Below are 144,179 nucleotides of genomic sequence, written 5' to 3'. Positions count from 1 at the left end.
ATGATGTATATCATCCCGAGAAGCAAGACACAAGCTGATGTGACCAAAGGCAGTTCATTCAAAACTTTTACACCCTCGATGACGATGCCTATGTCAGCCGGTGGTTCGCGATGTTCTTCCCCCTCCTTCCGGATAACATACACCGCCATGGTGTCTGCTCCAGCTCACCCTCACAATCATCTCACTGGTTATCCTAAAGTAGTGTACATAAAAATATATATTGCTATCATAACTACAAAACACAAATTTAAACTTTTTCTGAAAAATAAATCAAAATAGAATCTGTGGACGTTAAACTCACAAGGTACTCCTTGATAAGGTCTTGAGGATTTTCCCCCAGGAAAACGATGAGGGCCTTCAGGACACAGACTCTTTTCATGTGAATGTTTTCAGTCTGTGATAAAGCAATTGCGATTTGCAATTTTTCTCATTTTTAAAAATTTGGAATAATCTGTAATAGAGAATCAGATTTTCCAGAGGATAGCAAAGGGAAAGAAAATATAAAAATGTAAAAAACAAACAAAAAAATATTAATGACTGGCCAAAGCATTTATATCACAGACGTTTATTTTTCAGATATAAACGCTGATGTCTAGAATAAATCAAAATAGAATAAATCACCTTTTGAAGGTAACTGGGTGGTTCAAATGACAACTGTATTGACTGCATTGTTATGCCACTAGGTGGCAACAAATGACTGTAAAAATGTATCTATCACTGAATCATTCTTTCAGAAACAAGTGAAGCCTTTATGAATCCAACTTACAAAATATTCTGTTTCACCTGTCTGGATCTTAGATGTGTATTCAAAACATATTTTACGTTGAATTTCTGGTAACACTTTACAATAAGGTTTAATTGTTAACAGTAGTTAAAGGGATACTTCACCCAAAAATGAAAATTCTATCATTTACTCACCCTCAAGTTGTTCAAAATCTGTATAATTTTCTTTGTTCTGTTGAACACAAAGGAAGATATTTTAAAGAGTGTGTTAAACTGAACAGTTTTGGGACACCACTGACTTCCATAGTAGTTTTTTCCTCCTATGGAAGTGTAGTGTGGGTGCACAGCTCCCTCTATTGGTGAAAATAATCACTACACGATTGCTCCGATAACCAGCAGGCTGCTGTATGCTGGTCGGACTTTTTTGCAATGTATTTGCGGGTTATTTTAGATGATATAAAACGGGGACAGCTCCAGTCGGGGACGGAGCACCAAAAACCGGGACTGTGCCTGGAAAACGGGGACGTCTGGTCATCCTACTGTACAGCCAAAGCGTTTAAGTGGTAGAAAATGGTTTGCTACAGGTCAAGTAATTAATTAGTAGTGAAAATCCTGACATTTTTTCCTGGAATAAACACCTCTAGGTAGGCCAAGAAAGCTAGCGTTAAGCCCAGGGTATTCATTTACAGACTTTAGTCATCATTTTGGGCGAAAGAAAGTCGATTAATAAATAAGAGCTAAAGTTTCAAAGACAAATAAAAGAACAGACAAATATTACTTTAAAAGCAAACTCAATATACTGCCGAAATTCAAATTCGAGCATGTTGTCCCGCTCCCCGAGCACTTCCCGCCCAAAGCATTTCCAATATCTCGTGCGGCATAGACAGAGGAATCTATTTAAAATTATTTTATACACATGCTTCCAAGATCCAAACTGAACACATATCTATAAAACAAACGAGTGTGTTAAATACAACATCTTGTATACATAGAACATATTGAGTGACGCTATATTGCATATAACGTACGTTAAAAAATTTGGTTAATTACGATTTTTTTAGTATTCATGTTCACAAACAACATTAAGTAACTCATAAACAACTAAAACACAAGTCCGAAAGTTGCATTTTCGAGTATATTAATTAAAAAAAAACTTCCAAGCTACCTTCGTCATTCGAGTCCAGAGAGGAAAATAAAATGGCAGTCGTGCAGAAGTTGTAGACAGGCTCGTGCGTCATGACGTCAGAAAAGAAATGTCTGACGCGGAGGTCCTTAAAGGGAAATTATACTTTGGGTGAAAGTGAGACATTTGAGTATCTGTGAATTTCTAGACGTTTAAGTTGAAAGAGTGTACAATTATCACTTACAATTAGGAAAGCAGAAATACGAAGTAAATAGACTCAAATAGTTCTAATAATCCAACTTACACCCATATTCACTTTTTACAGTGCAACCCTTCTGAAAAATGTCGTCATACGATTATCTATTCATCATCTCACTCCTCAGTGTCATTTTGAGGTCCATCTTTGATCCCTTGGTATTTAACCCACAAGATCCACATAACCGTCAGACAGCAGCCACCTATGAATGTTTAATAAAACAAAATAATTTAAACAGAATTCACTAGAAATAAATAATGACAATAAAAATAGTACCGATACAAAAAAGTAAAGAAGACAACACTTCACTTTTATTGTCATCAGCTCATCAATAGCCTTTCCTCAGTTACGGGAAGATCAGAAGCAGGATTAGGATTTGATGGGTACAGTTTTTCCCATTCTGTATTTAAGACAGAGCCAGACTTCAGAGTATTTTGTCCAATCCAAGGTGCCCAAAGATGGAAACTTGGTTTGACAGAAAAAGGACTGAGGTTTCCAACTACAAAAAAACAAAAGTATCAAGTAGCAATAACAACAGTAATGTTCATTTTGCTGCTGGTGAGAACTCAAACTTTTATTGTTAAATTTAAAATATGATGCCATAAGATGAGAAGAAAAGTGAGAGTCATAGCAGCTGTTTCTGGGATATGTTTTCATATTTTTCATCATTACTCCTGGTGTCAAAGTTTAGGCATAAAGTGATCCCAAAGTGCACCCAAAAATGAATTTCTGTCATTAATTACACACCCTCATGTTGTCCTGAAAATAGACTTACTACCTGCAACTACACAAACTTAGTGCCGGTCATGAAACCGGTGACATAATTGATGTAGAAGTGGATGACGATGATGTCAAGGAGGTCAACGGTGAAGCCAGAGAAGTGGTGTGTGGGGACACCTTGAGGAACCGTCAGGCAGCAGCAGTTTCGGCACCAGATGTCCACGCACATGCACTGATAGAACGTGATTATGTTTAGAATCGTGTATCTCAATTCTGAATAAATCATACCCCCAGTTAAACATAAGTTCACAATAAATTAACTGATGGTCATAGTAATAATAAAGATTTTGTGCTGGTAGTATTCCCGCACACTATCAATGCATGCTAGATATAGAATTTTATTATTATAAACAGCGTTTTTTATCGGTGTGGTAATTGTGCAACAATATGTTCAAAACAGCCGTTTTTAGTCATCAAAGAACAGGTCGGAAATATAAAATTAACTCTGTAATTACATGTGCTTCAACCCATGTTGTGTACCTTATTCGATGTCCCTGTGGTTCGTGTTATGTGGGGAAAACATCTCGACAATTGAAACAGAGGATCAGTGAACACACAAGCTCCATTAGGAGGGTCCGTGTACCTTCGGATAATTTGTTTTTTCGTTTTTGTTTTAAAAATGGAAAAAGGAAGAAACCGTTAGTTTACCCGGTCAAGTCTGAATTTCTGCATTTTGAATTTTAGAATATTGGTGATTTGAATGTTGAAAACTTAAAAAAGTTAATATTTGCATTTGTCTACTATTTCACAACCAAAAATACACTGTTTGAAAATACATACGTAAAATTTTTGCCATAACACATTTTCAATTTTAAATGTCCAGGATTCAAGTTTAAAAAAATCTAATTCAAATCCATATAAAATGACACCTAATATTCAATTCTGTTAAATGACAATTATGACATGTCAATAATTCAAATGAACACATTTCAAATTCAGATCGTAGTCATATTTCTAGCTCCATAGCTGAGCTGCTAACATTAACTCACTGTCTAATGTTTGGGAACATTTCAGCGCTTACAGAGTGTCTCTGTGTCTGTCCTATGAAAGAGAGGAGCGAGTTTGTTTTTCTCCCCATTGTAGTTTAATATTTATACAGTCTTATTAGTTTGGTAGGCCTAATAGTTTAGTGTATGTGATACACACAAAGTATGTAGCTATACAACTGTGTATATTTTTTTTTCCTTGAATCTGTATATTGTTATAAGTTCAATGATTGCATTATTTTCTTATGCAGTGTGCAAATTAACAAATGTACATTGATTTAATATGGACAGAAAAAAGGTCCCTCATATCAACAGAGGAGCTGTGAAAGAGCAGATGCGACTCTCCCATTCTTTTCATTTTACCCTGTTTTTACAGGACACTCCCTGTTAAAAGTAAGGGACATTATACGTTGTCATGCTCTCATGGCTGGAGACGAGGACCTCAGTAAATCATCTGAAGCATTTCAGAAACTTTATCAGGCAAAACTGTCAGAGTACATTTCACACTGAGCTCCAAGTACCATCAGTGATTTGAAGCACAATAAATGTCAGGTAATCTACCCCTCACTGAAGACATCTGCAGAACTGGCAACCGTACAGAACTATTCCAGTCTAGCACAAATACGCTGGCTAAAGATCACACGCACCTGGCAGTGTGTGCTTCAAAAGAGCCACCTATTTTCTTAACAGAATCGACATCAAGACTTTTTTCATTTAAACCCTTTTTATTAATATTGTACATTTTAGCCAAATAGCCTGTTGAGTAATGAAATATAAGAGTAATTGCTTTATTTCAACCCTAGCAAAAATTTACATGACAATAATGTTGAGTGCATAACACACACTACTGTTCGTAAGTTTGGGTCTGTAAGATTTTTTTGAAATAATTTATTTGTACTTTCCAAGGGTGCATACATTATTTTGTATTTTTGATCAAATACAAGCAGTAATATTTAAATTATTACAATTTAAAATAACTAATATTACAATTTATAATTGATCACTGTGATCATCATTACTCCAGTCTTCAGTGTCACATGATCCTTCAGAAATCATTCTAATATGATGATTTGATGCTTAAGAAATATTTATGATTATTATCAATGTTGAAAACAGTTGTGCTGCCAGGATTACATATCTTTACTGTCATATTTGATGTGTCCTTGGATTAATATGCGTATAAATTCATTTATTCATTCAATAAAACATAATCTTACTGACCCCAGGCTTTTGACCGGTAATGTGACATGCTACACTGTTGGCCTGATGAACAGCTTCTGTAGTAACTTTAACTTAATGACTTAAATATTAATTTGTACCTCACATTAAGCTATCGAATGGCTTCAGAAGTCTTGGAATATAGTGCACAAAAACTTATGATGCTTTACAATGTTTTTATGCCTTTAGTGGGGCTTAAGAATAACACAGAATAATACGCACAATATCGGACGTCACTGAGAAGCTGCAGCCATGGCAGGGAGGGTTTTTGAAAGACGAATCTCCGAGCGCTGTCCCTGCCTTCCATGTCTTCTTGTACAAAAAACAACATTGCTTGCTGTGGTTGCGGATGCGTCAGACTGATGCTGCCTGGACAGGATTTAAAATGGCAAGTTTTCAAAATTGTGATAATCAAACACGGTTTTAATGATAATTTAATTTTAAACGATAATACTAACCATCATTTTATCGTGGTTTTTCATGAAACCAGTAATCATTCCATCCCTACTATGAACCTACTATATATATATATATATATACACACACACACACACACACACACACACACACACACAGACACATATATAAATGTCTTAAATTTTAAGTTAAATAAAAATGCAATTACAATTCTCAACTGCTAGATGGCAACTGTGGCTCTACTGAGACATGACTACTGGCAACGCGAGACTTGAAAGTCTCGATCACTGTTCAGGGCTCAGCACTAAGGATTTTTTCTACTGGCCCACAACAAAAAATTAATAAAAGTAAAAGACAAGAAAATGGGCCTATAAAATATGCATAGTTATTGTTTTCATTGTCTTTGTTATATTTAACCTCAATACATAGGGTTATGAGACCAAAAGCTACTAGATTATCTTATATTTTAAATATTGTAAGACAAATAAACAGTAAGTAATAAAATAGGAACAAATAATCAAATTACGAGTAATAGCACAAATAAATACAACAGAACAAACATTTAAATGAAATAAACGGTGCTTTTCAAGTTTTTCATGTAGGTTTAAACAGGAGATTTTCAGATACAGAAATTGTAATCTAATGTATAGCCTAATTATTAAACTTTATTAAAGTTAATCAGTCAAGAGCAGTTACAGATGCATAAATGTTTTGAAATGTTGGAAATATAAAATGTTAAATACTGTTATTTGAAATTATTTATAAAATGTAGACATTTAAAATGTGGAATTATACCCGCCAGTAGGTGGCCGCGAATCACTGTTAATGAGCGAATCATTGAGATTCAACCGATTCATTCAAACGGCTGATTCATTCAGGAAGTGTTGCTCAGAGACGCAAAACAATTCTGCGGACTTTGGAACTATTTTTGTTGGCAAAATAGAGTGAAACAGATGATTTGGTGTCTTAAATGATAGTCATTTGATATTAAGTTCTTGTTCATTAAACTGTACGCTGAATAAAATCAATATCACATTTATAATCATGCTAATATTTGGTGAAAAACGGCGCTCTTTGTGTAATATTGGTTAACTATATTAAATTATATAAAATATGAAATATATACAGGGTCATTTTAGCCCCTTATCTTGAATTTTGGGGGCATTTTAAAGGCATTTTAATAGACTAAATCATGCAGTGAAATCATGCAATCTAAATATGCACGCGCACTAGTCTAACCTACTGGACTACGTCATGTAGTGCATGTGTGCACTCAATGGGTGTGTTTTTGTTGTTTTGTAAAGTGAGGGACATACTCGTTAATTTCAGATCAACAATTACGATATCATAGACGATATATATCGCACACCCTACAGCACTGGCCCGATCGGGCAAGTGACGGTTCCGTCTAACGTTACTGTACCGGCCGTCGTTCACACTGGCCCCGGGCCATCGGGCAGAATGCTGCCAGATCTCACGATAAACATTTCCGCCATTTTCTATTACAACTGTTGGAGAGCAAGCAACAGCAAATGTTAAAACAAATTCTTTCCTGCTTTTGGTCTTGTAAGTATGTGTTTTTCATTTTGACATGCGTTCATTATTTATGTACATTATCATGTGTAGGAACCGTGATATTTTAGCAGGTAACAGTGCAGACTCAGAGTAATGTTGTGGTTAGATTAACATGCTACATATATAAAAGCACATATATCTTTTAATCTTTTGATCATTATGATATGAAAATATGAGTTTTGGATTTGGTAAGGCAAGTTTATTTTGTATAGCAAAGTTCAACAAGGCAATTCAAAGTGCTTTACATAAAACATTCAGCAACATAGGTCAATATAAAAAGACAATATAAGAAGACATTTGAAAACACTTGAAAAGAGCAAAATAGAAAATAAAAGCAAGATAAAACAAGAGTAAAAGTTACAGTGCAGTGTAATAATTAATCATTATTGCAGTTAATAAAAGGCTAATTAAATCTGTTCATCATAAAAAAAACAATCTATTCTATTTAGAAAATGTGGACTAAACCGCTTGATTCATATGGGTTATTTTTCTGATCTCTTTATGAAGTTTTTGAAGCATCAAAGTGGTAATTGTAGAGGCAGTCTATGGAAGGAAATCTGACAGCTTCTGTCATCAACGAACCCTTCAAGTATCTTTCATATCTTCATTAGAAATATATGGGGCAGTGACAAAGAAGAGCTTAAAACTGTATAAAAAGCCATTCATTACAATGGGAATTTGACATTTCAATTTCAAATCATATTATGATAGTACTAGTCAGACATGTCTTATGAGATAACAGTGAAACATAGTCAATTATAATGTTACTTTTATTATCATATTCAGCAGTTATGGATCCCAAACACCGAATGGTGTCGACTGAGAGACTGAGTTAATGCTCTTGCAGCATCGAGCAGCAGCTTGGATGAATCTTTAGGATTGAATATACAGTTAAAAGGAGGTGTATCTGGGAAGGGTCCATCCACACAAGGACATTTGTCTGGGAAGGGTCCATCTTATAGAAAACAGTACTATAGTAGCTTTGAATATAGCTGCAAGCAGCGATGGCAGGCCAAGGGTCTATCTTTGGAAGGAGATGTTTTAGACTATGGATACAGGGAAACTGCTGATTCCAGTGACTCTAATACCGAGCTTGATACTGATGATACGCCATCATTACACAAAGATTTGGCTGAATGGGCAACAACAACAAGTCAAACACATGCTGCGCTAAATACACTGCTGGGAATCTCAAGAAAACATGGACATACACTTCCAAAAGACACAACACTGCTTATATTTTTATTATCTTATTTATATATATATTGTATTTGTAAAATTTAATTTTCTTTTTTTAATCATTTTGCATCATCTTAAGTTCTTTTTCTAAATAAAACCTTTTATATTTAATTTGTTTTGATGGATTGTCATTAATGAGAACCTGTTATATTGAAGTGGAAAGAATCCTTTAGCCATTATTTAGTTGTTTATTAGATGTACAGATGTAGTCATTCATTAGCTGTATATTTGATGACTAGTCTACTCTTGGGCTGTGGTTAGACGTCCATTAGGTTTTCACTGACAGCCCGAATTCAGCCTCGCTTTAGTCTAGACGTCAGGGCTGTGTTTTGACAGCTATTTGACGTCTTTTAGACATAAAATTGCTTGCTGGGAATGCAGTTGTCATTGTGTGTAGTGTGACAGTTAATAATTAATATGCCGTTAGCAAAATAGCATAATTGTGAAAGCTTTGTTTTCCACAACAGACAAAATTACTGATGACAAACATTTTGAAGTATTTCCTTTCATTGCGACTGACCATCAGGATTGCTGCTTTGTTATTTTTCTACATAAAATGGAAGACATCATAAAGGATTATTTTCAGCGCAGATTTACAATTAAAGAAATGTGTATTTTACTGGAGGAGACACATAACATAAAGATTAGTCTCCGGACATTAGAGAGAACATTATGCAGAAATATGCATATAGCATGTTTCCACGGTAACCTTGTACAAGAGCACAAGGAGAAAAAACAGCTTTTACTGCCATCTAGTGGGCTTAATACTAAAACACCAATACCTATCATGATTCATCAACTTTGCAACTCAAGTCTGGTGGCTCCATAAAAGAGGGCATTCAATTCTGCAAATTACAGTGGAAGTATTGGGTGAATAAAAGTTGTTTTTAACAGAATTGGATACACTAATGAATTTGATAAGTTTTGAGCAATTGTGTTGATATTACACAATAGTAATAATAAGAAGAGTCAGCTGTGACGGAGATGCAATAAAACAGAAGAAGCTGAAGCGGCACATTTTATGCACCAGCAGCTTCAGACATCAGGGCGGCAGGACGGCTATCGTTGGATGCACCAGAAATGTGGGATGTCCGGAATTGTTACAGACAGAGAAACTGACCGTCAGTTAATTGTGAGAAAACAAAAGTCAGAATTCTGAGATGAGATAACTCGGAATTCTGATAAAGCAACATATTATACAGTAGTGTTCTATAAATAAAACTTGACTGGATAGTGCTGAATTGTAGAGCTCCACACTGCCATGATCAGATGATTTCGTTATTTCTGATTTATGTTCCTGTTGTTATTGAGAGGAAAGAACGCAGCACATATTTACAGATTCATCTAAACTGAGCTCTCATGTGGATGTCGGGATGTTTGATAACAGTAAAGCACTGCAAATGTTTTTCAAACGTATTTTTATTCATTAGCAAAACCATGAAAAAGAATTTTTCTGTGATTTACTAAATGAATCTTTGCTAACTCAAGTCCTTTTACATTTCTTCTCCTTCATTCTTAACTTTAATGTGTGATGTGCATTTAGGCTGTGTATAAGATTCACAACTCCATTAAAACAATATGTGAACTCCATATCATCAGACCTATTGACTGTTTTAAATATTCCTGAACCAGCGTATCACAAAGAGCATTGTGGGTTGAGCGAGCGGCCCTGAGCGAACACTTTAACTGTTACATCAACTATTCTTCTAGAGACATGCAAAAAAGCCTTTAATTAGAATAAACTTTATACGAATATAAAAACAATGTACAACTTTTGAAATTTACTAAATGAACTGAGTGATAAATCAGCATGTTGAAAACATTAGCATTGCGAATATTAATGTGCCCAAAGAAATAGTTCACCAAAAATTTAAAATTGCTGTTAACTGTCAGGCCATACAAGATATGGGTGACTTTCCCCCAGTGAAACATTAAAGATTTCCACCTTAACCGCAGTCCTCATATTAAACAAATCAACAACTATCATGTCTTTGATGATCAAAAAACATACAGACAAAACACATTAAGTCTTTTATTTTACATGTCACAAATACAATAAAAGACAAATGTTTCGGCTCAATGCCTTCTTCAGTCTATTGTAGTGTAATGCGTTTAACAATAGTTAGTGTCAAATAAGTTTATCTTTGCCACATCCAAGGCCGTTTATACACATATGAGCGCCGGCGTGGATTTAAATGTACACACTCTCTTAGATCTAATCTGAACTCACACTTTTTATAAATGAGGCCCATATCTCTTAAAACACTCGTATCAAAAATACTTGTTTCTGTTATCATTTATTTATGTCCTTTTAATTTTGCCAAAAAAAGGCTTTCTCATTTTTTCAGGCTAATATGGATCTTTTATTATCCCATTAATATTTTACGTTTTCTATTTCATATATTCTGGCAAATTTTCCAGTATCTTATTATAATGTTCTGTTATTTTTCACATTATACATTTCTCACATTTCTTCCTGAACTCTCTTTATCTCTCTAATTACATACATTATATGTTTATTTCTTCTAAATTTTCCATGTTAAACTGTAGTCATCCTACATTCACCATTTCATTGTTATTCTTCACCCATTTTAAAAATGTTTAGCTCCTAAGTCTTATTTTTCACTTTTAACTTGCTTGTTTTATGGTGCGTCTCAAAGCACCTTTACCTTATTTTTATTATTCTCAGTTTAAGTCAAATCTGATCTAATTTATAAGCATTTTAAAATACTTACAATCAGACAGAAGACTTGTCCGTGGTCTGTTCAGGCTCAACGACTTAAATTAATGCCACATTAATTAAAGTACAAATATCAAAAAGTTCTTCAGTCAAGGCATCATCAGCGATGGTTCTGGTGCCGGAGAAGCTCTTCAGGTGTGAAGCAGCCCCTCCTGCTCTCTTCACATTCCAGCCTTTTATAGACTATCTGACCTCTTGAGGTCATCATCTTTGGAATTAACCTCATCTGAGTCTATATATAAAGACCTTCGCCTCTTTGTTCTGGACTCTTCTCCTCTGCTGTGTCCCCTGCCTCATCTTACAACACATCACCCAAAGGTAGTCTAATACATGCTTTTCTCTACCTTACTAATACATTTAATTTGATCTAAAACATTTTCTGATTTTTATAGTTCATAAATAGTCATAGTTTCTTCCCGGAACTACAGTATGTAGGGTTTGTTTCTGGTGGGACACTCATTAGTGGCGCACGCTAGGTGTTCTCTTCTTTTCTTTTGTTCTTTTAATCTGATTCAAAGGAACACTACTGATGATGTGTCCCAAATTTACAGCTTTCCCACGTCTGAGGTACAGCTCTCACGCCACTCTCAACATCAAGGCAAACCTCATGTGCGTACCACCCACTGGCACAAAGGACAGTTTATACCATCACGTCCTGTGTTTCATGATTCTTTTATATGTAGCCTACACTAATCACTGTTCATAATGGTCAGTATAAGCTAAACAAGTCTGCACTGACAACGAGGAAGGAAGTAAATACATATATGACATTTCTTCGTTGCTTACACTGATAAACAGTCAATGTGCTTTTATCAGTTTTCAGCACCTTGGTGGTGAACATCTCCCCTCTCCCCTGCACAGAAGGTGGGAGCCCACGCTTATTCTTGTTGATGGTCCCCACCATGTTTGTATTTTTGCAGAGAGACAAGTTGGTAAGTGGGATGGAGGTATCATGCAATGCAGTTCTGTGTGAATTTCTGCCACACCTCAGCCATGAGTGCAAACTTGTCGGTGGTCAAACGGCAGCGCCAGATTTCCTTCCGATCAAACAGCAGGTAGCGCATTATTTCCCTAAACTGGTTCCCTGACATTGTGGAAACGAAGAACGTGTTGCCCCATTCCTCAGACCAGAAACTTTCAATGTCAATGTTTTACCCCTGACATAAAGTAGTGCAATGAATGCCTTCAGCTCCAATAGGGTCTGGCTGCAGACAAGATGCACTCTCAGCCGCGCATGCGCATTAATACACATGCACTCTCAGCCGCGCATACACACTACTACCACTCAAAAGTTTGTGATCAGTAAGATTTTCATTTATTTGATTTTTAATTTTTATCAAGGCTGAATTTATTTGATGAAAAGTACAGATACAAAAGATACAGTATTGTGAAATATTACAGTTCAAAATAAGAGTTTTGTATTGTAATATATTTAAAACATTTCTGTCATGCAAAGCTGATTTTTCATCATCCATTACTCCAGTGTTCAATGTCACATGATCTATCAGAAATCATTCTAATACGCTGATTAGCCTAATCATCAATGTTGGAAACAACTTAATTCTTTTGCTGCTTAATTATTTTTATAGTCTGTTAGGATTTTATTCTAAAGATTCTGTGGAAAAAAAACACACCAGAATTTATTCAATATTAAATTCTTAAAAATAAATAAATAAATAAATAAAATGTCTTTACTTACACATTTTAACATATGAACACATATCCTGAATACAAATATAAATTTTTCAACAACAAAATTATATATATATATTTTTATATATATATTTTTTTTTACAATGTTCAGTGTGTGTGTGTGTGTGTGTGTGTATATATATTAGTATTAGTATATTAGTAATCAACATTTGAAGTGGATCAAAACTTTTCATCAAAGTTGTCCTAAATCCTTCTACTTAGAACAGCTTAGTTCTCAGAACTTTGATGAACTTTTTTGATCCACTTCAAATGTTGACTACTGTATAAATATATATAAAATGAGAAAAGAAATGGACAATTTTTTAAAATTTTGTGTGTGACAAAAGATTAGTGCGAGATGCATGTTGTCCACTCACATCCTGCATAAATGTAAAGACAAACATCAGTGGCTCTACAAGATCGTCCTCTATACGCTCTGCACTGCAGTACTGTTCCAAGGCCTCAATGGCTTCTTCATCCTCCATGCACAGTATACGAGGAAGCTGAACTGAGCCAAGAAGATCAGCAGAGTTCTCCAAGCACTTTTAAAACTTAAAGGATTAGTCCACTTTTAAATAAAATTTTCCTGATAATTTACTCACCCCCATGTCATCCAAGATGTTCATGTCTTTCTTTGTCTTTTCAACTTACGGAAAAAAACGGAACTGGCGTTGGACATTCAGCGTAAGCTTTTTGAAGAATACGGAAAGTGGAAGCAGTTGAAAGGCGATCACTTGTGTTTATAAAGCACATACAGTTGAATTTTTGTAGAAAATGACCGATCGTTTCGCTAGATAAGACTCTTATTCCTCGTCTGTGATCGTTTAAAGCTCTTTGAAGCTGCACTGAAACTGTAATTGACCCTTCGCCGGGAGTTTGATTGACAAGCGAACTAACCAATCAGAACGCAGAATCCGCCATTTTGTCCGACAAAGCAGACAGGAGTTAGAAGATTAACCTCGGTGTAGGTAAACTTGAAAACTTGTGTGTATTGACGTTTTTCCGCGTTTGAAACAACATTCGTTCTCATGTTCATTCATGTTTATTGATGACGAGACGATCGGTTTATGAGCCTCTTGAGTTGAGGCGCTACAGCAATCTGTCACGACCATGGTCACGACACATTAAAGAGCCACAAAACGGTTTTTATTGTTTGAATTTCTTAAAAAACTACACAGTTTTAAAGCTGGGACTTTGTTTAATATCATCAGTAACCTGCTCTGTCTTGTCTGTCGAAGTGTTGTCAGTGTCCTCTTTGCTCCGCAATGTATTTTTCACTGCGTGTGATGTGACAGCGCCATGGCTTGTCGGACAAAGCAACAGTAACTAAGGGGGGCGGGTCTTTGCGAAGGTTCAATTATGACCTTCAACCGTCTGAAGGCCATTTCTTTTCCACTGAAGACAGACATGAACATCTTGGATGACATTGGAGTGAGTAAATCAGGAAAATTTTATGTGCAAGTGAACCCTTTAAGATTCGTCATGATACGCACCTAAGAAAAAAACAATGCAAGAGGATAATTAAAAATATGCTGAACAATAATGGCTGCAACCCCTCTAATAAAACCTACTTTTAGTGGAGCCACCTGCTTCTCCGGTGCAGACTCAGGGGTGAAAACTTTTATTTCATCTTCCTAAAAAAAAAACATGAAGATTGAATTTGAACCTGTTATCTTTAGTACTTTTTGTTCAGAGGTAGAAGATAGACACAATAAACATCTTGAATGTTAAATAAAAAAAAGAAAGAAATGGATGATAGACAATGACTTTGATAGTGTGTGTGAGAGAGTTGATAGTGTTTGTGAGTGAGTTTGGTAGTTTGGGTGAAAGCTTTGATAATGCGTGAGAAATGGTATAGTAGTGAATGAGAGAGTTTGATAGCATGCATGAAAATCTTTGATAGAGTGTGAAAGACATTACAGTAACATTTAGAGTTTGATAGTGTGTGCAAGAATATGTTTGAAATATGTCTTGAACAGTCTCTCTTTTGCTTATTAGTACCCTTTTTGAAGAAAAAACAAACAAAACAAAACAAAAACTTATCACACATCTTACCTTGGAAAAAAACTGCATTTTTTATATGGACTTTCCAGTGATCCTGAACTGTCTTTTCAAGGGCACAAGGGGCAATGATACATTTTGCAACAAGACGTGCATTTTTGTATCAGCTGCTTTACACCTGCTAGGACTATTAATTGATGCATCTGTAAGCATAAATTGAAGAGACAGAAATAAAAATAATTGTGTATAATATTCTTTGCATGTTTGTTATCTGTTTGGTAGTATTCCATGTATCTCTCGATTTGAAAAACCATTGTTAACATTAAGATGTTATTCCATCTTTATTTTAAATCATTTTAAGAAACACCTTGTCTAAACAACAATTATACAGAGTAGGTCACCTGCAAACTTCTCTGTCACTTTATTTAAAACAACAGACCCAAACAAAGACTTTTTCAACGCCTAAACAAAAGGAATCTATATCTAGCTAATCTTGTATGAATAAGGTAAAAATACTTACATCAATTACATCGTCGACTCCTCTAAACACGTTCATAACGCTGACACCTGTGCATGTGGAATATACCAGATAAATATCAGGATCTTTTTCGATAACATTTACCAAATAATGAACAACTCTTTTAATTTAACTTAATCTTGTACGAATTGCATAAATATACTTACAAGTAGCCTGTAGGTGCATTAAACGCGTGCGTCTAAAAGTGCATGTAGCTGCGTGTCCACGGGCTGCTGAGAACGCGTCGGACTGCGCGTGCGTGATTGAGAGCAAATGTGTTAGACTGCGCACGTGCGGCTGAGACTGCATGTATCTGATTGCGCATGCGTGTCTGAGAATGCATGTCTGCAGCCAGACCCTTCTCTTCAGCTCAGCAAGGGACATATCCCAGGCTGTGTCCTCAGTGGCATCCGGAGGTGCTGCAACATCCCTCGATCACACAAGCACAAAACACCTGTCATCTTATCTTGGATGTTGTGCCTTGCGTGTGGTGTGGGGCCAGCGGACTCACTGAGAATATTCTGGGCTTGTCTCCTAGTGCCTACACCAGATTTAAGAACAGTCCATTCTGTGCTACCTTTCCCGATTTCTGGTGCTGGTGGCTCTGTGACACACACTAAAATTAGACAGGGGTTCAACAATCATTAATATAATATTAGCCCTCAGGCTACTTTAGCTGCTGGGAAAATGTGTCTTTATAGTTAAGGGTGAAACTATAGACCACCTATGGCAGTCAGAAAAGTTACAATCCAAAAGGCATAATAACAAGGCAGTGACTATTTGAACTAAGTGAAAATAGCAGTATTTTTTAGCAAAATGCTATTTAGACTAAGTGAAAATATCCATAATTGTGCGAATTATGGGAGTAACTTCCATTAAGCTGTAAACAGTGAGTGAAAGACTCGCTCTATGAACGCAATAATACGTTTTTTTTTTTTAAATGGGTACAATTGGGTACATTATTTACTCACCCTTCAACCAATGAACATTAAAAGGACATTTTAAAGTGTAAAAGCATCAGGTACTTTCAACAGGCCATGAAAAAGTGTGATTATTTCCACAGCAACAATGGACGGGTTAAACATAACTATAGTGATATATATATATGTATTATGTAATGTTGCCTTAACAATAAGCATTATGTTATCCTCATGATGTCTTTAAAATAAAACATGAAAGAGAAATTGACAGCTCATTCAGTCAAACTGACGGATAAGCTTTATTTGTAGGGATCCCTTATGATTTGAAACGATTCGTTTCAGTCTTTTTGAATGGAAGTTCCCCAAACCGGAAGTGCAACCCATAATTCGAAACGCATATTACCAGAAAATGGGCTAGTCGACTGTTACAACCCTTTATCATTTAAACAGCAGCATATGATGCTCATAATCAGATTAACCAATAAAAAATGGTATAATTTAGTTTTCTTTAACCTGAGGACAAATCTATTTAAAGTGTTTGTGACCTGTTCAATTCAGTGTGCACCACATATGCAAATTACTAGACGATGTATGTTTAATTTGGAAAAAATCAAACCGGTAATTTTTTCATTGAATTTTCATGTGCCTGCTTAATAATTAAGAAAATATCGTTTGGAGGAAACATGGAATAGGCCTTTTTAGTGTTATTATAGATTATATGAAGAGTTACTGAAAGTAAAAAAAAAAAGTAAAAAGTAAAAAAAAAAAAAAAGACCACAGCTTCGGAGCAAGATTGTGTCCACCTGACTCCATTAAAAACTTTAAGATGAACCCTCAGCCGCTTCAGATACCATCTTGATTGAAGAAACAACGAGTCACGGCACCAATGTGACTGTGTGTGTGTGTGTGTGTGTGTGTGTGTGTGTGTGTGTTTGTGTTGGATGGAGAAATTCACACTGAGAAATCCACTCATTTTTATTGATTTTCCTCTAAATTATGCGATGATTTCAATCCGAGAATATTTGAGCGATCTCTCCGTCTCACTATACTGTTATCTATACTGTAGAGCAACAGGGGGAGCTCAAGAGAAGAAAACAGGAGTTATGAGTTATATGAGTTAACCAGAGTGAGTGAATCTGTGAAAGATATGCGTATGCATTAGTCCCGTATCAACAAAGGCAGTCTAGTCTCTGGTATTTTCCATAAACGTGTGTGTTTATTATCGCAGTGGTTAACATAAGTAGCCTTTAGCATCACATATATGACAGTGGAAACGCAGCTGGCTCTATGAAACTATGAAATTGTGTGGTGGAGGCTAAGGGTCTTTCACAGGGTTTTGGCTGCTTTATTTTTTACTAAACACCAGATGGGACTGTTTTCAATGCTCTCGAAAATTTTAATCTTTTCTTCACGAGACTTCATTTGCCCATCACTAACTTGGCCTTGAAAACAATCCAAACTTAGTTATATATATATATATATATATATATATATATATATATATATAAAATGAAGTTTTGTTCAGCATTTATCGTTATTATTGTGTGTAAGTGTTGGGGTGGGCTAGCAATGCAGGTCATTCTGGGGTAATCTTAATTTAAGTAGCGATACTTACATTTGTAGAGTATAAAATCAGTCTTCTCCAAAGGCGAGATCTTCGAGCAGCTGCCCGACACTGAGGAAAACCGCACTAGGTAGGATTGTTGAGTTATTGCTGCTATAAGGTGTTAGTGCACCTGTCACTCATATCTTTATTTTTATTGCAGAACTTATAATTACATACAAGATCAGGGAAAATACCATGATTATAGCTTTAACAATGAACAATCATAATGAGAAAAAATAAATATCCTGGGTTTACGTACAATATAGTATGAGATTATGTACACAGAAAAAAACACAATGACAAGGTTAAATATCTGAATAATTCATCATAATGCATTAAAAATTGTTATTTATAAGCCTGAGGGACGAAATGAGCGTTTATGTTTTCCTCTTTTTCTTGTTGAAATTTAAATGAGATTTAAGCCACTTTTTGCAAGTTGTGGATGACATTTTTTGCATATAAAAATCAAGAAATTAACAATATATTCAAGGGATCATGTTTTCATAATAAAAAATTAGGGATGTCCAGATCCGATCACGTGATTGAAAATCGGGCCCGATCACGAGGTTTCAGACTCAATCGGAATCGGACGTTACCTCCCGATCAGGACTCGGATATATATGTATAAGGGGTGTAACGGTTCTCCACTTGCGGTTCGGTACGCACTTGCACCGCGGCCCATCTCGAATGACAAGGCATCTATTGGTTAATATGGTTTGTTTAAAATAGCATCGTGGAAAACAGACAGACAGAGTTCAGATAATGTATGTTTCAGTAGATGGATGTGCAAAACGTTACAACAACGATAATCAGAAAGCGTGGACAAAACAGTCACTCTTTGTAAACTGTTAACTGCGAGTGCCGTCTGCTCTAATGTCCAGTCATTTACGCCGTCATCACCCGGGTGTTGATATAGGTGAGACCTGAACAGCACACGTTGCTGTCTGTGTTTAAACTAACTCATTTAAGCCTTGCTGATTTAAACCTTCAAGAACAAGACGCTAAAGAGAGAACTCGCACGCGCTGTGAGAAGATTTGAGTGCACTCATTTGAAGCGCGCACACATTATTTCAGACAGCGCACAAATACTGAGTTCTCTTTCAAGTCTTGCGCTTCAGCGGACAAATTCATACAAAAAATATGTCAACATGCCCGTCTTGGCGAGTATCCTAGCAAACATAGTCGGTTATGTCTTAAGTGAACGTATATTAGTCGAGAAAGTCAAGTCAAGTCAAGTCACCTTTATTTATATAGCGCTTTTTACAATGCAGATTGTATCAAAGCAGCTTTACATTGATAACTGGTACATAATTTTTGCTGCACAGCAGCTCTTAAAGAATAGTGTCAATGCAGGCAGATCAAAGCACTGTTGAATAAATGTCAAGAATACTGTTGAATATCAAATGTAAAGTCAAATGACAAGTGTCCCCAACTAAGCAAGCCAAAGGCGACAGCGGCAAGGAACCCAAACTCAAACAGGTGACATCAGGTGGCAAACAAGTCAAGTCAAGTCAAGTCAAATTTATTTATATAGCGCTTTTACAATTGGTAATTGTTTCAAAGCAGCTTTACATATTAGAAGCACAGAAAAAAGGGAAGTGGTTAAAAATAAGCTGTACAAACAAGCGTGGTAATATGTAACATATACAAGATGGTGCTACATTAAGCCAATGTCGGCTGACTCCCAGGGGTGGAAAAAACCCCCTAGGAGAAAAACCCAGCGTGCTAACACTGGGAAAAAAGTCCTAGGAGGGAAAAAACCCCTTGGAAGATATATATAATATATGTAAATGGATATGGAGATCAAAATCTGAATTATACATTTTTATTATAGAGATTAAAAATAGATTATATATATAAATATATGTAAGCGGATACGGGGATTAAAAATCTGAATTATAGATGCAGCCAGAACTGGATCTGTAGGCCCATTGTCTCCTGGGCTACGTTGTAGTCAGGTCCAGACACAGGTTCTCCATCTGATCTGGATACGGCCTGGATCCAGCACCCGGCAAACCTCAGGATAAGCAGAGAGACAGATATTAGCGTAGATGCCATTCTTATTCTGATGTACAGGTATATCTAGTGTTATAGGAAATGTTCTCGGTTCCGGCCGACCTAATTATTGCAGCGTAACAATCCTTTAACGGATTTGAAAAATGTTAATGTATTGATAATGTGTTATGTGTATGCAAGAGCAAAGAGATGTGTTTTTAGTCTAGATTTAAACTGACAGAGTGTGTCTGCTTCCCGAACAATGCTAGGAAGATTGTTCCAGAGTTTAGGTGCTAAATAGGAAAAGGATCTGCCGCCTTCAGTTGATTTTGATATTCTGGGTATTATCAACTGGCCTGAATTCTGAGATCGCAATAAACGTGAAGGACTATAATGCATTAAGAGCTCGCTTAGGTACTGGGGAGCTAAACCATTTAGAGCTTTATAAGTAAGTAGCAAGATTTTAAAATCTATACGATGTTTAATAGGGAGCCAATGTAATGTTGACAGAACTGGACTAATATGGTCATACTTTCTGGTTCTAGTAAGAACTCTAGCTGCCGCATTTTGGACCAACTGTAGTCTGTTTAAAAGCCGAGCAGAACAACCACCCAGTAGAGCGTTACAATAATCTAGTCTTGAGGTCATGAATGCATGAACCAACTGTTCCGCATTTGTCATTGAGAGCATATGTCGTAATTTAGATATATTTTTTAGATGGAAGAAGGCGGTTTTACAGATACTAGAAACATGACTTTCAAATGAAAGATTGGTATCGAAGAGCACACCCAGGTTCCTAACTGAGGACGAAGGTTTAATGGAGCACCCGGCAAGTGTTAGGGAGTATTCAAGGTTTTTTCGTGAGGAAGTTTTTGGTCCAAAGATTAGGATATCAGTTTTTTCTGAATTTAATAATAAGAAATTTCTTGTCATCCAGTTTTTAATGTCAGCTATGCATTCTGTTAGTTTTGTGAATTTGTAGGTTTCGTCAGGGCGCGAGGAAATATAGAGCTGAGTATCATCAGCGTAGCAGTGAAAACTAACACCATGCTTCCTAATTATCTCTCCTAAGGGCAGCATGTACAGAGTGAAAAGCAACGGTCCTAGTACTGAGCCTTGTGGTACTCCATATTGAACTTGTGAGCGATACGACATCTCTTCATTAACTACTACAGACTGATAACGGTCAGATAAGTACGATTTGAACCATGCCAAAGCAATTCCACTAATGCCAATATAGTTTTCAAGTCTTTTTAAAAGAATGTTGTGATCGATAGTGTCAAAAGCAGCACTGAGATCTAATAACACTAATAGAGAAATACAGCCACGATCGGATGATAAGAGTAGATCATTTGTAACTCTAACGAGAGCAGTCTCAGTACTATGGTATGGTCTAAATCCTGACTGGAAATCCTCACAGATTCCATTTCTTTCTAAAAAGGAGCACAGTTGTGTTGAAACTGCCTTTTCTAGTATCTTTGACAGAAAAGGTAGATTCGAGATTGGCCTGTAATTTACTAAATCTCTCGGATCTAGTTGAGGTTTTTTAATAAGAGGTTTAATAATAGCCTGCTTAAAGGTTTTTGGCACGTATCCTAGTGTTAAGGATGAATTAATTATATCAAGAAGTGGACCTACGACCTCTGGAAGCATTTCTTTCAGTAGTTTAGTCGGCATTGGGTCTAACATACATGTCGTTGATTTTGATGATTTGATAAGTTTAGATAATTCTTCCTCTCCTATAGCGGCGAATGATTCTAGTTTTACCTCAGGGACACTACAGTGCACTGTCTGAAGCGAAACTGTGGACGGTTGCATGTTTTTAATTTTCTCTCTAATATTATCAATCTTGCAAGTAAAGAAGTTCATAAAGTCATTACTGCTGTGCTCTATGGAAACGTCAGCAGTTGAATCTCTGTTTCTAGTTAATTTAGCCACTGTGTCAAATAAATACCTAGGATTATGTTTGTTTTCTATTAAGAGATTTGAAAAATAAGTAGATCTAGCATTTCTTATAGCCGTTCTGTACTCAATCATTTTTTCTTTCCACGAAAGGCGAAAAACTTCTAGTTTTGTTTTCTTCCAACTACGTTCAGTTTTTCTAACAGCTCGTTTTAGAGCCCGAGTGTGCTCATCATACCACGGCGTTGGATTAGTTTCCTTAATCTTCTTTAGACGTAAAGGAGCGACTGCATCTAATGTGCTGGAAAAGAGAGAGCCAATAGTTTCTGTTGCAGCATCGAGTTCTTCTAAGTTGTCAGGTATACTAAGGCGATGAAACTGCTCGGGGAGATTATTTATAAAGCAATCTTTAGTGGTAGACGTGATGGTTCTACAATATTTATGGCTGGGTGGTGGTTTTGTAGCCTTGACTAATTGTATTATACACGAGACTAAATAATGATCTGATATATCATCGCTCTGCTGTAGAATTTCAACAGCATCAATATCAATTCCATGCGACAGTATTAGATCTAAGGTATGATTACGACAATGAGTGGGTCCTGACACGTGTTGTCTAACTCCAATAGAGTTTAAAATGTCTGCAAATGCCAATCCAAATGCGTCTTTATTATTATCTACATGGATATTAAAATCACCAACAACAAGGACTTTATCCGCAGCCAGTACTAACTCTGACAGAAAATCAGCAAATTCTTTGATAAAGTCAGTATGGTGTCCTGGTGGCCTGTATACAGTAGCCAGCACAAATGTCAACTTACATAATGTTACATAAAGCACCATCACTTCAAAGGAGTTATATTTGAAATTCTTTTGAATGATTCTGAATATATTACTATAAATTACAGCAACACCTCCCCCTTTGCCTTTCTGTCGAGGATTGTGTCGATAATCATAACCTTGAGGACTAGATTCATTTAAAGTAATGTAATCGTCTGGTTTTAGCCAGGTTTCTGTCAAACACAGCAAGTCTAGTTTATTGTCTGTGATAATTTCATTTACAATAAGTGCTTTTGAAGAAATAGATCTAATATTCAGTAACCCAAGCTTTATCATTTGTTTATCTGATTTATCTGTGATTTTCATTTTTTGAACATCAATTAAATTTTTACCCTTAAAAGGTTTCGGAAGTTTTTTGTATTTACTAGTTCGAGGTACAGACACAGTCTCTATGTGATAATATCTAGGTGAAAGAGTTTCTATGTGCTGTGAATTATTTGAGTTCTGTGACGTGAGGCGGCTAGCAGACGGTCGGTTTAGCCAGTTTGTCTGCGTCCTGATCTGGGCCCTGGTTTGTCATGTTTCAGCTCTAAGACTATTTGCCAAATTTCTAGAGAGAAGAGCAGCACCATCCCGGGAGGGATGAATACCATCTCTTTTCAACAGATCAGGTCTGCCCCAAAAGCTTTTCCAATTGTCTATGAAACCTATATTATTCTGCGGACACCACTTAGACAGCCAGCCATTGAGTGATGATAACCTGCTAACTATCTCATCACTCCGACGAACAGGAAGAGGGCCAGAACAAATTACTTCTGCTGACATTGAATTTGCGAGTTCACACACCTCTTTAATGTTAATTTTAGTGATCTCCGACTGGCGAAGTCGAACATCATTTGTGCCGACGTGGATAATGATTTTAGAATATTTATGTTTAGCATTAGCCAGCACTTTTAAATTTGCTTTGATGTCAGGTGCTCTGGCCCCCGGCAAACATGTGACTATGGTGGCTTGTGTCTCTATTTTCACGTTCCGTGTAATAGAATCGCCAATAACTAGGGCACTTTCAACAGGATTCTCAGTGGGTGCGTCACTGAGTGGGGAGAACCTGTTTGATGTTTTAATCGGAACGGAAGAGTGGTGTTTGTTCTTGCCATTATGCCGCCTCACAGTCACCCAGTTAGCCTGCTGCATGGCTTCTACAACCGGAACCGAATGTGCAGTGTTTACTAGGCTAGTCGCATCCAAAGCAGTATCTAAGGCCCTTTCATTCTCACTATCCTCAATTAAAGTTTGGATGCGTGTCTCTAATTCTGAGATTCTCTCTGTCAGCCTGACAATATCCCTGCATTTATCACATGTGTAAGGCTCACTGCTGACAGAAAGAGCTAAGCTGTACATGTTGCATTTAATACACATGATAATCGTCGGACATGACTGACCGTGTGTTTGATGAACGCCGTCCGAAAAACTGCAACGCACACGGGACTCGCTGGCTGGATGTCTCGGTCGCTTGCCGGTGCCTGGGGCAAGGGTGATGTGCGGGACGCTGTACCTCGCGGTGGATCGATGAATGCCGGGCAGCAACGTCTCCACAGCTTCCCGATCTGGCGAGGACAGATCAGAATAACATACATCTGATAAATCCGCCATTAAATCGACAAGGAAGGTTGGTTTAGAGGAAAAAAGAAAGTAGACGGTAGCTAGCAGGCTATGGCTAACACTAGGTGATTACGCTGGTGGATTGCTAGTAATAAATCGTTCCGTTTAGTAATACTATGCAATAGGTTAAGTAATCTAGTGAAAAATAAGAAAGTTATATTATGTGAATAGGAATAAAGAGAAGGATTTAGGATAAACTCCACGAAGCTCCGAGCGTAAGTCAGACAGCAGGCAGGCAGCAGCGTTGAACCGGAAGTCCTTAAAGGGTTAGTTCTCCCAAAAATCCAAATAGGTGTTAAAATGGAGAAAAAAAAAAAACCTTGGGAGAAACCAGGCTTAGTCGGGGGGCCAGTTCTCCTCTGGCCAACAGTGCTTTGTTACAATCAGGTTGCTATCATAAATCTGATAGGATTGCAACATTCAAAGTATTTATTTCAGTTCCATCCAGTTGAGGATCGTATTCATCACGCCGGTATGGACGGTCTGTTGAGGAACTGTGGCACTGGCTGTCGTGTTGATGAGGCCTTCACAATGGATGATCTAGTTGACTCGATCTCTGCTGATACTTCAGGGCTGCGTTGTGATCGTGTCAAGGCGCAGGTCCTTGGTCTCAGCTGGATACGGCCCGGATCCGGTTGACTACGGTAAACCTCGGGATAAACAGAAAGACTAATATTAGCGTAGATGCCATTCTTTTTCTGATGTAACGAGTACATCTGGTGTTATAGGAAGTGTTCCCGGTTCCAGCTGACCTAATTTATGCAGCCTAATAATCCTTTAATGGATTTGAAAATATAAATTGATAATGTGTTATGTGTATGCCAGGTTAAAGAGATGCGTTTTTAGTCTAGATTTAAACTGACAGAGTGTGTCTGCACCCCGAACAATGCTAGGAAGATTGTTCCAGAGTTTGGGTGCCAAATAGGAGAAGGATCTACCGCCTGCAGTTGATTTTGATATTCTAGGTATTATCAGCTGGCCTGAATTCTGAGATCGCAATAAACGTGAAGGACTATAATGCATTAAGAGCTCGCTCAGGTACTGGGGAGCTAAACCATTTAGTGCTTTGTAAGTAATTAGCAAGATTTTAAAATCTATACGATGTTTAACAGGAAGCCAATGCAGTGACGACAGAACTGGGCTAATATGGTCATACTTCCTAGTTCTAGTAAACTCTAGCTGCTGCATTTTGTACGAACTGTAGTTTATTTATCAAGCGGGAGGAACAACCACCCAGTAGAGCGTTACAGTAATCTAGCCTTGAGGTCATGAACGCATGAACTAACTGTTCTGCATTCTTCATTGAGAGCATATGTCGTAGTTTAGATATATTTTTAAGATGGAAGAATGCGGTTTTACAGATGCTAGTAACATGGCCTTCAAATGAAAGATTGGTATCAAAGAGCACACCCAGGTTCCTAACTGACGACGAAGACTTAACAGAGCAGCCATCAAGTGTTAGACAGTATTCTAGGTTACTGCGTGAAGTAGTTTTTGGTCCAAAAATTAGAATCTCTGTTTTTTCTGAATTTAGTAGTAGGAAATTACTGGTCATCCAGTTTTTTATATCAGCTATACATTCTGTTAATTTAGCAAATTGGTAAGTTTCGTCAGGGCGTGAAGAAATATAGAGCTGAGTATCATCAGCGTAACAATGAAAACTAACGCCATGCTTCCTTATGATATCTCCCAAGGGTAGCATGTACAGAGTGAAAAGCAACGGTCCTAGTACTGAGCCTTGTGGTACTCCATATTTAACTTGTGATTGATATGACATCTCATCGTTTACTACTACAAACTGATAATGGTCAGATAAGTATGATTTGAACCATGCCAATGCAATTCCACTAATGCCAACATAGTTTTCGAGTCTATTTAGAAGAATATTGTGATCAATAGTGTCAAATGCAGCACTAAGATCCAGTAACACTAATAGAGAGATACAACCACGATCTGATGATAAGAGCAAATCATTAGTAACTCTAATGAGAGCAGTCTCAGTACTATGGTACGGTCTAAATCCTGACTGGAAATCCTCACAGATACTATTTCTTTCTAAAAAGGAACATAGTTGTGATGAAACTGCCTTTTCTAGTATTTTTGATAGAAAAGTGAGATTTGAAATCGGCCTGTAATTGACTAATTCTCTAGGATCAAGTTGTGGCTTTTTAATAAGAGGTTTAATAACAGCCAGCTTAAAAGTTTTTGGTACGTATCCTAGTGATAAAGATGAATTAACAATATTAAGAAGAGGATCTATGACATCCGGAAGCATCTCTTTCAATAGCTTAGTCGGTATAGGGTCTAGCATACATGTTGTTGATTTTGATGATTTAACAAGTTTAGACAATTCTTCCTCTCTTAAAGCAGAAAATGAATTGAATTTTTCTTTAGGGGCACTACAATGCACTGTCTGACACAAGACTGTAGTAGACGGTTGCATGGTTATAATTTTCTCTCTAATATTATCAATCTTGCAAGTAAAGAAGTTCATAAAGTCATTACTGCTGTGCTCTTTGGAAACATCAGAAGTTGAAGCTTTATTTCTTGTTAATTTAGCCACTGTATCAAATAAATACCTAGGGTTGTGTTTATTTTCTTCTAAAAGTTTTGAAAAATAGGCAGATCTAGCAGTTTTTAAGGCCTTTCTGTACTCAATAATTTTCTCTCTCCACGAAATGCGAAATACTTCTAGTTTTGTTTTCTTCCAGCTGCGCTCCATTTTTCTAGCTGCTGTTTTTAGGGCCCGAGTGTGCTCATTGTACCATGGCGTTGGATTAATTTCCTTAATCTTTTTTAAACGCAAAGGAGCAACTGAGTCTAATGTGCTGGAAAAGACAGAGGCAATAGTTTCTGTTGCAATATCGAGGTCTTCTAAGCTGTCTGGTATGCTAAGGTGATGAAACTGATTAGGAAGATTATTTATAAAGCGATCTTTAGTGGTAGAAGTGATGGTTCTACCATATTTATGGCAGGGAGGCAGTTTAGCCTCTTTGACTAAATGTAGTATACACGAGACTAGATAATGATCTGAGATGTCGTCACTCTGCTGCAGAATTTCAACGGCATCAATATCGATTCCATGTGACAATATTAGATCTAAAGTATGATTACGACAATGAGTGGGTCCTGACACGTGTTGTCTAACACCAATAGAGTTTAGAATGTCTGTAAATGCCAATCCCAATGAGTCTTTTTTATTATCTACATGGATATTAAAATCACCAACAACAAGGACTTTATCTGCAGCTAGTACTAATTCTGATAGAAAATCGGCAAATTCTTTGATAAAGTCTGTATGGTGTCCTGGTGGCCTGTATACAGTAGCCAGCACAAATGTCAACTTACATAATGTTACGTAAAGCACCATCACTTCGAAGGAATTATATTTGAAAGACTTCTGGCTGATACTGTAAATATTACTATAAATTACAGCAACACCTCCCCCTTTGCCTTTCTGTCGAGGATTGTGTCGATAATCATAACCTTGAGGACTAGACTCATTTAAAGTAATGTAATCGTCCGGTTTTAGCCAGGTTTCTGTCAAACACAGCACATCTAGATTATTGTCTGTGATAATATTGTTTACAATAAGTGCTTTTGAAGAAAGTGATCTAATATTTAACAATGCAAGCTTTATCATTTGTTTATCATTATTATCTCGATTTTTTATTTGTTGAACATCAATTAAATTTTTACCATTAAATGGGTTTGGAAGTTTTTTGTTTTTATTAATTCGGGGTACAGACACAGTCTCTATGTGATAATATCTAGGTGTAAGAGTTTCTATGTGTTGGGATTTATCTGACTTCTGTAACGTGAGGCAGCTAGCAGACGGTCGCCAGTCTGTCTGCTTCCTGTCCTGGGCCCCAGTTTGTCATGTTTCAGCTCTAAGACTATGTGCCATATTACTAGAGAGAAGAGCAGCACCATCCCGGGAAGGATGAATACCATCTTTTTTCAACAGGTCAGGTCTGCCCCAAAAACTTTTCCAATTGTCTATGAAACCTATATTATTCTGCGGACACCACTTAGACAGCCAGCCATTGAGTGATGATAATCTGCTAACTATCTCATCACTCCGACGAACAGGAAGGGGACCAGAGCAAATTACTTCTCCTGACATTGTATTTGCGAGTTCACACACCTCTTTAATGTTAATTTTAGTGATCTCCGACTGGCGAAGTCGAACATCATTTGTGCCGACGTGAATAATAATTTTAGAATATTTACGATTAGCATCAGCCAGCACTTTTAAATTTGCTTTGATGTCAGGTGCTCTGGCTCCCGGCAAACATGTGACTATGGTGGCTGGTGTCTATTTTTTCACGTTCCGTATAATAGAATCGCCAATAACTAGGGCACTTTCAACAGGATTCTCAGTGGGTGCGTCACTGAGTGGGGAGAACCTGTTTGATGTTCTTATTGGAACGGAAGAGTGGTGATTTCCGCGGCTAGGCGATTTGCCGCCTCACCGTTACCCTGCTGCGCGGGCTCTACAGCTGGAACCGAACAATGTACAGAGTTCACTAAGCTAGTCGCATCCAAAACAGTATCTGAAGCCCCTGCATTCTAACTATCCTCGATTAAAGTTTGGATGCGTGTCTCTAATTCTGAGATTCTCTCTGTCAGCCTGACTATTTCCCTACATTTATGACATGTAAATCCCTCGTCGCTGACAGAGAGAGCTATACTGAACATGTGACAAACTGAACACGAGATAACAGTGGGAAAGGATGACATGACTCACCGTGTTTGTAGACTGATCCGATCCGAGTTACCACAGCTGTTTGATGAACGCGTTGAAAGAGGAGCGCGCGAGACTGATGACAAGTTAACAAGCTAGCGAGATGCAAACGCGTTGTAACAGCGATTTAGATTCAAAGATTACAAGCTAGCGACGTCAGATTAATGTGGTAGGCAATAATAATAATATAAGCAACAATGAATAAAAGTAAGAGATTCAATAAAAGAGAAAACAAAGCTATACGGAGACGCAAACCACCAGCAGCGAGGCAGCGAGCAGAGGCAGACAGGAGCAATCGAGCAATCGATATGTAACAGTAACAGTATATGTACTAGATCGTGCATGTCTTATAGGGAAAAAAACTATTCCTGCTGCCTGTTTTTAATGTTAAATCAACATTAAAAACGATAAAGATAGTTTTTGTAACTTCAATAATGATTAATCTTTATTTATTTTATACAGTAAAGAAATTACGCAGTGATTTTTTATATTTGATTACTTTATCCATTTTCTGTACGTGAAAACTACTGTTAGATACCTGAAAAACCTGAAAAGCACTGTTCCTGGATCCTGGATCTGTTTTTTCGCTCTTCTTTATTATTTTTTATGCATTATAGAAGTATCGGATCGGGACTCGGTATCGGTAGATACTCAAAATCAAATGACTCGGACTCGGACTCGAGGGCAAAAAAACGTGATCGGGACATCCCTATAAAAAATAATATATTTAAGGATACAACTGTGGGTAAGATTAGTAGGGTTAAAAGTATAAGAACTTAAATTAACCCAACATTTATTGGTTGTACAATCACAAAATAAATGGGCAGCCGTTTCTTCAACAAGACCACAAAATGATTAATCAAGTTTAATCAATATCAAGATATTTACAGATAGATGAATTAAACCTGTCACTCATATCTTTTTAGTTGTTGCGCTTGTGATAACGTCGTAGGTCACATGATAACGTCAACATGGCGGATTATGTCCGACATGTTGAATCAGCGTCAGAACTGTCGGGCCATCTGATCATTCTGATTGGCTGTTCAGCTACTGCCACCTGCTGGTATGGAAAGGCATTTCATCTCACGCAGGCGCAGAACGGACGTGCTACTTGGCCGTCGGCTGTCTAGCGTTGGTTTGGTGTGTCAGGCCAACTTTGGACGCTGACGCTGCCGACGTGAACCAACCTCGCAATCTGCTTTTGTCGGCAATAGTTCGTTGGCATCGGCTTGGTGTGTTCCTGCCTTTAGGCTCGTTAAGTAAATTGCTTATTAAAATGAAGTACCTACTCGGTGAGTAGGCGGTTTTGGACGCAGCCTGAGATTTGTGCTCTGGCCTGACTGGATTGTCATTGTACATATGCGAATATAACATGGAAAAAAAATTCAACTTTTTACTTTTACATCGTCTGTGTTTTCTTTGTTCTGTGGCTTTTAGTTTGTATTTGTTCTTTCACATTGCATTTTGTTTCTCGTTTCCATGCACACATAAATGTAGCGCTGCAGTTTGACATTTTCTTAAAGAAAGTGAACACTGCTTTCCCACACAAAACAGCAGAATGAAGCTCCAGCAGGTGAACAAGCGTCAATACCAAAGCTTTTCTAGAGAATAAACATAAGACTCTGTGTCAGACCTACCTGAGGATCCATTTATTCAGCTGAAATTCCTCCAGACCTTCTTATAAAAGGAGATCAATCCTCTGATTGGATCAGCTGTGCCGCATAAACCAATCATATTACAGCCTCGACTCACTGAATCACTTCAAAACAGCATTTTATCATTGGAAACTCCAAAAATAGATCAACCCAAAATCCATGTTTAAAGTCATGGTAATGCCCAAATACATTAGAAAACCAGCTTTGTGTAGTGATTGGAGAAACGAAACATTGAATCAGCAATAATCAGGTTCGTCTCGTGTAACTAAAAGTTGTCTTTGGCGCTTTTAGCACAGTTAGCCAACATTAACTGTATGTAGTTTCTGAAGAAAACCAGTGTTGCCAGATTGGAAATGTCCAAGTATCGTACCGTAACAGTATGTTTGCAAACTTTGGAAAAGGAATATTTATGGCTCTCAGACAGGTATGTTCTGTGTAATTGAGATGATAAAAAAACACGAGATACATTTCTAGTTTCAACATTATTTGTTCTTGAGATATTCCTCTTTAAAAGAAAACATTATCAGCTGTATGTAAAACGAACCACATTTGGTTTTTGAACACTGAACATGTGAACAATTTACTGATGGAGTCGCATTAAGATCTCTGTATCTCTGGGATTGAACCATTGAGAGCCTTTAAAATGAAGATAGCAAAAGAAAAGTTAGTTTAGAACCAAAATCTAAAAGGATGTTAAGATATCTTTAATACTTCTGGAGTTACAGACATGCAAACTTGAGGCAAAAAACACAAGAAGTGATTCTTCCCATTTTTGAACGTTCACTGTTGGCATATAATGAAACAAAAATTGTGAAAATCAACAGATTCAAATAATAGATATACCAATCTCTGTGTACAAATAAAATAATGATGCTGCTATCTTTATAAAGTCATTTTTACACTCCTCTAATTTGCTCCAAATCTCAGGTGAAAATGGTCATTTTTATCCTCATCTACAAAATGGTGGATTACTCAGTAAATATACATCTGTGACATTTAATATTTTGGCTTTCATCACTATTTATGTTTGTCTTTCTACAATAAAACTATTAACAAAATCAAAAATTATATATATATATATATATATATATATATATATGATATATCATATATATGATATGATATATATATGAAAAAAAATAATAATGTTTTTCTTTGTAAATATGTAAAATGCCAAAGCAGAAAATTTAGGTAACTTAATTTACAACTTTAACCTATTACTTTGTTAGCTAACTGCATGATTATATACACATTTTTGAAACCACATAGTTTGGACAGTCACCTCAGATACCAGATTCTCTAAATTGTAATTGTAACGAATCATCACTCAAGCCGGGATCCATTTGCATGCTTTTATTAAATAGTAGAATGGTCGTACAGGCAGGGTCAGATCGGGGACAGACAGGTATGGCAGAGACAGGCAGAAACGTGGTCATAAAACAGGCAGAATGTCAGGGCAGGCAGAAATAACTCACAAGACAGTATTCCAGGCAGAAGTCGGTTGGCAGGCAGAAGAGGGTCAAGAACGGGTAACAGCAAGTACAGCAACAGGTAATCAGTCAGACAATAAACACTCAGAAATGCTCACTAGGGAAACAAGACCTCGCGATGTGGTGTGGTGTGTGTGAGTCCTTTATAGTCCAGGTGATAGGCAACAGCTGAGGCGTAATCAGTCCAGAGAATGGGATAATGGGTAATGTAGTGTGTATGTGTGTTAGTATTCCGGGGATGGCTCCCTCCGATGGCCAGAGGAGGGAATCACGGAGTGCGAGCGCCCCCCCCCCTGCGAGCGCCTCCTGGCGCGAGGAGGCAAACGACGCCGTGGTCTTCCTCGTGGACGAGGGGCAGGTTTCTCCGGATGGTTATTGTGGAATTCCTCCACCAGGTTGGGGTCCAGGATATCATCCGCGTTGACCCAGGAACGTTCTTCCGGACCATACCCCTCCCAGTCTACCAAGTATTGTAGAAGACGTCCACGGCGCCTGGAGTCCAGCAGCTCGCGGACCTGGTAGGCCTCCTCGCCTTCCACCAGAAAGGGCGGGGGGCCCTGATCACCAGACCTCTCCTCCCCCTCCTCGCGGGGGCCATCGGCAGGTTTGAGCAGAGAAACATGAAATGTAGGAGAAATACGATAATGATTAGGCAGGGCAAGACGAAATGAGACTGGTGTGATCTGACGTGTAATTTGGAATGGGCCAACGTACCTAGGGCTGAGTTTCTTGCAAGGGAGTCGGAGACGGAGGTCCCGAGTAGAAAGCCACACCCATTGACCTGGCTGATAGTCTGGAGCAGGACGGCGGTGACGATCTGCCTGATCTCTCTGGCGGCGGACAGCGTGTTGGAGATGGACATGAGCACGATCCCAGGTGGCCTCGCTGCGACTCATCCAGTCATTAACAGCTGGGACATTGGTGGGTTCGCCGGACCACGGGAACAATGGAGGCTGAAAGCCGAGGACACACTGGAACGGTGTTAGACCGGTTGCTGGCTTGCGTAGAGAGTTTTGGGCATACTCCGCCCAAAGAAGGTATCGGGACCAATCGTTCTGATTCAGGTTACAGTATGATCGGAGGAACCGGGTCACCTCTTGGTTGAGGCGTTCCGTCTGTCCATTAGACTGTGGATGATAGCCGGATGTGAGACTGACGTTGATATTAAGGGCTTGACAGAAAGCAGACCAGAGACGAGAGGTGAACTGAGGCCCGCGGTCTGACACGATATCCTCAGGAAGGCCGTAGATCCGGAAGACCCATTGACAGAGGTGCTCGGCGGTCTGCATGGCAGTAGGAAGCTTAGGTAACGGAATCAGGCGGCAGGCTTTGGAGAATCGATCCACCACGGTGAGTATTGTGGTATATCCGTCAGATACTGGGAGATCCGTGACGAAGCCGACGGCGATATGGGACCATGGACGCTGAGGTAGTGGTAGGGGTTGTAGTAATCCAGCGGGAAGTTGATGAGATGGTTTGTGCGTAGAACAGGTTTGACAGGATTTGACGAACTGAGCTGTATCCTTTGGCAGAGAGGACCACCAGAAACGGTTCTGCAGGAGTTGGATGGTAGCTGTGATGCCAGGATGACCGGATGCAGATGAGTTGTGGACCATTTCCATGATGCGGGTGCGAAAAGCAAGCGGGACGAAACTCCTTCCCGGAGGGCAATCAGCGGGGATCTCGGTCTCTGTGTTGGCTTGTTCCAGCTCTGTCATGACATCCCACTGTACAGGAGCAACAACGAGAGAGGTAGGTAATATTGTTTCTGGGTCTTGTGTATTGCGCTCACCTTCAAACTGGCGGGACAGAGCATCTGCCTTGACATTCTTAGAGCCTGGGCGATAAGTTACAGTGAAGACGAAGCGGGAGAAGAACAGAGACCAGCGGGCTTGACGAGGGTTTAGTCTTTTGGCGGTGCGTAGGTATTCCAGGTTCTTGTGATCAGTTAGAACAACGAATGGATGCATGGCTCCCTCCAGCCAATGGCGCCACTCCTCGAACGCCGCCTTCATGGCGAGAAGTTCACGATCCCCGACATCGTAATTGCGTTCTGCTGCTGAGAGTTTCCTGGAATAATAAGCACAAGGATACAATTTAGGTGGATTACCTTGCCGCTGTGACAGGATGGCTCCGAGACCAGTGTTTGACGCGTCGACCTCAACGATGAAGGGGAGCGACGGGTCCGGGTGATGGAGGATAGGGGCTGAGGTGAATCGTTCCTTGAGAGTCTGAAAAGCTGCTGTGGCTGCGGATGTCCACTTGAGTAGGCGTTGACCCTTCTTTACCATGCTGGTGAGTGGGCATGCTATAATGCTGAAGTTGCGAATAAACCTTCGGTAGAAGTTCGAAAAACCTAGGAAGCGCTGCATCTCTTTGAGAGTGTTGGGCTGTGGCCAGTCGAGGATGGTGGAGACCTTTTTGTCGTCCATAGCAACGCCCTCTGAACTGATGATGTATCCGAGGAACGAAGTGGATGTCTGGTGAAACTCACATTTCTCAGCCTTGGCGTAAAATTGATAATCAATTAGTCTCTGGAGAACCTGTCTGACCTGCTGTACATGTTCCTCCATGGTGTCGGAGTATATCAGGATGTCGTCGATGTAGACAATGACGAATCTGTTAAGCATGTCACGAAACACATCATTAATGAATGCCTGGAAAACGGAAGGACTATTGACAAGCCCGAAGGGCATAACCAAGTATTCGTAGTGCCCTGTAGCTGTGGAGAATGCAGTCTTCCACTCATCTCCCTCTCTGATGCGGATCAGGTTATATGCACTGCGCAGGTCCAGTTTGGTGAATATTCTAGCGGTACGGAGCTGTTCCAGAGCGGCAGGAACCAGAGGCAAGGGGTAACGGAACTTGACCGTTATATTATTCAGACCACGATAATCAATACAGGGTCGTAATCCGCCATCTTTCTTACTCACAAAGAAGAACCCTGCTGATGCTGGAGACGTAGACGGGCGTATGAAACCTTTGGCTAGTTCCTCCTCTATGTATTTCTTCATGGCTTCGGATTCGGGTTGAGAGAGTGGGAAGATGCGCCCCTTTGGCGGTGAGGATCCTGGAATTAGATCAATAGCACAGTCGTAGGAGCGATGTGGAGGTAACTGTGATGCACGTACCTTACTGAAGGCCAGGGAGAGATCATGGTATTCGGCAGGTAGTTGACTGTCGGGGCTGATTTCCTTTTGACTTAAAAGGTTGGTCGACTGAATGGTTCTGACAGGAATGAGAGGTGGTTTAGAAAAACAGTTCATGTGGCAATTCTCACTCCAGTGACTTATCTGTCCCTCTCTCCAGCATATGTGTGGATTGTGGAATCGTAACCATGGTAATCCTAGGATGATGGAGGTGGTTGAAGTGGGGAGTACGTGGAACTGAATGCGTTCGGTGTGAAAAACTCCGATCTGCATGGTGACTGGTTGTGAGATGGTGTTAACTCTTCCTGAACCGAGCGGCCGGCCGTCTATGACTTCCACTGTGAGGGAAGAGGGACATTGGATTACAGGTATCTTAAATTGTTGAACAAACGCATGGGATATGAAATTTCCCGCTGCCCCTGAGTCCAGTAAAGCCGTGGTTTCAACATGGAAGTCGTCATTCATGAGGGTAATGGGTACAGTCAGACACATATCAGCACTGTAGTAAGGATTAGAGTCACTCACCGACCGTGGATTCTCGGGACGAACTCGGACTGGGCAGTTGTTGCGGATATGACCAGGGTTACCGCAGTATAAACACAGGCGATGTGTCATACGACGATTTCTCTCCTCCTCGGACAAATGGTACGTGTTGATTTGCATGGGCTCTGGATTATCTATGGCAGAGGGGTGAAAGGAACGAACACTGTGTCTCAGGCCCGACCTGTGTGAGCGGATGAGATTATCCAGGTGAATGGCCAGCTCGATGTACTGGTCTAAACTTCTCCCCTCGTCACGGCATGCTAGTTCAGCCTGTAACTCATGTGTCAGTCCTCTTCGGAAGCATACCTTTAGCGATTCATCAACCCAGTTCGTTTGTGCTGCCAGAGTACGAAAAGCGAGAGCATATTCAGCCGCGGTTTTGCGTCCTTGAGCGAGTTCCAATAATTTATCACCTGCACCCTTGCCATCGGGTGGATGATCAAACACGTCTCTAAAACTTTGCATAAAGTGTTCGTAACTTGGGAAAGCTGATCCATCCTCTCTCCAAACAGCAGTAATCCATTCAAGCGCCCCTCCCGAGAACAGAGAACAAACCAGGGCAATCTTGCTGGTATCAGTGGAATACAGAGCAGATTGTTGATTAATGAACAACGAGCATTGCAGCATGAAGCCTCTACATTTCGCAGGATCTCCATCGAATCTTTCAGGGAGAGAGAGGCGTGGACTCACCGGTGATGGCGTGGTAGCAGCGTGGTTAATGGCGGCGGCGGCAGAGGGTTGTGGCATTGCTACCGTAGAAAGTTGAATTCCTTGCAGCGCCTTTACCAGTTCGTCGGTGAGTTTAGTGAGACGGTTGAGCTGATGTTGGTGGCCAGCAAGTTGGGTAGCTTGAGCAGACATGGTCGCACACAGGTGGGTGAAAGCAGCTGGATCTTGTTGTGGCGAGGTCTTCTGTAACGAATCATCACTCAAGCCGGGATCCATTTGCATGCTTTTATTAAATAGTAGAATGGTCGTACAGGCAGGGTCAGATCGGGGACAGACAGGTATGGCAGAGACAGGCAGAAACGTGGTCATAAAACAGGCAGAATGTCAGGGCAGGCAGAAATAACTCACAAGACAGTATTCCAGGCAGAAGTCGGTTGGCAGGCAGAAGAGGGTCAAGAACGGGTAACAGCAAGTACAGCAACAGGTAATCAGTCAGACAATAAACGCTCAGAAATGCTCACTAGGGAAACAAGACCTCGCGATGTGGTGTGGTGTGTGTGAGTCCTTTATAGTCCAGGTGATAGGCAACAGCTGAGGCGTAATCAGTCCAGAGAATGGGATAATGGGTAATGTAGTGTGTATGTGTGTTAGTATTCCGGGGATGGCTCCCTCCGATGGCCAGAGGAGGGAATCACGGAGTTCGTCTCTGTGACAGTAATGTTGACATGCATTCTCTGTAAAGCTGCTTTGAAACGATATGTATTGTGAAAAGTGCTATACAAATAAATGTGAATTGAATTAAGGTAAAAATGAAGAGCGGTAGACTTGGTTCTATTTGTCGGTTCTTGATTGGAATTTGAGATGCGGGCACTATACTCAAAAATGAAAGCAGATGAATGTAAGCAGACTAAATGAGTAATGATGGGCCAACAGAATGGGGATCCATTTGCAGCTTTTGTTAAGAATAGTGTTAACACAGCAAGGGCAAAGGCAGAGACGTAAACAGGGACAGGCAATGGTCGAGGCAGGCGGCAGATAATCAGAATCAGGATACAGGCAGAGATCAGGGCAGGCGGCAGAGAATCACAAAAGGTAAACAGTCCAGATGGCAACAGTATAACACCCAGAAGTGATCACCAGGGCAAATCAAGACTTCGGCCCTGTCCCAAATGGCACACTCCGGACTTGTGGACTTCCTTAGAGTCCACACTTTGGTGACGTCATGTAGTGCAGACCTATAGGGCCCTTGGCGCGAGTCCACGAGGGCGCATTGAGAGGTACTTTTGGGACAGACTCGATCGTCACGCCAGAAATAACGGTCTGGTTGTTTTTTTGACAGGAGCTGCAGGTTCGGGGAATATGCTGCCTATTGTTGCTGTTGTTTTTACCATTGTGTTTGCGAGATGGCTTGCCATGCAGAGAAATCCTATTTTTGTGCTCCAACATCGTAGTAGAAGACGAGATTATTTTTCGTGCATACAAATGCTGATGTTATGCACGGAGGAAAGGGTAAGGAAATAAAAGTTATTGACTTTCTACAGTAGGTAGACAACCAAAATGGGTATTACCGCCGCTCATACCGCCGCCGCAGGGCCGTTGCGTTAACTGAATTTCAGTCGCGTGTAAATATCATTCGCGAAACTACCGCCAGGTGGCGCAAAGGGACGGATTGGAAAGTGACTGTAATAATAAAATGTCGGTTTGTAAACGGAGATGAAAGGACGAAGTAAAACAACAATAACATTATAATATAACATTTTAACATCCTTAAAAACCATTAGAAAATTTTAAGTGAGAGTTAATTTCAAAACATGGGATAGTTTTAGGCTACAGTCTATGCATCAAAAATTAAAAGAAAGACCTTTACACAAAGTCTTACTGCATGCTATTGTCATTAAACACTCATTACTAGGCATATATATATATATATATATATATATAAATCCTTCAAGTTCCATATGCGGAGCGAAATGAGAACGGTCCAGCATTAAGACCGCATTAAGAGCAATAATTCTTATTAGCTGCTATTGTTCTTGATTTTTCAAACTGTTTCCAATTATGCCTTAACTGTGTGAGCAAAAATTGAGTATGGTCTATTTCAGCTGTTTTATGCGCTGGTGCCTCACACGCACATTCATTGGAAACAGCAGCACCGTGCAGTTCAGCATGAGCGGCGGTCTACTGTGGCGTATTTTTGCTCATTATGATATCTAATATATGTCACTAACTTGTATATACTGTATATCAATTTATTTTATTTACAAGTTTTGTGTTTATCCCATTTTTTTCATTGCATATGAAAATTTAAGAATAAAAAAATCCTCCTACCCCCTAAAAATTGTGCATGCACATTCACTTGTGCGCTCTTGCGCAGAAACTTCCTCTCGCGTTGCTCAGCTGTGGACAACGTAAAAATGTTTGATATAAAGGTTGCTGTCCCATTTTATACAGGAATTGTTAATTTCTGCATCATCAGTATGTCAGTATGCTCTAGAGTGGGAGGGCAGAACTGGAGATCAGGATGACAACTTCCAGGTGGAGTAGGATTCAGATCCACAGAAGCGATGGAGGGCGTATTTTCACTCCGGTCTGCATCCACACTCAGGTTAGGAGTGACCCCGGTCCGAGTCATACAGTCTGCTACTGGAGTGCAGGACAGTAGCGGTGTTCTTTGCTGCTGTCTCTCAACTGCATTACAACCGTCGTGTGGGTCTGAACAAGTTGCTTGTGAGTGTTATTTAAATCAGCAAGGGCTGTATTTGTGCTTGCACATGCCTGTTTGCATGCATGCAGCTCTTTCCTCAGTGCCTCAATCTCGGAGCGCTGCCTCGCCAGCTCAGGCCTCAAATCCTCCAACACAGTCGGTCTTGCTTGGTGTCCACTGCTTTCGACTGTCACCAAACTAAACAGGACATCGGCCTATTGGGAGAAATTACAATATACTATTAATAGGCTACACTTTCGCATCTTTTCCCATTCGCACAAATACAGAATGATGTTTTAAAATAGAAAATAAGCAAATCAAGTAAATTACCGCTTTTTTTAGGACCATGCGCTTCTTCGGCCGTTTCTCTGCTTTTGGCTTTGGTAGCCGATTTATGTTCTCAGACAAACTTGTCTGTCAGCAAAGGCGGAATAATTAAAACATCTCACAATAGGTTAGGCTATATAAAATAACCATTTAGAGTACATGACTGTTAAATCAGTAAATTACATATATATAATATATATATATAGGGCCTGTATTCACCTTTTTTGTGTTCCTCAGCCTGGAACCGTAAAACGACGAACTATCTCAAACTTGTCAAGTGTTGCAGAGCAATCACTGTTAGGTTGGGTGAGTGCTTTTTATACACACAAGATAATGTAAACATTATACATTGATATATAAATGGAACACAATCGGTTTGTTGTTTTTGTTTGTTTTTCTTTAACATTTTTATTTTATTTCTTTAAGGAACATTGGATGGCAGTAAAGATTCTGTACAGTTATTGTTCTAATAATACGGAGCCATAATGTTACATTATCTTGGTCAATTCTTTCGAGCTGCTTTACAGCTTAACCACAGTTTGCAACATCAGCAGTTATTGAAATGAACTGAATCAACACAGATCTGCTGATATAAATAAATAGCAAAAACCAAGATTGGGTTTGTACGGTTCATTTGAACTATAATTTAATGATTTATGTTATGATGTTATAGAAGTACAATGTACAGATGCCTATATGTTTTGCATTAAGTAAGAATATTTAATAAAGAATCTTAAACTTCCAATGTTAAACATGTTCTCGTCATTTTGCTCTTAACTGCAGTCAAAATACAAATAGGCCTATAAAATATTCATATGCATTCTGTAGCCCATTGTGGAGAGTCAGATTAGGCGCAAACTATCTATAGCAGAAACTTTTTATCTTAATAGCCTTGCACTTGTTGAATAACAAAATGTTGATTATTGGGATATCAATGTTTTTTTTTTCGTAATTGTGTAGCTTATGGCATGACATTTCTTTTTGTAATGTTTATGAGCGTGTTAATGGATACAAACGGCACAATTGCAATTTATCAGATTGTTACATAGCTATAATTGCACGATATAGTTGAAACATTAACACATTAAAATCGTCTGATGATCATACAGTAGTTAACGTGAACCCTTTGTAAGCGATGTATTACCATCACATTAAACTAATCCTAATGATGTCACACTACTGATGTAACACACTAGAACAAACCTGTAGCCTCTACATTAAACTATTCAGTAGACTAGGAGGAACTCCAACTCTTGGAAAGCAGACTTTTTTTTTTTTAGGAGGGGATCGACTGGGTGAAAACACCAGCTGAGTATGTTTGTGTCTGTCCATTTTTTTTTTTCTGGTTTGTGTACATTTGACAAAATCATCCAACTTTTTCGCCTACAGATCACCAGATCTTGATACAATCGAGCTGGTGTGGCACGCAATGAAGGAATTCATCAGACGTCAGGTCAAACCAAGAAATAAAGACGAGCTTCTTGAGGCCATTGTAACTTTATAAAACTTAAGTTTTATAAACATACCCCTGAAAAAATTAAAATGATTACTGCTTATATTTATGTGACCAGTCAGTTTATAAAGTCGTGCTATATGAACCATTCTATAGCTTGTGAATAAATGTTCAACCGTGTGATCCAGGTTGTATTTTCGAGCAGAAGGACTGCAGCTGGACAGAAGGAGATCAGTTACACTGATGTTGGAGGTCAACATGTCTGTGTTCAGCAGTCCTATGGGTAATTCCACACATTTAACTGCTTATTTTCTAATTCGACACTCTGAATTTCTACAACATCTTCTTTTACTTGTTTAGTTGTGCCGATGGCATGCCATTAAAGTTTCCCAGATGATCCCATAAAAACTAGCAGGTTTTGACCATCTGATGATATGCAGGTAGGAATGGTTCAGTACGTGAGGGATAATCCACGGCTAGCTGTGCTTTAAACAGTTTTACTGCATGACATGGAGGCAAAGAAGCGCTTGTACCGTGGTCAACTTTAATTTTTCTACTGAACAAAGCTCATAAATGACCAGCTTGACACAGTACCGTAATTCTCCCCTCCATCAATCCTGCTGTTGAGAGGGGCTCGACCACACACTGACGAGAGAAGAAGATGTGAACATGCCTCACAGACAGAGAAGACACATTCATTCTGTGTGGAACAAGACGCTCGTGATGACCACTGACCATCTGACCTGTGTGTTTAGACAAAGATAAAGTGAGTGGACCATCATGAGCTGATGAACTGGTTTGTGTCGCCCACAATCCTTTACATCAGCGCTGGCACACACTGGCATGAGAGAAAGAGAAAGTCTTTTACCTGAACAATGGTGCTGATTGATTTGAGCAAAAACACCTTTTTATTCTCTTCATATGACTTTGAAATCATTTAAGTGACTAACCTAAATTAGGTCAGTTTCACAAGTGTGTGAATCAGATACTTCTGGGGTTCAACAGGGTGAGCTTCCTGTTTTGTGTTAAAGTGACACTGTGTCACGGAATGCACAGAGACAAGGTGTTTCAGATCCAAGTGCAGCATTTATTAAAGGGTAATCCAAAGTCGTAATCCAGAAACAGGCAAGGGTCAAAATCCAAGGAACAGTCCACATTAAACAGAAAGCCAGAGAAACAGAAGTGCACGTAACAATAATTAACAAACCACAACCAAGGACAGAAACAACTGAGTATAAATAGACAGACACTAATGAGGAAACACAAAACAGCTGGGTGCAATGACATGGGATAATGAGTCCGGGAAGTGTGTTATGGGTAATGTAGTCCAAGGGGTGAAAACAAGAGTCCGGAATGGAGTGCCCTCTAGTGGCTGATTAGGGCAGTCTCACTAGTGATCATGACATTACCCCCCCCTCAAAGGAGCGGCTACCAGACGCTCCACCAGACAAAAAAAACAAAAACACAAAAATTCAGGAGGGAGGTGGACAGGAGGAGGATCAGGGGGAGGGATGGCGGGCCAGGTCCAGAGTCCCCGACTGAGGGCCAGGGGGGAGCCGGAGGAACTGACCAGGCGGGTTCCAGCAGGTCTGGAGTCCTGGCTGAGTGCCAGGGCAGCGCTGGAGAAACTAACCAGGCGGGTTCCAGCATGTCTGGAGTCCTGGCTGAGTGCCAGAGCGGCGCTGGAGGAACTGACCAGGTGGGCGCCGGCAGGTCTGGAGTCCTGGCTGATTGCCAGGGCGGCGCTGAAGGAACTGGCCAGGCGGGTTCCAGCAGGTCTGGAGTCCTGGCTGATTGCCAGGGCGGCGCTGAAGGAACTGGCCAGGCGGGTTCCAGCAGGTCTGGAGTCCTGGCTGATTGCCAGGGCGGTACTGGAGGAACTGACCAGGCGGGTTCCAGCAGGTCTGGATTCCTGGCTGAGTGCCAGGGCGATGCTGGAGGAACAGACCAGGCGGGTTTCAACGGTTCAGACGGCCTGGGCAGTGGCGGCAGGGCAGAAAGCCTGGACGGCGACGGCAGGGCAGAAGGCTTGAATGGCGGCGGCGGCAGGGCTGACCAAGGGTGCTCCGTGGCCATATCTGGGAGAGCGAGCAGCTCGGTGACGGCCTCCGTGGCCGTATCAGGGAGAGCGCGCAGCTCGGTGACGGCCTCCGTGGTCGTATCAGGGAGAGCGCGCAGCTCGGTGACGGCCTCTGTGACCGTATCAGGGAGAGCGGGCAGCTCGGTGATGGCCGCGGGCTCAGGCTGGGGCTGCTCTGGGATGGCAGCGGGCTCAGGCTGGGGCTGCTCTGGCGGCGGCAGCGGCAGCCGGGCAAGTCGCTTAGTTGGCGCCGGCAGGGCAAGGCGCTTAGTTGGCGCCGGCAGGGCAAGGTACTTGGGAAAACAAAGAACAACCTCTAGAGTGGTCTCAGGGCCTTGAAGGACGGAGGAAGCCCTTCTCCTCTTTTTCCTCCTCTTATGAGGGTGAGGCGGTGGCTCTGTGCCTACCTCATCTGTAGGCACCGAAGTGGACCCACAGGCTGGAACAGACTCTGAAGCGAACTCCCTGGCTGAAGCGGACTCCCTGGCTGGAGCGGGCTCTGGAGTGGACTCACTGGCTGGAGCGGACTCACTGACTGGAGCGGGCTCTGGAGTGGACTCACTGGCTGGAGCGGACTCACTGGCTGGAGCGGGCTCTGGAGTGGACTCACTGGCTGGAGCGGACTCACTGACTGGAGCGGGCTCTGGAGTGGACTCACTGGCTGGAGCAGACTCACTGACTGGAGCGGGCTCTGGAGTGGACTCACTGGCCTGAGCGGGCTCTGGAGCGGACTCACTGGCTGGAGCAGACTCACTGACTGGAGCGGGCTCTGGAGTGGACTCACTGGCTGGAGCGGACTCGCTGGCTGGAGTGGACTCGCTGGCTGGAGCGGACTCTGGAGTGGACTCAATGACTGGAGCGGACTCGCTGGCTGGAGCGGACTCGCTGGCTGGAGCGGACTCGCTGGCTGGAGCGGACTCACTGGCTGGAGCGGACTCACTGGCTGGAGCGGACTCACTGGCTGGAGCGGACTCTGAAGCAAACTCACAGGCTGGAGCTGGCTCACTGGCTGGAGCGGACTCTGGAGTGGACTCACTGGCTGGAGCGGGCTCTGGAGCAGACTCACTGGCTGGAGCAGACTCACTGACTGGAGCAGGCTCTGGAGTGGACTCACTGGCTGGAGTGGACTTGCTGGCTGGAGCGGACTCTGGAGTGGACTCACTGACTGGAACGGATTCCCTGGCTGGAGTGGACTCGCTGGCTGGAGCGGACTCTGGAGTGGACTCAATGACTGGAACGGATTCCCTGGCTGGAGTGGACTCACTGGCTGGAGTGGACTTGCTGGCTGGAGCGGACTCTGGAGTGGACTCACTGACTGGAACGGATTCCCTGGCTGGAGTGGACTCGCTGGCTGGAGCGGACTCTGGAGTGGACTCAATGACTGGAACGGATTCCCTGGCTGGAGCGGACTCGCTGGCTGGAGCGGACTCGCTGGCTGGAGTGGACTCACTGGCTGGAGCGGACTCTGAAGCAAACTCACAGGCTGGAGCTGGCTCACTGGCTGGAGCGGACTCTGGAGTGGACTCACTGGCTGGAGCGGGCTCTGGAGCAGACTCACTGGCTGGAGCAGACTCACTGACTGGAGCAGGCTCTGGAGTGGACTCACTGGCTGGAGTGGACTTGCTGGCTGGAGCGGACTCTGGAGTGGACTCACTGACTGGAACGGATTCCCTGGCTGGAGTGGACTCGCTGGCTGGAGCGGACTCTGGAGTGGACTCAATGACTGGAACGGATTCCCTGGCTGGAGTGGACTCACTGGCTGGAGTGGACTTGCTGGCTGGAGCGGACTCTGGAGTGGACTCACTGACTGGAACGGATTCCCTGGCTGGAGTGGACTCGCTGGCTGGAGCGGACTCTGGAGTGGACTCAATGACTGGAACGGATTCCCTGGCTGGAGCGGACTCGCTGGCTGGAGCGGACTCGCTGGCTGGAGTGGACTCACTGGCTGGAGCGGACTCTGAAGCAAACTCACAGGCTGGAGCTGGCTCACTGGCTGGAGCGGACTCTGGAGTGGACTCCCTGGCTGGAGTGGGCTCTGGGAAGGCCTCCAGGCCTTGAGGGATGACTGAAGCCTTCCTCCTCCTCTTACTCCTTTTACGAGAGTGAGGCGGTGACTCCGTGCCCTCCTCCTCTGTGGATTCGGGAGCGACCTCGCGGGCTGGAGCGGGCTATGAAGCAGACACACGGGCTGGAGCGGCTTCTGGCTGAACATGTGTTGCCCACTGGCTTCTATGGCCGAGATATTTGACAAAGCCCCAAAAATCCAGGATCTGAAGCCCCTTCAACTCCCACTGAGGCAGAGGGTCATCGAGGCATCCATTAAAAATCCCTTTTAGCGCCTCATCATTATACCACAGCCCTCTCGCCATAGTCCAGAAAAACTGGGCAAAACACCCTACCTCCCTTCCCTCCTGACGTAGAGCCACCACCGCCCGAAGTAAAGCCATCCGCTCCCCAATGGAGGCTGGGGGAATTATCCGAAAACTCATGCCGCTGGATCTGTTAAATGGTGGCTTGTTCTGTCACGGAATGCACAGAGACAAGGTGTTTCAGATCCAAGTGCAGCGTTTATTAAAGGGTAATCCAAAGTCGTAATCCAGAAACAGGCAAGGGTCAAAATCCAAGGAACAGTCCACATTAAACAGAAAGCCAGAGAAACAGAAGTGCACGTAACAATAATTAACTGTTATGTATTAGGATTTATTGCTGGATCAATGTGCACTGACCGCTACAGTATTCTTGTCAGAGAATACAGAGTCATGTCTCAATGATAGCCTTTTAATGATTGCTCTGGCATCAACATAGATGGACATATGCAAGGTTTTCTAGAACAATAAAATAAAAATAATAATTAGCAGATGAATCAATTGTCACATTATAGATATAAATAATAAACAACATAAAATATCTTCTTCTTATACAAGTCACACGATCGATTGCTATATTTAACTTCAAAGGATTGACGGCATACAATACAGCGCGTCATTCACGAGCGGTAAATAGGTCGCATTAATATAATTAAATAAACTTAGATACAGCGTCTGCAACAAATCTACTTGCAATATAACATTTATATTCAAATAACACTGGACTTACTTGTCCGTTACTCATACAATGTCCTTATAATGCGAGCAATCCGGAGAACTTTCCAGTCAGAACGGCTGATGCAACTCTATAGCGCTACGCTTATTCTCAGTCTATTAAATCAGCGTAGACTGCGCAATTGCGCAGATTGTGCACTATTCCATCACGTGCAGTGCTAATTTTGTGCGCATGTTCATCATTATGCCAAACATGGAGAATTCAGAACATTAACAAACCACAACCAAGGACAGAAACAACTGAGTATAAATAGACAGACACTAATGAGGAAACACAAAACAGCTGGGTGCAATGACATGGGATAATGAGTCCGGGAAGTGTGTTATGGGTAATGTAGTCCAAGGGGTGAAAACAAGAGTCCGGAATGGAGTGCCCTCTAGTGGCTGATTAGGGCACTCTCACTAGTGATCATGACACACTGAACATGTTAGTGCTGTTCTTGAATCACACAACTGTTTTGAGAGATAATTTAGTAGTGATTCCAGCCTCTGGTGGTCTATCTTTAGGAAATGAGCATCGAGTTTGCTTGTTTTAGCTGTTTTGATTTTATTTTAGTTGGTTTGATAAGATAACTTGTATAAATGTATCTGTGGTGGCATAATAAAAGTTTCAGTTGTGATTATTGTGTCATTCCCTATTGCTTTCTCAGTTGATAGCCTGCATAACTTTAACCAGACATTATTATTTTAAAACACATTGAGGGTTAGGTTTATGTTCCCTTTATGTTTTTGACATGAATTAATCCATGTAAACCTTCTTTATCTTTTCCTGCAAAACACACAATGCTCAGTGGTTCCCAAACTGAGGTGACAAAAGGGGCTTCGTGAACAAATGCTGATATTTCATTTAATTCTACCGTAAAATAATATTAAAACTGAGCATGTATATCGAACTGCCAAAATGCCGTAAATCCAGCACATTTAATCAAATTACCTCATCATTTGCAGTCAAAAATGACTGTCTCCACACAAGCAGCATGCATATGATAGATTGCGTGCAGAATCTGCTGCCTTAAATCGCGCTAAATTACTGTCGTTCTGGACAATGCACCTTTGTAAGAGTGGGGATTGAGCACTTACTCGCATGAAGAACATATAGACACAAATAATGGATTAATTTCGATTTAAGACTCTTTCTCTGAGACAAAAACATACCTTGTGTGAGTTCTTGTATTTAATATTGATAACGAGCAAGAATGCAATTGTTCCCAAATATCCATGTGACTGCAAACGTGACATTATTATACGTAACAGGTCAAAAACAAAACGTACATTTTAAACACAGTAGTAGCCTATTTACTGTATTTTGCAATTAAATAATAGTTCTAACGAAAACCACAGCAGAACTACAACACACGACTGTGTTTCGCAAACAATTCTGCGGCTTTGAACGAATCGTGAGAGTCAATGATTCAGTGATTCATTCACAGCCACTTGCTTCATTACTGAATGAATGACTCGATGACTCACTCATAAAAACAGTAATTTTCTGCCACCTACTGGTGGTTTTAGTTTAATATTTAAAAGTTTCACTTAGTTTTACCATCATTGCATATTTCTCTAATGAACATTTTTATTTAAAACATTATTTTATAATGTCATTCATAAAGATGACTATGTCTCTTTTATTGATGTTTCTGCACACAGAATTGTACATCTCACCAAGGCAGCACGTTTCTTCCGGGAAAGCACATTTCTTCATTTGAAACAGCAACAAACAGGTACTGCTCTTATTAAACCAATATAATGTTATCAGCGTCGTATTTACTCACCGCACACTTCGAAGCATTGCTTCCACAGGTCTGTCTCCCACATCTGCTTTTCTTCTCAGAAAACCATCCATATTACAGTAATGTTACTGCATCTGATCGAACAAACGCTCAAGCTGACGCTGTGACGTGATTGGTGTTGTGATATTTAAACACAAATTAGCTTTTAGATGATGACTTGAGTGTTTCTGATCATATAAATTCATAAGAACAATTAGATAATTAGAAAATAACAATATTTGTCAATTAAGAAATAAATAAAAATGACTACCACCAGATGGTGCTCCAAGGCCCACCAGTTGAGAATCACTGCTTTAATCCACCATATTTCTACAGGCTGTTACCATTGAATTTGTTTTCAACATCATCTAAAGCCATTACACTGCAGAGGCAGAACAGAAGCTGTGTCTGACATTGCCTTTATGTGCATTTAATGAATGGGTTATTAAATGTTATTGATTTCTGACATTGAGGTGAGGTCATGGCAGCTGTTCTGATGTCTTTCTCTGCTAAAGGAGGAACATGTCAGATAATATTAGTAAGCACAGAAGAGCTAAAGTGATGGAAAACACAAAACACATATGATGCGCACAGCTGACCTCACTAAATTTATCCTTAAAACATTTAATGAGAAATCATTTTAAACTGATATTAACCGCCTGACATGTGCATGCTCACTTAAGAAAATAAAGTTTGATTAAGTTTTGAGTTAGCAAGAACTGATACTTATATATACGTGTGTTTTTGCTAATTACTTACTTGGGTATTCTGATGATTGACGACTTTGATGATGATGATGATGATGATGCACGAGGAGGTGAACTTGAGCACAATGAGGGGGCGGGATATTGATAATGGCGCTAGAAACATTTAAACATTTGATTGGTTTCCAAGCGCGAGTGGGTGGTTCCTGAACGTGAAGGACTAAACATCAGGGCAATGCACTTTTTATATTTATTTATTTTTAGTTAATACTTTTACTATTACAAATACAAGCACAAACAAAGAAACAAAAAGCATGAAAATGTAAACTTGTAGATGCGCAGTAGCAGGAGACTGGGTTGGTCCAGAGACACAAAGGCCCGGTTTCACAGACAGAGCTTAGACTAAACCAGGATTAGTTCAGTTAGGATATTTAAGAAAGTTTTATAAACGTACCCCTGAAAAAATTAAAATGATTACTGCTTATTTTTATGTGACCAGTCAGTTTATAAAGTCGTGCTATATGATCCATTCTATAGCTTGTGAATAAATGTTCAACCGTGTGATCCAGGTTGTATTTCAGAGCAGAAGGACTGCAGCTGGACAGAAGGAGATCAGTTACACTGATGTTGGAGGTCAACATGTCTGTGTTCAGCAGTCCTATGGGTAATTCCACACATTTAACTGCTTATTTTCTAATTCGACACTCTGAATTTCTACAACATCTTCTTTTACTTGTTTAGTTGTGCCATTGAAGAAAATATCCACACAAGAGGTTCTTAAGAGAGCTCTTAAGAGAGACATTTCCTCAACTGAGAAACAGAAGATGAATTCTGCAGGGCAGATCGCCACAAAACAGCACGTGTTTTACCGGCTGAATTAAGGACACCAAGGGATGTCAAACTGTACCCTGACATGGGACCATCTGCCCTGTGTTTAAGGCCAAAGGTACAAATCTGTGTGAACATGAGAAATGGTCTGTTTGTTTTATAGTGTTGACTTTTATACTGTGCTTACATGAAATCAGTGCTGATGCTGTGTGTAAGGTGGATAATGACCCTCTTGTAGGAGGATGATTCCTGTCACATTTGAACATGAAAACATGTGATTCACTGTGAAACAATGAGTTTTACTTTACTGTTGGTGAACAGAATGGTTATGGATGGCACTGATCTGCTCTCACTTCTTACTGTGTTATTCCTAGAGTCAAGGCAGTGACTTTAATATTGTGAAAGATCCTGCCGATCATGTGACTTTCTCTTGAGCCATGTAGAGTCTGAGGACAGTGACGTCTCACAGGTTGTTGTCACGCACTGTACACTTTGTTAAAAACATGAAGTTCTTCTGATATCACTTTGAATGTTTCAGGAATGGAGGGCTTTACGGCAACAGCAGATGCAGAGTATGATCTGTCCCTCAGAACTGATCGAGAAAAGATAGGGTTATTTTTGGGCTGTTCAGTTTAATAATCACAACTCGATCATTATTGATTCATTTCAAGTGTTTGTGACATGATATTTTTCCTTGACCTCGGTAATGTTAGTAAAAATAATTGCATCAAAAGTGTATCACTTATTTATACATGTATTATTATAATCTCCATAATTTCTCGTAAGAGGTGTCCTGTCAAGCAACACTCTTTTGAAACAGTCTCTAAACATCCATTATGATCTTAACCAGAAAAAGGCAGTACATTTTCTGATTAAGTCATTTTCATTAATAGAATTGAGTACATTTATTTGTGAGACAACATAAGTCATCCATTAAAGAAAACAAAACTTGTGAAGTGACCAGATTTCTGAAATGGAAACCGGGGATATTTCCTATTTGAGTGCTCAAAATATCACCAAAATCTCATTTGTTATTAATCTATTAATTAACTAAAAACCGGGGACAATATATTTTTGAATGTTTTATATATGTATATATCTCAGTCAAGCAATGAATTAATCCATGAATGAATACAATTATTATATTTTATTTTCTGACAATAGGAATAAAAGTAAGCATCACAATAAATAAATAAATACACACACACAAGTCAACAACACATGAAACAACGCTTTATTCAAACTTATTGATCAACAATCACGTGTTCACAGTCCTGCTGCATCTCAACACGTCACAATCTGGCGAGAATCAGTACGTCACGCGGGTAATTCTCGCTACTCTTTGATGATCACTGAGGTTTCTGACACACTTATTCTCTCGCCTACTGTATAGTAGAGAAGTAGACGGTTTGAGACTCTTTCAGTCAGAGTGTCTCAACTCTCATATTTAATGAATGAATAGCTGTTCTCACTGTCCAATGACAGCGCGTGTTACATTCACAGTGACAGAGGATTGGCTCTTCACACTGAGGTGAAAGCTGATTGGTTGCTCCACGTGTGTCCTGACCAATGGCGTTTTTAACTCGACTGACAAACGGATAAAGAAAAGCAATTGGCCAAAGCTTTTAAAAAGAGATTTAAAATGATTTATTAATGTACGTTTAAAACATGAATCAAATAAACAGTTTTAAATGTGTGTATTTATTGATGCATGTAAAAATGTCCATTTGTGTTTGAATGATTAAATTGATGAATTGATTGTTGATGTTATTTTTCAGTGGGTTAGTGGATCTAAATCTGTAAGTGTCACTCCTGCTCCTCATAACGACACCACATGACACAATATACATACACTGAGTTCAACATTTATTACAATATTTCAACATTTACTTCATCATGTGACTCTGAGTCATTAACACACATTTACTGTGTCCTGATATTTCAGTGTTAATGTCATGAAGAGACTCTAGAACAGTTTCACTGATGATCCATAACGACTAAACCCAATCCCAGGATAGAGCGGTTGAGTGAATGTGGTCTGGACTGTGTGGATGAGGATCATTGTGTCTCCAGAGACGCTGTAGAAGGACAGAGTTCCTGCACTGTGATCCACATACACTCCTACTCTATAGTGATTCTTCTCCTCCTCCTCCTCATCATCATCATTCACTCCTAGTCTATAGTCATACCCATACACTCCTGCTCTATAGTGATTCTCCTCATTCACTGTTCTCCTGATGATGGGCTTTACAGGGAGATCAGTCCATATGTTATTGTGTCTGAATGAGTATCTGTCAGGATAGCAGATCAAACTCCAGGACTGATCATTATATCCAAACACACACTCATCACAGTCTCCCTTCCTGCTGATGCTCTTATATGACACTGATATACACACACATAATCCACTCCACTCAATCTCCCAGTAACAGCGTCGATCACACACACTCTCTCTACACAACACCTGAGGATACACATCAAATCTGTCTGGATGATTAGGATACGGCTGTGGTGTGTCAGTGACAGTAATCACTGTGTTCCTCTCAGACAGACGGAGGCGTTTATTCACTGTGTTCAGATCCGGAGTGATCCGATGGGAATCTGATGGAGATAAAACACATCACAATCAGGAATCATCAATCTGTCCATCTTTTAATCTACACTGTAAACATGATTTCTGCTGCTTGTTAAATGAACTTCATTAAAATGAGTTAAAGCACACAATTACTGCACATTCTGTCCTGATTTAATGGAGTAAATCCACTTAAACACGTCAAACTGAAGTTTTTGGACAAATGGATTATTAACACCATTATTGGTGTTGAAGGAACTGAAACTGGGCAGTTCCCAGCATGCTTTGCTCTGGTCTGGATCTATCACAGAATCTGAGGAGTTCATGTAGGATTTGTCTCAGATCTGAACTTGATTTAGGATCTTCTGGTCTCTAGTTGTGAATCTTAAAGCCTCCATCAGTTCGGTGATCGACTCTCAGGTCTGTTACCAAGAGCAGCTGCTGTGAAGAAACGCTCCAGATTCAAATGGAGGATCAAAACAGCTTTAATGAAGTTTGATCAAAGCCTGGCACTGTATTTCACCAGTCTGTCATTATTCATCTCAGGGGCGCCTGAAACATATTATTAGTATTGTTATAATTATTGTTTTTGCTGTTACATTTATTGTATTGCCACAATTTAATATGTGAATTATTTTATCATTTAACGGATTAAACAGCGGAGCTGCGCACTCGGGTTTATGGCTGCTGTAAATGTTACCTGACACAAGATGGCGCTGTTTTCAACACTCTTGATGCTCTTGTAAGAATTGAAAATATCTAAAGCTATTTTAAAATGAACTAAGACATTTGCTTTACTGTTTCAACCCCCTCTCTCTCTCTTGCTCTCTTTTTTTCTCTCTATCTCTCTCTCTCAGGTAACTTTTTACACACATGCTGTGTACGATAAATGGTATATGATTTTATCATCTCATACAGTACATCTATTTTGTGATTATTGTAAGTGTAACCATAATCAGATATTGTCATTAAACCCTTTCAATTACAAATTATGTGCTAACTAGTTTTGATTTAGTATTAACATTAATGTGCTCCCTATTTCATACAATATTGTCACACTATAGCAACGCTCTCCCACATATTTTGCTATTATAACTGCGCTTATTTCCGTCGTTGGTATAAGTTGCAGTGGGTGGTAATAGACAAGAAATGTACAGTTTTCTAGCATCTTGCTGATAAAGTTTCTTTAGTCGCTCGTCAAACCTTACAGCCTGAACCCTGTAGGAGTTCCTCCCTTACACTCCCGAAACATTCAGAGAAAAGCTTCAAAGATTTAAAGGCCATATTGCAGGTTAGAGCTTCAGTGATTCAATGTATACAAAAATAATGTAGGAAACAGATTTTCTTGAAAAAACACGTATAAATATGCTACTTGGAGTTGTTTTTTGTGAGAGAATTTTACTTCCGCATCTGAAAAATGCCAAATCAGAAGTGACGTAACTCAAGGGAGCGCGATCAATATAAACAATAGGAAAACAATGGATTGCAATGACAGTTCGGACGCTGAGGAAACTGTAAATGTTTATTCATACTCGTATAACAGACCACAGCCATACAATTAGCCTGCTGTGTGTTTAAGAGAGCAGCGACAGGCCAGGATTAGACAGAATAACAGTCAAAAGAGACAAATTGAGCTGTTGTGTGAGGAGAAGCAGTGGAGAACAGGGCCGAGACCAATGTTAGCTTAACTAACGATATGTGCTCAGATCACAATATTGTACAGATTATTATCATGAATCAGGCAATAGCAAAGCTATTGGTCATCTAGGAGTAACCTTATTGATTACTAATAACAGAAACTAATACGTTAATATCCGTCCACACTGATATTATGTGATATAGCGGTTTCTCATCACGACTGATTTGGTAATGTTAGCAAATGAAAAACAAACAAACAAAAAAAACAAGACTCACGGTGCACAATTCACGTTTTCATCTCTCTGACGGATCCGTGATCATGTCTCCCGCCGGCGGCCGAACATAAGTAGTGTTACTGTATGTGTTTCATGTTATCCTTTATTCATTAATTCTGTGTTATGAGTTTATTCCGTGCCCATTCACTGATAGTGTGAGGATGCATATGACACCATGATTATAGTTGAGTGAACTTGAATGTACATACATGGCATGAATGAAATCAGAGTATTTACATTACCAGCACATAATTGAAAACTGTTTTGTGTGAGTGTGAGACTGTATGCATGTGTACATAATTTGTATTTATTAGTGTTGAAATTATTCAAGTAAAAACAGTGAAGAAGCATCGCGTGTGTAAGTTTATTCATTTAATATAATCAGTAGTATTTAAATGTTGAACAAATGATGTAAAAAATAAAAACGGCATTAATTAGCGCCACTGCATCATGTGACCCTTACAAAGCTGGATGTTGGTATTCAGATACTCAGATGTTCAGCCACAAATCTTTTCATCATTTATTATTTAAAGCGTTATTAAAGTGAAAACCATTATAATTATTTAACACCACAGTGTGTGTTACTGGTTCACAGGGAGTGTGTTTCTATAAACACATTTTGATTTCGGTTTTTGTCTTGTGATGATTCAAGGCGAGTAATTAGAAACCTTTATTTCTTCAGATATGAATCAAGTGCTGATTCAGCTGTAAAGACTATAAAGTCATTATTTAAATCAATGTTAGTTTAATGTGTTCAATAAGAGTGTAGGGGTCAAAGTTCATCATGCTGAATTCAACCATAAAGCATCATAAAGCACAACTGTGTCATCATTCAGCTCAGATCAGTTCAGTTCAGTTCAGTGTGAAATCACTGAATGATCCTCAAAGTTCATCAATGATCAGCTTCATTCAGCTGTGAGCAGCTCTACAGAAAGAAACTGTGTCATCATTCAGCTCAGTTCAGAGTTCATTCAGTTCAAGATCAGGACTGATGGAGTTCATCAGTTATCAATCAAACCTGAATAAGCTCTTATGAAGCGTCACTGATATCACTCAGATCAATATAAGAGTCTTTTAAACTCCAGCCGAGCTCAAGATCACAGTGGCATTGAGAAAAAGATGTTCTGATGCTGGTTTAAGAGTCAAAAGTGATGCTGAAGATGTTACTGAAACTCAACTATAGTGAGAAATCTCTCAAAGCCTCCTAAAGAGTGTGTGTGTTACTGCCCCCTAGAGGAACATGATGAAGCTGATCTGACTGAGACTGATACTCAAACATTAATACATTCATACAGTGTTCAATCTCATCTTCACAGGGAGTGTCTTGATACTTGCACCTGAAAGATCATCTACATTCATATATTTATGTCGTTTGTAACTCAGGATTAACCCTAAACCATGTGACGTGGGTGACACAAACATTTGAGAGGCTGTGGGGAGAGGCAGGGGAAGTTTGGCTCTCATTTCTCGGTTTCATGTTGAAAGTTGTGAATATTTAGATATATTGACTTTGTTCATAAATGTGTTCATCTTACGGGCAGCATTTAAAACAGCATGAAGTGTGAAATTTACTGACCTTCTGATAAAAGTTGATATATTTCACATATTTACCATATCTGGAGGGGACTTACATGTTTAAAAGCTGTTGTTGAGTGTTATCTTATTACGTTTATGTTGAAGTTTCATGAATTTAAAATGATTAGCCTGTAAATGTTTGTTTCACCCGCGTCACGTTGCCCGTTTGGGGTATAAATCAGCTGAAAACACAACGCTTGTTTGGCAATGCGTGTCACAACATTATAGCCAGATTTATTCTCTCATAACTTTAAACACTGAACAATAAGTATAATGCTTATTTATGAATATATTGTATAATATCTAATACGCAAGTTTCTAGGCCCTATAAATGATCAATATGACCAAAACTTTGCTGAAAAACTTGTTGTTCATGTAGTGATATGAACTCAAGTATTGTTGATCATTAATATCATTAGTTATCATTTGTTAAATATGGTTGTTGTGTTAAATGAATATGAAAATATATTTGCATATAGTGCTGTGCTATGGAAGTAATTTAATGCCAAATGTTTTTGAATTAAAAAAGCTTGTTGAATTACAATAATTGAAAAAAATATGAATTGCATTAACCGTGCTTGCATTTTAATGCATTGAATTGCTTGTTGAATTAAAATCATTTTAAAAAAATCCATTGCATTAACTGTGCTTGCATTTTAATGCATTGAATTTTTAAGTCTTGCATTAAATTCAACATGGTTGTATATTTAAGCAATGAATATTTCAGTTCAAAAACAGATTTTCATTATCAAAAATTCAAGAATCCTATTCACTTTTCAGATTTCACTTCCAAAATATTCGATCTGTTTAAAAATACAACCTATAATATTCAACAGGCAAGTTTCAGACCATTTATTTCGCTTTACAAATTCGCTTCCACAAATTCAGTGGTTCAAATTCGACAGTAAATTCAACCTTTCACATCCGGGAACAGCAGGAAAATCAGTGGATTACCGAGCATAATCTCATCTGCAGTAAGTCGTCTTCGCCAGCAGGAGGTGCAAGCGCGTCTTGACAAGCACCAAAGCAATAGAGACGAGAGGCCTTCATAACACGTCATTTGCCGAAATGGACCGAGCGGTGAGTAAAAGTTATGATTTTATTGGTCATTATACTGTATTTATATGCGTAAAAGGTTGATTAAGACCCAAATCATTGTTTACTCAAGTGTCTAAGTGATTCCTCTTTACCCCGAGTACACAAACACCTTTTTTTTTACTGTAAAGGTGATATAATGTGATAAATATAAATCCAGAATTCTCTTGCCTTTGGTTTTTATATACATTTTTAGTAAAACCACTGTAATATGCTGAAACAGAGAGTGTATTGTTTGGTTATGCCACTATGACAGGATACTAAATAGCACCATTTTTATATAGCACCATTAAATACAACCCAATCGCAATTATAAAATAAATAAATATAAATAAATAGGACTTCTCTCTGCTATGACCAGGGCTTTGTTTCTCAAAAGCATCGTAGGCCCAAGTAGATCGTAGAACCATTGTCAACACTCACGATGCTTTAACGATGTGTTTAAAATAATCATTATTTAAATGTGTGTTTAAGTGCAGTGTTTGTTCATTGTAGGATATTATTTTACTTTCATGTATCTGGCCAGCAATACTGAGGTATTTAACATGTCATTTTATATAATTCCCTTTAGCAATTGCTTTTGGATTATGTTTTGGAAAGACTCCGTTCACGCTTGGAAAATGCTGTTGGACGCCTGCCCCTTGACATGGACTACCTGGAGTTTATCTGCTCTCAAGAATTGGTCTTTTTAAGTGCTGTGTCCAATTTAGTTACCATCCCACCTGATATTTTCGGGGGCATCACAGAACTGCTCAGACAAGTTCGACTAAACCTGTCAGACGGGGAGACGTGCACTTCGACTATTCTGCAGGAGTCAGGGTCGATGGGACGGCCACGTCTTCTAATCTCACCGAATTATATCACCAATCTCCTGGACATGAACTTTTCTGTTCCAACCATTGCTCGCATCATTGGAGTAAGTACACGCACAGTATTCAGACGAATGGCTGAATGTAACCTCTCCATTCGGGCACGATATAGCACTCTCACGGACGAAGAGTTAGATGATTGTGTGACAGATGTAAAGCAACACATGCCTCAGTGTGGATACAGAATGATGAGAGCAGCTTTAAAGGCGCGAGGACACCAAGTGCAGTTTGGCCGGGTCAGGGCAGCAATGCACCGAGTTGATACAGTGGGAGTCATGTCCCGAATGGCACAATTGGGCTGCGTGGTACGAAGGACCTATTCAGTGTCAGGTCCTAGGTCAATAATGCACATTGACACCAACCATAAATTGATTCGGTATGTTTGTCAGGCTTGTTTACTCAGTTATTGCATGTTGCAGTCATTATCAGAAAGATATGACTGCTTTTTTTTAACACATTTGCATGATATTTTTGTTTCAGCTACAATATAGTCATCTTCGGGGGTGTGGATGGCTTTTCACGCAAGGTAATGCCCACTCTTAACTAATTTTTAACTTATCTATATTCACTATCCAGAAAATAATTTCCTCTGTTTAATAGGTCATGTACCTTGGAGCTGCATCTAATAACCTTGCTACAACTACCTTGGATTTTTTTCAAGAAGCAGTGGAGACATTTGGCTTCCCTCTCAGGTAGGCTACATGTCAGTAAGAATTGGATGATCTTGTCATAATATTCAGTTTAGTTCAAGTTCAGTAAATGTAATGATCGACACTTTTAATCATCCTTTTAATCAGCTTTTCTACATTAAGGCACGAAAGCAACGTTTGCGTTATATTTGTTTTTTTTTTAGCGGGTACTCTTTACACGTGTACAACGTGTTTTTTTTTTTTCTATGGCAAACAAAATTTGCTGCAGCGTTTGTTTCCTTAACTTTCCGTGTCTAGTAGCCTACAACTTGCTGCCATACTGGATTTGTCCTCTTTTACGTCATACTCCGGGATTCCTCCTATTTAAGGCACACTCACATCAAAATCTATTATAACGCATTGTAGTCTGTGTGTTTACCTGGCCACAGATTAAGTGTAATAAGTATAAATTAATACTTTTCAAAGTAAACATATGATTTTATTTGTTTGCAAAACTCGACATTTAGGCTTGATTTCACAGATTAAGCCAGAATTAGGCCTTAGTTCAATTTAAGCAGCTTTTATAAATGTGACTTAAAAAGATTATTAAAAACATACTGTTGTGAATCTTAAGACAAAACAGTTGCACTGACATATGTTAAGATATTCCAGTGCAAGTTGCTTTCAGTTTAAACAGCTCAAATATTTATTTTAGTCTAGGACTACATTAAGCCTTGTCTGTGAAACTGTCTATGAATTTTACATCGAGTAATTTAATATTTCTGAGAAATTCGTTTCAATCTCTATGCTTAAACACCCATGTTCTTAGGGTACGAGGAGATCAGGGTGTCGAAAATGTGGACGTGGCTCGCCTGATGTTCACAGTTCGTGGGACAGAAAGGGGAAGTTTTATTTCAGGAAAGAGCGTCCACAATCAGCGGTGAGTTAAAATTGTGTTTTGTTGAAAATATATATATATATTTTTTTTTATGATTTATCAACCTGTACATAACATATGCCTAAAAATGTTAGATTCAATTGACATATAACTTTTCATTTCAGTATTGAGAGGTTGTGGAGAGACGTCTGGTCATCAGTGACAAATGTCTACTACGATGTTCTACATGCTTTGGAAGAAGGTGGCCACCTTGATATTTCTGACCTTACTCATCTGTTCTGTTGCCACTATGTATTTCTCCCACGGCTTCAAGATGATCTCAACCTTTTCCGAAACACCTGGGACAATCACCCAATACGCACAGAGGGTAATATGACTCCTAACCAGCTGTGGGTGATGGGAAGTGTCCGCAATGCTGTACCTGAGCCTGACATAGAGGTATGTTTGTGGATTTTTACAGTAAAAAAAACAAAAAACAAAAAAACAACTTTGATTAATCACACTGTATTTAATACAAGATATTCAATACAGTTTTTGTACTGTATTGATGCTACTTATTCTATGTTCAGAACTGTAATTGGGATGTCATTTGTGATATTAAATGCTCTATATTTTTAAGGGATTAAGCATACCACACATAGACTGGGAGAGTAGTGGACTGAGTGTTGATGCACATTCCAGTATTGTTGTGCCTCAAACCGAATGTCCGCTGACTAATGAGCAAATGGAAGCACTCAGAGAAACTGTAGACCCCAAAGGACCCTCACAGACTTTTGGCTGGGACATCTATCTAGCTGCACTTCATTTTTGCCAATCAGTTCTTATGGAATAACTGTGATTTTCATCTTCTGTTTTGCAGAGGCAGAATTCTATCAGTAGCAATTAAGAAATAATTAATATTTGGACTCAACAATACGTTAAAATGAATGAATAAAAAAGCCTGCATGTAAGAATTGTTGTTTCTGTGTAATTTGTACTTTTTTGTTTGATTTGACACTTCCTTTAGTTAGTGATAAGCACAGTGGATTATGGATTTTTTTTATTTTTTGTTCAAGAATTGACTTATTGCTTAGATTTAATATTTGTACTCCCATTGAACATGTTCAAACATACATTTTACATAAATTCAAATACTTTAAAAGAATAAAGTACTTGATGATACTTTGCAAAATCTGACAAGCTATGGAACAACTGTCATTCAACATTTCTTTACCACTGCATGAGAAGATCCATTGTGGAACAATGTAAGCTTACAATGTCAGAGACTGCATGTACATAACATTAACCCATTACTTAACAATGGAATGTACTATCTTATAGCATAGTATCAAAACATAACAGCATGATCAACAAGCATTATGTACAAAGCAATCCTAAAAAGAAAAAAACTTGTAAGCTGGATTTTAACAAAGCATTGGTCGTAAGTGCAGTAACAGCATCTAATAAAAGTGTATATCACTGTGTAACAAATGTAACATGTACATGTGTCTGAAAATTACACATGGCCAAAACCATACTTGCAAGTGCCAATGCACATCATCAAGTCCTTTGTGAAGGACTGGAAATTGTTGTAGTGCCCTGGTAGTCGGAGAACACAGAAGCAGGTAGAGGATTTTGGGAGATCACTTTTCACAATTTCCACAGCCATATTTGCCTCCATCCGCTCCCATCCGACCCAGAACTTCAGAAGGTTTTTTAAGTCCTTGCTGGATGCTGAAATAACAGAAGTTATAATTCTCTTATCGTTTACTCACTCTTTCAGAAAAACAAACTGTTGTCTTTCACTTGTGATATTTGTGATAAGATCTATATAATGGAATTTCAGAGGGTCTAAAGATGTAAGTTTCAAAACAGGACATAAAAAATTGGGTAACACTTTATAGTAAATTTAATAAAACCTAAATAAGCATTATATAATGATCAAATCATGAATTCACATAGCTAGAAATATAAGATGTGCTTATTAAAGGGATAGTTCACCCCTAAATTCAAACTGTTCATCATATAAAGCGACCAAGCCCCTTGAACTAAACTGCTTTATTCCTATGGATTAGTTTTACGATCTCTATAAACTTTTTGAAGCATCTAATTGGTAGTTAAATAGATGTCAGCAGAGGGACAGAAATCTTTCAGATTTCATCAAAAAGATCTTCATTTGTGTTTACAATATGAACTACAGTGTTATGGGTTTGGAACGACATAAGGGTAATTAATGACAGAATTTAAATTTTTGGGTGAACTAACACTAACTAATGAACTTATGAAACATTACATGTTGATTTATTAACAGATCATTATTTAATGTAAATTAAAATGCTAACATGTCATTAAACTTCCAATTCATATGATTAGCACTTGTTGTAAATCTACAAATGTCATTAAACTCCAGTTCATATATTACCTAATGCACTTTTTTACACTTACAAATGTACAAATGCAAAAAGGCATTTTTATAGCTATGAGTGATGTGGATGTTCAAGAGAAAATTGAAGAATATAAGAATGACGGGTCACACTTTATATTAGGTGTCTTAAACTACTTGTGAACTTGCGTCATAAAATATTTTGTACAATGTACATATTGTGTTCATGTTCTATTGAAAACACACTAGCTGCAATTGAGGTGGGATACGGGTAAGGTTAGGGACAGGTTTGTTGGTATGGGTATAGCTTTAAGAGTTGGTAAAGGGGTCTAATCTTAACTAATCACCCTTTAAGTGTTGTTACAGTAGCTATAAGTCCAATGCACATAAAGGTAGTAAATGACTAATAGTAAACATTTATAAACATTTACAAATTATGAATATTTTCAACTTTAGATTGGGCAGAGCAAAAACATGAACGTAATAATTTAATGATTGGTAAAAAATACACACCACAACAAAAGAAGAGCAAATTTATGACCTTACAGGCTGTGATTATGAAATAATATGTAATTTAAATTGCATGATCATATAAATTCAAAGTTTAATGACATTTGTAAGCACTTCAATTTACAGTAAATAATCTGTTAATCATTATTTAACGTCTAATAAGTAAACATTAACAAGCACATTATCTCAAATTTCTAGCTATGTGAATATACAATATATTAAAGGGTTCCTAATATGCTTTTTCACTTTTTCAATTTTAGTTAGTGCGCAATGTAGCTGTTTGAACATAAAAAAAAATATCTGCAAGTTTGCAAAGCTCAAAGTTCACACCAAAGGGAGACATTTTATTTTACAGAATCCCCTTTTTGGAACTACAACGAATGGCTTGTTTGGATTACAACATATTTTTTCAGGCTTTATGAAGTCATAATGTTACTCATTTAAAAAACCTCCGCCCACAGAATACGCAAAAAAAGGAAACAAGGCCTGGTTGAGCTGCATTAGAGAAGACAGTGCTGGTGCTATGTCAAATAAACACTTTTTCCACAACGTTTCATAAACTCATTTGTTTGACCTTCCTAAGTCTGACAAACTTTAGAGTAGTGAGAATTTATTCAGAAAACTGTTCATGAACATTATAACCCCATTATATGTGTGTAGCACATTTTATGGAAAACTGCTTCCAGAACCTTAGAGAGTAAAGTGCAGCTACGCATAAAAACTTCTCCTAAAAGATGGAGCAGTTCCCATTTACTCTGGTGTTTATGGATCACAACTTGTGTAATGTCTTTTTATTTATAGTTGCGTTTTCTATTAACAGTTCTAAAAAGTTATATGTTGTTGCTGCAATGTAAACAAAGAGAAAAGCTTTGCCTCTGCTCACCTGCAAGCCATTATTAATGTTTGAAAAATGAGACATGAAAGAATAGCTTCTTACATTAGGCTTCTTACACTTGGACTTCAACTGCTAATTAAAAAAAAAACTCAATAAGAACTCTGTTGAACTCTTCAAACTCTGAGGCATATACCTGTCTCAATGAACTGCTTTAAATACCCTGTGATCCGTTCCTTTGTGTCAGCTGAGTATTCGTCATCATCTTCGTCATCACTCTCTCTAGGCCAGGAGATATGGGAAAGCAGCATCTAAACAAGCAACAGAATGAGAGTCTAAAATCAGTTTTGTATTCATGTTTGTCAAAAAAAATGGCTATTGATATCCTGTTTAAGGGAAAAACCATTTGTAGTCCTCTTATCGAGAAGAAAGCCTTACTTCAGGAGTGCATGAATCCTCTGATTCCTTGGGGAAGAATACCACATCCTTCCTCTCAGTTAGAAGAGGCCAAACAAAAGTGTCTTTCAGTCCTCGTTTGATTTGTTTGATTTGGCGTGTTCTTCTCCCGAGAACCTACAAAATACAAATAAATGGAAAAAATAAATTAATTAGATTAAAATTTCAACAGACAGAACAAGTACCTAAAGAAAAATTTCACAACAGAGCATGTTGCTCTTGCTGTACTGCTGTTATTATAATGAGAATTTTACATTCTTATACAAAGAACATAACCACAGACTGAAAATTCACACAATGGAAGAAAAATTGAATAAACAAAATCACAGAAGGGCAAAGTTGGGCACAGCATCAATTATGACCTGCTGCCTCAAAGAACTTTACAGTTATAAATTAAAAGAATCAGGATACTACATAACATACATTATATAGCTCTGTTTAAAAGATCATATATACAATCTAAACAGTAAATGAGTAAAAAACTATTCTTATACTTGTGTAACAGTGTCATTAGAAGCATAATAAAAAATGCATTACCATGTATTCAAGTAAATTAGTTGCAAAATATAATTGAAATGCATAGAAATAAGGGCACTTTCCGTTGTCACAGATACTATCTACAAATTTTAATTACCGCATGTGACAACAGACGTTCGTAGAGCCACCTTCTATTTTCTTCTGTTGGACCAGGAAGATCCCAAGACAAACACAGTTCCAGGACTTTATTAGACTGATCATTATTCAATGGAGACTGTCCACTGAGCTAAAAAAATATGTATAACACACACACACACACACACACACCAGCAACAACATTAAATTCCAAATAGGTAAAACCATTTTCCAAACCATTTTCCAGTATACATATACACACCAAGTTGATGGTCTCTCGTATGTCAACGTCTGGGCAGTCCTCCAATTGCAAAGTGGCAGTATCTTGAGAACCTTGAAGGAGAACATGAACAAAAGCTCTGCTAAGCCCTGCAAGACATGGGCCACCGTGCAGAAAGGAATGGCCTAGCATTCTCCCCGCTACTAAGAAGAGGTCACTTTCAATGAGGAATTGTGACGATGAGGGCACCAAGTGGTCTGGCTGTCCCTCAAAGAGGCAAGTAACTCCTGTGTTTCCTGTTAATTTAATTGTAAATCAGCATTAGGTAAATCCCATCAAAATAGTTATTCAAAGTGTACATTTTACAGTGCAACTAATAAACTGCATACCCAAATTCAAACTGAAACCATACTTCAGTTTTTCAAGAATTATAGAAAAAAAGTGCCTGGTGACGCCATCACCAACTGCAGCATCCCCTAAAATCAATAAACATACAGTAATTAAAGCTGACATCATGGATACACTATATGAGCTACATATTTTATAGCATAGTTTCATTTTCTCTAGGCTGTACCTTCAAGTTGACATTTAACAGGACATGCCCACTCTACATTTCTTTGCTTGTAGAAGTTGATCAGTTGCCTTTCCTGTTCTTCAGCACATGTTCTCAAGTCCATACACATTAAAAGAGGTTTCCCTGTCTCATGCAGTCTGAGAATTTCCTTTCTGTACAAGGTCGTAGCCACTTTTGGATCTGGATGGGTTTTCCAATCTGGTAAAAAAAAAAAAAAAAATTGCATTTATTCCAAAATCATGCAAAATCAAAAGAGCTCCGTTGCACATCAACAGAAGTGTAATTTTTTCCATCTCTACTTATTTACCATAAATTAAAGATAAACTATAAAAATAAAGACTTCTTTAGAATGTCAGCAATAGAACAATGTCAAAAACAGTCACATCATCCTCTTTTGCACTGTACAAAAAAAAAAAAGCCAAAGGAAAAACAATTTGATTACCATTATCCATGTATGAAAACTCAGCAGTGTCATTCACTTCATTATCCATACATGACAACTCAGCTGTGTTGTTATTTTCATCATCCATAGGTCTATAATTTAGGAAAGTGGAAAAAAATTAAAAATGCTGTTTCTAATATGAGGTAAAGAGTACATTTATAAATCAATTTCTTTTTCTGTTCATTTTCTGTCCGGCTTGCACACCTTTCCCCACATTCACTGGCATGAATTTCCAAGATGTCAAGGGGCATTTCTTCTTGACAAATAGGACAGCAAGCCTATAATATAGATATACAAACAAATTTCCTAACTTCAAAAAAATAATTTTTTAAAAACTTTTTTTGCCTCAGTTTGCAATTGACCTTTTGATTAAGCAAGAAATGCATGTATGCAGAGAGAATTTACCTGTACATTGCTCTTTTTCTCACTTTCCACATCATGTGCCTCATGCTGAGTTTCATCCTGACTTTCATTTCCATCTTCAACCACAACAACATCAGAACAAGTCTTAATGTGGTTTGTGAGGATCTGAAGTGGGTACAGTATTTTGCATTTTTTGCACATTGCCTTAGGCATATCTCGAAATGCTTCTGATGATGGTGGCAAGGGAGCGATATCTAGCTCATCTTGTAGTGGAGCTATATAGATGACAGAATTCTCCCCTATTTTGGAGGTTTTGATTAGCCTGCCTGTGTACCCACAGTCTGCAGGTGCCACAAGAGAGAGCTTCCGACTTCCCCAACCCCCTGAAAGTATAAACAACAAGTTTATATATATATATGGGATGCACCGATATGAAAATTTTGGCGATACGATAATTCTTTATATTTGAAAGCCGATAACCAATCCATTGGCCATTAAATCTAAATCAAAATTTTTATATAATTATTGAGAGCCAAACAAATGTCTCACCATTAAATAATTTAATTAAATAATTTGCCAGACTTGCGCTGCACATGTTGCATTAACTGTATTAACATATTTCAAGATATTCAAAACCATCATTGTGAACAGTGCACATCTGAAGTGTCTCAGCTGAGGGAAATAATCCATTATTTATTGGCTTTAATATATCAGCCAAATGTTCTTATCAGGCCGATAACAATAACATTAAGATATATATAGCCTACATACAGTGCTTAACAAATTTATTAGACAACCACACAATGTAAGGTTTGTGCCACAGCTGCCCAAAACTAACAGTATTGGTCATTACCAAAATAATTTATGTTTCTGTAATGTTAATCCACCAGCATGTGTAAGCTGAGCTCTTTAGTCGCAGTTGGCCAAGTCAAAGTCTAGACTGAATCCTATTGAACAAATTAGGTATTTAATGGATTCAAAGATACAGTAGATTGCACAAAAGTTTAATCAAAAGCAAGTATTTGGGAACAACTAGAAACTATATGGAAGTCATCAGAGACTGTGGAAAAGCACTGTACATAAAAAAAAAAAAAAACTTATCAGCTGTTATCAAGGTCAAAGGACTGCATACAAAATATTAAGTTTTTGGTTATTATGAGTGAATAAAGACTATTTAGTTGTTTCAGTTTGTTATTTGCCTAATAAATGACAATAGCATTGTCAACATAGTTTTAAACAAGTTTTTGACAGATTCCTAAAATATTTGTGTTTTCTCTTTATGGCAGGTGGTCTAATAAATTTGTTAAGCACTGTGTAGGGGTGTAACAGTTTTTGGCCTGAACCATCACGGTATGGACGTCACGGTTCAGTGCATAGTCAGATGATGAATACAGTCTGTCACAGGCGATCCACACTCTAATCCAGAAGGCACTGCACATGGTAATGTAACGCTGTTTACTAACCAGTAACCACCACAACAGGAAAAATAGCAAAGAAAAACAACAGACAATCTATGCATACGTGTAGTCTCGCAGCCAGTGCTTCAACCATGGAAAAACATCAATAAAACAGCCTGAAAATAATATCTTGCATATCATTACATTTACCTCAGGCAAGTCATTTAATGTCCACAGCATGTTAGTTTACTGGAGAAATTAACTCTAAAGGGAAGCATTTCACTAAATATATGCACTATATGAGCTTACATATTCATTAACTTTACTTTACCCATTAGTAATGTCTCAATTATTTAAAGGTACAATATTTTTTTGTCTGCTAGAGGTTGCCTATTCAAAACAAAGGCTTTGATTGATTGATCCTTTAACTGCTGGATGGTTTGTGTTGATAATTGACATGCAATTCATTTTAAAACTTATTGTATGATGGAGAAAATGCTGTATTACTGTTACTAAAAATAAAGCTACATCTGATTATGCCATGTTAGCTACTTCACAAAATAGTGTTTTTCTCTGAGGCGTGGTAAAGCATGGTACTCGCAAAAAATCAAGACAATTAGATTTAAACAATAAGACTAAACGTGTCGAGCTATATAACAATAATTAGTTTTTTGTCTATAAATGTATCAAAACAGTTGTTCCCTTGTCTATTAAAACATGTAAATATTAAAGCGTCTTTGGTGTTTCCAAGGTTTCTACAAAATAAAACCGGAAACCGAGGGTAACGCGGGAATGATGTCATTGACAGGCGACTCCTCACACGTCCCGGAGCCTTGGGTAGAACTGCAATTTTCTCACGATTTACAAATAGTTGGAAACATTTGGGATATTGTAAGTACTCAAGTGAACAAAATATATAACACTGGCCTAGTGATTTTTGGATATTTTACTGCAAAATACTTATATATTGCAGCTTTAATATATGTTTAAATAAATCTGTCATGAAAACAAGTTATGACAGTAACCATGTAAATTATTAAATTTCAAAGATGAAGTGGAGAAGTTAATGCAAAACCTGCCTTAAGTGCAATTTACATGTTTTTCTTTTTATTATTTATTTGAGTGTCGATTATTAAATCTAAAAATAAAAAGGCAACTGAATTTAATTGTTTGGGTTCTGTTAAAGGGATAGTTCACCCAAAAAATATAAAAGTTTATACAGGTTGGGAACAACATGAGGTTGAGTAAATGATGACAGAATTTTCATTTTTGGGTGAACTATCGCTTTAATATTATAGTAATGTGCAGGAAAGTGCTCTGGGTATAGTTTACTGCATAGCTGACTGTGACTTTGTGACTTCGATACCGAGGTTCATACCGAACAGTCATGTTTGAGTACCGTCACTCCCATAATATATATATATTTATATAGATGGATAGATAGATATTACATTTCCTAATAACACACTAAAGCAGATTTCTCTTATGGAACATCTAATGTGCATAACACTTCAGCACAGTACTGTTCTCTCTGTGTGTATGGATGTATGTATGTGTGTGTAATTTATTAACTAAATATTTAAACACTAGGTCAACCAGTTACTGAAGGCAATAAATATTACCTGATGCCTTATAAAGAAGCCAACCACCAGTTACCTCACCAAGTTTTGGATACAATTCGATGAGTTTATCACATAACTGTTAAAAAAAAGAAAAATAGAAAAGAAACAACTGTTAAAGATAACAGGATTATTTAATCTAGCTGCTATCGCTGCTCTGTATGACCATTCACAAAAATAAATATATGAACAGGTTCTCCTTGACATGGCACATTACCTCCTGATGAGTCATGTTTTCATCAAGAGTGGCAGTTCTGCGTCCAAGTCCTGCTTGTGTGTGGAGCAGTTGATCTGGACCACTTGGGGACCGCTCACATTGGGCTGGCAGCAGATGGAACATGACCTGAAATGGTTTTAGTTTAACGGGCACAGGACATGGTCCGGTGAAGCGCCGTTTTCCTCTACGATTTGAAAATAATCCAGGAAAGGACCTGTTTTAAAAATTGGAACATGGAGGTCAGAACAGACCTATGATTCATAATAAACCAGGAATGTAATATACAGTTTCTACTGACCTGGTCATTTCTGTTTGAACAGAAGATGGCCCCGGAGTTTGGCATCTGACATTAGATGATCTGACAAACCAAACAACAACAAAAAAATAAATTTAAAAAAAAAATCACAATTTCTATCACAATGTATGTGTTTCAATTTAATTAAAACGTTTGGGGGGAAAAAATGCAATACCTGTTTAGACCCTGACTCGTAGAAGGCCCATCAGCTTTTTCTTGTGTCAATAGTGACAAAAGGTGCCTTGCTGATCTCAGCACTTCATTGTCTCCCTTGTGAAACAAACACGACATGGATGGAAGATGGAAAGTAGCTTAACAAAATATTACGTCATCATAAATATCAAATTATTAATGTAGATACAGGACTGTGTTTCTGAAAAGCATCGTGAGTGTTGACAATGGTTCTACGATCTACTTGGGCCTACGATGCTTTTGAGAAACAAAGCCCTGGTCATAGCAGAGAGAAGTCCTATTTATTTATATTTATTTATTTTATAATTGCGATTGGGTTGTATTTAATGGTGCTATATAAAAATGGTGCTATTTAGTATCCTGTCATAGTGGCATAACCAGACAATACACTCTCTGTTTCAGCATATTACAGTGGTTTTACTAAAAATGTATATAAAAACCAAAGGCAAGAGAATTCTGGATTTATATTTATCACATTATATCACCTTTACAGTAAAAAAAAAAGGTGTTTGTGTACTCGGGGTAAAGAGGAATCACTTAGACACTTGAGTAAACAATGATTTGGGTCTTAATCAACCTTTTACGCATATAAATACAGTATAATGACCAATAAAATCATAACTTTTACTCACCGCTCGGTCCATTTCGGCAAATGACGTGTTATGAAGGCCTCTCGTCTCTATTGCTTTGGTGCTTGTCAAGACGCGCTTGCACCTCCTGCTGGCGAAGACGACTTTACTGCAGATGAGATTATGCTCGGTAATCCACTGATTTTCCTGCTGTTCCCGGATGTGAAAGGTTGAATTTACTGTCGAATTTGAACCACTGAATTTGTGGAAGCGAATTTGTAAAGCGAAATAAAATGGTCTGAAACTTGCCTGTTGAATATTATAGGTTGTATTTTTAAACAGATCGAATATTTTGGAAGTGAAATCTGAAAGGTGAATAGGATTCTTGAATTTTTGATAATGAAAATCTGTTTTTGAACAAATATTCATTGCTTAAATATACGACCATGTTGAATTTAAAGCAAGACTTAAAAATTCAATGCATTAAAATGCAAGCACAGTTAATGCAATGGATTTTTTTAAAATGATTGTAATTCAACAAGCAATTCAATGCATTAAAATGCAAGCACGGTTAATGCAATTCATATTTTTTTCAATTATTGTAATTCAACAAGCTTTTTTAATTCAAAAACATTTGGCATTAAATTACTTCCATACTGTGCAATGATGCCAAACATCACTTAGACCTGCAGACGCTGGCGGGTGACGCTAGAGGGCGATCGAGAGCCGCAGGACAGGAGCTTCATTACTAATATGCTTTTTCACTTTTTCAATTTTAGTTAGTGCGCAATGTAGCTGTTTGAACATAAAAAAAAATATCTGCAAGTTTGCAAAGCTCAAAGTTCACACCAAAGGGAGACATTTTATTTTACAGAATCCCCTTTTTGGAACTACAACGAATGGCTTGTTTGGATTACAACATATTTTTTCAGGCTTTATGAAGTCATAATGTTACTCATTTAAAAAACCTCCGCCCACAGAATACGCAAAAAAAGGAAACAAGGCCTGGTTGAGCTGCATTAGAGAAGACAGTGCTGGTGCTATGTCAAATAAACACTTTTTCCACAACGTTTCATAAACTCATTTGTTTGACCTTCCTAAGTCTGACAAACTTTAGAGTAGTGAGAATTTATTCAGAAAACTGTTCATGAACATTATAACCCCATTATATGTGTGTAGCACATTTTATGGAAAACTGCTTCCAGAACCTTAGAGAGTAAAGTGCAGCTACGCATAAAAACTTCTCCTAAAAGATGGAGCAGTTCCCATTTACTCTGGTGTTTATGGATCACAACTTGTGTAATGTCTTTTTATTTATAGTTGCGTTTTCTATTAACAGTTCTAAAAAGTTATATGTTGTTGCTGCAATGTAAACAAAGAGAAAAGCTTTGCCTCTGCTCACCTGCAAGCCATTATTAATGTTTGAAAAATGAGACATGAAAGAATAGCTTCTTACATTAGGCTTCTTACACTTGGACTTCAACTGCTAATTAAAAAAAAAACTCAATAAGAACTCTGTTGAACTCTTCAAACTCTGAGGCATATACCTGTCTCAATGAACTGCTTTAAATACCCTGTGATCCGTTCCTTTGTGTCAGCTGAGTATTCGTCATCATCTTCGTCATCACTCTCTCTAGGCCAGGAGATATGGGAAAGCAGCATCTAAACAAGCAACAGAATGAGAGTCTAAAATCAGTTTTGTATTCATGTTTGTCAAAAAAAATGGCTATTGATATCCTGTTTAAGGGAAAAACCATTTGTAGTCCTCTTATCGAGAAGAAAGCCTTACTTCAGGAGTGCATGAATCCTCTGATTCCTTGGGGAAGAATACCACATCCTTCCTCTCAGTTAGAAGAGGCCAAACAAAAGTGTCTTTCAGTCCTCGTTTGATTTGTTTGATTTGGCGTGTTCTTCTCCCGAGAACCTACAAAATACAAATAAATGGAAAAAATAAATTAATTAGATTAAAATTTCAACAGACAGAACAAGTACCTAAAGAAAAATTTCACAACAGAGCATGTTGCTCTTGCTGTACTGCTGTTATTATAATGAGAATTTTACATTCTTATACAAAGAACATAACCACAGACTGAAAATTCACACAATGGAAGAAAAATTGAATAAACAAAATCACAGAAGGGCAAAGTTGGGCACAGCATCAATTATGACCTGCTGCCTCAAAGAACTTTACAGTTATAAATTAAAAGAATCAGGATACTACATAACATACATTATATAGCTCTGTTTAAAAGATCATATATACAATCTAAACAGTAAATGAGTAAAAAACTATTCTTATACTTGTGTAACAGTGTCATTAGAAGCATAATAAAAAATGCATTACCATGTATTCAAGTAAATTAGTTGCAAAATATAATTGAAATGCATAGAAATAAGGGCACTTTCCGTTGTCACAGATACTATCTACAAATTTTAATTACCGCATGTGACAACAGACGTTCGTAGAGCCACCTTCTATTTTCTTCTGTTGGACCAGGAAGATCCCAAGACAAACACAGTTCCAGGACTTTATTAGACTGATCATTATTCAATGGAGACTGTCCACTGAGCTAAAAAAATATGTATAACACACACACACACACACACACACACACCAGCAACAACATTAAATTCCAAATAGGTAAAACCATTTTCCAAACCATTTTCCAGTATACATATACACACCAAGTTGATGGTCTCTCGTATGTCAACGTCTGGGCAGTCCTCCAATTGCAAAGTGGCAGTATCTTGAGAACCTTGAAGGAGAACATGAACAAAAGCTCTGCTAAGCCCTGCAAGACATGGGCCACCGTGCAGAAAGGAATGGCCTAGCATTCTCCCCGCTACTAAGAAGAGGTCACTTTCAATGAGGAATTGTGACGATGAGGGCACCAAGTGGTCTGGCTGTCCCTCAAAGAGGCAAGTAACTCCTGTGTTTCCTGTTAATTTAATTGTAAATCAGCATTATGTAAATCCCATCAAAATAGTTATTCAAAGTGTACATTTTACAGTGCAACTAATAAACTGCATACCCAAATTCAAACTGAAACCATACTTCAGTTTTTCAAGAATTATAGAAAAAAAGTGCCTGGTGACGCCATCACCAACTGCAGCATCCCCTAAAATCAATAAACATACAGTAATTAAAGCTGACATCATGGATACACTATATGAGCTACATATTTTATAGCATAGTTTCATTTTCTCTAGGCTGTACCTTCAAGTTGACATTTAACAGGACATGCCCACTCTACATTTCTTTGCTTGTAGAAGTTGATCAGTTGCCTTTCCTGTTCTTCAGCACATGTTCTCAAGTCCATACACATTAAAAGAGGTTTCCCTGTCTCATGCAGTCTGAGAATTTCCTTTCTGTACAAGGTCGTAGCCACTTTTGGATCTGGATGGGTTTTCCAATCTGGTAAAAAAAAAAAAAAAAATTGCATTTATTCCAAAATCATGCAAAATCAAAAGAGCTCCGTTGCACATCAACAGAAGTGTAATTTTTTCCATCTCTACTTATTTACCATAAATTAAAGATAAACTATAAAAATAAAGACTTCTTTAGAATGTCAGCAATAGAACAATGTCAAAAACAGTCACATCATCCTCTTTTGCACTGTACAAAAAAAAAAAAGCCAAAGGAAAAACAATTTGATTACCATTATCCATGTATGAAAACTCAGCAGTGTCATTCACTTCATTATCCATACATGACAACTCAGCTGTGTTGTTATTTTCATCATCCATAGGTCTATAATTTAGGAAAGTGGAAAAAAATTAAAAATGCTGTTTCTAATATGAGGTAAAGAGTACATTTATAAATCAATTTCTTTTTCTGTTCATTTTCTGTCCGGCTTGCACACCTTTCCCCACATTCACTGGCATGAATTTCCAAGATGTCAAGGGGCATTTCTTCTTGACAAATAGGACAGCAAGCCTATAATATAGATATACAAACAAATTTCCTAACTTCAAAAAAATAATTTTTTAAAAACTTTTTTTGCCTCAGTTTGCAATTGACCTTTTGATTAAGCAAGAAATGCATGTATGCAGAGAGAATTTACCTGTACATTGCTCTTTTTCTCACTTTCCACATCATGTGCCTCATGCTGAGTTTCATCCTGACTTTCATTTCCATCTTCAACCACAACAACATCAGAACAAGTCTTAATGTGGTTTGTGAGGATCTGAAGTGGGTACAGTATTTTGCATTTTTTGCACATTGCCTTAGGCATATCTCGAAATGCTTCTGATGATGGTGGCAAGGGAGCGATATCTAGCTCATCTTGTAGTGGAGCTATATAGATGACAGAATTCTCCCCTATTTTGGAGGTTTTGATTAGCCTGCCTGTGTACCCACAGTCTGCAGGTGCCACAAGAGAGAGCTTCCGACTTCCCCAACCCCCTGAAAGTATAAACAACAAGTTTATATATATATATGGGATGCACCGATATGAAAATTTTGGCGATACGATAATTCTTTATATTTGAAAGCCGATAACCAATCCATTGGCCATTAAATCTAAATCAAAATTTTTATATAATTATTGAGAGCCAAACAAATGTCTCACCATTAAATAATTTAATTAAATAATTTGCCAGACTTGCGCTGCACATGTTGCATTAACTGTATTAACATATTTCAAGATATTCAAAACCATCATTGTGAACAGTGCACATCTGAAGTGTCTCAGCTGAGGGAAATAATCCATTATTTATTGGCTTTAATATATCAGCCAAATGTTCTTATCAGGCCGATAACAATAACATTAAGATATATATAGCCTACATACAGTGCTTAACAAATTTATTAGACAACCACACAATGTAAGGTTTGTGCCACAGCTGCCCAAAACTAACAGTATTGGTCATTACCAAAATAATTTATGTTTCTGTAATGTTAATCCACCAGCATGTGTAAGCTGAGCTCTTTAGTCGCAGTTGGCCAAGTCAAAGTCTAGACTGAATCCTATTGAACAAATTAGGTATTTAATGGATTCAAAGATACAGTAGATTGCACAAAAGTTTAATCAAAAGCAAGTATTTGGGAACAACTAGAAACTATATGGAAGTCATCAGAGACTGTGGAAAAGCACTGTACATAAAAAAAAACAAAAAAAACTTATCAGCTGTTATCAAGGTCAAAGGACTGCATACAAAATATTAAGTTTTTGGTTATTATGAGTGAATAAAGACTATTTAGTTGTTTCAGTTTGTTATTTGCCTAATAAATGACAATAGCATTGTCAACATAGTTTTAAACAAGTTTTTGACAGATTCCTAAAATATTTGTGTTTTCTCTTTATGGCAGGTGGTCTAATAAATTTGTTAAGCACTGTGTAGGGGTGTAACAGTTTTTGGCCTGAACCATCACGGTATGGACGTCACGGTTCAGTGCATAGTCAGATGATGAATACAGTCTGTCACAGGCGATCCACACTCTAATCCAGAAGGCACTGCACATGGTAATGTAACGCTGTTTACTAACCAGTAACCACCACAACAGGAAAAATAGCAAAGAAAAACAACAGACAATCTATGCATACGTGTAGTCTCGCAGCCAGTGCTTCAACCATGGAAAAACATCAATAAAACAGCCTGAAAATAATATCTTGCATATCATTACATTTACCTCAGGCAAGTCATTTAATGTCCACAGCATGTTAGTTTACTGGAGAAATTAACTCTAAAGGGAAGCATTTCACTAAATATATGCACTATATGAGCTTACATATTCATTAACTTTACTTTACCCATTAGTAATGTCTCAATTATTTAAAGGTACAATATTTTTTGTCTGCTAGAGGTTGCCTATTCAAAACAAAGGCTTTGATTGATTGATCCTTTAACTGCTGGATGGTTTGTGTTGATAATTGACATGCAATTCATTTTAAAACTTATTGTATGATGGAGAAAATGCTGTATTACTGTTACTAAAAATAAAGCTACATCTGATTATGCCATGTTAGCTACTTCACAAAATAGTGTTTTTCTCTGAGGCGTGGTAAAGCATGGTACTCGCAAAAAATCAAGACAATTAGATTTAAACAATAAGACTAAACGTGTCGAGCTATATAACAATAATTAGTTTTTTGTCTATAAATGTATCAAAACAGTTGTTCCCTTGTCTATTAAAACATGTAAATATTAAAGCGTCTTTGGTGTTTCCAAGGTTTCTACAAAATAAACCGGAAACCGAGGGTAACGCGGGTATGACGCCATTGACAGGCGACTCCTCACACGTCCCGGAGCCTTGGGTAGAACTGCAATTTTCTCACGATTTACAAATAGTTGGAAACATTTGGGATATTGTAAGTACTCAAGTGAACAAAATATATAACACTGGCCTAGTGATTTTTGGATATTTTACTGCAAAATACTTATATATTGCAGCTTTAATATATGTTTAAATAAATCTGTCATGAAAACAAGTTATGACAGTAACCATGTAAATTATTAAATTTCAAAGATGAAGTGGAGAAGTTAATGCAAAACCTGCCTTAAGTGCAATTTACATGTTTTTCTTTTTATTATTTATTTGAGTGTCGATTATTAAATCTAAAAATAAAAAGGCAACTGAATTTAATTGTTTGGGTTCTGTTAAAGGGATAGTTCACCCAAAAAATATAAAAGTTTATACAGGTTGGGAACAACATGAGGTTGAGTAAATGATGACAGAATTTTCATTTTTGGGTGAACTATCGCTTTAATATTATAGTAATGTGCAGGAAAGTGCTCTGGGTATAGTTTACTGCATAGCTGACTGTGACTTTGTGACTTCGATACCGAGGTTCATACCGAACAGTCATGTTTGAGTACCGTCACTCCCATAATATATATATATTTATATAGATGGATAGATAGATATTACATTTCCTAATAACACACTAAAGCAGATTTCTCTTATGGAACATCTAATGTGCATAACACTTCAGCACAGTACTGTTCTCTCTGTGTGTATGGATGTATGTATGTGTGTGTAATTTATTAACTAAATATTTAAACACTAGGTCAACCAGTTACTGAAGGCAATAAATATTACCTGATGCCTTATAAAGAAGCCAACCACCAGTTACCTCACCAAGTTTTGGATACAATTCGATGAGTTTATCACATAACTGTTAAAAAAAAGAAAAATAGAAAAGAAACAACTGTTAAAGATAACAGGATTATTTAATCTAGCTGCTATCGCTGCTCTGTATGACCATTCACAAAAATAAATATATGAACAGGTTCTCCTTGACATGGCACATTACCTCCTGATGAGTCATGTTTTCATCAAGAGTGGCAGTTCTGCGTCCAAGTCCTGCTTGTGTGTGGAGCAGTTGATCTGGACCACTTGGGGACCGCTCACATTGGGCTGGCAGCAGATGGAACATGACCTGAAATGGTTTTAGTTTAACGGGCACAGGACATGGTCCGGTGAAGCGCCGTTTTCCTCTACGATTTGAAAATAATCCAGGAAAGGACCTGTTTTAAAAATTGGAACATGGAGGTCAGAACAGACCTATGATTCATAATAAACCAGGAATGTAATATACAGTTTCTACTGACCTGGTCATTTCTGTTTGAACAGAAGATGGCCCCGGAGTTTGGCATCTGACATTAGATGATCTGACAAACCAAACAACAACAAAAAAATAAATTTAAAAAAAAAATCACAATTTCTATCACAATGTATGTGTTTCAATTTAATTAAAACGTTTGGGGGGAAAAAATGCAATACCTGTTTAGACCCTGACTCGTAGAAGGCCCATCAGCTTTTTCTTGTGTCAATAGTGACAAAAGGTGCCTTGCTGATCTCAGCACTTCATTGTCTCCCTTGTGAAACAAACACGACATGGATGGAAGATGGAAAGTAGCTTAACAAAATATTACGTCATCATAAATATCAAATTATTAATGTAGATACAGGACTGTGTTTCTGAAAAGCATCGTGAGTGTTGACAATGGTTCTACGATCTACTTGGGCCTACGATGCTTTTGAGAAACAAAGCCCTGGTCATAGCAGAGAGAAGTCCTATTTATTTATATTTATTTATTTTATAATTGCGATTGGGTTGTATTTAATGGTGCTATATAAAAATGGTGCTATTTAGTATCCTGTCATAGTGGCATAACCAGACAATACACTCTCTGTTTCAGCATATTACAGTGGTTTTACTAAAAATGTATATAAAAACCAAAGGCAAGAGAATTCTGGATTTATATTTATCACATTATATCACCTTTACAGTAAAAAAAAAAAAGGTGTTTGTGTACTCGGGGTAAAGAGGAATCACTTAGACACTTGAGTAAACAATGATTTGGGTCTTAATCAACCTTTTACGCATATAAATACAGTATAATGACCAATAAAATCATAACTTTTACTCACCGCTCGGTCCATTTCGGCAAATGAACGTGTTATGAAGGCCTCTCGTCTCTATTGCTTTGGTGCTTGTCAAGACGCGCTTGCACCTCCTGCTGGCGAAGACGACTTACTGCAGATGAGATTATGCTCGGTAATCCACTGATTTTCCTGCTGTTCCCGGATGTGAAAGGTTGAATTTACTGTCGAATTTGAACCACTGAATTTGTGGAAGCGAATTTGTAAAGCGAAATAAAATGGTCTGAAACTTGCCTGTTGAATATTATAGGTTGTATTTTTAAACAGATCGAATATTTTGGAAGTGAAATCTGAAAAGTGAATAGGATTCTTGAATTTTTGATAATGAAAATCTGTTTTTGAACAAATATTCATTGCTTAAATATACGACCATGTTGAATTTAAAGCAAGACTTAAAAATTCAATGCATTAAAATGCAAGCACAGTTAATGCAATGGATTTTTTTAAAATGATTGTAATTCAACAAGCAATTCAATGCATTAAAATGCAAGCACGGTTAATGCAATTCATATTTTTTTCAATTATTGTAATTCAACAAGCTTTTTTAATTCAAAAACATTTGGCATTAAATTACTTCCATACTGTGCAATGATGCCAAACATCACTTAGACCTGCAGACGCTGGCGGGTGACGCTAGAGGGCGATCGAGAGCCGCAGGACAGGAGCTTCATTTACAGATGAAGAAGTCACCGAATAACTCATTCCTTGCTCTGTTTGTGTGTTTTTACAGGTAAGATGAGCGATGTGGCATCACAGTGTCTGTTTATACGATAGTTATATGTCTTAGTTTGATGAACTTGCATATTAAATCGATAAATTTAGCTCCATCAGCGGTTGAGATGCGGTCGGTGACTCCGCGTGAGGCATTACGACATAATAGCGAGCTTAAAGGGTCATGAAACCCCAGAACACATTTTGAGCTGTGAACAGATATGTATAGGCTGCGCATCATTGAAAACACTAAAGCTACTCATTAATTTCATTTATAATTTGAAATTAGTTATTTTTGCATTTTTCAGATCGATTTCTGTCTTCCGGTTTGAAAAGCAAAGTCGGAGCAACATCACAAAATCTGACGTCATCGTGTGCTACCCAGTGCCCAAGGAAGTCGACCGGAAGTTGAAGTCGGCCGGGTGCCGCCATCTTGTAGCAGAACTTCACTTGCGTTAGCATCCCATTGACTCCCATTCATTTTGGCGTCACTTTGACAGCGAATAACTTTACATCTGAGGCGTTTAAAGACTCCATTTGTCCATTATTTATTTCTAAAGATACACAACAATGTATAAAGGGCTCCATTACCTTCTATGTTACATTATGGCCCCGTAGAAACAGTTTTTGTAAAAATAGGCTAACGATTGCGTCATAACCACTCGACTCTCTGTCGCACAGTAGAGAAATTACCGTACAGACAGGAGGAGATGCTCGCAGGCAATCGGGGTGATTATCTTAATATGGCGTACTGGCGTTACATTTTAAAATACTATACAAAATAATTAATCAGAATAATTACTCCTGCTCACTCACGCCAAAGAACTCCCCGCTCAAGCTCGCCGTCTCTGCAAGATTAACGATGGCAGTTTGCGCGCACAGCTACTAGAAGAATTACATCTGTCAGACAGGTTGCGGACGTCATCAAGCTTAGTTTGATTCTGCGCGTCAGAAACGGAAGTGCTAAAAATCGCTAAAAATGGGCTTCACTTGTTTCAATTGAGTTCCAATGGGGTCGCTGTGTCCATTTCTTTTACTGTCTATGGTGCTACCGGAGTTACGAGATTTTCGGTTTCCGGAGGCAGAGCATACATGAATATTAATGAGTTTCGCAGACATGCGTGATTTCACATGAAACTGAGAATTTTAGTTCACATTGCATCTCAAGACATTAGTGGATTATTCCATAAAGGTAACTTTATTCTACTAAACTACAGTTGTTTTCTTCTAGGTAACAGTTTATAATGTTTTCATTAGTATGCTGAATTTGTGCAGTCGTCTGTAACTGAATGACAGACACTTCGTGTAACAGCAGAACACCTTCAGCTATCGTCTACAATGAGTTCAGCTCTCTGTGCTCTTCCTTCGTCCCCTGCGATATAACCGCTGATAGGCCTGTATAAATGTGTCTGTGTGGACATAATATTGCTGTAAACTACAGACTATGGTGTGATTATACACGTGTTAGCTTACCTGTTCACACTAACATTCTCTGGTTTTCCGGTTGGCATTAAAAAAATACTTGAATACAAGCAAGTACATTTGTAGTACATTGTTTATTTTGGTGCTAAATAAAAGTGTCAGAGTTATACACTATAAATACACTAATTTAAAGTATATTTGTACTTCAGTAGTACTTCACTGCACTTGGAAAAGTATACTATATACCAGCACTACTTAAATTGATTTTTAGTGCATTGAAATAAAGTATACTACCTCAAAAATATACATAGGAGTTTTATTAGTGTATTTGTTAAAAGTGTGCTTTGAATGCTTTAAAAATTAGTTCAGTCTTAGTAGACATTTATGTAGTAATCCTAAGTTTAAATGAAATTCATTTTATTACAAATATATTACTAATGTTGTAGTTATAAGTACATTTTCCCAACTGTGGTACTTAAGTACACTTAATATAAATGCACTAGAACTAACACTTCAAATGATTTTAAGTGTAGTCAGATAAAGGAAACCAAATATACAGTGTTTTATAAGTGCATTACTTAAAAGTGTGCTATGAATGCTTTACATAAAATTCTACTGGATTTTTATATATACTGTCACTAAGTTCAATTTTAATGGATTTTCATGAAAAATACAGTACAAATGAATTAATTACAAGTAAACAGGTGAAAAAGACGTAGGCCTTGTATTAAATGTATTAAAAATATACTTGAATTGCAAGTTGTTAATAATACATTTGTATTCCCAACATGCTTATTAAAAGTGCATTAAAAAAAATTTGAATTGCATTTTAATATATTTCTATAGTATACTAGAAGTACTTTGGTAATAAATATATGCTTAGTTCAGAGGTCGCGTTAACCGAAAATTATCTGAAGGCCGTCCGTCATGTTGACAGATTACACTGAGGGTGATCTATTGTAAATTGTAAGTGTAATTCCCACCCTGTCCAGTTGGTGGCGAGTGCGCTCCAATGTAGCAGCAGAGCACTGGATCCAGAACAAAAATTAAACTGGCACGAATCTTTTACTATGCGTTTGATAATGCACAGGCGAGTACCCAGAAGCTACAACGATATATCGCGCCACATTAAAGAGCGCCAAAACGGTATTTATGGCTTGAATTTCTTAATGAAATGGACAGAATTTTAAATCTGAGACTTTGTTCCATATCAAAAGCAACACAAAGCTTTCAGCCTATTGCGATTTATTGGGTGGGAGGCGCACTATGCACTGTTTATTCATCAACTGAAAAAGGCATATAGCCTGGGATTTACGAATCGATATTGGTCTTATGAATGTGACCAAAACAGCAAGGAGACATTTTAATTGTTTATTAATGAAGTAATGTTTTCTGAATCAGTGTCGGCGGCAAAGATGTTCATTCATGTAAGACGCGTTCCAGTTCACGCGCCAGTGATCGCGCCCGCGCCTCCATGTCATGATTATATTTTCTGCTAAATTTGCTTCTTATTTATTAAATCCAGGCAATTGGTTGATGAAACATTGATTAAAATTAAGATACAATTTTTTACAAAACGAAATTCACTTTAAAGAAAGGCTTTCTACAAAACAAAACTTAATGAAGTGGTCAAAATCATGTCTGACCCACTCCATGTCTCCCGACATATTGCGCATCTTATGATGCTCTTACTCATGCTCTTCACTTTTCATAATCAAATAGATGAATTTAAAACATAACATAGGACTATTTAAACATAAATATGAAACTAGGCTACGTTTTCTTTAATGGCTAACACGTAGCCTATAGTACAGTACAGAGAAATTTCACGTGTGAATTACCAATTCAAATGTGAACAAAAATAAAAGCAATTAAATGTGTTATTATAATTAAAAGATGAAAATTAAAATGACGGGTAATAATAGATTATGACGGATTTTTTACGACCCTGTCCGTCAAAATGACGGACAAAGTTACAGTCTAACGCAACCTCTGGCTTAGTTACACTTTTAACATATATTCTGAAAACAAGCATATTTTTTTATAAATTTCTAAACAGTTTACTAGAAGTACTTTAATAAATATATGCTTTGATACATTTTTAACATATAATCTGAAAACAAGCATACATTTAATAAATTTCTAAACAGTTTACTAGAAGTACATTGGTAATAAATATATGTTTCGATACACTTTTAAAAAATATGCTAAACACAAGTATATTTTTATTGAAGTTAGTGTATTTACAGAAAACATAGTTTTTTTTTATATGTACTTTAAGAAAATAGCAAAAGGATTCAGCTTTAAGTGGGTTTAAATGTACTTAATAACCATGTGTAGGCCTACTGCAATATAGCCTATTTTAATATTTATATGTTTAGAATTTTAATATATTTTTCAAAATAAATATATTTTGAAAAACATTTAAACATTTACAATGTACCAAATTAATGTATTATAAACATTTGTCAACTATTATTAAGCATTGCCATAAGCATATTTAAAATGAATATGTTGTTCAGTTTTACTTATTTGTACTTGTTAAAGGTTCTGCTACTTAAAAGGCTGTTGTCCATTACATGATATGTTAATTGTAATAGAGTACTACTGGAATTCCCACAAGGATTTCAACATCATATTATTTGAAATGCACCATAAATCAATTTTCCAAAGATGCTTAAAAAAAAAATTGCTATATATTTACTTGTTTAAATTTAATCAACACGTGTAACACACGTGACGAAACCTGATTGGTTCCAAGGCTCTGATTGGTTCTTATGATAATGAGCTGCAGCCTCTCACCTGTTTACTAGATATGCTGAGCAAACGAAGCCTGTGTGGCTTGAATGTTAATGGAAGACTAAATTTAAACTGTTCAATTATACAGGGTGCTTCTCAATATCCCTCCTCGTCTCCTCGCTCCTCCGTCCTCCATCCTATGACCCGGAGAACGATGGAGCTCAGCCATCTTGAAGGACATCTCAATTCTCTAATCGCACCGCGAGGAGGCGAGGATCGAGGAGTGAGGAGGCTTCCTGAGGAGTCATGAGCGAGGATACACAGCTGCATCCTTTGAGGAAGTCTTTCTCGTCGAGAAACCTGACGCACGCATAAATTCTCCTCCCCCTTCATATCTGTCACAATAATTTAAATGAACTTTATACCTCATATATTTCAACGGGGCTTCTTGCTTTATTAATATTTATTATAATTTTTTTAAATAACCAAACTTTAATAACATATGGATAGATCCCTGAAGTGCAGCTGATGACGCTTTGAAGTGACGCTAAAGGGAGCGAGGATATATCATTTCACTTGATTCAATTCCTCCGTCCTCACTTCTTTTCCTTGTGTCCTTCCCTCGCATCCTGAAGGGGTGGAGCTAAGACGCGAGGAAAGGAAGCAAGGAAAGGAAACGAGGATGCACAAATAAGAATTGAGAAGCACCCATAGACTAGAGCGATCGTGTCACTTTAGGACACTTGGAAGAGACCACGCGATTCATATGCATTACTGTTTTTTGTGATGACAGTTTTGGTGAATCGTCTTTCATCGGAGGGATATAAATCTCTGAGATTTCATGAAAATACCTCAGTTTTTCTTTCGTGTGGCTTTTGGTACCCCGTTATTTTGTGACTCCAGGTAAGATTTGTATTTGATTAACTTTATTTTTCTGTGCCAGTCGTATTTTTGATACAAAGTGTAACACATCTGTGTGCATCTTTTTCAGTGCAGCTACATTCAATCTGACCAATCAGACGCGATCAGATGAAGATGCTGCAGTTTTTAGTTGCTGTTTGTATAAAGAAGAAGAGTGTTTTAATGTCGTATCACCTCTGTTATAAAGAACTCTTGAACCCATAATGTACTACAACTGGTAGCTAAATACATGTTTTAAATACAGAGATAGTTTATTAAAAGCACATTTTAGTTCATATTTCATGGTGTCTCAAAATAGCACAGTTGAGTACACTTAGATGTTCATAAGATGATCTTAAGAAGAACTAAAGAAGAGCTTTTAGTATATTAAGTATAAAATAAGTGCACAAAAATAGAGCGCTTTAAGTACATTATAGAAATGTACTAAGTGTACTAAAATAAAGTGTATTTTACTGCACTTTTTTCACCTGGGTAGCCTATTAAAGTCGGCATTAAATCAATATTGACAACTCTTATTTTCTTATGGAATATTGTAGTATTTATTATCAATATTTATTCGTGCACTTCATTATTATTTTGTGCCCTCGTAATCTTTAATCAAAAACATGAACCTCCCCCTCCAAATCGACTCATCGTCTCTTCCTGTCACATGCTATGGCTCGAGGGCGGAGCTATCCAGTGACGTCAGGGGAAATGCTGTCGCTGTCATTGGGGTGTAACATGTTATATCCAGATATGACAGCGCTACTGCTTCACACATCACCACAGATGAGCTCGTATCAAGAGATTTCTTTTATTTGTATTTGATTTAGAACTTCAGTTTAGTTGTTATAAAGATATTTCACTAAGAAATGTGCAGAATTTTGTGTGAGAAATAATAAAAAGACATTTTCTCATTTAAATCTCATTTTGTTACGAAAAATCGTGAGAAAATCGAATCGTGAAACCAGTATCGTGAATCATATCGAATTGTGAATTGAGTGAACTGTTACATCCCTAGTGTTTTGGTTTTCAGATAACCGATACCAATCAAAGTAATGGATGAAACTCTGAGCCATCATCACAGCCTCACACTCTCCATCTGCCGAACAATCTGGTGGACCTGTCGTCCCAAAACACATAAAGCCGGTCCAATCATTCTCTTGTGGTGAACCGTATGTGAGACATAGTGGGAAGAAATCCGGCGGTCACGTTTCACATTCACCTGGCTTCAGACGGCTGCTAAAGACAATCAACCCCCGATACAATTTGCCTTGCCGTAAATACTTTGGCCAGGATGCGCTCCTGAAACTGTATTTTAAAGTTCACGAACAGCTGTCACAGAAGCTTTCTCAGACAATACTTCTGATCTATAGGAGCCCTACATCAGTCTCACCATTCATTTTATTGATGGCTGGAGCTGAAATCCACTTGTCTGCAAACCAGTTAACTTACTCTCTGAATAAACACACCGGGGAGATCATCGCAGATGTTTCTTGGAGTTTGAGAGCTGAGCAACAAGTTTGCATCGCAGCTGATAACAGGAGCAATATTGTCAAAGCGCTGAACTGAATAAGTGCACAAGGCTGCAGTGTTTCAGCGTCGCCTTCATCTTGATCTTGGTGTTTTACTGTGATAGGATCATGTGTGGATTTGTCCTGTGTATGTTGCTGTGTACTTTAGTAAATATGCAGGTCAAGGTTGGTTTAGGGTTTTTTGGCATCTCCATGTGATCCTGTTCAGTGTCACACCTTTACTCGTCTAAAATGTAAACAAGCTCTTTGCTGTTGCACACACTATACACTGTGAATTCTCAGACGTGTTTTGCTGTGATTTTTTTATGGTGCTTTGAAGTACATAAATGTATAAATAATATGAAGTCATTTGGTTATTTGGTGTCCTTTTGGAGTCTGCAAGTGTCCTTTTTTTGGAAAGACACCTAAATTTACCTTGAAAAAAGCTGAAAAATACAGTTTTGTGAAAATCACACTTCAATCTGATGGTTTGCTTTGCTGGATAAAGGCAATGATGGCAAAATAGACATATTAAACAAGATAAATGGTGTATGATTAATTTCACCATAAGTGTGTGGTTAATCGCAATTAATAATAATTTTTTTTAATCTATTGACAGTCCTAATATATATATATATATATATATATATATATATATATATATATATATATATATATATATATATATATATATATGTATGTGTGTGTATATATACAATCTGCATTGTAAAAAGCGCTATATAAATAAAGGTGACTTGACTTGACTACTATAAATCTATAATAATATTATGGGATCTCATTCAATGCTTTACTTTTTAGAGTAATTTTGTTTCTGTATTTTCAAAATATATTTTTATATTAGCATTATTAACACTATTTTAATAACAGTATGTTTATTGAACAAAAATGAATTCTTCTGTTTTTTAAAATAAACAGAAAATAGTACAAACTTTGCTAAAGTGATTCTTTTGAACAAGTATTTACTTTCACATTACTAAAAACATTATTTTAGCTAAAGTATTTGCATGAATACTGTGTGCCTTTTACCCTGTGTGTGTCCTCACCACCTCATACATTTATAAGATTTTTAAACAAAATTAACCACTTTTATGATTTATTTTCACACAAAATCTGCTGCTCCATCAATGTTCAATACAAACATATATATTTTTCCTCTAATCATGTACTTTGAGAGTAGTGAAAAACACATTTTTTCTTAAGGCGTGCCTTTAGCCCATTGTACCCTATATATATATATATATGTGTGTGTGTGTGTGTGTGTGTGTGTGCATGTAGTCCATGAATGTGTAGTGAGTGTGTGTGTGTGTGTGTGTGTGTGTGTGTGTGTGTGTGTGTGTGTGTGTGTGTGTGTGTGTAGACATACATTTGTGCAGTCCTGCTGTAATCCTGAACTCTCCTCCATGATCCACACTGCAACAAAAACATAGTGTCAGTAAATACACATTTAATCAGTGAACGCACACACACACACACACACACACACACACACACACACACACAAAGCATTGTGCATTATTATCAGTTTAAAATTATATTTGTGTATGACTAACCCCAACACACACCAGAGAAAACACTTTGCAGGTCCTATGCTGAGAGAGAGCCTACTAACCTACCGCTTCAGTGAGCTCAATTATAGTAACGCGGCATTTTTTTGTGTCAGTAACGGTAACGCCGCTGTAACAGGAGAAAAAGTCATTTGTTTGATTACTCGTTACTAAAAAAGTAACAGCATTAGTAACGCCGTTTATTTATAACGCAAGTATTCCCATCACTGACCATTATAAAGCTTAGAAGAATTTTTAAGTTTATTTTAAAATATAACTCCGATTGTGTTTGTCTGAATAAAGATAAGTCATATTCACCTAGGATGGTGTGAAGGATGAGTAAATCATGGGATAATTTTCATTTTTGAGTGAACTATCCCTTTAATTGACAATAATGACCCTGGAATGAGTTCCTGTAATTTTATAATTAATGAGTAACATTAAACAGTCTGTGTAAATACACATTTAAATGCCACTTCAAATGCAGCTTTTGTTCCACCTTTGCAGTGTAAAGATGGATTTTGTCAATGATGAATTTATATTGCTAACAGTCTAAGTAATTGGTTAAATTTAAGTATTTAACATAAAACACAACACAGGTAATCATAAAAATTGTCCTTATGAAGGTAAAAAAGCCCCTGGAAATCAATTGCAAGCAGCCCCTTAATGGAAAAGTTAATGTATGACCCTGGCATAGGGTAAGGTCTGGCAGTAGTAGTTTGTCCTCCCACCGGGTTCACACATACTCCGTCTGCAGTGCGTATGCAGCACATATTTCTCCGGTGCCCATATTAACAGGTTAGAGCACTTGGATGTGGTCCAGCAATGCATTTCAGGAGCGTTGCATCTGCAGCAGTGCAGCGATCATTCACACACAAGTCTATTTTTGCTGTGCTACACGCGCTGAATTAAAGCGACAGTGCATTGTTCGTGCTCAAAATCAACAAAGATTGATATCAGAATGTAGTAACCTAAAATGCATTTAATTCAATTATACTACTGATTTTCACAGTCATCTTTTTACTTTAAGCCTGGGGTAAAGCAAAGAAAAGCAAAACACTTGCCATGAGTAGCAAAAATAACTAATGTGGTCAAAATTATATTAAAAGTTTTTTTTTATGTGAAATGCACTGCACAGTTTGTTATATTATGTCAAGGCGAGGGCCTTACATCTCTGCAAAAAGTGATAATCATGTGACAGGCTGGTGTCTGAGAACTACATGAAACAAGGCTGTGCAATAAATGTCACTCAGTTAATTATTGAAGTGTAGAAACATAAAGTTCTGTATGACCGTTGGGATTTTTTATATAGCTTAAGATTTAAATGCTAAAGAAAAGGCATGGGAGGCGTGTCATCAGCCATTGGTGTGGATGGTAAGTTATTTTGGGGCGGTTTCCCGGACATAGATTAAGCCTAGTCCAGGAATAAAATGGCTTTTTAAGACAGAATAACAGAAATCTGCTTTCTCTGTCATGGTTTAAAATAGTCCTAGACTTTCCTAGTCCTAGTCTAGTCCAGAGTTTAATAAGATGATTTCCTGGAGGAAGAATCTAAATATATATATATATATATATATATATATATATATATTTATATTTTTTTTTTTTTTTTTTTTTTTTTGGGTGCTGTTCACTTTATTTAAACAATTTATTTTGATTTAACAGCATTGTTTCTGGTTCAGATGTGATTACTTCCTGTTAAATTGACTTGAAATGGTTACTAGATCTCACTTGATGTTTTCATTTTGAAATAACATGTTTCAGTCACTAACCCAATCAAACAGGACTTTCACTTCCCATCATGCTTTGCACTGGGCTGAAGTGGGATTAATTAAATTAATTAATCAATTAAATATTATGTTGTTTATATTTTTGTGTTTAAATATGAATAAGTCCATGACACAGAAGCTGCAGATCAGTAGCACACTGCAAATGCATAATATGTGAAAGCACAATGGCGTGTGCTTCTTCTGAGACACATACGTACTGCAACACATACACACTGCAGAACGGAGTACGTGTGAAGCTGGCGTTAGGTGTAAATTGCAGAAAGGAAAAAATAAACTCAAATGTTTTTGGGGATTTTTGTTGATTGGGGGTTAAGGCCCCGATATACTTCAAACGTTCTTTTTCGTTCTACAGTTAGGGGTAAAACAAAGTTTGAAATGCGAGAACAGTGATATACTGTAAACTAACATCTGACACCGCCCACACTGCTGAAAGCGATGGTTAGATGAATATGTAAATATGTGCTGTGCACTTTCTTCTCAGTAACAAAATAAACTCAACAAAAATGAGAAAACAGCAAGCATTTTTTATATAGAGCATAAGAAACGCGTCTGATCATAACATGGGTATGTTAGCACGAGCTCTGCAGATTAGCACTCCAGTCACGTCATGTTTATATAGCACTTTATTCAGTAGATTGCTTAAAATCAAACAGCTTTACAGTATCAAACATGTAAAAAAAAATGAGGCACTAACAATGTTTTTCAAGCACAACTTAATTTTGTACTATAAAGTGGCTATCCAGTTTGTTCATGTTTTCACCCACGGAGCTCTTACCTCGATGAACTCGAACACACGAAATGAGTCAAAGACACGTCCCACGCGAGTGAAGGTGGAGCCTCGGCGCACACCTCCTATTACGTTATCATCACTGACCAATGGTAGTACAAAGGTGTTTTGCAGCTGGAGTGAACTTTCCTGAATGTTCGCTTTGGCAAGCCGTTTCAAACTTCCAAAAAGTACACAAAAAGAACTTCATTTTGGCCTGATTTTGTTCGAAATGACGTCACATCAGTTTGTTCTTTGATTTCATTTGAAGTATATTGGGGCCTTTAGGTGCCTAGGGTGCCTCAAGGGTACCTAATTTCCTGTCGGTATTGAGAATCAAACCCTAAAACTTTGGGGTTACCAGTCGTGGCCTAACGGTGACAAAGCTGGTGAACAATAGCAGAGACGCCTCAATAATCAAGTGAGTAGCCAACTGGAATGAGCAATGTCACTTTAGAGTTTTAATGTTTTATATTTTAACCATTTAATACTTTCCTGCTTCAAATGTTTGTAATTTATTGTCCTATTTGAAAGTTTTAGTTATTTAAATTTACAAATTTAACATAAACACTATACAACTATATCCAACAGTTAGATGTGGTCCTGGGATCCGATTGGCTAAGAGTCTTGGATACTGGATTCAACTGGGTAAAAATCAGATTTGGACTGAAAGTCTGAATGTAGCCTTTGAGGAGCAAAAAGATGTTGGATCAATGTTGGTCGGAGATCAACATTGTTTCGATGTGAAACATAGATTTTACTTGAATCTGCAGTGAACAGCAGGAGTTCATCACTAATTCTCAATCCTCACTCAATCATTTAATTATCTTATTAGCTTCAACACTGTTTTAGTGTTACTCTTTTACTCTATGTAGACTGGACTCATATAGACACAGAGCAAGTGATAATTTAACACTGAGGATTTTACTGTGCTCCTTTACTGCCATGCAATTCTCTAATTTATTTGTATGTATTATTATTATTATTATTATTATTATTATTATTATTATTATTATTATTATTATTATTATTATTATTATTATTATTATATCACATATATGTTAATTAGATTTATTCACTCTTCATGCTTAACATACTTGAGTTTGTCCAGTCTGTAGTTTGGATGGTTGAGTAGCTTCACTCCTGAGTCTCCTGGGTGATTGTAGCTCAGATCCAGCTCCTTCAGGTGTGAGGGGTTTGAACTCAGAGCTGAAGACACATAACCACAGCCTTCCTCTGTCACCATACAGCCAGACAACCTACAAACACACAACAACAATCCACATCACATTAGATTATAAGTCAGATGTCACTAACACAGTCATTTGGGTGGTAGCTGTTATTTTCTGTAGCTTCAGTCTCAAAAGTAACAAAAGTGAAGTCAATAGAAACATTTATACTCCAGTAAAGTAGAAATATACTTAAAAACAGTAATAAAGTATTTCAAAATTGTCACTGGACACCAGTGGTCTTATTTAAATGATATCTCTGTCATTTCATAAAAAATCATTGTGTTCAATTAGCATTATCAGGAAGAAAGAAATATTCCCCCAAACATTGGACATTATATCTTGCATTTAAATGAAAAGTAATAGTGAAAGAAAGAATTAAAAAAAAAAAAATGAAAACATTTCTAACTTTGTTACTAAAAATATGAAGGCGCTTGCAGATTCTCACACACACACTTTAAAACATGACAATGAGATGTTCACTTTCAGGTCAAAAACTGTCAATCAAAAACTTGCTGTCAACCCTGCCCACATGAGGGATTTGTACCAGTATGGCATTGTTAATTATTTTTTCCAATTTCAAATGTTTTTTTAATTTTTTTCATTAATATTTAATTTATATTTTTATAAGTTTATTGAAAAGTTACAGTCAAAATATTTGGCACAAATCTAATTCCATATTTGTCAAGTAACTGAGTGCAGCTGAGAAGCAGTGACTTTACAGGCAGTGTAGGATGCAGAACCTAAACACAGAGCAGAGTATTTGCAGAAAAGGAAACAGGACTGTGCCAGAGATATTGAGACAAAAAAAGAAAACGAAAATGAAAGACAGAAGAGAGCCCAATGCAAGGCATAGAGAGACTGTCAGCAAAGATGCAAAGACTCAGAACAGAAATAATAATAATCAGGGGCCGTATTCACAAAACATTTTATCTTACCACTAAGAGTTCTCCTAAATAGCAGTAAAAGTTCTTAGCTAAGAGTTTTCTCTTAAAACCTATTCACAAAGCTGCTGAGACAAACTTTTACTAAGGAATAGACTGAAGTCTTAAGCTAAGAGTAAGGGCGGGGTTGACCTCGTTGCTATGGAGAATACACACAGTGATTGGCTGATGGGGGAGGAGTCAGCGAGGTGTCATGTTTCCATATGAAAATAAAGGTTTTAAAATACAACTGTTGCCCTATTAAAATAAATATTTTTAATAAAAATGTTGCCATATTCAAAATAAAATGTTGCCATATTTTTGCCATAAAGTTTTTAAAATGTAGGCTAAGTGTCACTAATTAAACTATACACAGACAAGAGCCGACTCGCCTTTAGTTACTTCAACAGTTTTCTGCATCCCTCCACCACCCTGCTCCTCACTCTTGGCTTGGGGATATGGGGAGAACTTTGGGTTTGGGCTAAATTCCAAGCTCGGAGCCTTCGATCCTCTTGGACAGTACACCAAATATGCTTATTATATATATATATATAAATTCTGTATTATATATTATATCTGTATTATATTATATTATATTATATTATATTATATCTATCTGTATATATATATATATATATATATATTATATTATATCTGTATATATATATATATATATATATTATATTATATCTGTATATATATATATATATATATATATATATATATATATATATATATATATATATATATATATATATATATATATATATATATATATATATATATATGTGACCCGTCACGGAAACCAGGGACACAAGTCGGCAGCACAACTATCGAGCAAAATGAGAAAGACCAATTTTTTCAAAATTGGTGATTTTCGTTTTTTTGCAGAATATGTTAGTTGAGATCACGAAGAAGCCTCTCCATGTTTGAGATAGCAGTTTTGGTATATTTAAAAGCGTACATTTTGAGGTTGAAATCGGCTTGTTTTTCGGAGATTCTAGCACGCAGTAGGGGCGTGTCATTGTCTGTGAGTATTTCCATACTGGATAGCCGGCTTTTGTTTCTTTTGTTATTGTAACCGCCCTCCGAGGGAAGCGTGGCTACTTATTGTGCACATTGCAGCAAAACGGACTTAAAATACTCTGTCATTTTTTGTCATAGAGACATAAGTAATATATCAATTGAAACTATAGAATGTCTTCTTTTATTTGTGTACACTCAGAGTAAAAACAAAATGTTGTGCTTTTTGTAAAATAAAGAAAACTAACATGATGCGTGATCTCTCGTCTCCCTCTGAACGAAGTCCAATCTGATAGTTCTCAGAAAATGAACTGTAACTTAGTGAATACTAATCACAAAAAAAAATACACTGTCAGGTTTTAAATCGTGTAAGTCAAATTGAAAACAAACATTCTGTGTTTATGTAATCTGTATGAAAAGAGAGCCATGTCAGAAGTCCGTGATTCAGCTCATTACCCGCTAATGCGGCCACGCCCACGGAGCTAGCGCTATTCAGAGGCAAATTCAGAGTCAATACATGCATACATCGTCTCAATCGTGTATTTATTGTCTTGAAAAGTGTTGATCTGTATGTTAAAGCCATGGTTAGCGACCTCTAGAAGACATGCCGTTAGTTCCTGGTTCCTGTTCTTTGGATGAATTTGTGGACTAAATGTGCACAGAGCGCCCTCCGGCTGCAAGTATGAATTGAAAACACAGAATCCAGCACTCATAGTGATGACAATAAATATTGAATAAATATTACTTCTCAGTATAGAAAATTGACATAAACATATGAGAATCCATCAGTATTTCTCCAAATGTGCATGCTTTTAAGCTAAAAGTCTATATGAAATGCCACAGAGGTAACATAATTGTTCAGACACTTTGCATCACAGAAATACATTAGGCTATATTTTAAAGTATATAATACCATTATTTGAAATTGTAATAATATTTCACAGTATTGCTGTTTTTTCTGTATGTTTGATATACACCATCACAGAGGGTTTTTTCACAGCCTACCTGACTGAAAGGCCTCATTATTATGCAAGTCATTTCAGGTCATTATTATGTGATTCTTTTGTCTTCTCAGGTGAGAAAATTTCATTTCATGATTATAGTGACCAAAATGATCACGTTTATCACAGAATCCTGTTCAAAAAGTCCTAATGCTACACAATGAAATCAATTCACCAAGTTTTATGTAGAAAACCAGCAAATAACAAATAAAATTAGCATCAATATGTACTTTTTCTTTACATAAACATTAAAATAATAACATTAAAAATGATGGCCAGATTTTAAAGGAGTGTCTTGCAACATGTTATCTCTAAATCATTTTCAGCCTCTAAATCATTTTTATAAAAGTCAAAAAAGATAAATTACTGACATTTACAATGCACACTGTCCTTTATTATTAATAGTATGCGGTCCATGCAGCTTTACAGAGGGGAGCTTTACAGGGGGTATGGCTTATCTAAATGAGATGTAAATGAGCCCTATTGTCACTCCCAGCAGGTGAGAACAGGTGAGAACTGCAGAAACTTTAGGGTTAGGTGTTTTTCTGCCCTTAGAGCTTTTTTGAGTGCCTACCTTCAAATGGCCACAACTTCTCCAAATATTATCAGATTTCCATGTGTTACACATCGTTGGAAAGCTTGGAGATTACACTTTCAGAATCTATGAATAACTCAAAATGCCCCAGAACCGACTTGTGTCCCTACTTTCCGTGACTGGTCACACACACACACACACATATATATATATATATATATATATATATATATATATATATATATATATATATATATATATATATATATATATATATATATATATTTTATATTAGTGGTGGGCATAGATTAATTTTTTTAATCTAGATTAATCTAGATTAATCTTGGAATTAATCTAGATTAAAATGGCTCATTTGAATTCTGCCGAAGACGTTCAGAATATGTGAGATACCCAAATAATGACTACATTTACATTTACGCATTTGGCAGACGCTTTTATCCAAAGCGACTTACATTGCATTATACTATACATTTGTATCTGAGTATGTGCAATCCCTGGGATCGAACCCATGACTCTATCCACTGAGCTACAGGAAAGCATAACTATTAGCATGACTAAAAGTAATCCGCCATTTTGTCTGACAAAGGAGATAGGAGTTAGAAGCAGGTTAGAAGATTAAACTCGGTTAAACTTGAAGTTAAACTTGAGTTAAACTTGAAAAAATTTGTATATTGACATCTTTCCGCGTTTGAAACAACATTGATTCTCATGTTCATTCATGTTTATTTGATGCTATAAATGGACTCGTAGTAAGAGATGATCGGTTTATGAGCCTCTTGAGCTGAGGCGCTACAGCAATCTGTCACGACCATGGTCACGACACATTAAAGAGCAACAAAACGGTTTTTATTGTTTGAATTTCTTAAAAAACTACACAGTTTTAAAGCTGGGACTTTGTTAAATATCATAAGTAACCTGCTCTGTCTTGTCTGTCGACGTGCTGTCAGTGTCCTCTTTGCTCCGCGATGCATTTATCACTGCGTGTGGCGTGACAGCGCCACGGCTTGACAGACAAAGCAACAGTAACTAAGGGAGGCGGGTCTTTTCGAAGGGTCAATTCGGCTAGGTATACATCCGCGCTAAACTATCAAGGTGAAAGTCATCATAGCTTGCGTAGTATAGACCCAGCTCCCAACCCAACTTTGAGAATAGATTAACGGCGATATTTTTTTTATCGCCCGATAAGAGTCCGATAACGGCCCACCACTATATATATATATATATATATATATATATATATATATATATATATATATATATATATATATATATATATATATATATATATATATATATATATATTTTAACTCTATTCAGTCATTTGTAAGTGTGAACTCATGAAAACCATTGCCACAGGTAATCAGACAATACTTATTTGTTAAAGATTTATTTTTGGCGTCTCATTGTAGATTCAAATCTATAAATCAAAATGTATTGCATTTATGAAGAAAAAGTTCAGCACCCAAGGCTCTATCGCTATTGCCTCAATGGTGTACAGTGTCTTTGGGTGGATCAGCTGAGCCTTTTAAAGTGGCACTGATAGTAGAAAGTATAAATGATATAAACAGTTTCTTTCATTACATCTATAAACCCCATTTGATATTTGTGCTGGCTACTGTATACAGGCCACCAGGGCACAATACAGAATTTGCTGATTGTCTATCAGAGGTAGTACTGGCTGCGGATAAAGTGTAAATTGATGGTGATTTTAATATCTATGTAGATAATGAAAATGATGCAATGGGATTTACATTTACAGACACTCTAAACTCTACTGGAGTTAGACAACATGTGTCAGGACCCACTCATTGTCATAATCCTACTTTACATCTAATATTGTCACATGGAATTGATGTTGATGCCACTGAAATTCTTCAGCAGAGCGATGACATATCAGATCATTTTCTAGTCTTGTGTATACTACATTTAACCAAGGCTGCAAAACCGGCTCCTCATTACAAATATGTTAGAGAATTAGTCAATTGCAGGCTGATCTCAAATCTAACCTTTCTCTCAAAAATACTAAAAAAGGGAGTATCCTCACAACAATGTTCCTTTTTTAAAAAAGAAATAGTATCTGTTAGGATTTCCAGTCAGGATTTAGTCCGTACCATAGTACTGAGACTGCTCTCATTAGAGTTACTAATGATTTGCTCTTATCATCAGATCGTGGTTGTATCTCTGTTAGTGTTACTAGATCTTAGTGCCGCATTTGACACTATCGACCACAACATTCTTTTGAATAGACTCGAAAATGATGTTGCATTAGTGGAATTGCATTGGCATGGTTTAAATAATACTTATCTGACCGTTATCAGTTTGTAGTAGTAAACGAAGAGATGTCATATCAATCACAAGTTCAGTATAGAGTACCACAAGGTTCATTACTAGGAGTGTTGCTTTTCACCCTGTACATGCTATCCTTGGGATATGTCATTATGAAGTATGGTGTTAGTTTTCACTGTTACACTGATAATGTATAATTATCAAAAATGGTAATATAATAAAGTCCTTTCACATCACCATTTTGCATGTTCTTCACATAATAGGCCTGTAAGTGGCACCTGGGCTTCATTGAACCAACTATGATAGTTGGATCAAAATAAAAATAAACAGGAATTTAGCCTAGTTTAGTTTTGTGCACATTGTCGTGTTAATTATAATAAAAAGAATTTTGATTTATTTACCACAAAATTAACATAGATATTTGTTTGAGAGAGGCCTCATGGATTCAATTGCAGAGGACAAATTTGAAGTATGGTTATCAAATAGGCCTTCACATTTCACTCATTACAAAGTGTTCAGATCACCATGTTAACTGTTTGGAGAACAGTGACCTGAGCTTAAACAAATATATCAAATTGATTGAGAAAAACTGTATTATGGTAGCATTTTGTTAATTGGTTTTCCTTAAAATATTTACCTCAAAATGTCCAGCTTACAGTTTCTCTTCAGTCCATCAGAAAGAAGCTTCACTCCAGAATCCTGCAGGTCATTGTTACTCAGGTCCAGTTCTCTCAGGACACAGTTTGAGGATTGTAGAACTGATAACAAACTCTCACAAGACTGAACAGTGAGTCTACAGTGAGTAAGGCTGAAAGAGAGCAGAACACACACATCAACAGACAGATCATCAACAAACACTACAACCGGCTTACTGTAAATTATCATATGTTCTTAAATACCTCAGTATCTGCAGCTGACAGTTTGAACTCTTCAGTCCATCAGAAAGAAGATTCACTCCAGAATCCTGCAGGTCATTGTTACTCAGGTCCAGCTCTTTCAGGACAGACTTTGATGACTGTAGAGCTGAAGACAAACTTTCACAGGACTGACCAGTCAGATTGCACCCACATAGCCTGTGTAGAGAACAAAACAAACAGTGATATCAGTGTGATTATCAGGAAGGGTTTATAATCTGAATTACATGTTTGTGCTAAATTCAGTGTAATGAGATGTTAGCCATTAAAATGTAAGGGTTTGTAACTCATTTTGTACTCAGTTTGTAACTCATCTGTGCATTTGTGCTCAACACTGCAGCAAATTGTACATGAATGCAACTGATACAGTTCAGATCAATTAAATCTCAATGATCCGGTCACAGCGGTTCTCAAGTTATCAACACACTGAAACTGTCCTACTAAAATAAGGCAATTACTGGAAGTAATATGATCCTCGGAGCATGGTGTTCAGAGGATTTGACTGATGAAATGAAAATAAAGCTACTGTAATAATCAAATGCACAAGGAAAGGGAATGGGAAAATGCAAATGACAAACAGTAGAACAAATAAAATATAAGAAACATGAAATTGACAATGAAATTGTGCTTCACTTTTATATTTCACATCTATTTAAGAAATATTACAGAAATTAAAGGGATAGTTCACCCAAAAATGAAAATTCTGTCATCATTTACTCACCCTCAGGTTGTTCCAAACCTGTATAAATTTGTTTGTAACCAGGCTGCTTTGGGTCACCACTGACTTCCATAGTATGAAAAAAAAAAATACTATGGAAGCCAATGGTGGCCCAAAGCGTATTAAGTGTATTAATTCAGTGAATTAATTATAAATAAACTGATTGTTATTAAAGCTGAAAATAGTAACTTAAGTCACTTAAGACTATGTTTACATGAATATTCCTCAAGAGTGCAATATAACACTAAAGAGAACTGAATTTCAGATTGCATGCTGCCTGAGACAGGAGCCTTTTTCTGAAAACCAAAATCAGGTTTTCTGCCTTGTGTGCTTGGAGAAAACTCCACTGATACTTTCATACAACAATATAGACAGGAGAAAATATGTACTTATCATAGTTATGAAAACAGCTATTTGTCCACATTTTTGAACATAGAAAATGAGTGAATGTCAAACCTCAGTATGTTCAGTTTACATTCTGAACTCTTTAGTCCATCAGAAAGCAACTTCACTCCTGAATCCTTCAGGTGATTGCTGCTCAGGTTCAACTCTCTCAGATGGGATTTTGGTGATTGTAGAACTGAAGATACTGTTTCACAGCATGTTTCATCAAGACCACAGCCATCAAATCTGACGAAACAGAACGTTTAACCAGATTAATTTCTGATGTTCAGTGTTTCCCAACACATTGTACATAATCAGGACAGACAGATATTTCATTATTCAGGATTTTTACATTTAGTTATTTATTGATAGAACAAAACCTTTAATTAAACAGCGATCAGTGAAATTACTCACAAGGCTTTTCTGCAGCATTTCACAGCTGGAACGAGTCTCTTGTTGTCTGCCTGTGATGACGTAAACCTCTTTGGGTTGAACTCATCCAGCACCTCCTCTGACATCAGCAGTATGTAGGTCAGCACTGTGCACATTGAAGATGAGAGTTTTTTCCCTGGATGTTCATCTGAACTGATGTATCTCTGGATCTCTTCATATAATGAATGGTCCTTGAGCTCAAGTAAGCAGTAAAACAGGTTGACTGAAGCTTCATCTGAGATATTCTTGTTTTGTACTTGTTTAATGTGTTCAGTTGTTTTTGTGATGCTCTCTGTGGTGTCTTCAGTGTGTGGGATCAGGCCTTTGAGCAGGGTTTGACTGGATTCCAGTGAAATTCCCAGCAGAAACCGCAGGAACAAGTCCAGATGTCCTCTCTCGCTCTTCATGGCTTTATCAACAGCCTTCTTTAGTAGCTCCTGCAGTGTGATGTTTTCTTTTGGCATCTCAAAGAAAAACTGAATCTCCTGCATGTTCTTGCTCAGGTAGCAGAGGAACACATGCACTGCAGCGAGGAACTCTTGAACACTCAGATGCACAAAGCAGAAGACCTTTTTTTCACGAAATCCATCTTCCTTCTTAAAGATCTCGGCAATCATTCCTGTGAACTCAGTGTCTTTACTCATGTTAATACCACATTCTTCCAGATCTTCCTCATAGAACACAATGTTATCCTTCTTCAGCTGTTCAAACGCTAGCTTGGCTAACTTCAAAATCATTTCTTTATTTGAATGTAAGAGCTTTGCACATTCTCTTTCTTCTTGTTCATCATACTTCTGGTTCTTCATGTCTGTCTGTATCAGTAGGAAGTGACTGTACATTTCAGTGAGTGTTGTGCTGATGTTCTCAGTGTTGTTCTTGAGAATATCCTGAAGTACTGTGGCAGTGATCCAGCAGAACACAGGAATGTGACACATGATGTAGAGACTACGAGACATCTTAATGTGTGAGATGATTCTGGAGGCCTGAGTCCCATCTGTGATTCTCTTTCTGAAGTACTCCTCCTTCTGTTGGTCAGTGAATCCTTGCACCTCTGTGAACAAACCCACATACCGAGGAGGGATCCGATTGGCTGCTGCTGGTCGTGAGGTCACCCAGATGAGAGCTGATGGAAGCAGAATCCCTTTGACCAGACTTGTGAACAGCACATCTACAGATGATCTTTTCTCAGTGGAATTCAATGATCTACTGTTAAAATTCAAAGCCAGGCGACTCTCATCAAGTCCATCAAATATAAATGCTATCTTGCATTCCTTATATAATTTTGATTTCTCCAGGTCCTTCAGTTCAGGATAAAATTCCAGCAGAAGCTCATGGAGACTGAAATCTTCATTTGTCATCAAGTTAATGTCTCGGAATGGAAGCAGGAATACACAGTCAATAAAATCATTGGCTTTTCCTTCTGCCCAGTCCAGGATGAACTTGTGCACAGAGACAGTTTTTCCGATGCCAGCAACTCCCTTGGTCAGAACAATCTTTTTCTCATTTTTACCTCTTAGTAATGTAAATATATCATTGCATTTGATTGGTTTGTCCTGTGTTTTTTTATTCTTGAAAACATCATCAATCTTCATAATCTCATGTTCCTGATTGACATCTTTCATATCTCCCTCTGTGATGAACAGTTCTGTGTAAACATCATTGAGATGTGCTTCATTTTCTTTCTTGCCCTCAAATACACACTCTGCTTCCTCCTTCATGTTGGTCTTGTGAGATCCCAAGAATTTTTTCAGATTCAAATCCACTGTTATAAAAGATTTGTGTAAATAAATAAAACATATTTAATTTAAAAAAAGCTTTCACATCAGCAGGATCTGATCAGAATTCATTCAACATATAGTAATTAAATTACTGTTGAAAGTATTACAGCTCAAAGGGCTCAGATCTTCAATGGTCATTGCCAGTCACATCCGGTGGTTGACTAGAGTATTTGGTTATTGAAAAGGGTCAGGGGTGCTGTCTGGGTAGTTCTGGTGATACAGTACATCACCTCTCACAGTTAATCTTTGTTTCAATATTAATAATGATCCCAGCCTGATCCAACCAATGCATGACAGCGTTTAGATTTAAAAAGTCATAAATAATCTTACACTAACTCTGATTTATCAAGTGAAAATTGTGAAAAACATAGTTTTATAAGTTTTGTGTGTTCACAGACATTTAGGATAAAACACAGATTTTCTGTACATTAGGCCCCTGGGCAAGTGTCCTAATTCAAAATACATCTGACATGTTTAAATCACTTCTGAAACACTTTAAAAAGGCTAGTTCACACTGAACACTGACACTGCTCAATCATCAGATCACATTCCTGCTTAAACAATCCACAACCTGACAAACTGTAAATGAACATGTTTAGTTGATGAAAACAAACAAACCCACACTAACAGGGAAAACACTGACAAAACCTGCCGTTCATGTCTATTGGTGTTGGTCTATCAGTTGATGCAGTGTGATCTAACCTTAAGAGAATATGACTGTTAAGGCTGTACCTTGCTCTTCTGTGTGTTTCTCTGTGATATTCTGTGGTCCTGTGAGGAGAAAAGGAGGAAAATAAAAAATATATTTTTACACACAAAAGAACATGCCTGTGAACAATATGACTAAAATGAACTGTTAGATTTAGAGGCCTCTTACAGCCCTTTTATTCTCTTCCTGAGTGTAATATAAGTCACCATTCACTTCTTTTATGTTCAGTCACCATAGAGAATATGCATGAGTGAAGAAATGTCACATAGCCTCTTTTGTATTCAATATTATTTTCTTCTTATTTCTAGTCACCTTGTTTTTCTTTTTGCAAGGTTATATTCTATATTTGTTATTTCCAACTATGAAATAATTGCGTTAATGGTTTTATCTTTGGGTGTCACTTTTGTTCCTTGGAAAGTATACATTGTGTAAACTTCTCAATAAATCCTGAAGATTTGGGGCATGACTGTGTGTGATGATTCTTCCCACGGCCGCTGACCATCGATGACTGAGAGGGACTGAAAAGCAATCATACTTGGCTGAAGAGTAAGAGATTAAATTTTTACATGAACTTGAAAAAGGGTTCACAATCACTGAGCATTATTTCACTTATCAAGCTATTAACTGACAGCTACTAAGCAGTGTGTCTCAGTAATCACAGCTATAGTAATAGTACCTGCAGTGTTATAGTTGAAGGTCACTGGTCCTGTGATGGTGTTTCCAGTGAGTACAGAAGCATTTACAGCTGCTCCCGTCTGAGCATTCAGATCAACACTGACTCCAGTGAGAGCGCTGTTGCTCATCTTGACTGGAATAGAGACAGAGATTAATGACATTTCCTAAATGACAACTTTAACATTACTGATATTGTTTTCTTCATTACCTTCCTTGTGTTTCAGCTTGTCTTCTTCCATCTCATCTTGTGTGTCACAATGCTGATGCACAAGCAGATGCAAAACGGATGCAATCTTCCTTCACTGACTGTTGGACATGAAGAAAAAGAATTGCTCCACTGTTACCAGACACTTTCCAAAAATAAGGCACTAAATTCTATTTACTATATTAAAAGAGGCAAATAATTTTGGTACTCATCTACTCTCATGCACAACCTTTCCTTTTAACACTCTACAGACAGGCTCTCACCTGAGATTCTTGAGCAATGCCAAGTGTGTCATTCTCAAAACCAGTTAAAACACAATAAACACCATTAATACACACCCAGATTACAGACCTCTGATTAGCCATCTGTACATACGCATGTCTGGAATGTTTAATGGTAAACATGTTGAAGATTAGCAGACAGGCTGTCAGTTCATAGAGTTCACTTCCCTTCACGCCAGAATGTGTTTGCAATTGCATTAAGTTCAACTTGGCAAATTTTAGAAATGCCTGTAGCTGCAAGTCAACAAAGACTGCGAAGATGTTCATGCATTCAATGATATTCTCACATATCACCTATTGTTTGACAACCTGGTCACAAGCAAGTAACACTTCTCTCAAACCAATACCATCCCTATATAAAAAACAAACTATAAAATAGGAAATCCATCCAATCTATCATCACTGTCATATTAAAAAAAAAAAAAATACAGGGCTGTAAGTAGGGCTGCAACAAACGATTATTTTGATATTGATTAATCTAGCGATCGTTGGAATGATTAATCGACTAATCATCGATTATTACACTGATTAATCAGTATGCTTTGTTCGATTATTCAACTACAAATTAGTTAAAATATTGGATTATACTTTAACTAATAAATAAAACAAGGAAATCTCTTCAGCTTTTGAAAGTGTATTTTTTAATGAATTTGTGAAAAGAAATCTGTTAAAATGACTTGTACTGTTTTATTAAGTCTGGGAACTTTTTAATAAAGTAAAAAATATGCAATATGTGATATTGTGCATGAAAATATTGTGTGAAAATGTTCCTCTAAATTTCTTTTTTTTTTTTTTTTTTTTTTACAACTATCGAGTTTATGATCATTGAATGGCTTTCCTGAGGTAAATTGTGATATATTTGTTTTAATTTGTTTTATTTTTTTTTAATTTTACATTTTTTTTAAATTCTTTCTGTGGTAGAAACTCTGATTGAGTGATTACATTAGAGATGGATTCATTTCAGTAAGTTTTACTGTATCTTTCAGCATACTTTTGATGTTCATTCATGTTTATTTCGTGCTGTAATAGCAGAAAAGAAGAAGAGATAATAGATTAATGTGACGTGACCTGAGGCGCTACAGTGATCTGTCAAAAACGCAAAAACCACATGTATTGTTTGAATCACGTAGTAAAATTGACAATTTAAAAGCTGAGACTTTGTTTTATCAAAAGTAACCTGATCGGTCTCATCTGTCAATGCGTTTTTCTGTGTCCTCTTTGCTCTGCTATGTATCTTTCATTGCTTGAGAGAATGAATGTGTGGCTTGAAAACAGTGAGTCTGAATGAGAGTTGGTGGCCCTGCATGACAGTATTTTTTATAGTGATGTTAAATGTCATATTTGTTATGTTTTATACTATGTTAAACGCCCACATTCTACGGGTTCGACTTTGTTTGCACTATGCACTCTGAAGCACCATGTCTTCTATTGTATTCAATCCGGGAGAGCTGTATTACAGGTCAAACCGTGTTATTGCAGGCCCTTAAATAGGTCATACGAGATCAAAAGACTATTCAACAACAAAAATATTTGTTGACAATTTTTTATTGTCGACATTGTCGATAATGTCGACTAATCGTTTCAGCCCTACTTTTTATTACCTTTTTGGCTGAGATTAAGCCTACCATTAGAGTGTGCTGATGAGTATGCGGGATAGTATCGATAACATCAGAATAGTTCATTTAGTCAATAGTTCAATAGTCAGAAATGTTAATTCTGTATGCGCTTGAAAACAATTAAAAAATGTTAGACCAAAAATCGTAGGGCAAATAGGGCAAAACCAAAATAAATGAGCTAATGTCCCCTCCGCCATCTTGCACCTATCACACTGAGAAGAAATGGAGGGAAATATTTTGTTCAATCTACTTTTGGAGTAATGAATGTGATGCATAACTTTGAACTGGATTAATTTATATCTTGAATTTACAGAACAGCTCTTTATTCTCGACAGGCCTTCTTTCCAGATCTCATCAGACACGTCGTTGTTCACGTCAGTAGACCAGGCTGTTTTAAGGTGTTTAGTGCATATAGGTGTTGCAAAAGCATGAGTAAAATGAGATACCAAATGTCTAGTTTCAGGATTAGAAGATAAAAGTTCATGAATAATGTGGTTTTCAGATTTATTTATAAAGTGTGGAATTTTTCTCTTAAAATAATTTCTAATTTGCAAATAATGGAAGTAGTGAGACTGTGGGAGTACAAATGTATTTTTAAGTTGCAAAAAGGATGCAAATACATTTTCTATATAGAGATCTCCTTTAACAGCATAAACCTTTTTTTCTCCATCCTGAAAAAGCTCCATCAATCCAAGAAGGCTCAAACGAAGAAGAATTGCATAATATTGGTGTATTGATTGAGACTTTTGGTTGTTTATAAAATTTTTTGTTCCGATTCAAAATCTTCAAAGACTTTCTCAACACAAAATTACTGCTGCCTAATTTACAGATAGATTTACACTCTGTAAAAAGTAAAGTTGGGAGAGAAGACTCTGGCACTGACATAGCCTCTGCACGAACCCATAGAGGAGAAGTCTCAGGTAGCATGCCATCCAGAATACCCCTTTGCCAGAAAGTGAGAGCCCTGGCATTTGCTGCCCAGTAATAATGCTTAAAATTGGGAAGCCCAAGGCCTCCACAATTATTAGGTTTTTGCAAGTGGGCTTTTGCTATGTGAGGCGTTTTACAGTTCCATACAAATGAAAGAATAACTGAATCAAGTTGCTTAAAGGATTAGTTCACTTTTAAATAAACTTTTGCTGATAATTTACTCACCCCCATGTCATCCACGATGTTCATGTCCTTCTTTCTTCAGTCAAAAAGAAATTAAGGTTTTTGATGAAAACTAACAGGATTTTTCTCCTTATAATGGGCTTCAATGGGCACCAGACGGTTCAAGGTCCAAATGACAGTTTCAGTGCAGCTTCAAAGGGCTTTAAATGATACCAGATGATGTCTCAATCAGCTCCCTAGTTCAGTAGTCAGGGCACTGATAAGGGAATCAGCCACATTCACTTTCATGATATACTGATTCACGACCTAGGGAACTAGGGAGCTGATTGAGACACAGGGTTAGTATTTGCACGTTCAACTCGTAAACACCGACTTTGTACTTCCGCCTATGTCAAGCATGACCTTTTCAACGTAATTGCGTATTACGTGACGTCACGGACACGCATCCGAGAACAGAGCTAGGCCAACATTTGTGCTTCTAAAACTTAAACCTTTTTTTTTTTTTTTTTTTTTTAAATGACCGATCATTTCACTAGATAAGACTCTTATTCCTCATCTGGTATCGTTTAAAGCCCTTTGAAGCTGCACTGAAACTGTAATTTGGACCTTGAACCATCTGGTGCCCATTGAAGCCCATTATATGGAGAAAAATCCTGGAATGTTTTCATCAAAAACCTTAATTTCTTTTCGACTGAAGAAAGAAGGACATGGACATCTTGGATGACATGGGGGTGAGTAAATTATCAGCAAAAGTTTATTTAAGTGAACTAATCCATTAAAGGTGCCCTAGAACGTTCTTTCACAAGATGTCATGTAGAATCATGTAGAACTACTGAACAAGTGTCTATAGGACTTTACCTGATCTCTGATCAGTTGTATATATTTGTAGATCATTTTAATTAGACATTAGAATAATTAAAATGAATAATGGTAGTTATTAAGTGCTCTTATTGGCCAGCTTAGCTTGAGCCATGGAACAAAGAAAACAAGCCCTGAAAAAAATAAATAAATAAATAAAAAAACACATATTATACAGACACTCTATATGTAATCTTATTAGATGGTTAGTTAATTGCATTTAATTGATTTTACTTTCAGTAAAACTTTTGCAATACATTTGTTAAAGGGTATTTTTAATGCATGTTTGGCCTGAGTTTTGTTGCATTTACACTGTTCTGAACACTAGGGGTCACTGTGGAGACAGGTGGCAGATTGTTTCGAAGCCTCGACACATCACGGCACATTTGATTCAACTGCTTCAGTGTTTCACGAAGCCTCGACCTGCCCATCACTACCATTTAGTATAGAATTATACTCATACTTTAATTTTAAGATTTCATTATAATCAGACTTTGAGAGTGACACTCTATATGCTTGTTCGAGTATTGGCAATGTTTCCTCTATTTTCCGAAGCCTACTATTTAAAGCTTGTTTTTTAGACAACTCAAATGATATGGCCTTGCATTACGACTTTAACAGTATCCCACAAAATTGAATCTGAAACCTCTCTAATGTCGTTAGTTGCAAAAAACATTTTTCCAGTTAAATATGAAATAAAAGTTGAATCTTTGATTAGAATTGGGTTGAAACGCCACAAGTAATTTCATTTTAGCAAAACACTTTCAATTTGGAACGTAACTGAGCTATGATCAGATATTAATATATTATGATATTTATTAGGGCTGGCCGATGTATCGCATGCGATTGTCACGCGCATTTCGTCAGTAAAGCCGGTTCCCTGATTACCGCTAAATCGCCATCACCTGCTTTCAAATTGAGCGGCATTTAATAGACAGAGCCGTAGATCACTGACAAGCTACACAATATCGCGTTCATTATCGAAGCCGATTCATCTGCGATAATGAACGCGATATTGCGTAGCTTGTCAGTGAACTACGGCTCTGTCTATTAAATGCCGCTCCATTTGAAAGTGGTAATCTTTGATTTAGTGGTAATCAGGGAACCGGCTTTACTGACGAAATGCACGTGACAATCGCATGCGATATATCGTGCAGCCCTAATATTTAGTATTTACTAATATTGAAAAACAATTCAGATGTAACCAAAAAGTAGTCTTTTCTAGGGAATAATTCCTATCTGTCAGATGCTGAAGCCTCCAAATGTCAACCATATTTCTAGATTTGATTAGGTTGTTAAGTGTTTGTATGGAAGTAAGTGTAGGTGGTGGTTTTGACGATAGTCTATCCATATAATGATCTAAGTAACAGTTGAAATCTCCGCCTACTACTGCACTTAAAGAGTTTGCATCAGGATGTCAGGGTTTGGTGAGGAAGGAGCGATGACTCAATTGCAGGGAAGAGAGGGTTTTTATTAATAATAAAAAATAAAACAAAAAAACACAACAAAAACTACCCCGAGGGGGAAAACTGGCTTGGCTTGGCTTAGCTTGGCTTGAGAAAACACGAGGGAAAATACGACAACAAACCAGCACAGGACTGCAAACTCAAGGAGAATAAATAGGAGAGCAAACAAGGCAGGTAATGAGGGAGGACAGGTGGGCCAAATCAACCAATAATGAGGTAACAAGATGGGCAGGGTCAATGCAATAGATATGAGAGCACATGGCACAAAGAAACACATGACAAGCCTTGTGCTCACACCAAACATAACAAAAACACAAGCACATGACCAACATGTGCTTACACAAAACGAGACATGAACACGCAGCTAATGAGAACTCATAAAACATAACACAAGAACACGCAGCCAGCGAGCACACTCAGACTGCACGCTCACACAGAACACGACATGAGAGCACACGGCAGATGTAAATAAACCGTGTGCTACACAGAACATGACAACACAAGAGCATCACAAAACACGAGACGAGAGCACACGGCAAGCGACACACAAACTGGCTTACAATAAAGACAAAAAGAGTGCGATCAACCAGCACAAAACCGAAACCACTAGACGCGAGGCCAGTGACGTGAGTGATGAAGCTTCAGCTGCGAGGCGCACGAGTCTCTCACGAGAGCTCCGGAACATAAAAGGAGGAGCGACGACCGTGAAGGAAGAGAGAGGACCAGGCCTGGACTTTGTTTTACGCTTTTTTATGTTTATTTTACTTTCGTTTTGTATTTGTTTATTTTATATTAAAGTTATGTTTAACGTTATGTTTATACAAACTGTGTTAAGTCACAGTTAGACCCAGTTAATTGCTGTTGGTGCTTAGTTTCTGCAGGAAATAACTGCAGTTATCCTCCTCTACTTAACCCTCAGGGGTCTGAGGATTTTTGGGACTGGAGAAGTTTTGAAGCCCTGCATTTGTGCTTTTTTCAGTGTCATAAACATATTAATGGAAAAAGTGTCATCCTGTATTCAGCACAAAACCAATAATATGTGAGGAACATGTATGTACATGTTTGTGTTTTTGAAGGAATAACGTTTACGTGGTTAGAAAACACAAAAAACTTAAGTCACTGAAATAAAGCCAAAAATATATATATTAAATCTTTGTTCACAAGCCTGGGTATTGGAGTGACGTGAGTTTTTGCTTCAAAATGAGGTAAAAATTATGCTGCCTGCTTGTTCATATAAAACAATAGAGAGATTTAAATTTTCTAAAAATCTTCAGAAACACGTATGCGTGGAGGCGGAATCATCATGAATAATGGGTGATTCTCACCTGAGAAGACAAAAGAATCCATAATAATGACCTAAAATGACTTGCATATTAATGAGGCCTCTCAGGTAGGCGGAAAAAAACCCTCTGGATCAGATTCAAATCTCATCATGGTGTAAATCAAACATACGAAAAACAGAACTGTGAAATATTATTACATAAAAAAGTATTCTATTATATTCTTTAAAATATAATGATTTCTGTGATGCAAAGCGACAATTATGACCGTGCATTTCATATAGCCTTTTAGCTTAAAAGATGCGCATTTGGAGAAATAGAGGACCAGTTCGTCAATTTTCTATACAGAAGAGTAATATTTATTCAGGATTTATTGTCATTACTATGAGTGCTGGATACTGTCAATTCATACTTGCAGCCGGAGGGCTCTTTTTTATGTTGAGCACTAAAGAAGAATAGGCAATCCAGGAAATAACCGAACTAACAGAGGCCAGAGATCGTTAACTATGGCTATTCAAAACACTTTTCAAGACAGTATACACGATTGAGATGATGTACATGTATTGACTGCAGTGGGCGTGGCCGCATTAGCGGATTATACACGGACTTCTGACATGGCTCTCTTTTCATACAGATTACATAAACAGAGAATATTTGTTTTCGATTTGACTTGCAGTTAAAACCTGACATTTCAATGTATTTTTTAGACATAAGTCTAATTTTTTTGTGATTAGTATTCATAAGTTACAGTTCATTTTCTGAGAACTATCAGATTGGAGTTCGTTCAGAGGGAGACGAGAGTCACGCATCATGTTAGTTTTCTTTATTTTACAAAAAGCACAACATTGTGTTTTTACTCTGAGTGTACACAAATAAAAGAAGATATTCCACAGATTAAAATGGTGTATAACTCTTAATTGTATGTGCAACATTGACAGAGTATTTTGAGTCTCTTTCATACTGGTTAGAAAAAAAACGGCGGTGGTATCGCCGGCGATACCCTCAGACCTCAGAGTGTTAATGGTTTACATGGTGGCCATAGCTGCTTACCATATACCTTTGGGTGGTATGTCTCTAGACCCTCTTAAAACATGTTTCCTCTGGGGCACTTTGAGGCTTAGGCCTGCAGTATGCACAAGGGTACTGGCATGGGATTTGGCTGTGGTGATCCAGGGCCTTTCCATTGCTCCACTTTGAGCCTCTTGAGGAGGTTCCAATCAAGTTTCTTTGACTTTGAAGATGTTGTTTCTCCTTGCTATTACTTCTCTTAAAAGAATAGGAGATTTACAAGCTCTGTCGGTTGCCCTGTCATGCTTGGAATTTGTGCCTTGTATGGTAAAAGCCTTTCTTCATCCCATACCAGATTAAATTCACTAATGTGGCTAGATCTATTGTGCTGCAAGCCGGGGATCCAGACCAGGAACGGAACAATCTGCTGTGCCCAGCGTAAGACGGAACAGTTGTTCATTTGTTTTGAGTCTCTTAGCAAGGGGTCCCCAGAATCCATGCAGAAGATGTGTAAGTGAATAGTTGAGGCTATATCACTTGCTTATGATTCGGCCGGACAACTTTCCCCTATGTCAGTTCAAGCCCACTATGCTAGAAGAATGGTGGCCTCTAAAGCTCTTCTCTCCAAAGTATCTTTGCAAGATGTTTGTGATGCGGCAAGCTGGTCCTCACCGCACACATTCGTGAGGTTCTATGACCTTGACCTGAGCTCCACTCCTGGGGCCTGGGTGCTTTCTTTGTAGTGGTGACGAGTCACACTAGACAGACATTGGTCACTATGGCTGCGTTGCTATAAACATTCCCACAGCGTCATTCTCAACGCAACACAAGTTCCCTTGAAAGGGAACATCTCAGTTATGACTGTAATCTTAGTTCCCTGAAGAGGGAACGAAACGTTGCATTGCCCTGCCATACTTCCGGCATGCCTGTCAGCGACTACTTCAGACTTTTTGAAGATAGCGTTTCACTGTTTGAGCATGCTTTATAGTTTCCTGGTCCTCTCTTTCAGAAACAGCCTTGACTTACCCTGCTTTCTCAGGTTTGACATGCCTCCCATTCTGAAATGGGCCCTTGGACTTAAATCATGTTTATCAGGCATTTTGGGAGACACAAGTGAATAGCGAAAGAAATTATATATCAACATTCCTATTAATTATTAGATATTATTATGAAAATGTTGCCAATTATTACACCCATTATTACACTTCTTTTTTTGATGGACAGCAGTGGTCCTAGAGGCAAAGTTGCTCAGAGTGAGAAGTTCTACCATGTGGTAGGAATGTAGTGGGTGTACGCGAAAAATCGCGTAAGACACGATGCTTTACGCATGTGAAAAACACGATGGCGCCCCCGGTGGCTAATTTCTTTAGAATTTCCCACAGGCCTCTAGGGCTGCGAGTCAAACAGGCCCAGCGAGTTTCGTTCTGATCGGCCTCCATTAACCTGGTCTGATTGATGCTCAAACTTCAGTGGCCGATGGCATGTTTTTCGAGATGCATCAATGTCCTCATAGACAGTTGTGGCCCCTCGGACGAAGACACTGCACAACAATTTTCAAGTCACTTCGACTAATGGTGAAGTAGTCATAGCTGCTTTCATGTTTTTTTTCCCAAGTGGCCAGTTGTCACATCCTTTTTCAATTTTTTTCTGATAACTAATAACAATCAGACTCCAGAGAATCTCGCTGTACTGGTTTAGGTCAAAAACCTAGGACTAGTTCGCAAAAGTCATTTTTTCAAAAAATCCAAAAAATACCCGAAAACTTTGAGCCAAGGATTCCAATGATATAACACACTTGAGCCTAGGCCTAACGGCTCAGGAGTTATGAGCCATTTCATACTTTTGACCGCTGTAGCGCCCCCGTCAGGCCGATCGAGCGAGCCTTGTTGACATTGTAGACAGTGTGAGTACTACCATCCCTCAAAGTTTCAAGTCTCTATGACTTATGGTTTGGTCTGCCTGATCACTTTTAGGGGAGAATGCTGATCCTTGGAAAATTTAACAATTACAATAGGGTTTCAGTGCTATGCACTTGAACCCCTAAAAATGCACAATACACAATCTTCCAGCCAGTGGTGAAGTCAGAATGTACATATAATTGTCCTAAATCATTGTACTTTAATGGTAAACTATGTGAGTGACGCTGTGGCACAGCATGATTTTGAACAGCTGGAGTCATATTTGGGTGCTGCGGATGGTGTACCTACAGCCATTCAAATCAATGTTGAACTGTAAAGACATGGTACTGCACAGCGCTTCTCTCAGTATGTGACCCTCTTTACGCTTTGTTTTGCTAATGTTTGAGGCACATTTTAGGGAAAGTAGTGATTGCATGCAAAGTGACAGAATATAATTTATGAATCATAAATGGTAGATTTTCACATGTTAATATCTGTAAAATAAGTAGATTTGCCAAGTTTGTTTAAATTAACAGTTGCAGAAATGAGTAGACCCTTCATTAAATTCAACAAATCTGCAATATTCTACAACCTATTCTGGAAATGTTGGGATGTTTTTTTTGTATGATTATTTTTATTCACAATAGAACATAGATAACTGTTTAAACTGAGAAATTTTATACTTTTATCCACTAAATGAGCTCATTTCAAATTTGATGCCTGCTACAGGCAGATGCCAACTAAAGCTTTATCATGCAAAAAGGAAGCCATATGTGAACATGGTTTTGAAAAGAAGAGGAGATGCTACACCATGGTAAACATGCCCCCATCACAACTATTCTGAGACCTGTAGCAGGCATCACATTTGACATGAGCTCATTTTGTGCATAAAATTGTAAAATTTCTCAGTTTAAACATTTGTTATTTTATCTATATTCTATTGTGAATAAAATATTTGCTTGTGTGATTTGAAAGTGTTTTAGTTTATTTGATTCAAATTTAAAAATCATCCCAACTTTTCCGGAATTTGGGTTGTAGTACTTAAAGGGTTAGTTCACCCAAAAATTAAAATTCTGTAATTAATTACTCAACCTCATGTCGTTGCAAACCTGTATGACGTTCATCTTCAGAATACAAATTAAGATGTTTTTGATGAAATCTGAGAGGCTTATTATCTCCCATAGAAAGCAACGTAATTACTGAAAACCCAAAACTATCTCAAAAAATTCATTCAAGGTCCAGAGTAGTAAAAACTTCATTAAAATAGTCAATGTGACTACAGTTGTCTCTCAACTTTCTCTTCACAATTCAACCTTAATGTTATGAAGCCACAAGCAGGGGCGGATCTAGAAGATTATTTATAGGGTGGCAAAGGGGTGGCATGAGGTCTATGAGGGGTGGCAACACCAAAGCAAGTGCCCATGCTTAGTTTTTGGAGATTTAAGGCCTGACATACACAATTGTGTACACAAACATTGCATTACCAGAAAGTAGTCCTCTATATACTGTTTAAAATTTAAAAATAAATAACAAGATTTCAATATCCATCATGACACCAAGTCAAGACACTATATGAAAAACATCAACAGTTTCTAAATGAGTCTGAGCTTGTATCGCTAAAGGAGATGAGCAGTTTTATTAATATTACTCAGACTACTTTGATGGTTTAAATCCCATGTTTTAGTGCAAGTTAAAGAGTAACAAAACAATTTTTGAGTTTTTGTTATTAACAGAGGTGGGAATGTCTGTGTGTGTTCACCCAGAACACCCTATCAACCATATACTCTAGCAACACCCCAGCAACTGCATAGCAAGAGCCTAGCAACCACCCAGAATCTCCTAGCAACCACCTAGCAACACTTTAGCAATCACCCAGAACATCTATATTCTGGCCTAACTGACCAAAGTTTTTACGTTTTTTAAACAAGACTTTAAGTTGGCTTTATGACAAGCCAGCATAAATTTGTCTTTCAAACATTTCAGGCTAGTTATTGTTTTTCTTGATTGCTAATGCACAATTCATGAAACAATTCAACATTTTCTCACAACTAAACACAATCTCAAAATACACCAACTTGTACAAACCTCAAACTTCCAGGTCAAAATAAAATGTTCTAGTCAAAAACTTATTCTTTTCTGACAAAATCAAACTTTGGCATCAGATGACACACAAAACTTAACAAATACACAGACTACTGCACTGCCCAGTGAACACTAGTGAGATCAATTCATTTAACACTGTAACAAAAATACCTCTTACTGGGACTCAGGAATTATTTTTCAGCTCAATGTCTACTACACCATACAAAAATACATTTACAGATGCAGATACAGTGAATACAGCAATGAACTTTTGGAAGGACTTTTTTCTTTTTTCATTTTACTATTATAAATTGATCTTGCAGTAGACGAAAAGCATGAGAAAAATAAGAATGAACTTGGTATGCCACACAATACAGTATACTGTCAATTGCAGTAAAAGTAAATTCAGCATCCTCTGCACATTTGGCCAAATTTCATTACAGTATACTATAGCAGTGCATTGGTCTTCTGACACTAGACTAAACCCCTGTAAATTATTCATTCAGCTCTCTCTCAGATTTTGACTGGTGTGTCATCAGTTTTGCTACCAAATGTTGTCATTGTTAAACATTTTAAAAAAAGGCCTTTGTTTTGAGAACTGGACGAATGGTTTGAGAAACTGGGTTTACAATCACTTATAAGTGATTAACTTATAAGTCACGTTAGCAATCGAGAAAAGCTAAAATACATTTAGATTCTTACCTAACCCTGCTATTAGTTTCTGTGATCGGGATCTTCTTATTGATTTCATGTTACTGTTTCGTGGGATGACAAAAAGAATGTATCCATGATGTCTCAAACCACACAATAAACAGCTCAACATCTCGATAACTGGACTTTTTCATGTCTAAAGGCACAGAAGACGAGTGAGGGCCGAAGACAAAACACTCACGTCAAACGTATAACAGAATAACCCAAGAATAACTCAAAAGAGAGAGAAAAAACAACAAAATACAACACACATGGGACATAACAATACTTATATTGTAATAAATAAGGTTGTTATTTTAGATATCAGTGAAATTTAACAATTCTCGATTCCATTTGAGACCTAAAACTACTAATATAAATGTCACAGATTATTAAAGACAAGTAAACAGTCATTAATAAAAAGAACAAATAATTAAACTACAAGCAATAGCACAAATAAATGAACTCAACAGAACAAAGAAACAAATGAAATAATCAGTGTGTTTTTCAGGAAGGTCTAACAGTAGAAACTGAACAATCAAATGTAAAATACTGCATATAATCTTCACGGTACAAAATGAATAAAGGTTCATCCGCATTAAAGCTACAAAAGCGTTATTCAGTGAAGAGCAGGAGTGATTTTCTCTTTGTCTTTTGTAGTTTGATCAACATTAAAGGGTCAAAGATGAAAAAAATGTGTTGTCCGAAGGCCATTAATTTAACATAAAAAGATAAATATGTGTAAATATAATATTAAATCACTTAACTCTTACCCTTCTTTAGAGCCAGAACTATTTGTGTTGCAAACTAATAAATTAAGGGAGTAATTGAGCTCTAAAGTGTCAAAATGTCATTCAGTGTAAAGGCTCCGGTATACTTCAAACAAACTTCTTTTTTGTTCTTCGTTTAGGGGTAAAACGAAGTTGGAAATGCGTGACCAGCGATATACTGTAAACGAACATCTGACGCCGCCCACACTGCTGAGAGCGACGGTTAGATGAATATGTAAATATGTGCTGTGCACTTTCTTCTCTCAACAAAAATAAACACAACAAAATAGCAAGCATTTATTATAGAAAGCATAAGAAAAGCGTCTGATCGTAACAGCATGGGTATGTTAGCACGGGCTCTGCAAATTAGCACTCCAGTCATGTCACATCTTCATTTATTCAATGGATTGCTTAAAATCAAGCAGCTTTACAGTATCAAACATGAAAAACAGTGTCAGTGCCTCATTTTTACAAGCACAACTTCATTTTGTTCTATAAAGCGGCTGTCCAGTGTGTTCATGTTTTCACCCGCGGAGCTCTTACCTCAACAATCTCTACAGATCAAATGCGTCAGAGACGTGTTCCACGCGAGTGAAGGCGGAGCCTCAGCGCACACGTCCTGTTACGTTATCGTCACTGACCAATGGTAGTACGAAGGTGTTTTTGGTGCTGGAACAAACTTTTCCTGAAAGTTTGCTTTGGCAAGCCGTTTCGAACTTCCAAAAAGAACACAAAACGAACTTCGTTTTGGCCTGATTTTGTTCGAAATGACGTCACATCAGTTCGTTCTTCGATTTCGTTTGAAGTACCGGGGCCTTTAAGGTGAACTGATGGACTATTTTAGTTAATATAATATTACATTAAACTTGATTATGAATTATATTAGCTAATATCTGCTTCATATTTGGGGCACTTGAGTCTGTACGAGTTTGGGAGTGTTGGTTTACCTTTTAAACTTTGATTAAGTGTTATAACCTACTACTGATGGACTATTAATAACATTAATGGATGAAATCATATTCTGTTCCAGTGTCATAACTATCAGATTTTCATTTTTTAGTTATTATCAGAGGAGAAAGGATGTCAATCCTGATCATCCACCAATCCACACAAGCACACAATCTGATGCTGAAACACCTGATGTGAAAGGACCTGTCGTGATGTTACTTTGAGAAAGATATCAATGTTTTGTGATGATTTCAAGGAGGTTTTTTGGCACGATGTTTCTGAATGTTTTGTAATAGCTTTGTTTGCAATGTTCAATGCTGGTTTAATCCTACATACATGAATGAAATTGAACCTCTTGCATCAGATAGAAAATCCATGTTCTTTATGTGTGTGGATCCTGCATGGATCATCTCTCACATTTCTAAACATCTTCTCCAGTTTTTACACAGTTTTATAACTTCAACAGCTAAAGAAAAACACTATTGCTGCTACTAATAACAGTTCATAGGATCAGTGCTGTTATTGCTGAAGGACTCACATTTACAGTAATCAGTATTTTTAGGATTATCGTTATCTTTTTATCGCCCACACAACATTATTTATCGTCTCTTCAGAGGTCAAGTTACATCACCTAAATATAGCTTCAGAAAATATCTTTACGGTTTTGATATAATCTGGATAAAGATTAGAAAAGTGAAGAAGCAGATCCCGTATTATGTTCCTTCATTTCCGGCGTCATCCATTCACGAGCGTCAGTGTTGTTGTCAGTGAACAAGAGTGTGTCACGATCATATAAACACACAGAACAGCATCATATAACAACATGACACGATATTAAATTAAGCTGATAACTGAACTTACCGTCAAACTCACTGATGTTCGTTCAGCACCGACACTAATTCAAGCTCCAATCAAAACGAAACAGAAACAAACATCTCTCAGTGAAGACCTGAGGGCTGTTTCATAAAAGATGCTAAGAAAAGCGAGGATTAAACTCCAAAACCTGACTTGAATTAACCTAACAAATGAGTTTGGGCTAAAACGGTTTCATAAAAGGTAATTGAAGTTCACGCAGTCCCGCTAATTCGATCCAGGTTCACCTAGTCAAGATAATGTCGCGTGCACGCTTTTCTTAAGCAGCCCTAGAGGTCGATCATGGATCAAATCGATCCACCATAGGAAACGGCATACATTTTGTGCTATTTTATGCATTTGAGACATGATGTTTTCCTTAGTGCATAACTTACTTTTCACAAGTTTATTCTCCATCTGTAAATGTTAGAAAGTAATGCAAATATTTCCATTTTGAGGCTAAACTTCACATTGAACGAGCGCTGTTGCGCGCATGCGCGCTAAACAGACGGGACGCAATAGAAGCGCAGTAATTCTAAAATATACATTTCGCTAAAATATTTGATGTTGGACATTAAATGTGCCTTATGTACACTTTCAAACCTACAAGTAAATGTATTTTTATGATAGTAACTGTAAATGGACTATTGTAATGGGGTAAATCAATATACTTTGGGACAATTACTGAGTTTAGATTCATCTTACCAATTAAAATTTAGTCTGTGCATATTAATTTTAATTTTTAACCATAAAGAGTACTACTGTCAAACAAAACCAGAGAGAAATGTATTCATATATTTTATAACAATCTAATTAAATATTGGGCACAAAACATTTAGCCAGTAAGAAAGGAAAACCTATATATATATATATATATATATATATATATATATATATATATATATATATATATATATATATAAAATTCAGGTTGATTAGGACACTTTTTCCCAGTCTTTTCAATAGCAAAAAGTGTCCTAATCAACCTGAATTCCATATATATATATGAGACCAGAGTATAGATTAAATATGGGCCTTGGAAAAGGCTAGCTGACTTTATTGTGCTTTGACTACAGTGGGTAGTTTCAGTGTGGACAACAACCATGCATGCCACTTCAGCAGGCTGCATCTTACTCTGTCACTCTTCTCATAGCTTTTGCTGGCTCTGAAACACTCACTTGGTATTTCTCCTGCTCTTTGTCTAGCAAAAAAATCACTCATCACTTAATGAAAGCTTACAAATGAAGGCCTGATTGTTTCAGGGGCCTTGTCAAAGGTTTATTGATTTTGAATTTCTGTGTTACTTTTGCTATATTTTCACACTTAAAACAATGATTTGGTAATCCTCTTGTATTCTTCTGTGCTAAGAAATAAGTCTCCTGACAGTTCTCTCCCAAGTGCTTCCATTGTTGTCAGCATTAAGTCTGAGAATGATTCAGTGGGCTATATAACACTTAATTTTTAAGAAATTACTTCTCTTTAAATGTTTTGTTTCTCATCATACTTACCTTTTAATAAAATATTAAAATAATAAAAATGTCTTAATGTAAAAACTTAACACCAATATATGTTTTTATTTAGCACAATTTAGTAAATGTGTGTATTATATATATATATATATATATATATATATATATATATATATATATATATATACACGCATAATAATATACACATAATACACACACACACACACACACTATATATATATATATATATATATATATATATATATGTTAATAAAGTCAAATAATTGTATGTGAGAGAGTCAGTTGTAATATCATTGCGTTCCTATTGGTCAGTGTTAGAGGAGCTCAGCTTAGCCTGGTTGTTAGCCTGCTCCGGAGCAGGCTAGCTGCAAAGTGTAAATCTCCATAGTAACTTAATGTAGATTAATTTAGCCTCCCTTCATGCAACCGAGTCAGGGCTAAATTCAGCCAGGATAACTGGAAAATCCCAGCTTAATCCCTTATCTTGCTTTTGTGCAATACCCCCCTGAACCGGAGCTTGATTCGTTTAGACATGACCACGTGATCTGTGATGTCAGAAGCAGTGTTGCCAAGTCCCCGGTTTTCCCGCGGAATTGGGCTGCTTATCACTGTTGCCGCGGGTTGAAACGAACCCAAAAAACATGATATTTAGCCCCTGGAATTTTACCAGGGGAACCCCGCTATAAACGGGATTTTAACTCCTGAGTGCGATTTACCGGGAGACCTCCCTAAAACGCCATTGGGCTGGTTTTGTTGTGAAAACCTGGCAACCCTAGTCCGAAGTTTCGTTTTTGCACACAACCACGTACCTGCTTCATATTCTGTTTCAATAGGCTTGTTTGAGATGCTCCTATGTTGCTATATGAAAATAAACATAATGAACAAGACACCCAAAGTACTTGTCATTTATTTCCATTCAAAAGATGTGTGTATCACTCATTTCAACTTTAATTACAGACATGTTTTTTATATATATTTTTTATAAATGACAACAATCACATAACCCACAGAGAGATCACACTGTCAGAGAGTTTGGGAATATTCGCACATTATGTTTACACATAAAAATATGGTTTTAGAGTTTTAAAATCAAACATTTAAAAAAAAGAGATCAATACATCACGGGTACAGTGGAGGCTATGGGCCAGGACAGTATCATGTTATTAACTTAATTCAGACTCACTTTATGTGATTAATTAGTGTAATGGATCCTTCGGGCAGTTGTGGCCTAATGGTTGGTGAGGTTAGAATGGTAACCTGAAGGTTGTGGGTTTGATTCTCAATACCAGCAGGAAATGACTGAGGTGCTCGAGCAAGACACAGAACTCAAGTGTGCGCGTGTGTGTGTGTGTGTGTGTGTGTGTGTGTGTGTGTGTGTTCACTACTCTCTGATCCTAATGTGTGTGCACTAACTTGTATGGGTTACCATCCCTTTATGTCACTTTCACTATAATATGTGAAATATAAAACATTAATCACATGTATCTCATAACATCAGTGTATGTCATAGTTTCATGGAGTGTCTTGTCTTAGAAATGGTAATAAGAAAGGCTAAATCTGTGTTTAGTTTATATATGCATCTCTGAGTGATTCATTAACATCTCTGTGTGTTAATGAAAAATGATATAAACTCAGTTATCCCTGATTTAAAGAGAAATAAATGTGTAAAAGAGGAAATCATTATAATCAATCGTAGTCTAGGAAGGTGGGAAAAGCCTATACATAAAAATAAAGTCGCAGAATATTTTCTTCAGTTTAGGTTCAGTTAGATGATCCCTAAATCCCAGCCAATGGATGCTCCATTTCTGAGGAGTCTTTGTTTTCCAGAGCGACTGAGCTTCTGCCAGAAGACCCTGGTGTCCTCTCCAGGTTCAGGCCAGCTGAGATAGCTCTTCTTCTGGATTAGTCTCTTCATCCTGTAGTACGGAGACAGCTGATGACTCGGAATATGCTCCAGGAACACCAGGATGAGAACGTCTTTTTTCTCATTAAAGAGACAGAAACTAGCAACTCGGATCTCTCGGGAACACCGACTAATCACACAGATGGTTTTGCAACTACTATAAATGCTGTTAACAATATTATCCATGATAGGTTTGCCTGGTTCAAAGTCCCTGTGGTGCAGACACAACTTCCAGCCCTGCTCGCCTTCCAGCTGAGGCAACAGTTTCCTCATTACCCACAATTCATCATGAACATTATAGGAAATAAAAGCATCATACTGCAGACCATTGGGCTTTCTCTGCTGTTTGTTATCGTGGAGAAAAGCAAGGAGAAGGTAGTAGGCATAAACAACCTGCCATCTGAGGAAGTGAAAGAGAAAAGAGCCAAGAAGGGTCATTGACACTAGTGTGGCTGTGGAAATGAAGCAGAAGAGCCCCACATCTACGTTACATGAATCCACATCCAGATCCAGGAGTTTGTGTCCTTTGACTTTGTCTGGGTAATTGCACGTGAGTTCATAAGCACTCTCGACTTCGGTGTCATTGCTGCTGACGGTCCAGTTGACGAACCAGGCGTTGGTACAGTCACACGAAAGATAATTTCCTCGCAGATCAAGGTAAATCAGAGTTGGCAGAGACCGGATCAAGGTCTTGTTAATGACGGATAAGGCGTTCGTGCTTACATGCAACAGATGCAGTTTACTGAGATTTGCGTTAATGAGAAAGTCCAAAGATTGCAAGCCAACTTTGGACAGGTGGAGTGTCTTGAGGACCCGGAGGGGCAGAAATATTCTCGTAGTGAGTGAAAGGAAGTTCATTCCTGCTGAGATCCAGCTCCCACAGATAAGGAGTGTAAGTGAATGTGTCTGGATCTAAAGAGTTTATATTGAGATTCTCTGCTTGAAGTTCTTCCAAAGACCTCAGTCCCTTGAAAAGGTTTGAGGGCAGATAACACATTCCTTTATGACCTTGGCTAAAAATGTTCAGAGTCTTTAGCTTTCTCAGATTTTGAAAGGGTGGATGATCAAGAGGCTTCTGGTTGTCATATGAGATATAGTTATTGTTCAACAGAAGGGTTTTCAGGTTTAGGAGTCTTTTATTGAACCCTGAGAGAGCTTGTTTGATTGCAAATTCAGGAAAATTAAATTTGTCAATCCATCGAAGGACCCCGCTTCAATAAATGAGATTTGATTGTCTGGATGAGACAAATTCTTCAGGGATTTTAAGGACTCAAAATCTCCCCTACGGACCGAGTCCAGCTTGTTATTCGCTAGATCCAAAATCGTAAGTTTTTGAAGATCTTTTTTAAAATATCCATTGAGAACGAGTCTGTTAGATCCAATCAGTAGAGTTTTTAAGCTTTTCAGATCTTTAAAAGAAAAGTCCTCAATAAAAGATATATAATTGGTCGCTTCCGGTGAGACGGGAACACTGGCGCGTCTTGGCTGCCGCTCCTCTCAACCTACACTTGTTTTATCGTTGTTTTATCTCTAAATCACAGTCGTGGCTTTTTGGAACTTTGGAAAGTGCCTGGGTTTCCCCCGCACCTACGCGATGCTGTACGGCGTTTTAACCCTTGGATTATTGGTTTTATCACAGAGCTATAACCACCGGATCATTGGATTGTTTACAGATTGTGCATCCTACGGCTGGGTTCAAGACGCTCTGGGCAACAACTCTCTGGTTTCCATGGCTGTAAGGTACACTGCTTGTAATCTGCTGAACTTAAAGAGAAACTATTATCTGCCTAACGACATATACAAACTGTGCCGTAATGTCGGTGTTTTGCGACCCCCGCGCTATATTCATCGTGCGTCAAAGCGCAGATTTTCTCCTTCTTCAGTGGATAACATATGTGTGCCGGCATACCAGCGTTCTGTATTTCGAATGGTGAGTGCGGGCGCAGACTTAAATAACTTGTCAGCGCTGCCTCGCATAGAGCTGTCTTCACTAGCCTCTACACTAACAGATTTTTCATCGGATAACAGCGGTGTGTCGTCATCTCAGCGCAATGTTCAACGAGCACTGTGTGCTGACAAATTGCCGCGACCTCAAAGTACTGAGAAGTCGTCGCAATGTTCTGCGATCCCGCGCGTGGTGAAATCTGCGCTTTTTAACACACGTTCTGTGAACAATAAATCCCTCATCTTATCTGACATTATCATTGAAAAAGGACTTGACTTGGTGTGCCTTACAGAAACTTGGCACAACCAGTCAGATGGTCTTCTGTTTAATGAACTTACACCTACTGGCTATGGGTTATTTGATTCCCCTCGCTCGTCTGGTAGGGGAGGGGGTATTATTGTTTTATTTAAACAAGATATAACATTTAGGCCAGTAGCATTTCATATGTTATCCCCCAGTTTAAATCTTTTGAGTGTCTGGCTTTGAGTATCTCTGCACCCAGTTCGATTGTAATTGCTACTGTTTATAGACCACCTAAGCCTAATGCTGCCTTCTTATCGGAATTTGCTGACTTGTTGTCAATGTTGTGCCTTAAGTTTGAGAAAACTCTTATCCTAGGGGATTTCAATATTCATGTGGACAAAAAAGACTCTGCGATGACAAAGGACTTCCTGTCTTTACTGGAGTGTTTTGACCTTAAACAGCTGGTGGACTTCTCTACTCACAACAAGGGCCACACCCTAGATCTAGTTATTTCTAGTGGATCATTTTTGTCCCAGCCTTACACCGTAGACCTAGGTCTGTCTGACCATTTTGCTGTCCTTTTTAATATGGAATTGGAAAATCCCAATATCTCTACATCCCGTACTATAATGTATCGGAATTGGAAATCAATTGATCTCCAGGATTTTTCTGCTTTTATTGAGTCCTCTTTAATGTGTTTCTCTTTTACTGACCCTTTGGAGGACAAAGTCTCGCTGTTAAACTCAGTTCTTTTGTCTGGTTTAGATTCATTTGCACCTATGAAATCTCGCTCTGTTTCATATGTTCGCTCTGCCCCTTGGTATAATAATGAGCTGCGTACCAAGAAGGCAATGTGTCGTAAGATGGAGCGAAGGTGGCGTCTCTGGTATGAATGTTCATCTTCATGCTTGGAAGGACAACTTAAATGAATATAAGTCTGAGATTGCTTCTGCTAGGTCCCAGTACTTTTCTCAGATTATTATTAATAACCAGAGCAAACCCAGACAATTGTTTCATGTTATTAACAAACTTTTAAAAGGTGATAATTCCTCCCATACACCCATTGCAGCTGACCTTTGTGATAGGTTTCTTGATTTTTTCAGTTCTAGGATTGAGAAGGCTCGTAGTAGTTTGAGCCGCACTGCTGTGATCGATGACTCTGCTTTCTGTACCCTTCACTTTTCTGGTTCTCCTCTCTCAAACTTCTCTATACTTGATTTAACCTCTCTGGGCAAGGTAGTGTCACAAATGAAGGTTACCACCTCCATAACTGACCCACTTCCTACCTGCTTGTTCAAAGCATGCTTTCCTTGTTTAAGCGATGTGGTGCTGAGCATTGTTAATGACTCTCTTTCCTCAGCGGTTGTACCAGCAGCTTTTAAAATAGCTGCTGTTACTCCGGTACCTAAAAAGCCGAACGTTGATCTTGACAACTTACACAATTATCGTCCGATTTCTAATCTCCCTTTTTTAGCAAAAATTTTGGAACGAACAGTTGCATCTCAGTTGTATGCTCATCTAACAACGAATAATTTATTTGAGCCCCTTCAGTCTGGTTTTCGTAAATTTCATAGCACAGAAACAGCCTTAGTGAAGGTTACTAATGACTTGTTACTTGCTGCGGATTCTGGCTGCCTGTCAATTTTAATCCTTCTCGATCTCAGTGCTGCCTTTGACACTGTTGATCATTCTGTTTTACTCTCTCGTATGGAATCTGTGTTTGGCATCACTGATACTGCTCTTGATTGGTTTAAGTCCTATCTCACCGACCGTAGGCAATTTGTCTCCATGGGTGGGCACAAGTCTAACATTGGCTCAATCAAATTTGGGGTGCCACAGGGATCTATTTTGAGTCCTATACTCTTTAGTATGTATATTTTTCCCCTTGGTCATCTTTTGCAATCTCTGGGTCTTAAGTATCATTTTTACGCAGATGACACTCAAATTTACATTCACTCAAAACCTGAAGATCACACTGCAGTGGCGTTTCTCGAACATTGCATATCGGAGATTAAAATTTGGATGTCAAAGAATTTTCTCTGCCTTAACAGTGATAAGACAGAGGTCATGCTGCTTGGCTCTATTCACCAAATACGCAAAGCTGGTTCTCCTTCACTTGATGGCACTGTTCTCGAGTTTCAAACAAAAATAAAAAACCTGGGGGTGATATTTGATTCTCATCTCACATTTGATCCACATGTACAGAATACCGTTAAAACATCATTTTTTCACCTCCGAAACATCGCAAGGCTTCGTCCTATGCTTTCTTTTAATGTTGCAGAAAAACTGATCAATACCTTTGTTTTTTTGCGCATTGATTATTGCAACGCCCTGCTCGCGGGAGTATCGAAAAATACCCTCAACAAACTCCAATATGTTCAAAACTCAGCTGCCAGAATCCTAACAAGGACAAGAACCCGAGAGCATATCACCCCTATCTTGGAGTCCCTACATTGGCTTCCCGTCAGGTTTCGTGTAGATTTTAAAATTCTCATTACACGACTTAGCCCCACCCTATCTATCTGAGCTTTTAACAGTTTATACTCCCAGGCGTGAGCTCCGTTCTTCGGAGTTAGGCCTCCTGACCGTTCCCACGACTCGCATGCGCACGATGGGTGACAGGGCTTTCTCTTCCTATGCTCCAAAACTTTGGAACTCTCTCCCCTGTGATATTAGACATGCAAACTCTCTTAGTGTTTTTAAAGTTTCTCTTAAAACTTATTTTTTTAGACTTGCTTATATGTAATTTGTATTTATTTTTTTTTTTTTACTATTTCGTATCTATTTATCTTTCTATTTATTATTTTTACTATTTATCTATCTTCTTTATTGTGTATTGACTGGTTATTTCTTTGTACTATGTGTAAAGCGCTTTTTGTCTACAGTTTCGCTTCAGACAGTGCACTGTAGTGTCCCTGAGGTAAAACTAGAATCATTCGCCGCTATAGGAGAGGAAGAATTATCTAAACTTATCAAATCATCAAAATCAACAACATGTATGTTAGACCCAATGCCGACTAAACTACTGAAAGAAATGCTTCCAGAGGTCGTAGGTCCACTTCTTGATATAATTAATTCATCGTTAACACTAGGATACGTGCCAAAAACTTTTAAGCAGGCTATTATTAAACCTCTTATTAAAAAACCTCAACTAGATCCGAGAGATTTAGTAAATTACAGGCCAATCTCGAATCTACCTTTTCTGTCAAAGATACTAGAAAAGGCAGTTTCAACACAACTGTGCTCCTTTTTAGAAAGAAATGGAATCTGTGAGGATTTCCAGTCAGGATTTAGACCATACCATAGTACTGAGACTGCTCTCGTTAGAGTTACAAACGATCTACTCTTATCATCCGATCGTGGCTGTATTTCTCTATTAGTGTTATTAGATCTCAGTGCTGCTTTTGACACTATCGATCACAACATTCTTTTAAAAAGACTTGAAAACTATATTGGCATTAGTGGAATTGCTTTGGCATGGTTCAAATCTTACTTATCTGACCGTTATCAGTCTGTAGTAGTTAATGAAGAGATGTCGTATCGATCACAAGTTCAATATGAAGTACCACAAGGCTCAGTACTAGGACCGTTGCTTTTCACTCTGTACATGCTGCCCTTAGGAGAGATAATTAGGAAGCATGGTGTTAGTTTTCACTGCTACGCTGACGATACTCAGCTCTATATTTCCTCGCGCCCTGGCGAAACCTACAAATTCACAAAACTAACAGAATGCATAGCTGACATTAAAAACTGGATGACAAGAAATTTCTTATTATTAAATTCAGAAAAAACTGATATCCTAATCTTTGGACCAAAAACTTCCTCACGAAAAAACCTTGAATACTCTCTAACACTTGACGGGTGCTCCATTAAATCTTCGTCCTCAGTTAGGAACCTGGGTGTGCTCTTTGATACCAATCTTTCATTTGAAAGTCATGTTTCTAGTATCTGTAAAACCGCCTTCTTCCATCTAAAAAATATATCTAAATTACGACATATGCTCTCAATGACAAATGCGGAACAGTTGGTTCATGCATTCATGACCTCAAGACTAGATTACTGTAACGCTCTACTGGGTGGTTGTTCTGCTCGGCTTTTAAACAGACTACAGTTGGTCCAAAATGCGGCAGCTAGAGTTCTTACTAGAACCAGAAAGTATGACCATATTAGCCCAGTTCTGTCAACATTACATTGGCTCCCTATTAAACATCGTATAGACTTTAAAATCTTGCTACTTACTTATAAAGCTCTAAATGGTTTAGCTCCCCAATATCTAAGCGAGCTCTTGGTGCATTATAGTCCTTCACGTCTATTGCGATCTCAGAATTCAGGCCAGTTGATAATACCCAGAATATCAAAATCAACTGAAGGCGGCAGATCCTTTTCCTATTTAGCACCTAAACTCTGGAACAATCTTCCTAGCATTGTTCGGGAAGCAGACACACTCTGTCAGTTTAAATCTAGACTAAAAACACATCTCTTTGCTCTTGCATACACATAACACATTATCAATACATTAACATTTTTCAAATCCATTAAAGGATTGTTACGCTGCAATAATTAGGTCAGCCTGGAACCGAGAACATTTCCTATAACACTAGATATACCTGTACATCAGAATAAGAATGGCATCTACGCTAATATCTGTCTCTCTGCTTATCCTGAGGTTTTCCGGGTGCTGGATCCAGGCCGTATCCAGATCAGATGGAGAACCTGTGTCTGGACCTGACTACAACGTAGCCCAGGAGACAATGGGCCTACAGATCCAGTTCTGGCTGCATCTATAATTCAGATTTTTAAATCTCCGTATCCGCTTACATATATTTATATATAATCTATTTTTAATCTCTATAATAAAAATGTATAATTCAGATTTTGATTTGATCTCCATATCCATTTACATATATTATATATATCTTCCAAGGGGTTTTTTCCCTCCTAGGACTTTTTTCCCAGTGCTAGCACGCTGGGTTTTTCTCCTAGGGGTTTTTTTCCACCCCTGGGAGTCAGCCGACATTGGCTTAATGTAGCACCATCTTGTATATGTTACATATTACCACGCTTGCTTGTACAGCTTATTTTTAACCATTTCTCTTTTTTCTGTGCTCCTAATATGTAAAGCTGCTTTGAAACAATTACAAATTGTAAAAAGCGCTATATAAATAAATTTGACTTGACTTTGAGAATACCCTTTTAAAGGCGCTATATAAAATAAAGTTTATTATTATTATTATTATAATTACTGTACATCTGAAGGGTCTGTAATTGGGTTAAGTTGGCAAAATCAACACGACTTATGCTCTTTATATGGTTGAAGGTGAGGTCCAAAAACTGAAGACCCGGCAGGCTGCTGATGACAGCAGGAACGCTGTTCAGTCTGTTGTTGGACAGGTCCAGCTCGGTTAACTGTGTGCAGAACTGCATCTCGTCTTTGGATATGGATGTAATGTTGTTCCCCTGCAAGCCCAGAAATCTCAGAGAAGAAATCAGACAGACGTTCCTCATCAAAGCTTTCACCTTTACATCCCCCAGAGAGTGAAGCCTCAGGCTGGCCAGAGAAGAGCTGAAGGTCTGCAGGAGATCTGTGATCTTCTCCACGGGCAGCTGTATTCCACTTAGATTCAGATGTCCACGCTTTGAAGATAGCTTCTGTCCTGCACATCCCATGTCATGTTCTCAGCAATAAAAGCCAAGACCAAATTATCCAGGTGAGGGAAAATATCTGCAGTGACACTGAACACTTCCAAAGGATTCTGAAATAAATCCAGGACTTTCAGTCTCAAAGATATGTTGGACACCTCCGAGGTCTGAAAAGAGCTGAAGTTATTGCTTCCAATGTGCACTTCCTGTAATTGAGGTCATGAAAAGAGCAGCTGAACTTTGCTTATTTGCTTCAGATGATTTCTGGATAGATTTACTTTTCTTAAACTGATCAGGGGTGAAAATGCAGAGATGTTGATATTTGCGATCAAGTTGTCATTTAGATGCAACACAGTGAGATTTCTCAGATCCTGAAACATTCCTCCAGAGATGTCTGTCAGTTTGTTGAAGGCCAGATTCAACTCCTGCAAAGCCACCAAACTGCTGAACGCTCCGTCCTCCACCTCCCGGATCCTGTTGTGTAGTGCAATAAAACTTTTAAGATTAGACAGATGAGAGAAATACTCCTGGTGTATCTTCTGTATGACATTGTCAGAAACGTCCAGATATGTGACTTTGTCCGGTATATTCCTTGGTATAAAATGCAGGTTCCTCTTATTACAGAACACATTTATGTTTTGTGCATATTTCAAAGACCCTCTGATGGTACAGTTCTTTACTGAGTATCCATTGACCAGATTCATGAAAACACAGCAGTGAAGCAGCCATGAAGTCAAGCGAATGAAGCACAAACCAGCCTCTCTCTTCCACATTCTGAGATTTATCCTGTTATTATTCACTTAAATGAGTAAATCATCCAGGTGGAATTCTTGACTTTTCTTCTCTTCAGTGTTCCTAAGAAAGAGAAGACCAGAGTAAGTGCAGTGATGACGGTGTTACGCACAGTGTCAGTGACGCATGGGTAACCCATTTAATCCCACCGATCACAACAGTGACTGCAAAGAAAGATTTCATTTATGAAGCTAAAACTGGTGTTTTTGTGCATTTACTGCAAATATGGAAAAAGTTAAGGGTCTCAATGACATATGTGCAGTTTCTCATGGTTAGTGCAAATGATCACATGACCAGAGCAGTTTAATTCGTGTTTGCACCATCAGTAGATGATGGCTGCATCAAAGCTTCAAAACAAAAGGTTAATAAAGTCTGGTAACTACAGAGCCCTGCACATGATATGCAAGGAAATAAAGTCAATCGTGCAGACAATTAACTAATTAATTCCCCCGATTTGCTGAATTGTGAGCACAATTTACTGGTTTGTTCCCCATTTTTTGATGAATCGTGGGCATTATTTACTCATTTGTTCCCGCTATTTGCAAAATCATAACTATGATTTACCCATTCTTCCTGCTGATGCTTCACGTTTTATTGGTTGTACCAACTTTTGTCTCCTTAAAGGCTGGCTTTTATGGTTCGGTAGCTTATAAAAACTTAGTTATGGGTTTTTTAGCTTGTTAGCTGTACACCATGTCACATAGCAGCTTTTAGGCATTGTTCTGTTTTTGTTATATGTCAGAAATGACAAGGAAGCAGCCTCACACAATACAAAGTCAATGGAGACTGTTGGATTGCCCCCCCCCCCCCCGGTGGGCGTGGCCTAAATGCGCTCTGTCTCTATGAGTGAGCGATGGAGAGGAGGAGCCTAAAGGAAAACCCTGCCCTCTATTCAATGTTCCGTTTCACTTGGAAATACGTCACAACACTGGAGAAAACCTCCGGTTCACAGGGACTGTAACTATTTCTTTCAATCAATTTCTAAATTGTGTGCATGATTAACTATTTTGTCTTGCGAATTATTTAGCCTACTATTTTTTTCCTGCATGTGATATAAGGGGCTCCATATTTAACATAAAGATATGACAAAGATGCGGTGACATCATGGTCAGAACAACAGGTTAGAGATGAGGCTCCGTCAGAAAAAAGGTAGAAAACAGTGACAACTGTAGATACATAAAGCTTTCAGGATAAAAAATAGCCAGTGAACAAGATGACTACCACATCGAAAATGAGAAGACAAGGAAAACCAGGACATTTGAAAGAAACTGACAATAAAACACAGAGCACGAACAGCGCTAGCTTAGATGCTACTAGTCGCGAGGAGCAGGTAGCACGTGAGGGTGAAATGTCTTTGATACAAGAAATGAGAAAACTTTGTGAAGAAAACAGTTAGGGACATAAACGAATAACAAAGACCCTTGAACGCTTGGAAAAGACTGTGAGAGATATTAAGGAGCAGCTCAGTGACCACCAGCAGAGGATCGGTGAGCTGGAGTGAGCGATGTGGAAGATGTGGGGGCAGAGCAGCACCGTGTGATACGGCACCTGTTTCAACATGAAAAACAACTCACAGCTGTTTGTGATGATTTACAAAACAGGCTGAGGAGAAACAACCTTCGATTATTTCAAATACCAGAGAGGAGTGAACATGGGGACATGGTTGCGTTAAAGTACTGACGTTACCATATCAGGAACATGGCCTAAACAACTAAACGAGATGGTGTCATTTCACTGGTCTAAACAAGGATTTAGGTACTTGGGGATTATTATCACACCTGAAACTACAAGACTTTTTGAGGCGAACTATAATAAGCTATTTAATCAAATAAGGAATGATCTAGTTCGTTGGGAAGTTCTTCCTTTATCTCTGTTTGGAAGAGTTGAGACCATAAGGATGAACCTGCTCCCACGTTTCCTATTTTTATTCCAGTCGTTACCCATAAGATTTCCAATTTCCACTTTTAATATGTTGAACAAATTAATTTCTCAATTTATATGGCAACACAAAAGACCTAGAATTAAACTTAAAACACTTTATCTGGCTAAAAATAAAGCAGGTTTGGCTTTGCCAAATATAAAATTTTATTATTGGGCAGCTCAGCTAGCAGCAATTGTGACTTGGATCAGTGGAGATGAGGAAGCAAAGTGGACTCAAATGGAGCAAGGGGAAGTTAAGGGCGCACAACTGTCTGCCCTACCCTTTATGGATCTAAAACATGTCAGTAAAATGAAGATTGAAAATGAATGGATAAATCATACAATAAAGGTATGGGCAGAAGTGAAGAAAACACTTAAGGATGTTCGAGCTATGGCCATAGTGGGTAATGTAGATTTTCCACCTTCAGTGAGTGATCATGGTTTTAGGAGATGGGCAGTTAAAGGCCTCTTTATTTTTAGTCAGCTCTTTGAAGAAACACACTTAAAGTCTTTCACACAACTTCAGGAACAATTCGATCTTCCCACAAGCGATTTTTATAGATATTTGCAAATTAAGCACTACATTACAAACCATAAGGAAAAAGAAAGACTTGGCAAAATCCCAAATGGAATAGAACAATATTTTATTACAATTACAGAAAAACGTCTCCCTGTCGGTGAACATGTTTCTCTTCTTTATAAAAGATTGTTAACAAACATGGCTGGAAACACTTACAATATTTAGGAAAAGTGGGAAATAGAAGCTAATACAGTAATAGAGGACGAGTTATGGGATAAACTCTGTTATAGGTGCCATAAGGGAATGAACAGTCAACAGTGGAAGGAATTCAACTGGAAAATTAAAATACGTTATTTTCCTCTGGTTATTTCAAATTTTGTAAAAGACCCCTCTGCAGCTTTATGCTGGAGACAATGTGGTAAAACAGGCGACCATACACATATATTTTGGGACTGTCCAGTAATCCTTGCGTATTGGAAAAATATTAAAGAAGAGATGGAGAAAATTGTAAAAAGAGAAGTTCCCTCAAATGTACGATTTTTCTTACTGGGTGTTATATCAGTTGATGTTTTCAATGCTGACCAAAGATATATTTTACGTGTATTACTACTAATTGCCAAAAAAAAAAAAAAAAAAAAAATTACTGCTAACTGGAAGTCTGTGAAATCACCAACTATAACTGAATGGAAACAGAGACTAAAACAGATTTACATGATGGAAAAAATGACTGCATCATTACAGTTGAAAACTGACCTTTTTAATCAGAGACGGCACATGGTTAAAGAATATTTAAATTTATAAATTAAAATAAGTTTGTTATTGTACCACTTGTCTCAGAAAATGTTCTTTTTGTTTTGTTCTGTGAAAAAAATATAAATAAAAAGTTCCAAAAAAAAGATATGACAAAGATTTCTGGTACACATGATCTTTAATGTGTCTATATTAATATATGAATTAACAGTTATTCAGTTTTGTCGAGTGTGGTCATAGAATGAGTAATCATGGTGATGGAAATGGTAGTGACAGGTATGGGATAATACAGGATTTCCAGTTTCAGTTGTTAGGGAAGTAAATACTGTAAATACTGCACTAAATTAAAATCCAGTAAATACTGCACTAAATTAAAAGTTCAAATGCTACAAATTACAGTATTGATGTTTTAAATGCACTTGCACTAATATAATGTAACGGTGTGTCACCACAGGCAAGAAGAAAGCAGGTTTCCAAATAACACAAAAGGTTTATTAATAACTCAAAATGATGGTAAGGCACATCCAGCTGAACATACGTGTCTATTTGTACGTAAAATTTGTCCATTGCAAACGTATGCATGTGACGTATAAATGGACACATACAGTATACGTACGATATACACGTATTTGGGCTTATAAAAAAACGTAAAGGTTTATACATATTTCACATAAATAACGCATAAATGCTTACCTATCGCCTATACTTTAAAGTGTAGCCTATAGGTGGCCGGATAATGTGTGTTTTCTACCAAATTCCATGGATGATTCTCATAACTGCAGCTTATTCGATCAGGTATTGTGCCTTGTAACGTGCTTTTTAAATAATAATAATTTTCATATATAATTCTACATTCATTGGCGTCCAGATCCTTCACGTTCCCTTAACGCAGGGGTGGGGAACATCCGGCCTCCGGGCCTTATACGGCCCGCGAGACAGTTTGATCCGGCCCACGAGTCAATTAAAAATAAATAAATGAATAAGTAATAATAATAATTGTAATCATGTAACCCAGGCTGCGCCGGCGCTGCTGCTGCTCTAAGCATGAGCAGATGAGAGAGAAAGAAACCCTCTGTGAGAAAACGGATATAATTATTATGTTATTATATTATGTAAGTTACAATATAATTATGTTATTGCAGTGATGGAAGTGTTGCAGTGATACAGTGGTGGAGCCTGGCGTGTCTGTGACAGTTTGGATGTTAGCATGATGATGCATTGCTAAAGAGTATCTAACACAGTCTTTTTTCTTCTTTAATAATTAAGATGATGTTTTATGAGCTCAGATTACGTCAGAGTTACTGTAATAATTGGTGAGATTGACCAATCATAACTTTAAAAACACAGCTGTATTTTGGTTACCTCAAGTATCAGATTTTTGAAGGCAGTCTGAGTTGATCTTCTATTGACCAGCTGGTCCAGGTTTGGATTAGCTCAGATCAACTCATTTCCTTGTTGGACCAGCTTTGATCTGCTCATGACCATCTTAAAAGAGCTTGGACCAACTTCGACCTGTTTATAACCACTTTATGACATGTTCCAGAACACAGCACCCCAGCAGCAGCGTTAGCCAGCATGGGACTTTTTACAAGCATAAAAACACAACTTGCTACATGTATGATCATCATGTGAAAATGTGTGCTTTCTGTTCATCACAGGATGCCTGGGTCCACACTAAAAATGAGCAGATCATGCAATGTCCACATTTCAGTGGCTTGAAAAACACTGCGGGCAAAAACAAGACAAGAAAAAGGCAGAAAATCAATGACAAATGGGTCACAAACATAAATTTCTGCAAATGTTCTGGTAAGCCACTATATTAAACTCATTCAAGTTGAAGCGTGATGAACTCTATTAAAGGGATAGTTCATGTGAAGCTGAAATGTGTTTTCAGAAAGAAATCTCCGTCTTCCTCTGGTTCTTCACACACAGAGCTGCTGCGTCCGGCTCAGTGGATTGATCATGTGTGTTGAGTTGTGTATAAAAGTGTTTTATTAACTTTTCTGGGATATTTTCCAACAACATTTATAGCACATGAAGACAGGTGGAGATACAAAAAGAGTCTTTATATATGATATGTAATACATGTGAATGTCAGATTTATTTCCATCATTCTACATCTATATGCCTTTAATTTTCTCTCCATCCATCCATCCATCCATCCATCCAGCCATCCAGCCATCCATCCATCCAGCATTGTGTATGTTTGAAGCCTCAGTCCTTTTCAAATATAAATATAATTCTGTTTTTGCTCTCTTCCTAATAGACTGCCCAGTGCACTGAAACAAAGAAGACTTTCAATTTGTAAAAACCATGGGAACAAGAATATCAAAAAATGGAAGTAACATTGAATTTATTTTATTCAGCTTGAATGTGGATTTCTGTGAGACAGCTTCGGGATTTAAAAAATGAATCTTTTAACTTTCGGAGAAAAAAATAAAGTCATTTGTTTAATTTCAGGGGAAAAAGAGACAAAGGTGCGCTGGCATCTGTGCTCTGGCTGGTATGGACTTTTTATATTGATTTATATTGAATAAAGCTTTGCATGTAAAGTTTAGTTAAAGCTGTAAATAAAACCGTTTTTCGTTTGCGTGAACTTTATTTTCTTTATCTTATATTATGCTACTGAAATGCAGTTTTACTTGCATCTTGTTTTTTTGTTTTTAATGTATGAAAATAATGGACTTAATGTATTGTGTTCTCCAGTGGAGTAAAGCGGAAGGATGCGTTTTTAAAAGTGTTTTTTGTTTGTTTGTTTTTCTCAAAAGCTTAATGCACTAAACCATTAAAGATGATTTTGAATCGTTTTACTATAGAGACACTTGAAGATATCATTGAACTGTATTGATTTGTCCGTGTCTCATGTTTCTCCTGACCACTCCCTCTTGTTTTAGAAGTTCATTTGTCCCAGCTGCTGTTCTTCATTACCCTCCTCAGCTCTTTTCCCCAGTTTCTCTGTCCTCAGTGTGTTGTGTCTTTGTGGTTCTCCTGCAGGAGTCCTGACCCATGTTATTTTTGCGGCTGAAGTGTTTGAGAGGACTGTTTTCCCTCACTGGGGAGGTTTTGTCATTGTTCAATAAAGCTCAAGTGCACATGAGTGTCCTCGCCTCATCTCTACCCACATTTATCATGGAGCTGTGCTGCTTATAGTAATAATAATAATAATAATAATAATAATAATAATGCATTTTATTTAACGGCCGCCTTTCAAAACACCCAAGGTCACATTTATCATGGACCTGTGCTAGCTGAGATATGAAACAGTTTATATTCACACACACACACACACACACACACACATATATACAGTATATATATACAGATTTACAGTTTTAAACTAATTACATGATGTGGCAATTAATCACAATTTAATCAAATCAATTCTTGCTGAAAAATTAAGTTTTGTTTTAGGGTTAGGGTTAGGGGAATGAAGATCCAATCACTGGTTTCCGAAGAAACCAGAGATGGTTATGCACAGTCCATCCTTCAGCTGGCCGTTCCACATCCATGTGGCTGTAAATTCAAAGATGCTGTCACCGATTCTCTCCTTCCATCCCAAAAGAAATAAAACAAAGCAAAGACCCAAAAGACCAAGAAACACCCAAAGCATATGTGATTATAAGATAGAAGATAGATGTATTACAAGTATTCCAAGAAGGAATACTTGTACTTCACTCCAGAATCCGTATGCGTATTTTACTCCAAGTCTGTATGCGTCTTTATGAGTATTAGAAGATAGAAGATAGATGTATTACAGGTATTCCAAGAAGGAATACTTGTACTTCACTCCAGAATCTGTGTACGTATTTTACTCCAAGCCTGTATGTGTCCTTATGAGTACCGAAAAAAAGATTATTTTGTATGGATAATTATAAATGAATGTAATAGATAAATGTATGTATTTAAATATATGTTGGGGTAATCTGCACCAGGGTTGGTGTCTATCAGGCTTTTTTTTTAATGGGGTTATTTAAGAATCGGGTAAACCTGAAGAGGGGTTCAAAATCATATTTGGATAAAAATGTGTGGGTTCTGGGTTCTAGGGGTGTGTGGAGTAAATATTGAACTTAAAAAAAAGGGGGGGTTAGGGTTAGGGTTAGGGTTAGGCTTATGTGAGTCCAATAAACGGACCCCAAAGGAGTCCGAATATGGTTGTGCACTGTCCATTCTCTCAGAGGCCGCTCCACACGCATAAAAGAACGAGAATCGGAAGATGTCGCATCGACAGCCCAAGAACGCTTCCCCGTCCATTGCAAAAAATGAAAATATACACGCACCATGATGATAGAAAGAAGGAAAATAAGATTGTATAAACCAAAACCATCACAGAAAAATTCCCCAATGTATGCTAAAAAACTAGAAAAGGTGATAGAAAGGGATAGATATTTTACAGGAACTCTGTGTCGAGTTACCTGTACTTCACTCCATTTTTATAAACTTTAGTACTCACTGAATTGTAATTTCTCTATATGAACTTTTTTAACCCCTCATGAATTTTTTGTAAAAAGATTTTATTTAAATAGCTATTTTTTAGCCTTATTAATATATTTTTAATTTTATTTGTGAGTGATAGTGGCCATGTATAAGCCCTGTGTATCCGAAAGGTCAAAAGGTCATTTAAAAATTTTGGTGTTAAAATAAAAAGGGAATCCAAAAGAGAGGAATTAAAAATAATCAGGGCTTTTTTCATGCGGGTAACCGTCATCAGGGTTCGCGGCCAGCGGGCTAGCGGACTAGCGGACTAGCGGGCTAGCGAACTAGCGGGCTAGCGAACTAGCGGGCTAGCGGACTCAGGGTTAGGTTTAGAAGGTGGGTAGATTTTGAACATAAAAAACTGAGGGGTAAAATAATTGAAAGGACAGTGACGGTTAGGTTTAGGTTTTAGAATTGGAGTGGGGTTTAGAAAGTAGCGGGTTAGCCGTAAAAGGGGTTTTCCTTTGCTGTAGGTCTAGAGGTTAGGTGAAGAAAAGCAACGCCTCCCCCCAGATAACCGTCTCACAGCTATCCAGTTTGGGATAGGGAGGACGCAGGAGTGCACTGGCCGGCGCATGTTTTTGATGAGGCTGATCCACCCATAAACGCTTGTTTTACCTTTTCTCTCCAATACTCCATTCCCCTAGTTGTTTTATTATTCAGATTTGAAATCGCAACCCCTTCCCAAGGCTCTTCCCATCCCCCTTCCCATACGGATATCAATGAGCTTCCCAAGATTGTCCCCCCCAGAGATGTCCCAATTGGTCCCAAACTAATTCTTCCTTCAATAAGGAGTAGGTATGTCACCAGCAACCATAAAATCCAAATCATCCCAAAATCCGGGCTACTCCTGTAAGGGGTAGATTTAGGCCTGTTGTCAGCGACGGGTAGGTTTAGGTATGTGTAGATCTATGCCAAGTCCAAGAACTAACTCTGCTACCCAAAAGACACATCATCAGTGGTGTACCTCAGGATCATTGGGTGTTTCGGCTCTTTAAACACCAGACACCCTCCTCTGAGGCGGCCCGCCAAGGTGATCAATCCCGGCGTGTGTCCTCCCTCCATCCCAGTACAACCCGACCCAGAACTGATACCAGAAGTCCAAAATTACAACCATTTAACCAAATCCAACCCCAACACCTCAACCAACCTAGAATAACCCTCTGATGCTAGTCACCGATAGAAGATTGGGATCCATTTGAGGCCTTTCCACCCAGGCCACCAACTCTGCGTGCTGTCCAAGTGGACCCAGAGCAGGCGGTACACTTACCTTCTACAGTGCCCCTTCGTTAACACCGCAAGGTCTCCGGGGCACTGCTCGAGGTTCATACTGGCGGGTACCTAAGCACCAAGCTTCTACCAATAATCCCCCCTAGGAACCACCCAACCTTATCCAGACATCACACACTTACCGTGCAACCGTAAAGGCGAATGATTCCTAACCACCTCCCATATTCTCAAGCCTCCTATCTATCTGCACCACTTCTTACACCCATGGTGAACTGAATTAACTCTTTACCCACAATCCTTTGCAACCTTTCTTCGATTTATTTCCACTTTCCACAAGTATCTGACAATCGTCGAATTCTCCTCAGTCACCCATTCGCTTGTTGCCCTGACCAATCACAATCTCAATTTTCCCTCACCATCTTACCGTTCACCAGCACCTTAACCTAACCTCCCTCCCAACATCAACCTAATGCTGATCGTCCTCCAGACCAAAACTGGTCCTGGTGCCGGGCTCGAACTCGGGACTCCTTGCTCCCGAGCCGCCCCACCGACCACCACTCCAACCATCTAGTTCCCTCCACCCCCTACTCCTAGACCTATGAACCTCCTCCACCCAACTGTATTGTTATAGACCGACATTTCTACAAGAAAATATTCCTTGCTCCACGCTGGTCTCGAACTCGGGTCCCTCTGCTTCCCAAGTCATTACTTTAACCACTACACCATCCCAACTCTCCCATTCAAGGTATAATCTTGAATAAGAGGGCTACTCCTGTGAGGGTTAGGATTAAGGTTAGGGTTAGGATTAGGTATGTCGCCGGTGCTCCATCATCTAGAATCCGGGCTACTCCTGTGAGGGTTAGGTTTAGGCAATGTGCAGGTACAGGGATAGCCAAATTATCCCCAGTGACGGTTAGGTTTAGGTATGTCGCCGGTATTCCAGCATCTTAGGGTTAGGGTTAGGGTTAGGTATATAGGTAAAAGCGAGTTTCACCCTCATTAATTCGACCCTCATTAGCATATGCGATCTGATTGGCCGAAGCTTACCTGGCCGTATCTTTTGAAGCGGAGGTCCGACGTGCACATAAGTGGTATCGTTGGATTCAGAAATCTGTCTTCTTTCAGGTAGCGTGGATGTCTGGAAGACAGGTATATAGATAAAAGCGAGTTTCACCCTCATTGGTTCCACCTTCATTAGCATATGCGATCTGATTGGCCAAAGCTTACCTGGCCGTATCTTTTGAAGCGGAGGTCCGACGTGCACATAACTGGTATCGTTGGATTCAGAAAGCTGTCTTCTTTCAGGTAGCGTGGATGTCTGGAAGACAGGATGTTGCTAGGGTAAATTTTAGGTCGGGTTATCCTGAGTAGGTCTGTGAGACGGTTAGGTTTAGGGTCAGTTTTAGGTCGGGTTATCCTAGTAGGCCTGTGAGACGGTTAGGTTTAGTTTTAGGTCGGGTTATCCTGAGTAGGTCTGTGAGACGGTTAGGTTTAGGGTCAGTTTTAGGTCGGGTTATCCTGAGTAGGCCTGTGAGACGGTTAGGTTTAGGGTCAGTTTTAGGTCGGGTTATCCTGAGTAGGCCTGTGAGACGGTTAGGTTTAGGGTCAGTTTTAGGTCGGGTTATCCTGAGTAGGTCTGTGAGACGGTTAGGTTTAGGGTCAGTTTTAGGTCGGGTTATCCTGAGTAGGTCTGTGAGACGGTTAGGTTTAGGGTCAGTTTTAGGTCGGGTTATCCTGAGTAGGCCTGTGAGACGGTTAGGTTTAGGGTCAGTTTTAGGTCGGGTTATCCTGAGTAGGCCTGTGAGACGGGTTGTTTGATTGACCGCCGCAATCTGTTTGTTTGTTTGGTTGTTGAGCTTAAAACGTTCTGTTCTTAGTCACTGCCCAGATTGGCTTTGTTCTGTTGAGTAGTTAAATATTGTATTAAATTGGATGCTAATAAAGTACTATAAATCGAATCCATCTTGAAAATTCCACTCTAAGTGGCCAAAAGGTCAAAGGTCAAGACTGGCGGATATGGCCTGGTTGGCATCTTGCAATAATAAAACGTACGTAATAACTACTGTAAATCAAATGAAGTCTAAAAATCGAAAGATAGGCCTAAGACGTTCCCAAAAGGTCGAAGGTCGTGACTGGCGGATGCAAAGAATAAAAGGTAGCAAAAAGGTAATACAAGTCTTTATAAAAACAGTTTTCCAGCCAGTTTGTGTGTGTGTGTTTGTGAAAGAGAGAGAGAGAGATAGAGAGAGTGTGTGTGTGTGTGTGTGTGTGTGTGTGTGTGTGTGTGTGTGTGTGTGTGTGTGTGTGTGTGAAAGAGAGAGAGAGAGAGAGAGAGAGTGTGTGTGTTATTTTCTGCTAAAATATTGGAATTCTTAGCAGTTTCTTACACATGGCTATTCACAGTTTTATCCAGGAGAGGGCGACGAGAAGCCAAGGGTAATATCCTGGAATAGATAGATAGATAGATGATAGATAGTTAGTTAGAGAATAAAGAAAAAAAAATAGATAGAAAATAGATAGAAAAAATACATCCAAATGAAATAACCTGTGAAATCAATTGTCTTTTTAGCAAAAAGGAAATGCAAGTCTTTATAAAAACAGTTTTCCAGCCAGTTTGTGTGTGTGAGTGTGTTTGTGAAAGAGAGAGAGAGTGTATCATTACAATTCAGAATTGAACAATTTAAGATAAAACAGCAGATAGGCTTGAGCAATTTAGACTATTGAACATGTAAAGGAAGAACATATTGTTCCTCTCAAAGGTTGTGTAAAGTGTTGGGTGCTGGTATGGATGGATGGATGGATGGATGGATGGATAGAGATTAGTTTTACGATATTTCTGTGCAGAGTTTGATGAAGTTTTGTGTTAATGAAGGTTTATGGAGCATAGGGACTAGCATGTTTAAAGTTGGTGGGGTGAGGAGTTAATTGGGTTAAGGGTTAGTGAGGCTAGGGCTAGCAGCTCTGAGGTTTGGGTTAGGGGCTAGTCTGGGGGTTAACTGCGAGTAGGTTAAGGGTTAGTGAGGCTAGGGTTAGCAGCTCTGAGGTTTGGGTTAGGGGCTAGTCTGGGGTTAACTGCGAGTAGGTATATAGGTAAAAGCGAGTTTCACCCTCATTAATTCGACCCTCATTAGCATATGCGATCTGATTGGCCGAAGCTTACCTGGCCGTATCTTTTGAAGCGGAGGTCCGACGTGCACATAAGTGGTATCGTTGGATTCAGAAATCTGTCTTCTTTCAGGTAGCGTGGATGTCTGGAAGACAGGTATATAGATAAAAGCGAGTTTCACCCTCATTGGTTCCACCTTCATTAGCATATGCGATCTGATTGGCCAAAGCTTACCTGGCCGTATCTTTTGAAGCGGAGGTCCGGACGTGCACATAACTGGTATCGTTGGATTCAGAAAGCTGTCTTCTTTCAGGTAGCGTGGATGTCTGGAAGACAGGATGTTGCTAGGGTAAATTTTAGGTCGGGTTATCCTGAGTAGGTCTGTGAGACGGTTAGGTTTAGGGTCAGTTTTAGGTCGGGTTATCCTGAGTAGGCCTGTGAGACGGTTAGGTTTAGGGTCAGTTTTAGGTCGGGTTATCCTGAGTAGGTCTGTGAGACGGTTAGGTTTAGGGTCAGTTTTAGGTCGGGTTATCCTGAGTAGGCCTGTGAGACGGTTAGGTTTAGGGTCAGTTAGGGTTAGGGTTAGGTATATAGGTAAAAGCGAGTTTCACCCTCATTAATTCGACCCTCATTAGCATATGCGATCTGATTGGCCGAAGCTTACCTGGCCGTATCTTTTGAAGCGGAGGTCCGACGTGCACATAAGTGGTATCGTTGGATTCAGAAATCTGTCTTCTTTCAGGTAGCGTGGATGTCTGGAAGACAGGTATATAGATAAAAGCGAGTTTCACCCTCATTGGTTCCACCTTCATTAGCATATGCGATCTGATTGGCCAAAGCTTACCTGGCCGTATCTTTTGAAGCGGAGGTCCGACGTGCACATAACTGGTATCGTTGGATTCAGAAAGCTGTCTTCTTTCAGGTAGCGTGGATGTCTGGAAGACAGGATGTTGCTAGGGTAAATTTTAGGTCGGGTTATCCTGAGTAGGTCTGTGAGACGGTTAGGTTTAGGGTCAGTTTTAGGTCGGGTTATCCTGAGTAGGCCTGTGAGACGGTTAGGTTTAGGGTCAGTTTTAGGTCGGGTTATCCTGAGTAGGTTAGGGTTAGGGTTAGGGTTAGGCTTATATGAGTCCAATAAACGGACCCCAAAGGAGTCCGAATATGGTTGTGCACTGTCCATTCTCTCAGAGGCCGCTCCACGTGCATAAAAGAACGAGAATCGGAAGATGTCGCATCGACAGCCCAAGAACGCTTCCCCGTCCATTGCAAAAAATGAAAATATACACGCACCATGATGATAGAAAGAAGGAAAATAAGATTGTATAAACCAAAACCATCACAGAAAAATTCCCCAATGTATGTTAACAAACTAAAAAGGTGATAGAAAGGGATAGATATTTTACAGGAACTCTGTGTCGAGTTACCTGTACTTCACTCCATTTTTATAAACTTTAGTACTCACTGAATTGTAATTTCTCTATATGAACTTTTTTAACCCCTCATGAATTTTTTTGTAAAAAGATTTTATTTAAATAGCTATTTTTTAGCCTTATTAATATATTTTTTAATTTATTTGTGAGTGATAGTGGCCCTGTATAAGCCCTGTGTATCCGAAAGGTCAAAAGGTCATTTAAGAATTTTGGTGTTAAAATAAAAAGGGATCCAAAAGAGAGGAATTAAAAATAATCAGGGCTTTTTTTTCCATGCGGGTAACCGTCATCAGGGTTCGCGGCCAGCGGGCTAGCGGACTAGCGGGCTAGCGAGCTAGCGGGCTAGCGGACTCAGGGTTAGGTTTTAGAAGGTGGGTAGATTTTGAACATAAAAGAACTGAGGAGGGGTAAAAAAATTTTTTGAAAGAACAGTGACGGTTAGGTTTAGGTTTTAGAATTGGAGTGGGGTTTAAAAAGTAGCGGGTTAGCCGTAAAAGGGGTTTTCCTTTGCTGTAGGTCTAGAGGTTAGGGTTAGAAGAAGGGGAGGCATAGGGGATCGGAAAAGGATACAAATCTAGCAGTCTGAGGGCCTCAAAGAAAAAAAACTAGCAATCTGAGAGCATCAGAGATACAAATTTAGCAGTCTGAGAGCATCAGAGATACAAATTTAGCAGTCTGAGAGCATCAGAGACACAAATTTAGCAGTCTGAGAGCATCAGAGACACGAATTTAGTCATCTGAGAGCATCAGGAAAATAAAATTTTAGTAATCTGAGGGCATCAGAAAGATATAAATTTATAGCAGTCTGAGAGCATCAGGAAGACAAAAAGTCTAGCAGTGCGAGTGCAACAGAAAGAAGGATGCAAATCTAGTAATACGAGAGCATCTAGGTTTCATTAAGTCCCCTAGGAAATTTTGTATCCAATTTTCTGATCCAAGTAGCTTCCGCCTTGAGACGATCCTTAAGTGACCAATTGGGGTTGGACTGCAATCCGGTTGCGCGCAGCGCATGTACACCATGTAAAAGAAAATGCTGGACAACATATCTGCGTTTTTCAATTTTGTGGGTTATGTTATGTACGTGCTGGTAAATCCTAACTCTCAATTCATTTTTTGTCTGTCCAACATACTGTTTCTTACACTTGGTGCAAAATACTAAATAGACACAATTGCAGACCTCGTGCGAAAGTGCTCTGGGGAGCTGGAAGACCTTTTTTGAAAAACGACTGACCACCATATGAGCCGATGAGTAGTACTTGCAGCGGCCCACCCTGCCTTTTGGAGGATCTTTATAAATTTTACTCTGAACTAATCTGTCCATCAAATTGGTGTTTCTGCGGTAGGCTGCAATGGGTCTATGTCGTGTGAGGAATTTTGAAGGCTCCAGGAATTTTTGGAAATTAGCTTTAATGCATCGATTCAGTTGCTGGCTTTGGAGGGAGAAATGTGCAACCAAGGGCACGATCTTTTCTCTCGAAGTGATCTCGACCTCTGAGTCGCTCTGGGTTGATCAAAATGTTTTCAGAGCTTTTCTCAAAAAAAGAGCGCGAATACCCTCTCTGTTTAAGTGCAGAAAAAAGAATTTTTACAGCTGAGAAGAAAGATGTCTCTTGAGTACAAATTCTCTGAATCTCAGGAGCTGCGATTTAATAATTCCCCGAAAAGTATGCTTGGGGTGAAAGCT

The 144,179-nt window shown here is 38.1% G+C and overlaps 3 protein-coding genes and 1 pseudogene across 6 annotated transcripts; all 4 read right to left on the bottom strand.

The window, feature by feature from the left end:
- Positions 1–50,567: 50,567 nt before the first annotated feature.
- Positions 50,568–117,557, bottom strand: LOC125268252 (NACHT, LRR and PYD domains-containing protein 12-like). 2 transcript variants are annotated; one of them, XM_048190308.1, is made up of 11 exons: positions 117,449–117,557; positions 102,195–102,292; positions 101,988–102,119; positions 101,335–101,373; positions 98,807–100,586; positions 98,465–98,638; positions 97,276–97,449; positions 97,014–97,184; positions 90,456–90,617; positions 86,622–86,668; positions 50,568–51,952 (listed from the first exon to the last, which is right to left on the bottom strand). In XM_048190308.1, the coding sequence occupies exons 2-11, from the start codon at positions 102,223–102,225 to the stop codon at positions 51,318–51,320; spliced, it is 3,345 nt and encodes a 1,114-aa protein (XP_048046265.1). In that variant the 5' UTR covers positions 102,226–102,292; positions 117,449–117,557; the 3' UTR covers positions 50,568–51,317. The 2 variants fall into 2 exon arrangements, with proteins under 2 accessions (XP_048046265.1, XP_048046264.1); XM_048190307.1 differs by lacking the exon at positions 117,449–117,557 and adding an exon at positions 117,063–117,434.
- On the bottom strand, positions 59,396–69,721 carry LOC125268253. Of its 2 annotated transcripts, XM_048190310.1 has the most exons (15): positions 69,626–69,721; positions 68,977–69,071; positions 68,805–68,864; positions 68,507–68,720; positions 68,293–68,368; positions 65,316–65,656; positions 65,115–65,188; positions 64,911–65,002; positions 64,469–64,666; positions 64,284–64,370; positions 63,937–64,190; positions 63,697–63,825; positions 63,045–63,179; positions 62,803–62,917; positions 59,396–60,615 (listed from the first exon to the last, which is right to left on the bottom strand). In XM_048190310.1, the coding sequence occupies exons 1-15, from the start codon at positions 69,635–69,637 to the stop codon at positions 60,398–60,400; spliced, it is 2,100 nt and encodes a 699-aa protein (XP_048046267.1). In that variant the 5' UTR covers positions 69,638–69,721; the 3' UTR covers positions 59,396–60,397. The 2 variants fall into 2 exon arrangements, with proteins under 2 accessions (XP_048046267.1, XP_048046266.1); XM_048190309.1 differs by lacking the exon at positions 69,626–69,721 and having other exon boundaries at positions 68,977–69,358.
- On the bottom strand, positions 70,353–77,670 carry LOC125268254. 2 transcript variants are annotated; one of them, XM_048190311.1, is made up of 13 exons: positions 77,289–77,670; positions 77,117–77,176; positions 76,819–77,032; positions 76,605–76,680; positions 73,627–73,967; positions 73,426–73,499; positions 73,222–73,313; positions 72,780–72,977; positions 72,595–72,681; positions 72,248–72,501; positions 72,004–72,132; positions 71,352–71,486; positions 70,353–71,224 (listed from the first exon to the last, which is right to left on the bottom strand). In XM_048190311.1, exons 1-13 carry the CDS (start codon positions 77,402–77,404, stop codon positions 71,090–71,092), a joined length of 1,911 nt encoding a protein of 636 aa, XP_048046268.1. In that variant the 5' UTR covers positions 77,405–77,670; the 3' UTR covers positions 70,353–71,089. The 2 variants fall into 2 exon arrangements, 1 of the variants encoding a protein (XP_048046268.1); XR_007184856.1 differs by having other exon boundaries at positions 71,110–71,224; positions 72,035–72,132.
- Positions 117,558–120,308: 2,751 nt separating the features above from the next.
- LOC125268251 lies at positions 120,309–129,504 on the bottom strand (annotated as a pseudogene).
- Positions 129,505–144,179: the final 14,675 nt, after the last annotated feature.

The sequence above is a fragment of the Megalobrama amblycephala genome, linkage group LG5 (assembly GCF_018812025.1).
Source record: "Megalobrama amblycephala isolate DHTTF-2021 linkage group LG5, ASM1881202v1, whole genome shotgun sequence".
NCBI lineage: Eukaryota > Metazoa > Chordata > Actinopteri > Cypriniformes > Xenocyprididae > Megalobrama > Megalobrama amblycephala.
Note: the sequence above shows the minus strand (reverse complement) of the source record. Positions and strands in the feature narration are given on the sequence as shown.

Bases quoted from the DNA above. Each gene is read 5' to 3' on its own strand.
- LOC125268254 (XM_048190311.1), bottom strand. From the start codon at position 77,404: ATGTCGTGTTTGTTTCACAAGGGAGACAATGAAGTGCTGAGATCAGCA. The intron at 77,033-77,116 runs GTCAGTAGAAAC...TTTTTAAAACAG, and splicing joins GTTCAAACAGAAATGACCAG to GTCCTTTCCTGGATTATTTT. The intron at 72,502-72,594 runs GTATGCAGTTTA...TTAAATTAACAG, and splicing joins TGGTTTCAGTTTGAATTTGG to GAAACACAGGAGTTACTTGC.
- LOC125268253 (XM_048190309.1), bottom strand. From the start codon at position 69,092: ATGTCGTGTTTGTTTCACAAGGGAGACAATGAAGTGCTGAGATCAGCA. The intron at 68,369-68,506 runs GTAATGTGCCAT...TTTTTTTAACAG, and splicing joins AAAACATGACTCATCAGGAG to TTATGTGATAAACTCATCGA. The intron at 64,191-64,283 runs GTATGCAGTTTA...TTAAATTAACAG, and splicing joins TGGTTTCAGTTTGAATTTGG to GAAACACAGGAGTTACTTGC.
- LOC125268252 (XM_048190308.1), bottom strand. From the start codon at position 102,225: ATGGAAGAAGACAAGCTGAAACACAAGGAAG. The intron at 97,450-98,464 runs GTTTGACATTCA...TTCTCTACACAG, and splicing joins TGTAAACTGAACATACTGAG to GCTATGTGGGTGCAATCTGA. The intron at 51,953-86,621 runs GTATGTCTACAC...TATCTCCATCAG, and splicing joins TACAGCAGGACTGCACAAAT to ATTCCCATCGGATCACTCCG.